This window comes from Pituophis catenifer, unplaced genomic scaffold (assembly GCF_029215685.1).
Source record: "Pituophis catenifer annectens isolate HBS135680 unplaced genomic scaffold, rPitCat1.0.hap2 SCAF_6, whole genome shotgun sequence".
Lineage (NCBI taxonomy): Eukaryota > Metazoa > Chordata > Lepidosauria > Squamata > Colubridae > Pituophis > Pituophis catenifer.
Window position 1 is genome coordinate 20,118,276 of NW_027256886.1, and position 132,056 is coordinate 20,250,331.

The window sequence follows — 132,056 nt, forward strand, 5'->3', positions numbered from 1 at the left end:
CTATAATAGGCAAAGGATCCCAAAGTACATATCACACAGCTGGTGTTTAGCCGCATTTCAAATGTGGAGTCCCATCTCTAGGCGTGAAATACTGTCTTTGCACCATTTCGGTTTGAACAAACATTCCTTTTTCATTGCAGAAGTTGTATCCTAGCACCTATGGCCTGCACCTCTGAGTGATACTGGATAAATTTGTGAAAGCACATTGAGAAAGAACGAAGGCAAATATTAGAAAACATTTCTAGAAAAGAAAATGCTAACTATTAACTGAACAGTCAATTCCTGCTAATCAAGTTAATAAAATATTATAGTTGCAGAATGATTGTAGGGCTTTCCATGTGTACACACCTGAAATTGACAAATCCTCTTCCTTCCAAACTTAAATCTTTATAAAGCACAAAGCCATAGTCTTGTGGAGTTTCCCAATCCTGCTTGTGGCCTCTAATGGCACTGAGCAGAAGGGGGTAAACTCATAACTTGGTGATTCACATGCAGTGTGTTTCTTGCTCACGTGTAAGTGAGAAGTGTACTTTGTTATGGAAAGTTTCTTTCAGTAACTCTCCCATGGTAACGTAGGTCATCTCTTTCCCGGACTAGCAGGAAGATATCCCAGGAGGCTAAAAGCAACTTCTCATATTAAATTATAAAGACACAGGCACAAAAATATATATATATATACACACACATACATACATACATACATACATACATACATACATACATACATATTATATATATATAAACCGAAGTAGCTTCTTGAATGAGAAGTGAAACATTTTCAAGGGGGAAAAAAACCATAAGAAAATACAAAAGTGGAAAAAGCACCTTTGGGACAACCATGACATGGATGATTCAGACTCTCCATAGACATGACTCTTGAATGTAGGAATTTAGGAGCGGAAGTCCAATGCATTTAGAAAATAATGGATTGGGGAAACCTGGTTACTCAGTTTTCTATAGCATAATGTCGTAGTCCTGTAGAATTTCTAATTCCTGCTAACAGTATCTAATAGCATTGAGTAGAAGTCAGTAAACTCACAACATGATGTTCCACATTCAGAGTGTTTCTAGATCACATGTAAGTGTCTACCATCGAATCTAACAGATAGGGTATGCTGCAGATCCCATCAGCCAAAGAGTGTCAGCTGGCAAACTAGAAGACAAGCCTTTTCTGCAGTAGCTCCTGTTTTGTGGAATATCCTTCCCTTGGAACTGAGAATGACCCCAACGCTCTTCACCTTTCATAAAGTTCTAGAAACCTGGTTGAGTTCCAGAGCCTGGGATGCTGAATATGCTAACGGCCCCATTTCCTGGCTTTATTGTTAAACTGGCAAAAAATCTCAGCTGCTGTGTATATTTATTGTGGATGTTTTTATTATTTTAATTGTAGTATATTTTTCTTCAATTCTAAGATGCACAAAGTCACTGTAGAAATTGAATAAATAAATAAATAAAATACAATTGTATTTTGTTATGGAAAGTTCTTTTCACTAATTCTCCCGAGGTAGCTTAGGTCATATCTTTCCTGGATTAGCAAGAAGATATCCCAGGAGGCTAAGAGCAACTTCTCATATTAATTTATAAAGGCACACAAAGGCACACAACATACAGTAAATTTATGCTTATAACCAAATTTTATTTATTTATTTATTTATTTATTTATTTATTTTATTTTATTTTATCATATTTGTATACCGCCCTACTCCCGGAGGACTCAGGGCGGTGAACAGCCAAGATAAAAATACAAAGAACATACAAAAGTTAAAAACTATTAAAAATAGATTAAATAATTTAGGCTCACAAAACAAATGTAAGACATCCAATTTATCTAAAAACATTTAATTTTATATATAATGTTATATATAAACAAAATGCCAGGTTATATTAGATTTTTCCAACCTGCTACCTTCCAACTTGGACTTTAATTCCTGGAAATCTTAGCCAGCATGGCCCTTGGAGGTAGGAATTGAGGAGCTGAAGTCCAACACATTTAGAAAATAATAGATTGGGAAAAACCAGTTACACAGTTAGCTTGACTAAAAAGCTAACAAATGTTCAGGATGTTTAATTGTGGAGGAAATTGTACTCTCATTTTTTAAAAAAAGGTAATTGAAAAATCTTACGCATCTCTTGTATGCTGCAGGACTCATGACTGTTAATAGAAGAAGAAAATCCATTTATACAAGCTAATACATTTGTTAATTAATAGAAACAAGTATTTTCAAATAAAGAGAGCCCTTTTGTCTGCTTCCTCCAAGCTGGTTTGTGGCTATTCATGCTAGAAGCTGATGCTGTATTTCTTCTTCCCTGATGCTACCATTTTGTATTCTTGATTTCTCCAAAGATTTTGGACTACATTTCCAAAATCAATCTTAGTAGACTAATGGAGGCAAATAGCTTCCCACCCATCCTAAGGTAACTTCCTACCCATCCTAAGGTATAACTTCCTACCCATCCTAAAGTATTACAATCCAAGGAAGGCTTTGCCTTCTGATTCTGCTTGCTGTATAAATGAACTGTTTAAATCAGTACTTCAAAATAGTAGTAGGTCACTAGCAGGAAACAACAGTTTGTACCAGGGGTGAAATGCTCCCAGTTCGGACCGGATCGCCCGATCTGGTAGCGATGGCGGCAGGTGGTTCGGAGAACCGGTAGCAAAAATCCCTGCCACCTCCCCATGCCCAGCTGAGCCACAAGATCATCAGAGACTTTTTTTTAACTTTTAAAAGCATTTTTTCTACAACCTCTTCATCCCAAAAAATGCTTTTAAAAGTAAAAAAAAAGCTGATGATTGCGTGCTCAGCTGGGATCGTCAGAGGCTTTTAAAAGCATTTTTTTTCTACAACCTCTTCGGCCGAAGAGGTTGTAGAAAAAATGCTTTTAAAAGTAAAAAAAAAAAAAAAAAAAAGTTGGCCACGCCCACCCTGTTACATTACACCTCAACCCCACCAAGCCACAGCCACAGAACCGGTAGTAACAAATTTTACATTTCACCACCGGTTTGTACCTAACCTGGATTTTCAGCCCTGTGGAAAAAATGGCCAGCACATCTTTTATCTTCATCAAGTGCTATATAAAGACCCTTTCCAAGGAGTGTGTCTACATTGCAGAAATAGATCTGAGCATCTGGGAGCAGCAACTTTGGAGAAGAGCCCATAAGACTGACTCAGGATCTCTCATGGCTGAGCGCCCATCCCAGAATTGTTTTTCAAGACCTGGGGAAAGATGATCTGTTCCAAGCTCTTTAAGGAGGAACTCCATTCAGTATTGTTGGAAGCACAGAATTATAGGAAAAGAATTATAGTTGCTTTGGAGTAAACCTGCATTTGTAATTGCAAAAGCTGGAACAGCATCGATGCTTACTGTAGAAAGAAAAACAGCTAAGTTTAAATGTTGCCTGTAAATAAAGTTAAGCTAAATGAAACTCGGCACATATTTAGCTATTGTAGGGTCATGAAAGACAATGCTTAAACACCTAGGTGTCAGGTTCCAAGTAACATCCTCAATGAAATAAGACTCTGAGGCTTGAGTTTCCTCAAAGTTCCATTTTATTAGAGATGTCATATTGGCATATCTGGGAAAACCCAAATCTGAAAATTTCCAGGTTTTCCCCACCCAAAGAAAAGTTTAAGTCCCTGCCCAACACCCACAAATCCATCACATGATCCAATCAAAGCACCGTCCCAACTGGAGATGCCTTCCAGTTCCAGCCTTCCAGGTGGAGGGCAAGATGTTCTTGACTGTCTGAGAAAGGAATGTTATTATTAATATATATCCCGCTGGCTCCACACAATTCCCCCCTCCTAGTGTCCCACAATAGTAAATGTGGCAGGCCTGAAGATGCAACTAAAAAGACGGCTTTCAGGCCTGACGCTAGGAATGGCCTTCAGGGCTCTCTGTCTTTTGGATGCTGGCATTGTGTTGAGATGAAGTGGAAGAGGCAGGATCTTCTGCCAACTTCAAGTTCCCTGGTAGGTGAACTAAGATCACCTTTTCTCTCCGTTCTACAAACAAGAGTGAGTTAATGAGTGGAGCAGAATCTGTTCTAGAAGGTGTTTTTTTTTCAAAGATTGTTTGGCGTAAACCTTTTGGGATTTATTTTATTTTCCGGTTGTCTTTTCTGTAAAATCACTCAGCAATCAGCTTCAAAACAAGTCTTGGACTCGAAGATATCCCTTAAAGTTACTGTTTCCTTCTCTTCCCGAAAAAGCTTTCAGTACATGATTCTGGTGTTACAATGGAGAGATGATGATTGTAGCAGCATAACCAAGATCTGAATTGTGTCACCCGAACAATAGTGTTCTCGTACAGTTCTTTTTATGGTGGCATGTCAATATAAAATAGCCTTCTCTATCAAGTTCAAGATACAATCAAGCCATTTATTAAATTCAGAGAGTCAAATAGACTGTACTACTGTAGTGATGTAGTTCATGATAAGATGGAGATTTAAAATAAGGGCATTCTTTTCATGCCCATGCTTAAAAGAATAAAAGAGAGTAGCTTATGTTCTTTAAGTCAAAACAGATCCTTGATACATATTGCTAATGGACATGTATCCCAAAGAAAAATCAGTATTTCCCAGGATGGATTTGATTTAAATCAAGTTGATTTAAATCATAATTTAAATCATAATTTTTAAAGAGCAACTGTCATTTTTGTCCCACAGAAGCTCCTCCTCTGGCCTGCTGTTGACTCACCAACAGTCCCAATATTGAAGAATATACAGTGTTATGCTACATAACTAAGCACCATTTTATGCTGAATAAACTAGCTTATTAATGTATCTTAAATAGAAGACTATCTTTAAATAGATTTTTTTACTCCAAAATAAATTTGATAAAAATAAAAAAAATCTGATTTAAATAAAAAAAATCCATTTTAAAAAAAAATTAAAAAATCGTCGATTTTTATCCACCCTGGTATTTTCTCAGAGTTTGGTCCTCTTGGAAGAACACCACTGGGTTTGATGGAGTCTTTAATAGGCACATTTTATTTATATACAGATTGAATAAGGGTCCACAGCTCTATCCTTTCAACAGATTTGGGGAAGTTCAAGAAATTTCTTGCAGAGAATCGAAGTATTTATAGTCCAGATGTTTCTTTTTGTACATGTATCTCATTTGCTTCTTCGCTCACCTCTTGGGCAATGCCATTTGCTGATTGAAAGATTTTATCTCAGAGTTTACCCATTGCCACCTTATTTTAAAGAAATGTTACAAGCCTGAATTAAGAGAGAAATCCCAAGAGGTCATGACCATTTCCAAAATTGCTTACAAAATGATAAACAAATGTTAATTGGAAACTGACTGAGTGAACTGAAATATTGCTTAGACTTGCCGTTGGGGCATTCTCTGTCCCCTATTATGGGTTGTTTGTTTTTTTTATTTTTTTTTATGTTAAGATAAAAGGAAAAAAATGGAATGTCTGGGATATAATGCTGTTCTTTTGGGTCTAATACCAGTTTGACCTGCCTGCTTTTTTCATGGAATAAATGAATACCAATGATATTTAATGCCGTGTATTCTCATATTGGAATGGAGATTGGTTATACTTTGAGATCCCAATTAGGTTTTAGTTTAGAACATGGACTCAAGGCTTGAATTACTTCAGTGGGATAGGGAAAGAGGTACAAAGCACTGCAATCCAGTATCTCTTTTGCAGGCAGATATCAAAGTAAAATTCACTGTACTGAAAGTGTGATTAAATGCTCTTAACCTGACTTTCTACAATCGTTACAAAAACCGTTGCAATCATTGCAACGGTTTTTTGCAAAAACCGTTGCAAAGAAGAACAGTACATAATGCATTTGAAATATCTAAACTTAGTCTTATAAGAACCTCAGGTTTTTTTATTTTTCCTGCTACTTCTCCTTATTCCTCTCCCCTTCCTTGGTTTATTTTTCCAAGAAGCCTATGAGATACATCAAATTCAGGAAGAGTGACTCAACCAAGGTCACCCAGTTGATTTAATGTATTGCTGGGGAATTCAAAGCAAGTCTTTCCTTTCATAATCTAACATGTTAACTGCAGTGGCTGCTACTTATATGTTTGGTGCTCCCAGAAGGATCTTATTGGCATTAAATTTGTATTCCTTTGTTCATTGTTTATGTATGCATTGCCAAAACATATAATTGTGCTAATAATTATAATTTGACATACAGAAAGAGAATTATTGTAATCTGCATCCCCTGATGATGATCAATGTTGTTTTTGCAGATCAGTTTGCATCCAGTTTCTTGAGTTGAGCTACTTACTGATCTGTGAACCATAGGGGAATTGCTTAACATGCCCTTTAGTTGAGATTACAAGTGGCATTTTGATAGCAAGCCTACCAACAGGAAGATACCACAATTTACTTTTTGAAAAATATTTCCTAAGCATAAGTTTCCAAGTTCAATTTGCAGTGCCTCCCATTTAAAGAATCGGGTTGAGGTGACTTAACTAACTCATCTAGTTCTCATCCATACTTTTTAGACTGATGCAAAATGTTCTGGAAACAGAACTTCTTAACTTCTGTTTTGTTCAAATGTCTATGGACATTCTTAATGATCCAGGTCATGGTTATCCAGAAGGTGTGATTTTTTTTTTCAAAGGCAACTGTTCTTTCTTGGTTTTTTTTTCTTTGAAAATATTTTGCATTCATCCAAGAAGCTTCTTCAATTCTGTTTTATTCCTGTCTTCTCTCAGAATGGAAGTGAGGTCTTGGCTTATCATGATTGTGCCAAGGAGAAAAGGAAAGTGTAGAACAGACAAGTATAAGATAAGAGTGAACTTAGTTAATTTAAGCAAGTACGGTACACTTTTCCAGTGCCAAATAGATTATAGTTTAAGGTACTGAACAAATTGATGGCAGTGATTATGCAAGTACTATTAGTAATGTTCAGAGCTTCCAAGAACCAATGAGATCTCAGAAGACTAGAGGAGACCTGCTGTCCATAACTTCAAGAAAAGGAAGGAGGAGGAATTTACAGATCCATCAGCTTGACATCTGTCATCTTGACTAGGCACAGTCCTCAAACAGATTATTAAACAATTAACAGGAGAGACAGGTTTGTCACAAATCAATCATGTCAGATTAACCTTACTAGAATTACTAACTTAATGTCAGAAGAATGCCTTAGACAATGTGTCTCAAAACCTCTGTAAAGCCTTTGACAACTTCTACTTAATAAAATGGTAAATTATGGGCTATACGTAACTACCGTTAAATAGATTCAAAATTGGCTGAAGGACAGGGAACCTAGAGTTCATTAATGATGTCACTTAATCTTTGAAGGAAATATCATGTGGAATGCCACCAGGCTCTGACCTATTGAATAACTCTATACTATTCAATAGTTTTATCAGTTACTTGGATAAGGAAGTTGTGGAGATGCTGATCAAGAATGCAAATGATACAAAACCAAGAGAGAGGTGGCTAATATTTTTAGAGGAGAGAGGGAGGAAGGAAGGGAGAATTTAAAAAGATAAAAACAGCCTTGACTAGTGAGCTGCAATAACTATAGTTGAATATAAAAAGGGAAAAAATGTATAATTTTCAAACTGAGTAGGAAAAGGCACAAATGCTAAATGGGTTGGTAATATAGCATCTGAAAAGGATCTACATGTCCTTGTCGACCAGAGCTAAATCATGAGCCAGCATTTTGATGCAGCTTTTCAGACAGCAAATGCCATCTTGGAGTGCATTAGTACGATAATAGAATTCAAAACAAAGCAAGTAATTGTTACATGATTCTGTGCTTTAGTCAGACACAGAGGTGGGTTTCAGGAGGTTCTGACCAGTTCCGGAGAACCGGTAGTGGAAATTTTGAGTAGTTTGGAGAACAGGTAGTAAAAATGCTGACTGGCCCCATCCCCATCTATTCTCTGCCTCCCAAGTCTCAGTTGATCGGGAGGAAATAGGAATTTTGCAGTAACCTTCCCCTGGATTGGGGAGGGAATGGAGATTTTACAGTATCCTTCCCAACCAAGCCACACCCACCAAGTCATGCCCACCACTGGGCAGACACCTAGTTGAATACTGGCCCCATCATAGTTAAAAAGGGGCTTTGACGCAAGGCCATCTGGATCTCAGAGGGTCGGGTTCCCAATAGATGATTCTGTTTAATCAAAGGAACCCTGCAAGATCAAATTGACCAGGTAGACATTTCGAGAAACAGATGGTCCCTCAGGTAACTGGGCCTTGTAGGTAATGATAAGTACTTTGAAGGGGATGTGGTGGCTCAGTGGCTAAGACACTGAGCCTGTCAATCGAAAGGTCGGCAGTTCAGCTGTTCGAATTCCTAGTGCCGCATAATGGGGTGAGCTCCCGTTACTTGTCCCAGCTTCTGCCCACCTAGCAGTTCAAAAGCACGTAAAAAATGGAAGTAGAAAAATAGGGACCACCTTTGGTGGGAATGTAACAGCATTCTGTGCACCTTTGGCGTTTAGTCATGCCGGCCACATGACCACCGAGACATCTTTGGACAGCACTGGCTCTTCAACTTTGAAACGGAGATGACCACTGTCCCCTAGAGTCAGGAACAACTAGCACATAAGTGTGAGGGGAACTTTTACCTTTAAGTACTTTGAATCACACTTGGAAGCTAACTGGCAAGCAGTGCAGCTCCTGAAGTAGAAGTGTTACACGAGAATACAAAGGCGTCACTACTCATGCCATTTCATTCTGGACCAATTGAAGCTTCTAAGTGGTCTTCAAGGGCAGCCCCATAAAGAGCACTCATATAGAATTATAGTAGGCATCTGAGTAAGCCTAGTCTATCAAAGAGATGGCTTATGGGAGATATTAGTCCTCAAGCATTTGAGAGGTGGTCATATAGAAGAGGGAGTAAATTTATTCTCCAAAGGTTAAAACTACAATGAAATAAGTTCAGACTCAACATTACAAAATACTGGTTTATACAGAGGTGTTAAAACAGACATTGTACAGTTATTTGTCAAAGAAGCTCTGATGATCTCTACTCTGAGTAAGAGATTGAACTAAATGATCTCTAAGAACCCTCCCAATTTTGTGAATTGATTACATAGTAAGTTGATAATAAAGACAGAACGCAACTGCTGCATAGAAAATATTGAATTAGATAAGGTAAACACACTAGAGCAGTGATGGCAAACCTTTTCGGCACCAAGTGCCCAAACCAGGACACATGTGCATGTGTGTGTGCCGGAGCGCCAGAAACACGAAGACCAGCTGGACGGCATGCGCATGCCTGTTTTTTTGGCCGTTTCCAGGACATTTTCAGGCCATTTTTTGAGCCGTTTTCTGTTTGTCTTGAAAAACAGCCTGAAAATGGCCTGAAAAACGGCCTGTTTTTTGGCCTGTTTTCCGGCACTCCGGCGCCCAGAAAGACCAGCTGGCTGGCGTGCTTGAGTGCACCGGAAACCAGAAAAGCAGCTGGCGATGGCATGCGTGCCCATAGAGTGGGCTCTGTGTGCCACCTCTGGCACGTGTGCCATAGGTTCTCCATCACGGCACTAGAGTCTTCTAAATATTTTGGAGATCAATTCCCCTATTCCCAGCCATGGGAAAACCAAGGGAGTATAGAAATTGTAACTGAACACATGTGGACAGCTCCACGCTGTCTGTTCCTGGGCTAAACTATGAATACCCAGAAGCTTGGTATATTCCCAATTCAAGATCTATCCAAGAATATCACTTTGAACAAAATGCAGTTGTTCATGACTGATGTTTCATGATGATATATACCGTGTGTGTGTGTGCACACGCATGCGTGAAAGTGTACAGGTAGTCCTCAATTTATGGTCACAAATGAGCCCAAAATGTAGGTTGCTAAGTGAGAAATGTGTAAAGTGAGTTTTGCCCCATTTTACAACTTTCCTCGCCACATTTATTAAGTGAATCACAGCAGCTCTTAAATTAGTAACACGGTTGTTAAGTGAATCTGATTTCCCCATTAACTTGGCTTGTCAAAAGGTCACAAAAAGAGATCGTTTGACTCCGAGACACTGCAGCTGTCATAAATGTGAGTCAGTTCTCAAGCATCCGAATGTAATTCCTTGTGACTATGGGGATGCTGCAACTGTCATAAGTGTAAATTTTAAATTTTAAAATTTAAATTTTAAATTTTAAAATTTAAAATCCCAATTAAAAACCATTTAGGCCAGCCTACCCTAAATGGTTTTTAATTGGGATTTTAAATTTTATGGATTTGGGGGTTTTAAATTGGGAAGCTAATGATTTAATTCTTTTTTAATTATCTTAACTTTTGTATCTGTATGTTTTTTAATTTTGGCTGTTCACCGCCCTGAGCCTCCCCTGGGAGAAGGGCGGTATACAAATTAAATTAATAATAATAATAAAAAAAGTGTGAAAAATGGTCGTAAGTTGTAACTTTGAACAGTCACTAAATGAACTGTTGTAAGTCGAGGATGGATCGATGACATCAGCAAATATTGCGGGCCCAATTGGCAAAAGAAAGCTCAGGACCTTATAGGTTGGAAACATGTAGAAGAGGCCTTCATCCTGCAGTGGATAAGACAATGGCTAAAATGATGGTTTTATACACACACACACACACACACAGTGTTGTCTTTCCTGCTAATGGAAAGATAACGAGGTAATTAATCATTGTATATCCTGAATGTTTATTTCAGATTTCTTTATCCCCAGTGGCTAGTAACACTTGTAGCAGTTTTAAATATATTGAACCTGGCACACTGGGGCATTTCTATCAACCACTTAGGCAGTCTGTCAAGATGAACTTTTCAGCACGTGGCAGCTCATCTCAAATTGTTGGTTAATGCTTCAAACGGACACTGTCTGTTTCAAAAGGCACCATGGCTTTAATTGCAATATCGGGAATGAAACGTTAGTTTTAAATGCGCCTATCCATAATTTTGGTAACTAACTATCCAAATCAAGTTCCACTTTGCTCTTAAGTATAATTCTTTCTGTAATTTCAGTTCCCTGGTTTTCCTTATATTAGTCTGGTTTGTTTATGTGTGTGTAAGTTGAAGTCTCTGCATGATTTGGGCCTGGTGCTCCCCCTCAGAACCTGGGACATTTGCATAGTATGATCAAAAAAGTCAAGAGGTGGTCGCAATGGTATGGTTTAAGTTCCACGTAGGTTTTTTTTTTTTACATGCAGGTGGTCCTCAATTGAGCCCAAAAGTTTTGTTGCTAAGCAAAGCAGTTGTTCAATCAGTTTTGCCCCATTTTACGACTTTTGTTTCCAGAGTTGTTAAGTGAAGCATTGCAGTTGTGATGTTAAGTGAGCCATGTGGTCATTAAGCAAATTTGGCTTCCCCCATTGATTTTGCTTCTCAGAAGCCAATTGGGAAGGTTACAAAAGTTATACCCCAGGAGAGTGTCGCAGTCATAAATACATGCCAGTTGCCAAGCATCCAAATTTTGATATGAGGCCATGGAGATGCTGCAATGGTCATAAAGTGTGAGAACCAGTCATAAGTCACTTTTTTCAGTGACTTTGGTCACTAAATGAATGCAGTGCCCAGAAAAGTCTGCTTTTGTAGGATGACATTTCAGAATTTGTATTCCTGAAGTTCATTTGACAAGAAACATATGGACTTTGATCTCTGCAGGTGTGTATTGAAAAGGTGCCTTTTCTGAAAATACACATTTGATGCTGCTTACCTCAAACCATGTGATGGTTCTGAGGGTGTACAAAAAGAAGAAAAATACAATGAATGCAAACATAATTAATTTTGTTTAGACATACTGAGGCAATAAAATGACAATCCGAAATCTTCATTACCTGTGGACTCACACTCTGACTTAGGGAAAGAGCCAGGTCTTAACTTCTTTCCTGAAGGCCTATAGCAGAGGTCCCCAACCCCCGGACCATGGACCGGCACTGGCCCGTAGTATGCCAGCAACTGGTCTGTGCCAGCGAGCAAAACCCCAAGCAGCATGTAAAACCATATCCCCTCTGGTCCACAGAATAACCTTTATCCATGGAACCGGCCCCTGGTGCCCAAAAAGTTGGGGGCCACTGGCCTATAGACTTAGGCCCAATGTATGTTGGGTGCTGATCATCCCACCCAAACTGCAGTTAAGAATTCATTGGTTTACTAGTATAGACTACAGTCACTACATTTAAAGAAAAAGCACTGAATAAGAACTGCAGCATTATTAGAAGTTTTTGGATGGCAAGACCAAAAAGTAAGAAAGTACATGACAAAAATCAAGAGCCACTTTGGTGTAGTGGTTCAGGCATCAGGCTAGAAACCAGGAGACTGTGAGATCTAGTCCCACCTTAGGCACAAAGCCAGTCACTTTCTCTGAGCCCTAAGAGGGAGGCAATGGCAAACCACTTCTGATCTTTGCCAAGAAAACCATAAGGACTAGTCAAGACAGAAGCTATAAAAAAAATACAACAATGATGATGAAGGATCAATGTCCTTTCATTTTAATTAAATTTATTCATTGTAGTTTAATTGTTTACTTCACATTCATTTAATAATATCCCCCTTTAACATGTTGAGAAAGAAAAATTGCTGTCAAATTCTGGAGGGACTTAAGGCAGTGATGGTTAACCTTTTCAGAGTGCCGAAACTGGACGCACGCCGGGGCACCAGAACCCGGAAGAGAGCAGCTGGCTGGTGCGCATGCGTGCCGGACCAGCTGTCCAGCATGCATGCTCGCAACGGAAACCTGGAAGAGCAGCTGGCGACACCGCACACACGCACAGAGAGAGCTCTGCATGCCACTTCTGGCACGCGTACCATAGGTTCGCCATTACGGGCTTAAGGGATACACCCAAAGCTTTTAGGGGCTCACAGAGAACCCATGGGGGTTGACTTGTACTCAGATTGTCCATCTGTAACATAAAATTAAATTTAAAAACTGGCTTGTGTAATTACTCAAAATTTCCACACCTTGCTGGGGTTTTTAACCTCTCTGATGCTTATGTGCCATCCAGTCAGTGTCAAGTCTTAGTGATTACCTAGATAAATTTTCTCCAGGATTAACTTTTCTACATCTGATAAGAGTAGATACGAATCCTTTTCGTGTGTCCTAATTATCTCTATACACACGGTTACCCATGGTGACCTGAGAAAAAGTTTTTAGAGAATGAAATCAGTGAAATATCTAGTGGGACACTTAACCAGTAAAAGATTGGTTCAAGTCATATCAATTAAATAAGAGTAGTCTGACCACCGTAAAATGTTGCTTTTCTGGATACTTTAAGGGGTTGTTCCTTAAGACTAATTATCCATAGAAAAGATAACTTAGAAGTAATTTCTCTGCCAGATTGTTAACTTGGAGGTGTTTTGAGTCTGTCAACCAAGGAGAACCAGGAGATGGACCTTTTTTGATGTAGCCCCTGCCATCTAAGAACGTTCTCCTTAGAAATCAGAATGACCTGACCCTGTTGGCCTTTCATAAGACCATGAAACCTTGCTTAGCTGCCTAGACCTAGGGCCCAGGGCTGAAATTCAGCAGATTCTGACAGGTTCTGGAGAACCGGTAGCGGAAATTTTGAGTAGTTTGGAGAACTGGCAAATACCACCTCTGGCTGGCCTCAGAGTAGAATGGGAATGGAGATTTTGCAGTATCCTTCCCCTGGAGTGGGGTGGGAATGGAGATTTTGCAGTATCCTTCCCCTGGAGTGGGGTGGGAATGGAGATTTTGCAGTATCCTTCCCCTGCCACGCCTACCAAGCCACACCACACCACTCCCACCAAGCCACGTCCACAGAACCGGTAGTAAAAAAATTTGAATTCCACCACTGCTAGGGGCCCAAGTATGTTAAGGGCCCCATTTCTTAGCTATGTAACATCCATGGCAATCATCTTGCTTGACCACCATGTACATTTTTTTTAGTGATTTTATAATGTGCACCACCCAGAGTCACTTGTTGAGATAGGTGGCTATGGAAATAAAATAATAGATTGGCACAAAGGAAAGTGAAAATATAACCAAGAATTGAAAAATACTTGAAAACCTCAACTGCATGTCCTCAGCAAAAATAGTGAACATCAGGAATGACAAAGTCCAAGGAAACCGCCAGCCTGGCTAATAAATGATGCTTAGAAAAATAACTGAGGAAAAGCTTTTTTCAGAAGATGGAAGTCTTGTCCAAATGAGGTCACTACCAAAAAAAAAAAAAAAAGACCTTCCAGAAAGGGTTACAGTAAGGGATGCTAAAAAAAACTTTGTTGAAAATATAATCAATAATAATAAAATCCACAATACATTGAATGTAAACGCCTTAGAAATAGGAGGATGGCTAGGGAAGATACTGGATCATTGAATGACAAGATGATTAATGGGAGTACCCTGTGGAAGGTCAGACAATTACAGAAAAGCTGAATGTAATTTTTTTGTGTCTGGGTAGATACCTGTTCCTGAACTGATCCCCCCCCCTCAGAAAATATGTCCCAAGAATAATGTGCTTCGACCAAATAATAATGGCAGAGAGAAGTTTTAGGTCTTAGTGGCAATTTAAGAATGAACTCTTGGCAACTCAAATGTGGATTTGCTTTTAAGGTTCCAGCAAAAATGGGTAACATTGTATGGCATCTGGTATAGCTCATTGAAATATTGCCAGCATAATGCTAGGTTTGCTTGTTTTTTAAAAAAAGTATTGGATAGTTAGGTTTAATTTCTGTCTCAGGTAAATCGATGGAAGGCACAGTGAATGATAAAATCATGAATGTCAATGAAAAATAGGCCTTGATTAAGATTAGAGAAATGCAAAATTAAAGAGAGAGGCTCATTGACTCAAGTGCTAGGCTTTGATCACTTGAAAGAAATACCTCCATCAGCTTTGGGCTCCACCCTAGGAGCCTCATGCCCCAACTTCAACATGAAAGCCATTGGAATAAAGTGCCAAAAACTCTGCTGGTCACACTTGCTTTATTCTATTTTCCCAAACATGGAAGAGAATATATGTTTCTCCAGTGTGTATAGAGTTAGGGAGGGCGTGGCAGGGAACAAATCAGCTGCAAGCAAGTAGCTTGAACAAATGCAAACTTCAGAGCAGTGGAAAAAAATTAACAATTTCAAAGCTCTTTTTCTATTTTTTTTTCCTCCTCTCTTCCAGAGAAGAGCAGTGCATATAAAAGAACAATACTAAAAAAACAAACAAAAAAAAACACCATATAAATACAATTGGCAAAGGATCAATAATTTTAGTATTGGAGTTTAAATGTGCCTTATTTTGGAAGAGACTCAGAAATGTCTCTGAAGAATTCTTATTATCCTGTAGATTTCTTAAGGGTACAAGCTACTAGAGTACACTGCATTTTTAACTCAGTAGAACACAGGAAGTGTCTGTTTTTTCTAGTTTTATGAATGGTGAGGCAAAGTTGTTTATTCATAAATTATAAATGCTTGGTTGTTGATTTCTTCTCTTAATCTATTTTCATGACTAGATGGCCAGTCTTTGGAACATTCTGTTGTCTGCAGTGATCCAGTCCTCTCAACTTGTAAACCAGAGTTCTTTATTTTTATCTTTCCTTTCCTTTTACAGCACAATCCTTTGTATTCCTATCCAAAATCAAGTCATATTAAAGCAGGGTGGATTTGATTTAAATCGAGTTGATTTAAATCACAATTTAAATCATGATTTAAATCACTAGTAAAAAGGCTTGATTTAAATCAACTTGATTTAAATCGTAATTTAAAGAGCAACCTGCCAAAAGGCAAAGTCTAGGATTTGAAATTGGCTACGGGAAATAATTGAAGGGAATTAGATTTATCCCCTGAAATATTTCTTTTGGGAATAATCAGGGATGGGTTTACCAAAGATAAAATCCAACTCATAATTCATATTACAACAGCGGCCAGATTAGTTTATGCGAAATTTTGGAAAGATAAAACCATATCACCAGAGGAAATATTAATAAACAAAATTTTAGAGTGCGCAGAAATGTCAAAATTAACGAATGAGCTAAATAACGATGAGAAATCAAGACACCATATAGTATGGGAAAAGTGGTACGAATGGTTAAACAACAGGATAAAATCATGATTTCAGGATATGTTTATTTCTTGCAATTTAAGTTTGAAGCATTTTCCTTCTTGTCTGTCTGTCTGCCTCCTGTCTGTCTGTCTGTCTGTCTGTCTGTCTGTCTGTCTACCGCTCAGAGAGGGCTGTAAAGTACTGTGAAGAGATATATAGGTATAAGTGCTATTGTTATTGCTACCTACCTACCTACCTACCTACCTAATTTATATTGTTGCCATACATCCAGAAAACTCTGGACAGTGACAGAATATCATTCCATTACAAGTTTTGTAACTATTGTTAATAGCCTTGATAGTTTATAAAGATCGACTTTACATCGCAATATAAAATTGTTAAATTGTAGTCACAAAACATGCATCAGATACTGTTTTTGCTTTGTGTTATAACAGGTTCATTTTTGCTACCAAATAAATTATATTTGGGATGCAAGTGAAATTACCCTGTATGTTTATAAAATAAAAAACCACCTGATAGATTAATAGTCATGGTATATGTATTCTGGAATGAGCTCCCCCCGGAGATACGGAGGATCCCGGATCTGCGCTCCTTCCGCCGTGCTGTGAAGACCTTTTTATTCCATCAAGCGGGCTTGGCCTGATCTCTTCCCTTTTTAAATATGTAAATTTTAATCTGTTTTTAAATTATTGGGGTATTTTAATTTGTCTGGGCCAAAAAGTTTAATTTGATTTTATCGGGTTTTTAAATTTTGTGTATTTATGTATTTTATTGTTGGCTGTTCACCACCCTGAGTCCTTCGGGAGTAGGACGGTATACAAATCAAATAAAAGATAAAGAAAGATAAAAAGATATGCTAAACGTGATATGATACAGCTTAAAAATCAATAGTTTCTCTAAACCTTAAATTAATTATTGTCCTAGAGAAAGAGAATTTGACCTTAAAACTTTTATTTGCAACTTCATTTGTTTTCATCTCTACCATCTCTTCACCTCAAATTAAAGAAGCAAATTGTCTCCTCTTTTCTTCTTTTCTCACAAGGTCCTTCTAGTAATTACACAGACACACTCAGTTTCTGTGAAGAAAAGCAAAATAAGAATCTACCAAAAAAAACAACAAACCTATGCATATTTTTATAGTCCACTTTGTAATATGTAACTAAAGTTTGCATGCTTAATTGTTCATGCAACTGTTTGAATTTTTATAAGGTATGCCGTTGTTATGCCAGTGATGGTGATGCTTATAGAACTGAGGTCCATAGTGAAATTCAATAGATTCAAGAGTGTAATTCTTACCACTATTCTTTCTGGAGTTAAGTACAGGGTCAGCTTGTTAGAATTACAATTAGGGTCTTGACACCTCTCATATATCAAGGTTGCTATGTTATACTTCAAAGAACATAATAGTAGTAGTTTATACTTTGAATGATACTCTTTTCTTCCTTCTTATTATATTTCATCCTTATCACTTGCGAAGTAATTTTCCCTTGCAATAACTTTCTTCATAGATGTGTGCATGCTTAAACAGTCTAATCAACATTCTATTTAAGATTTATGTATCCTTGGGATTCTTTCTTTTTGCTCACCTGAGTGCAAAAGATCAGTGACTCACACTAACCTACTGAGTCTGAAATAAAAGGACTGTTGTGGGATCTCCTCCAATTGTTTGTATTTTTTGGATGAGCTTTTCAATCACAATTTCCATGCTCTGTAGTGTACTTGAATACTATTGGCATGGTAACTGTTTATTGAATAAGAGAATTCCAATTTTGATTCAAATACTCTTTTTATTATTATTATTACTTTAATCAGGTTCATTTTGTTTGTGGTTTTTGTTGTTGATACGGCATTTACATCAAGAAAAATAGTGGGATTCTTGTTAGTGTATAATTAGGATAGAACTGACCTGATCAGATCATCATTGTATTTAATAGCTATGACTCTCTATTGTTTTTCTACAGAGCATAAATACTAATTTTTATGCAGCTTGTTTTGCTGCAAAAGAAATTGACATTTATTTCTTAAGCTTTTTTCCTTCTCTCTGTGACATGCGGTATTTCCATTGAGATGTTAAGTCTCTCAACAAATCTTTAGTGTTCAGTTTTGAGACAGAAAATGTTAAAATTCTTGCTAGCACAAGCCCAAAGATACTAAGCTTGATATTCTTGATGTTCTTCAAGTGGAAAAGACTTTTCAGCTTTTATTTATGAGGAAGCTACTAAACTCAGCTCAATGAATAGAAGAGAAATGACTTTGGATAGTTAGCCCCTTGCTTGTCTTTTAAGAGAAAATAAAAAACAAAAAAATAGCCAATTTTTAAAAAACCCAAGCAGCTTCGGGTTTTTTTTTAATTAAAGGGCAATTTAATACTGCAAATAAATCACATACTTGTTATATATCTTGACCCTATAAAGTCATTTTCATATATCTCATTGTCTCTCTCTCTCCCTCTCCCCCTCCCCCTCTTCCTGTATCTCTCTCTCTCTCTCTCTCTCTCTCTCTCTCTCTCTCTCTCTCTCACACACACACACACACACACACACACACACACACACACACACACACAATCTACGTATCTAATAAAAATAGTTTTGTTTAATTCTTGCTGATAAACTCAGTAGGAAAGCATCTCATTAGAGTTTTTAAGAGCTGATGCATTCTTTCTCTTCACTTATTATTGTTTATTATAACAGAGAACCTTTAACTTGGCTGTGTGGCCTGAAAGAACATCTGCATATATTAACTCAGAATATTCAATCCAAACAAACTTGATTGAAGGACTGCTGTTGACAAGCTTCTTTGGCATTCAAGACTATTAAACAACATTATTATTGTAGTAGGGTTTCTTTTTCCCCCCTACAACAATTGTTGTAAAAATTTCACTTTCTTTAAAAGCCTAACACCCCCCCCCAAATATTACTATAAGAGGAAGGAAGACACACAAGATATATTACTGAATATAGTTTGTTACTACAGTGGTAGTTCAGTAGTCATCATTAATTAGTTCTCAGGAGGGGGGGGTGATGAATCCCAAAAACTATGAGTAGCGAACAAATTTATCCCATAAGGAATAATGCAGTGAGTCACAAGGCAACCAACACCAACAAGTTCTAGTTTGTGCGTTGAGTACCAAACAAACAATGAGTACCAGGACAAAATTTTCACATCAAAATGCATTGCGTACTAAATTCAATGAGATTCAAAGAAGCTGAGTATCAAGGTTACACTGTGCAAAGTGTTGCAGAGTATACATTTTATGCTCAAAACATTCAAAATATTCTTCTGAATGGATTGGTTGCTTCAGTGAAAGAGAGTGCTATTATAGCATCTAAGTAACATGCAAAAATATTGATTGTTATACCCCACCCTCACATCCACGGGGATGTTAATACCATACTCTTCAAGACAATCTTGTTCACAAATGAATACTATGGTATTTTGAATAATATTATATAGAGGTTGCATGAGGAAACATAGAATAAAAATGTTATTACCCTGAATTTTTATCCCAATTTCCTTTAAAGAAGACATGTTCACTTTTATATTAAGAACAGAAGTAAATTGGAAGTAAATTGATGTTATGAAAGTTGATATGCCCAGCATCATTGTCTGTTTCACTATGGGGTGGTATATTATATTTATATTCTAGTCATTCTGATTAGATTTACTTTGTACATACAAATTACTCTGAGCTTATTTTATGCAGATGATTAATCTCTTATATCCTCCAGGATTGCTTTAAACTACATTTCTGAAGTAGAGGATGAACACTGCATGAAGACTTTAAAAAATACAGTAGAAGCAGAAAGATTCCGATAGTGAAAAAATTAATATTCTTCTATAGCTCCAAATGAAAAGGAAGATTTGAATAGTTATACTATATATGTTTCTGGTATAGAAACAAATCCAACCGTGGGGAAGGTTTTTGGGGGTTGGGTTACTTTAAGGATAATAAAGGCGATCGTTTCTCTTGTAGAATGAAATTAGATATTATATATTCACTTTTGTCGTTGTACTTTTATTTCCTGAAATCTCTGTCACCTTAGTGATTTATTAGTCTGTGATTTATGACATATGCCCGGACAGTTTCAACCTAATACAAATTCTTGTAAAAAACACAAGAGCTCGTTTCATGAATATTTGTGTTTTATGCCCACTGTCAATGAGCATAAAAATCATCACTAGATAAATTTGATTTCTTTTTAGCTGCAGAAAATTCTTTTGTCTATTATCTCATCTCTTGGATGACTAAAAAATATGACCTGTATTCCAATATACACTGAAACCTGTAAAAACTTATTAGTGTTTCTCAATCTTTTCTTATTATGTTCGTGCTGTGACATTTTACCCAGCATGTTAACTGTAAAATTAAATGTGACTTTAAAGAACAAGTTTTGAAAGGGAAAAAGATTCTTGAATTCAATTAATTCTGTTGTGCTGATTGGTTCTTGGTTAATAACAATTTATTTCATTTTTTTTTTCATGAGTTTGTTTTGTTTTTGTTTGAGGAAAATAAACTGAGCTTACTGTTGATTTGATACACTGACTTCTAGGTGAGTTGGAATTTCTAGATTAGAAATGTTTTTTAAAAAATCAGATGAAAAGGTTATCAATGCAGATTTGCTTTGTACAAACTATTGCATGTATTAAGCAATTTGCTAGCAATACAAAATTCTTGAGTTAAGCAGATATGAGAGCTAGTAGAGTGTTTAATTACCATATTTAAAAAGTACTGAATTGGTTCTTAGTTTTAAAGCTTAGTATTGCCCATAAACTCTCAAAAAATCAGTTGCCCAGAAAGTTGGGTAAAGCGGTGCTGTAAAGAAATCATTATGCTCTTAGGTGTCTATCATGCCCTAATGGATATCAGACCCACTTCAGAGCTATGGTTTTGCACAGAAAAAAATCACTTGAAAAGTTAATGATGGTTATAGGCATTTTACTCACTAATCCATGAGCTTCAGAATCACTGCAGTTGGGCAGAATGAATTAGTTGTTCTCCAATGGTCAAAGGTCCATGGGCTGGATTAGATGGAGTTTGATTTCTTTTGAAAGCACAGCCGGAGCAAAAGAATTGCTTTGCAAATTCCCCCCCCCCCCCGCCCTAAAAATCATGCAAAGAACATACATAAAAACAAATGCACTTTTAGAACAATCGGGAAACGTGCTGAATTCACATCACATTTCCAGATTGACTTGCCTTCTGACTTTCTCCAGTACAGTTAAGCTAATAGCTAAAACATTTTTGCCAGGGGTGAGTTCTACTTACCTTTACTACTGGTTCGCAACGGGATCACACGTGTGCGATTGCTTCTGCGCATGCGCAGAAGCTTCTGCACATGCGCAAATGGCTGATGGGTGGGGCCTCCTGCCGGTTTTACTACTGATTCTTGCGAACCGGGGGCAACCCACCACTGATTTTTGCCCGTCCTATATATTCCAACAGGATCCTTCCTTGAAATAGCGTGTCTAAGAGACAAGATTTTCTTTTGTAACACCTATTCTGTGGAATTATCTCCCCCATGAGATTTGAGGGGCTCCAGTCTTTGTTGGCGTTCAACCTAGCTGAAGGTTCCTGATGAGGATCTAGCTGTTCCCTCTGGAGTTTTTACACTTTTGCAAATTGGGCAGCAAAATAAATCTAATCAATTAATTAATAGTCTTTTCAACCTAACATCACATTTACAGGCAATATGAATTTGCTGAGCATTATATGCATCCCTTTTTCATTTTGTTGAGCTCTCCCATGGTCAAGCTTCTTATAATCCATCTTCAGATTTGGAACTATGTCTTTGCAGCTTTGCAATTATTTTTCTAAATGGCAACATCACTAACCAGACATCCTGAAATTTTTAATCTAGCCACATTATAAACACTATTAGTTTTATGATTTAAAACTAACATTATTAGTTATATTTTAAAAAATCCTCAGATATCTGTCAGTGTCATCTAAATTGTGAGGCCCATCTGTGTATGTTGTATTTTTGTTGTATTTTCTATCTATGTAATTTTTTGATAAAATCCAAAAGTGGTTTTCTCCCACACAGTATCAATGGAAGTGTTTGCCACTATTGCCAAAGTAATCGTTTGCCTGCAGCATCTTCCTATATATAAATATAGTATTATATTTATTTTGTTGTGTATAGGTAAAGGTAAAGGTAAAGATTCCCCTCGCACATATGTGCCAGTCGTTCCCGACTCTAGGAGGTGGTGCTCATCTCTGTTTCAAAGCCAAAGAGCCAGCGCTGTCCAAAGACGTCTCCGTAATCATGTGGCCAGCATGACTAAATGCCAAAGGCGCATGGAACGCTGTTACCTTCCCACCAAAGGTGGTCCCTATTTTTCTACTTGCATTTTTTACATGCTTTCGAACTGCTAGGTGGACAGTTGTTGTGTATATATAATCATAATTATATTTCTGCTGCCCAATGTAGATGGCTTCTTGCTTTAGCTGGGCAGTTGAGATAGTCTTCCCATCTTGGGTCAGTGTATAGCAATAAAAGCAAATCGATGATTTTTTTTAAAAAAATTAAAAAATGGATTTTTTTGGATTTAAATCGGATTTTTAAATTTTTTATTAAATTTATTTTAATAAATTTAAATTTGGAGAAAAAATCTATCTAAAGATAGTTTTCTATTTAAGATACATTAATAATTTAGTTTATTCAGCATGAAATGGAGTTTAGTTATGTAGCATGAGGCTGTGCATTCTGCAATATTGGAACTGTCGGTGAGTCGCTGCGGGACAGAGATGACAGTTGCTCTTTAAAAATTATGATTTAAATTGAGTTGATTTAAATCAAGCCTTTTTACTAGTGATTTAAATTATGGTTTAAATCGTGATTTAAATTGACTTGATTTAAATCAAATCCACCCTGGTCTGCAGTACTGCATCCTAACCACTGCGTCACCACAGCTCTATAACTATAACTGTTATGTTAGTGCCTCTTGTAGACAGAGAAGTGGAAACCTGAATAGCACTTAACAGAAAATAAACACTGGACTCTCCAAGCTATAGAGAATCTGCTGAAATATATTCTTCCTAGTCCTTTAAGTATTCAGAGATAGGAGCTGAAAACAAAAACAGACTCTTTGGAGCCTCAGCAGTCGAAAGAGAACACAGTGTAATGCTCAAAATGAAATATCTAACTGGTAAATGAATCAACAGATTGAGATTTGTTCTGGTTTTGAACTAGCAATATAAATGGTGACCATATAAACAACTATTTATGGAGTACTTTCTTGCTCCTTCCTTTCCTCTGAGTAAGACTTTTCAATGTGCAGAACTACTCTCCTGGGCAATGAGCAACATAGAAAGCTGGGAGAGTTAGTGTATATATAAATATATATAGGCCTGAGAGAGATAATTCAGCAAATACTTTCTTTGGTAGGCTTCTCTTTGGGATCTGCTGTCTCCCTCAGCCTTCTTCTCCAACACCCACACTTGCTGTTTCTTCAGAGCAGCTTTATGGTTAGCAGGCACTTATAGTCCCACGCTGGTTGTATTCACAGGGAGGCTGGTGTTCCCCCTTCCCCACAACAGTCTTAAGGAAAGGCGGCTTTTGTTCGCTCTACTCTAAATAATGGTCTGTTTTGATTTAGCCTTCATTTGTGTTTCTTACCATTTAAAAAATAGCAATATTTTAAAATGTCCCAGTCATGCTGACAGAATCACTGGAGCAGTACTAATGAATTAACAAGGTATTGTTTTAATTAGAAGACAGAAACAGTACAGTAAATCTGACTCGTCAGGAAAAAAAAAACCTCACCATACTTCATGTTTTGCAGATGCAAAGTCATGGGTTCAACCCAGAGCAATTTTATCACCGCAAAGAAATGGATTTCAAGATGCACAGTTACATTTTAAAATCTTGGAAAAAATACTAAATTAGCTAGTTTTGCTGGGCAATTCCATTAGAAAGCAGTTTCATTTAGTATGCGATTTCTATTTTTTTTTAATTGATTATCTAATGGATGTTTATTCAGGTGGAAGTGATGGTCTGGTATTAAATTCAAGTGTTATGAAAACACTTTTCACTGAAAAAATGAATGGGTAGGGCACTTAAAGTACAGGTAGTCCTTGACTTACAACCACAATTTAGCTCAGCATTTATGTTGCTAAGTGAGATATTTGTTAAGTGAGTTTTGCCCCATTTTGCAACCTTTCCTGCCACAGTTGTTAAGTGAATTATTGCAGTTGTTAAGTTAGTAACACAGTTGTAAGTGAATCGGGCTTCCTCATTGACTTTGCTTGTCAGAAGGTCACAAAAGGGGATCACATGACCTGAGACACTGCAACCGTCATAAATAGGAGTCAGTTGCTAAGCATTTGAATTTTGATTACATGTCTATGGAGAAATTGCAACAGTCATGAGTGTGAAAAATGGTCATAAGTCATTTTTTCAGTGCCGTTGTAACTTTGAATGGACACTAAATGAATTGTTGTAAGTCAAAGATATATTCATAATACATAATATATGTATACCCTGTTTCCCTCAAAATAAGACATTCCCCGATAATAAGCCCTTTTGAGCGCATGGCAATAAGGCCAAGCGCTTATTTCAGGGTTCAAAAAAATATAAGACAGCATCTTATTTTCGGGGAAACACGTTACATTATGTTAACAATTTGATCTTCTTAACAAGATTTAGGTTCTCATTGTAGATAAAATACTCTAAATAATTAGAACTTAACTTTTTTCATAGATTATTTCAGTTGCGAAGCCTGAATTCCATAAACCTAAACGTTCCAAAGTTGTAGCCATCCTGGTTTAGCAACTACGGTACTTAAGACCTAACTAACGAACTTTATATTTTCTTACATAAAACATATGTTTTCTTGTCATCCAGTCCTTGTTTATGAATGCTGTTTCAATCTGATTTAAATTTTTCATAGAAGGAAAATGTTAACTATCTCTGGAAATATTACAAACCATTAAGTTTGTCAGCAGTTGCTTAGTCATGTGTTGTCAATATAGACACAGAAGTTCTGTAATCTCAAAAGGTACTGTGCAATTTGAAAATGTCAGGCTGTGTCAGTTTTAAAAAGAACAAACATAAGAAATCAAAGTGGTATTATCTCATCAGGCTAGGAGCTCATTCAAGGTTTTACTAATGGAGCAGGTTAAAAAAAATAACCTTCCAGTTGTATCTTTGAAGTTCTCTGCAATATGACAGGCATTAAATGCGTATTAATGATTGCTCCCAGAAATAGCTAAAAATTATTGAAGGAAATAAACAAAACAGGATTATTATTGCAATATTTCAGCACTTCTCACAATTTCTAGAAGCTGGTTTTGGTACTGGTATGAAATAAACAGAGCTTTTTTCATATCTGCCAGACAGACAGTGGATAAATAAAATGGTACATAGCATATTGTGTTAAAATTTACAATGGCATCTGAATTAGGAAAAATGGTGGGTGACTTAACTTGTAAAGAATCATGTATGTAGTTCAGAACTTCCGGTGGCTCCGCGGACGTCGAGGACGGTCTCCATTGACCGCCAGCCACCCGATCTGTTTAAAACTGCCCTGACAGCGCTAAACTGCTGTCCGGCGGCGGAGGGGGTGGGTAGCGCCCCCCGAAAGTCCCTGGATTAATCCCAGGGACTCGGAGGGTGAGAGCTCCCCAGTTCAGCCCTCCCATTGCTCCAGATCGCTGGTGCCTCTGCTAGCCAGAGCCAGACATCGCATCCAATTCTGCCGGCAAACAGTGAGTTTCAATGATTTCTAACAAGGCAGACAGAGCGGAAGCAAGAGTGCAAGGTTTTTTAAAAGAAACAGAGCTTAACTCCATGAATACATTGTTGCAAACGGAACTTTCTTGAGCTGGAGGCTGGAGAGGAAGCCTTTGTTAAGGGCGGAAGGGAAAGTGAAAGTTAAAGGGAAACTGCTTGTTAAGAGTCCTCCGCTTGAAGAGAAAATTGCTGGGGACTGAGAACAGACTGGAGAGAGGATTTTTTTATTCTGAAGAGCTCTGAAATAAACATTGTAAGACTGTTTATAAGACTTTGTGGCTGTAAAAGGAAAAACTCATTTTAAAATAAAATGGCTGCTAAACAACTAAAGCCACCAACTTCTAAAGGGGGAAGAGGTTCCCCTGTAGTGACTCAAAAGCAACAACTTCCGGCTGATACACAGTCACAAGACCTTAAAAAATTTATAATGGGTGCCCTGAATAATCAGGCAGAAATGATGAAAGAATTTTCGGAGGAGTTAAAGAAAATTAAAGATGTGGTGGAGGAAAAACATGATGCAATAAGAGATGACATTGTTTTTGCAGTTTCAGGACTGGCTAATCATATGTTAAAGATTGAGGAGAGAATACGGGAAGTTGATGAAGCTAATCTGGAGTTAGCAACTAAATTAGGAGAGGTTATGATACAAACAGAGAAAGCGGATGATGAAATGGTCATGCTACAATACAGATCAATGGAGTTTGCCCTGAGACTGAGAGGTTTGAAAGAAAATAATGGTGAAAATTTAAAGGATATTTGCTCCAATGCTTTAGCAGAGCTGATTTCAGAAAGGCCAGAAGATGTGGCAATTCAAATGGACAAAATCTATAGGGTTAACTCTTGGCTGGCAAAAAACAAAGGCAGCTACCAAGAGATGTGGTGATTTATTTCACAACAAGGAGAATTAGAAATGATATCCTGCAAGCTTCTTACAGAAACAAGATTCAAGTGGATGGACAAGAGCTGGTGGTTTTGAAGGAGCTTCCTCCTAAAATGCTAAGAGACAGAAAGCAGTTTGGTTTTTTTGGTGAATGAATTAAGAAACCAACAGCTCCAGTACAGATGGGATGTCCCATTTGGGATAATAGTGACATACGCTGGGCAAAGATACCGCTTAAACACAGTTGGAAAGGCAAAAGACTTTTACGCCAATGTCTTAAAGGCTGGACGGCCACCCTCACCAGGGGGTGCTAGCAAGCAATTGGAAATGATACAACAAGAGAAAGATGGAGGGCAAGTACAAACCTATGCTCAAGCTTTAGCTGGAGGAGCTAATTTGGAAGAAGACTTATTGCTGAGTGGGGGTCCACCACCAACCCTTGAGCCATCAAAGAAGATAGAGATGTCAAGAGAACAACGATTGACAATAGCCACTTACAAACAGCATCTGGCACAACAGCCTCAAGATTCAACCCAACAAGCCCAAAAAACACAAGCAGTGGGAGGAGCTAGACCGAAGTCCAAAATGGCGGAGGAGGTTCGGTTGATGCTTTCAAAGCTTGAAGGGCCTAGAGATGGCAAATAAATTTTTATCTTGGAATGTCAATGGTTTAAATTCTCCACAAAAAAGAAAGAAAATATTTCACTACTTGAAGCAATTTCAGAATGATGTTATCTGTTTGCAAGAAACGCATATTAAATTTTCAGATCAAAAGTACTTGATAAATTCGAAATTAGGTACACACTTTGTGGCATCAGCACCAGAAAAGAAAAATGGCCTAGTTATATATGTTAAAAGAGGCCTACCGGCCAATTTAATTGAGGCTGACACTCAAGGTAGATATATCGCAATTGAATTAACAACACAGAGTGGGAAGCTGCTTGTAATTGGAATATATGCACCTAACCAACAGCAAGACAATTTTTTTAAATTTTTACATACTAAAATATTACAATGGGATTATAGATCTTTACTTTTAATGGGTGATTGGAATGGGGTAATAAATACCCAGAAAGATAAAAAAAAGTTTATCCAAGATATCCATGCGTGCTAAGCTGCCTAAATCTTTTTTTGATATTTTGGAGGATATGGAGCTAAGAGACATTTGGAGAGAAAGGAACGTATTGGAAAGTGATTTTACTTTTTTTTCAGATAGGCATCAATCTTTTTCCAGGATTGATTTTATATTAACCACGAATGATCTTTTTTCTAGGGTGAAGAAGACGAAGATATGTCCAAGAACTTTAACTGATCATAGCCCAGTCTGGGTGGAATTAGAACAGGAAAGAGGGGAAAGGAGGTCTTGGAGGTTAAATGAGAATTTATTTAGATATGAAGATAACTTGAATGAACTTAAAAAACAAATGAAATAATTTTTTGTTAACAATATGAATAAAAGTACCTCGATGGAAATGGTATGGGATGCAAGTAAGGCATATATGAGGGGAACATTAATTTTTCTGAACAATAAATATAGATTAAAACAACAAAATAGACGGAAAGAGATAGAGGAGGAAATTAAAAAGAAAGAACAATTGCTTATAACCAATCCGGGAGATAAAAAGGCAAAAAATATGATAAACATTTTAAGAGAGCAATTTAATATGTTAATGGCTGGACAAGTAGCAACCAGCATACAATATGCCAGACATAATACATTCTGTAATGCCAATAAACCTGGGAGATGGCTGGCTTACACGATGAGAAAAAAGCAAAAATCACGTACTATAGACAAGATAGAATTTAGAGGTAAGGAGATTTACCAACAGAATTTAATAAAAAGGGCTTTTTTGGATTTCTATACAAAGCTATATGCTAAAGATTCAATTCAAGATGTTGATATTGATAGATACTTAAAGATAGATATTCCCGAACTAACGCTGGAACAGAGAGAAAGATTGAACCAGCCAATAACTTCCGAGGAAATTGTTGGGGTAATTAAACAATTAAAAATAGGTAAGGCTCCGGGAACAGACGGACTAACAGTTGTTTTTTATAAACATTTACAATCTGAAATGCTAGAACCACTTAAAATCTTATTTAATAAAATACAGGTAGGAGGAGGAGTACCACCTTCTTGGAAAACAGCTTTTGTCTCACTAATTCCAAAGGAGGATCAAAACTCCATCAAACCTGAGAATTTTAGGCCAATCTCACTTTTGAATAACGACTATAAGATTTTTGCTAAGATATTAGCTAATAGATTAATGCCAGTTATGCAACAAATAATTCATAATGACCAATCAGGGTTCATAAAAGGGAGACAAATGAAATATAATGTTAGACAAATTTTAAACCTACTGGAATATTTGGAAAAAAATAACCAAGTCCCCACAGTGTTTATATTTTTGGATGCAGAGAAAGCATTTGATCGTTTGAACTGGCAATTTTTGTTTAAAATAATAGAGAAAATGCATTTTGGAGAGTACTTTACACGATCAATTAGAGCGATATACCAGCAGCAAACAGCACAAATAATAGTCAATGGAGGTTTAACAGAGGTTTTTGGAATTGAGAAAGGAACAAGGCAGGGGTGTCCTCTGTCCCCATTGTTGTTTATCCTGACTTTGGAAGTGCTATTGAATAAGATACGTGACTCAGAAAAATTGAAGGGTATTGTAATTAGACATCAAGATTATAGATTAAGAGCATTTGCAGATGACTTGGTTGTTACCTTATCTCTACCTATAGAGTCGGCTCCATATATATTGGATATAATTGATCAATATGGGAAAGTATCAGGATTTAAAGTTAATTCACATAAGACAAAGATGATAACTAAAAATATGTCTGTATTTGAAAGAGATGAACTAGCAAGAATAACAGGGTTTGAAATAACTAAAAAGGTTAAATATCTAGGAGTGTATATAGCAGCTTCAAATACAAAATTATACAAAAATAACTTTGAGGATCTCTGGCAGAAGGTACAGAAGGATATGGAGAATTGGAAAAAATTACAGTTGTCTTTATTGGGAAGAATCGCAGCAATTAAAATGAATGTGTTACCTAGATTTTTATTCTTGTTCCAAATGATACCTGTGCTTAAGAAAGATGAAAATTTGAGAGAATGGCAGAAAGGTGTTAATACTTTTATTTGGGCTGGGAAAAAACCCAGAATAAAGATGAAAATTATACAAGATACACGTGAAAGGGGAGGGGGTCTCAAAATGCCTAATTTAAGATTATATTATGAAGCAGCGGTCTTATCACAAATTAGTGACTGGTTTAACTTAACTGAGGGGAGAATTTTGAATCTGGAAGGTTATGATTTACTATATGGATGGCATGCCTATTTGTTATATGACAAAAAAGTGGATAAAGTATTTAAGGCCCATATACTTAGAAATGCTTTGTTGAGGGTTTGGAAAAAATATCAATATAAGTTAAATTATAAGATACCTGTATGGGCAAATCCTAGACATGCAATAGAAAATATAAGTATAGAACAAAAACAGGAGGTGATTACTTATAAAGAGCTTCTTTATGATGCAACTTATTATCATATATGGTGGACTTGTAAAAAAATCAAAGCATTTTGGATAAAGATTTGGTGGGTGATGCAGAATATTTAAAAAAAAAGATTGAAATTTACTCCGCATTTGTTTTTACTGGGTATAACTACGGACTGTACAGTTGTAGAGACTAAACTGATTTTGAACTTGATAACAGCAGCAAGATTGTTGATAGCACAACATTGGAAGAAGGACTTTTTGCCTACTATTGATGACTGGATATTGAAAGTAACTAATTTAGCTGAAATGGCTAAAATTTCAGCATATTTGAAGGATCACACACAAGAAAGGTATATACAGGACTGGAGAAGATGGATTGATTATATTCAAAATAAGTATCAGACTAAAAAATATCAAATAGCTTATGAATGATTTTTTTAACTGTATAAGCGCTATATAAGTGATATTAGAAGTATTATGTCTAAGAAGTAGGATTTTATCTATCGGGGGTTAAGAATTTTTTTAGGGTGTGTTAGTTTAATGGTTGGTTAAGCAATTTAGTTTATTGTTAAACTAAACTTATTGTTATTTCTACAACAAGGTAGAAATACCTTGTGTTCTGCTCTGGGAAGTCGGGGAGAGGAAGGGGGGGTTGGGTGGGAGGGTTGTGGGAAAACTATTTTTTTTTTCATCAATAAAACTTTTTCAATTAAAAAAAAAAGAATCGTGTGTAGTTCTGTTTCATTCAGTGTTATAGCAGGATCGTGTTAGTCCTTGGAAAATCTGAAGTCATAGAGATTGAAAGGGGTCATTCAGATCAATAATTTCCATTTTATGTTCATTGGAACAATTCAGTTAAACAGCCCCAACAGATGATCAGTTCATTTGTTAGATTCCTCCACACAGAAAGCAGCCGACCTCCTTTTCAATAATTAATTTCGTATTGTTAGGGAGTTTTCTTAATATAAAATGACAAGTACCAAAGTACATCTTATTTTCTGTATTCGACAACACGGAATAACAAATCCTGATCTTCTGTGTATCATCTTTTCAGGTACTATCATATCCTCTCTGAAATATCTTTTCTCAATGTCTTCTTTTTTTCAAAGACAGTGGTACTTTGGTAGTCATTAATTGATTCCAGGAGGTGCAACGAGTAGCAAAAATGACGAGTACCAAACAAATTTTTCCCATAAGGAATAATGTATTAATCACAAGGCAACCAACACCGACAAGTTCTAGCTTGCATTGAGTACCAAACAAACAACGAGTACCTGGACAAAATTTATATGTCTAAATGCATCGTATACCAAATTCGACAAGTTTTCAAAGCAGTCAAGTGGTGAGATACCATTTTATCTAATTTATGCAACAGTTCTTAAGACATTTAGCTTACAGTTCCTCAGCCTTTGAATTTTAACTCACATTAATTTTGTAGAACTGTCCTAATTAGGTATATACATAAATACATGAATACATATTTTGAACTTACATTACAACTTATTCCTAAAAATATGTATAAGATTTCAGCTTTAGCTTGGCAATATTATATGAGCAGAGTTAGGAATAAATCCAATTCAACACAGATTTATTTTTGAGTAAATGATGTAGATTTAATTGATTCCATTGTTTGCACTAACTTTCCTTTCCACTGGAAAAAACAATAGAATGTCAATGCATAGGTATGATTGGGTTTTCATCAGTACCGATGTGGGAAATATTTAACAGAGAAAGCCAACATAGATGATGGAGAAGAAACATGGTTCTTAGAAGTTTGTTGTTGGGTGTTGTTAAATGAGAATTGTAAACATATAAAAAGTCTATTATTTACATTTCAAGAATCAATGGTATTTAGGCGAATTTTGTAAATTAAGTAACTAGAAGTTAAGTAACATGAAGGCTATTGATCCTTTTCAGGGCACTCAGGTATAATTTATTTGAAATGGTCCAGATAATAGAGATAATGGTCTCTATGAGGCCAGATAATCTAGGTCCTTGATGGTGAACCTATGGCACGCGTGCCACAGGTGGTATGCGGAGCCCTCTCTGCTGACACGCAAGCCATTGTCCAGCTCAGCTCCACCACGCATGTGCACATGTCACCCGCTGGCTAGCTGATTTTTGGGTTTCTGGCATGGGGGCATTACGCATGTGCAGGGGGGCATGTGTGCATGAGTGGGGGGTGGGGGGAGCACAGGGGTGGAAGCAGAGCGCCCCCCTGGCCTGTTTTTAGTCTCAGGAGGCTTCAGGGAAGCCTGCCAGGCCAAAACGGGCCAGGGAGGTTGCACACGCATGCACAGGGGAACACGGGGATGTTGCGTGCACATGCATGGGGGGTGGGGGAGCATGGGGGGGTCTCATGCATGCGCAAGGGAGGGGGAATGTGGGGGTGATGCGCACATGCGTGGGGGGCATTGCATTATGGGTGTGGGCAGAGGTGCGCATGACACCCCCCCTGTGCTCCCCTCATTTTTAGCATGCGACAGCAAAAAGGTTAGCCATCACTGAACTAGGTCATCTTTTTCCAGCTTGGTACATTTCTGATGTTTTGAGGCTACTGTTTCCTCAATTCCTGATTTACTTCAGAATTTTAGGAGTTGTAGTCCCAACACATTTGGATGCTTTGAGTTGCACGAGCTGACCTACATATCATTGTATCATTACATCTATTAAAGACAATGCAATGTGCATTATTTCATTAGATTGGGGTCATAAAATCCCCAAAGATTTATTGATCTGGGGTAGTTTTTGAAGTAGTTGTCAGGTATAAGGAAGACATACCTAAATCGTCTATTGAAAAGTAGCACTCTATTCTTTCTCTACTCATTATAGTAATTGGCTCTGCTACCATTTTGAAGGGAACTGGGTTAAGAAAAGGAACTGTAGTTCATTTACACCTGGCTAAGAAAATAGGACAGAAAGAAGATGAAACGGTATATAGATTAAAATAAGGAATAAAAAAATAATAGAATAATACAAGATTCCAAAAAAGCAAGTTAGAAAGTGGGAGAAATGTCAGTCTTATCTGCGCTAGAATAAGGCAAGCTGCAGCAGTTGTGGTATAACATGTTCTCTCTTGCTCTCCCCATATAAATTTCAGTGCAGTATTTTAATTATTTGTTAAGGTTTGTTTGATGGAGATCTTCTCCGTTTATTGTAATTGCAGTTCAGTACCAGAAAAATTCATATGAATAGTTGGATTGATTTTCTGATGAAAAATTCAGATGTTCACTTCAGATACTGGATACACTAAAACAAGCGTATTCAGTCCTGCACATTGTTCTGCTTTAATATTGGCTGCCGGAAAAGAAATAGGAAGGGGAGAGATCTCATTCTTGTATAAGCTCAAATTAAATATTCCTTCCTCTGCTGGATTTGTTTTGGAATTGCAAAAGTAGTAATTACATAAATAAATGAGAAGAAGCAGAAAACTATGAAAAGCTTTGCTTAGATTTTCTTCACAAGCTGTGTCCCACTGATTTGGGGTAAAAGGAATAAAACAAGGGTAGCAGAAATCAGAAACTACGTTTTCTAAAAAGAAAAAAACAAACAAACCCTGAAATGAAGAATGAGTATCAGAGCAGAAACTATAATGATATTTATGCAGAACACACTGAATCTGAAATGTCATTACCCATACAGATTTAATCCACATGTGCACTACTAAAAGGAAATGCCTCTGGGTCTTTGGGGAAATTTGATCGAGACAGAGCACAGTTGTCTGATCTATTTCCCCCGTAGCACTTTGTGGAAGCATTTGTGACAACTACCAGATATTAAGGTGAATGCTATGCTGCTAACCAGCCACACTTATGCTGACTGCTTTGATTACTGAACTGTCATTAATGGTGGGTGCATTCACCTTCAATTTTTCTCCACCTATTTTTAAAAACATCGAGATGGTTTATTTTTAAGTTGAAACTTGAAATTGATAAGGTGATGTGGAGAGAGCTTCTGATGAACTTCTAAAGTAGATATTTTGAGTCCTTTGGTCAGGATGATAGTGGACACATTTAACTTAATCCTCGACAGAATTTCTCTTTCTGGAAAAGCAAAGAGTGCATTTCTTGATGTTGACTTGGTTTCTTGATTTTTTTCTCAAAATGTAAGGCTGAAATGAGTGTCATGAAATAGCTTGTAATATAGACAAATCAAAAGCATATAGTGAATCAAAAGCCTTTATGATACAGCCTATACAATACAACCTTCCTTCCTTCCTCCCTCCCTCCCTCCCTCCCTCCTTCTTCCTTTCACACAGAAAGCAATGGATACATTTAATTAACCATATAATCTCTTTTGCCCTGTAACTATCATATTCAGAATAAACCAGGCCTTAAACTTTAAAATTTCTGAAACAAAAATAAAGCAGCAGTGGCATTTTGTTTGCTAATTGAAAAGTATAACCCAAATTCTTTAATATTTTTTTAATAATTTTTTAAAAAATATAATACACAGCATACTTATTTTGTGGACAGTGTATTGACTGGGTCAAATCTTGTGCTACAATGCTAACAGTAATAATACAAATAAGTGTGTATTATAAGTATGTATCTTGATCTTCCAGCTACAACAGTACCATTCTCTCTCTATAATCCTTTATCATTTTCCCCCCATTAATTCATTTACACATAAATAACATTTCTTTTTGCCATGTATTTGTTATCCTCTACTAAGTTACTAATATTTAATATTTTGAAAAGTACTCATTATTCCACCATAATTTCAATATCCCAAATGTCTAGGACTACTAATAAGGCCAAATATTAACAAAATGTAATCAATCCTGGGAATATATCTCAAAATCCCCACAATTTCTAATCCTTAAAGTTCACAATATACTTTAACACACTATTAATATTAATAATACAATTATATTATCTAAGCCTAAACTTCCACCTAAGCTTATTTTTAATTCTAATAGATTCTATTATCTGTTTCTACAAAAATTGTATTAGAGTAAACTCTTTGGAGGGTAATTATTACAAATGGATAATGGAGACCAGCTCAAACTTAGTGAGAAAAGAGACAACATTCGTAAAATCAAATGTAAATGAAAAAAGAACCTGTCACCAATATGCTTATCTGAAAAATAAGAAAGAGCACAGGGTTGAAAATCAAACAGCAGAGTACTCCTTCAAACAGGTCCCTGCCCCTGCCCAGAACAAATAAAATTCCATCAAATTTAAGAATTATGCTTGACACCCAAATTCTCCACTTTCTGTTTCTTGGAACCATGCTTCTTGTGGATGTAATCTAAATTTGCATTTGCTTGCTTGGCAGCAACATCATGCTGTTGATTCATATTTCAACCAACTACTATTTCAAAATAATATAAGTAAGCATCATACCCCATGCTTTCAATTTGCTTCCTTAAGAAAGAATTTTGCTCTATTTTAGTCTGATTTTAAATTCATTTTTTTATCCTGCCAAGACAGTTTTGAATTTTAGCTATCCCATGTAATTTTGTGCCTTTTGCAAATTTGATAAGCATTCCCTCCAGCTCCTAATCCAGGTCATTAATAAAAATGTTGAAGACATTTTAAAGACTTTGATGTATAATTAAGTTACTTTAGTGTAACAAACCATTCAAAGAGGACTAAATTAACTTTGAGCTAAGTTGACCGAATAAGTAGAATGAAAAATCCTCATTCTATTTTATTCTTCTAAGCAACTTAATTTTTTCTTTTATTTAACTCAATAGGCAACCATGTCTGAAATTCACAAATTTCCATATATTAGGTAATTCCTAATGAGCCTTAATTGCTGTTAGCACCTGCTGTTTGATGAACACCCTTGCAGTTATATACTCTAGTATTAATAAAATACCAGATTATTACAAAACATTTTTGAAAAGGTTACAAAATACAGAAATCCTATTTTAGATTGTGGTTTCTTTTCACTTATGCAGTTCTTCAGTCTCTCCAGTTTTCTGTTTTATGACCTGAACAGAAACTAAAATAAAGATGCCTTTTGTATCTTTACTCAAGGACATCCACAAAAGATACCTCAGGTGTCCAGGAAGAAATGCTCAGCCATTATGAAATTTGTTGTTGTCATGAGACTCCACTAATCACCTTATTGGTTGAAACCCACAATATATATCATTGACCAGTCAGGCATGGTCCAGCCAAATGACCCAGCAAAGCTCTGCAAACTGAGAGAGATAATAACTAGCCTTGCTAATGTATGCCTCAGCATCTGACCATTATGAAGATGGATGTTGCAGTCACCATGTTACTAGATAATAGGCACTAATAGGCCTATCTATTATGAATGTATATAGTCCATTTTGAAGTGCCTTTATTGACAACCATCAAAATATCCTGAGGTATTGAGTTATAAAAAGAAGTGCATCATTAACTTTGTGTGAGTTTATGTAGATATTGATGGGTGTATTTCAGTTAGATTGGTTTGCAAAAAACAACAACAACACCCTTTGGTGCATTGAATGAAATTTAAGCACATGTACTAGGGATTGTATTCATCGCTTGAATAGCAGGATGACTTTACTTTATTCAATGACAGTGGTATTCAGCTATCTTTCAGTTAATTGTAAACTGAACAATGTGGAGCTTGTTTGCATTATTAAGATTAGAACAACAGCTATTGTAATTGTAACAATTCAGCATAATTTTAAAAGCAAATTTTCATTAGGAACTGATTCATTTCAAGGAACACTATATTTCATTACACACTTGGTACTTCCACCTTAGTGCCATTACATTATTAATGTGTGTCTGCAGCGCAAATAGCATCCACTGATATATTCAGCTTTCTCAATGTCTGTGGACTACAAAGCTTTCATTAAAATTATGGAAGCCATATTCCAGTTCAGTTTCTGCCATTTTCATAATTTCTGAGCTGGTATCTGTTAGATAGCATATTTATTCAAATTGTCAGCACTTCAACCTGCATTTACTCTAGTGCTGACATAAGAAGGAGACGACCTCGAAACTTGACACAAATACTTACAAGTTGTACAAACAATTAAGCCAGTGGTGAAATTCAATTTTTTTTTACTACCGGTTCTGTGGACGTGGCTTGGTGGGGGTGGCAGGAGAAGGATACTGCAAAATCCCCATTCCCACCCCACTCCTGGGGGAAGGATATTGCAAAATCTCCATTCCCACCCCACTCCAGGGGAAGGATACTGCAAAATCCCCATTCCCTCCCCTCTCCTGGGGGAAGGATATTTCAAAATCTCCATTCCCACCCCACTCTGGGGCCAGCCAGAGGTAGAATTTGCCAGGTCTCCAACCTACTCAAAATTTCCACTACCGGTTCTTCCAGAACCTGTCAGAACCTGCTGAATTTAATCCCTGAATTAAGGCAACATTGTATATAATGCTGATTTTCTACACTTCTATGTTTCCTTTCTTGTTAGAAAAACATGCTTTCATCCAAACCAGCCAAATAATATAATTTGCTTTTGACTGGACACCAGGATCAATTATAAACTCAAACCTTTCATGAAAATCTTTTAAAAGGTTTGAGACAGGCATGGTTGATTGCTTTTTATATTCTCTTAAATGCTGAAATCTTTTTAAGGCAACATCCTTTCTATTGTAATTTCTTATTCATTCCTTTTTTTAAAAAAAACATACTTTTAAATACAGTTAATAACAGCTATCTTAAACATTTGTTAAAGAGAAAGACACAGAGTAAAATACTTTTAATTTGAAAAAGAAAACTGGCTTAAGTCAAATACATGTTTCTACAAAAATGTAATACAAAATATTTTGGGGCCTAATCGTGTCACTAATTTACATGGACCTTGGCATGCAGCTGTATTTTTCATCTTGCCTTTTGTTAAGTTGTTATTTTAACATTAACTACATCACAAAGGATTAGTATCTTACAGTGCTGCAGTCTTTGATGAAAGATGCCATTGTAGTTCAAAACATGACTCCTTTGTTAGATTGTGTATGCCAAACTTGGTTAATCTTCCTGGAAAAAAAATGTACATAAATATGCACTCTGTGTTCTTACTTTGATGATCTAAACTAGTGGTGAAATCCAATTTTTTTTACTACCGGTTCTGTGGGCATGGCTTGGTGGGCATGGCAAGGGAAGGATACTACAAAATCTCCATTCCCACCCCACTCCAGGGGAAGGATACTGCAAAATCCCCATTCCTAACCCACTCTGGGGCCAGGCAGAGGTGGTATTTGCCAGTTCTCCAAACTGCTCAAAATTTCCGCTACCTTTTCTCCAGAACCTGTCAGAACCTGCTGGATTTCACCCCTGATCTAAACTGTGTTACTAGCGCACATTAAAAAATACACTAGCTAACATTTATAGATCCAATTTTTTGTTTGAATCAACAAGCTCTTAAGAAAGGAATGACAGTATATTTTGAATATACGTATGAAAAGTGTGTCCTGTACTCCTTTTTTTCCCCTTTAATTTGTAGTGCTCTTTTCTTGGAAAAATAATAACCATAAATCCATAAATGGATCCTGTCAAGGAAGATCCGAGCCCTCTTGTACTTAGAGTATTAAGCTAGCTAGAGCATAGTCTGGACCAGATGGCATTTCCCTTCCATTTCATGGACACCAGCTCTCACCGGCCAGCTCATTATTTTGTACAACTGAAGCAGCTGTGGATTACTGTAATTATGGATTTAATATATCCTTGACACTTCAATTTGACTACTAATTCAGAGTTCACATCTCTAAAAAACCCAATTAATTTTCTCATGAGGGTATGATACTTTATTTGAATAAAAACGCTAGGAATGCCATATTTTGGCTGCTATAGAAGTGGTTGTTTTGCAAATAGGTTCGTGTTTAGCATTCAGTTTTATGAAACGTTAAGAAATAATTGTTAGCTGCTGATTCCTGAGCTTGAGCTTTTTAATATGGTGAAGACTGGAAGGGAAGAACCTTGATCAGCAAGTATAATACTAGATAATACCAGACTGCATTTTTGTAGCAAAGCTGGGGCTTAGTTTTCCTCAAATACCATGGTGAAGACCTAGTGTTTTACCTTGGCTGGGGAATCTACTTTGCAGGATTTCCTGCCAAATAGAACATGGAATTCTACTCCTGGCATAATCTGGTGAATTCTACTCCTGGCATAATCTGGTGAATTATATATCTGGGGAAATTTATAGCAGAAAAATGTGTTTATTTAATTTATACGTTACCCATCTTCACTATTGAAACAATTCTGGGCAGCTTATATATGCTTGTGAAAATCCTACTTTATTTCTGCAGAGGTTAAACATTGTATAAAGAAAACTCAAAAATTCTTGATGTATAACAAGACCATTTTTATTATGAGTGCCTTTCCTTAAAAATTATTTTTAAAAAGTAAATGTACTACCTTTCAATACTTTCCCTTGTGAATGTTCCAACAGCTATGCTCTTTTTTTAATATTACAGGGATTAGCATTAAAATTGCCTACTCTTCTGAAGTGAGGAGAAAAAAACTCTGATAATATAACTCCCAATAATAGCATGAAACACAAACCACAGAATAAACATAACTTTAATTAATAAGCAAAATAAAATATAAAATAAACTTTAAAAATAGAAAACAGGACCCACCTAAATTTAAGTTCCACAGAAATTGAAATATAAAATCCTAGATTTTATATTACACCATAGAGTGGTCATTTAAGCATTCCTAAAGAAGATGACAAATTTGTATAAAATGTGCATACATCTTATGCAAATTTAGAAAGCATTTTAGCTAAAATAGATATTTGGCTAGCTACTAACCTCATGGTTTCTTTCTGACCCACTTGGAGTCTCCTTTCCTTTCCCTAAAGTCTCGTTTCTGATTTATCTTTAAGACAAACTTGAAGGTCTTCAAATGGAGAATTTTTTTCAGAGACACATCTTTTATCAGCTTTTCCATTCAAGGACTCTCCACTATGAAATATGACTCATGGCCATCCTATTATCCCAGTTCTTATAAGTGTAGAACACAGTTAATTTTATTTACAAGATTATGAGCACTGAAACCCAACACATTGCAACATGGCAGAAAAATATTAGATTTTACTTTGAATCTTTCCTAATATAGCTAACCTAAAGATCACCTTGCTTTCTACTGTTTGCATTGTCTTTTTACTATAATTGTGAAATTTGACAAAAAAATTAATGTGTCACTGTACTTTTGTTCACTAAAACTGGTTCACTAACATTGATTTGTTACCATACAAAAATTGCTAAATTGCAGCATCTTTCATTATAACCCATGCTGGCTGAGTCTTTTGAACACTGCTTGTTCCTCTCCTCTACAGTATGATGTTGCCAGGCAATTTTTAAGCCACAGGGATGGACTCTTAGCCCTGTTAAGGAAGTTTATCAATTGTTGAGCAAAAATTGCAACCTCTTTCATGCATTTAAAGGGAAACATAATCCACCCCAATAGATATGTGCAACTTATGATTCCCTGACCATGCTGGATTTGACCTAGTTGCTACCAAGGTGGTTATGAAAACTTCTGACTTTAAAAGGCAGCAAAAAGCAATCAGGACTATAAAAGGGGAAAGTGGGTTGCCAAAAATAATTTCAAGTTATGGAGATTGACAGGAAGCAAACAGAGAAGAACATTGTTAGCTTGACAATGAAGTAAACAGAGAAGAACATTGTTAGTTTGACAAGTTTGGAGTAGTTAGAGCCAGTTTGATCTAGTGTTACGGCACTAGGCTAGAAACCAGGTGACTGTGAGTTCCAGTCCCACCTTAGACATGAACTGTTTGACTTTGGGTCAGTTATCCTCTATCAACCCATGACATGAGGCTTGGGTGCCAAACCTCATGTCAACTGACTAGCCAATTGACTGGTTAGTCAGTCAATTCCTGTCATAACCAATGGATCAAGTTGGTCAGAAGTTGATCAGGAAAAAAAAAATATGACCTGGTACTTGTGGGAAAACGCAAGGAGCAGGAGATCCATCTAGTCTAATATTACTTATGACTGGCAGGAAAGTGTGATATTGTCTTTTATTGAGTCAACACATTGATCTTTCCAGCTCAGTATTGTTGACACTGACCTGCAGAGGCTTGCTAGGATTTCAAGAAGAAATTTTTCTAGCTCTTCTTGAAAATGCGTTGCAATAGTCTTGATGGCTATTTGAACAGGGTAATGGTCACAATGAGTAAGAGGTGCAGTGTTACCAAGCTAGATGTATGATTACATCTTTCTGAAATAGATGAAATTGAATGCCAGAAATTGTATTGTAAGGCTCAGGAAAACGGTTAGAACATAAGAAAAACCTGGGTTATTTTTAGCAGTGGGATTAGCAATGTGTGCTATAATTAATTCACTTGGTAGAAGCATGTGTCGCAGGACAAGTTGTTAAACCCAATAACAGTAAATGTCATACATTTTTGAAGCAGAAAAGTCTTCTTTTGAAAGAATGCCCTTCCTCTGTTTAATTAGTTTCTTTAGTTGCATTATATAAAATGGGCTTATCTTACATTAAAGATTTTATGTGAAGCTAAAAAAAGTACAAAGATTTTGGGGCTTTGTAGATCTGTTTATTTCTGGGTGACTTCAGTATGTTTGTGTGATTAAGAACAATGGCCTGTTTACAAGTATGAACTTGAGGTCATGTTTGATTTTTCTTTCATGTATCGCTGCAGGAAACCAGAATGTTTTAGATTGTTTTTTCTCCTCAAAATGATATTTTTAACCTTGCATAGAATATTGCATAGAATATTTTTATAGATGATATTATAAAGGTACTTACTGACTTACTAATTTACTTACTTACTTATTTTCTAATTGGTTGGTACAGGTTTCAGATCCGGTCTACCAATCAAAAAATAAAATAAAATAGATAATAACATGTACATCAGCTGCAGCTGATCCTAAAACAGAATATAAATGGAATAAATAAAATATGCTGTCAGTCTCTATTTCAGGGTTTTTCAGACGGTGTTTTGTAGACTCCTAGAACTTCATGGGAACTTGTTGGGGTTCCATGACGTACTTAAGCCCTTTCACCTCAATTCATGCAATGGAAAGGACGAAGATATTTGTGCAATGACATTGCATAATGCTTTGCCTCTTGATCAGGAGTTCCAGGGTTATTTTTAAACTAACAGATTCTGATCTATTAGAGGTTCTTCTTCGCTTTTATATGTTGTTCTCTAAAGTCAGCTTAGACATATTCAATGGCCAGGCAAAAAAACTGGGACAATGAGATTGCAAACACAAACAAGCTTTCTTCACAAATTTCCTTCCTTCCACTGGCTGGGGAATTCTGAAAGTGGAAGTCCACACATGCTTTAGATATTTAAAAAAGTCTTTTGAAAGATCTCTATGTTCTTACATGAGATTGTCAATCATTTCAAATGTTGATAGAGCATTTGAGTTGGTACCCAGTAGCCAAAAAAATGTGCATGAATAGAATGACTAAGAGGTAGTAGCTTTTCCTTGGTCTCCATATATTGTAAGTGGATGCCTGAAAGCACATTTCTAAATTGACTTTCTTATGTGATTAGAACCTTTTGGTGAAATCCTATATACATGAACTAAACCATCTGTGTATGCATTGATATTTTTAGGATTTTCTGATGCATCAAGTGCCAGCTCTTCTATGTCCCAAAAGTGTTTGTTTCAAGAGGCAACTGGTCTTTCTAGTATTTCTTTGAAGCTTCTCATCCAAGAAGCTTCTTAGTTCTGACTGGTTGGTGGGGAATGGAAGGATTTATACTCCTTGCAGGCAGCTGGACATTTGCATTCTTTTAGCAGATTGTTAAGATCACCTGGAGGTTTATCTGTGTCACCTGAGTGGTGCAAATTGGTGTGGACCTTTTTGGAACTGTTGAAAGGACTGTTTTCTGGATTAGAGATAGATTATAGCAATAGCAATAGCACTTAGACTTATATACTGCTTCATAGTGCTTTACAGCATTCTCTAAGTGGTTTACAGAGTTCAGCATTTTGCCCCCAACAATCTGAGTCCTCATTTTACCGACCTCGGAAGGATGGAAGGCTGAGTCAACCTTGAGCCTTGTGAGATTCGATCTGCCAAACTGCTGGCAGCTGGTGATCAGCAGAAGTAGCCTGCAGTACTGCACTCTAACCACTGCGCCACCGTGGGTCATGATGTCGTATTCCTCCCACTCTGTTGAGAGGGGGCTGTTCAATTTTGACATAGATGGCCTCTCTGGTCCCCTCTTTCAAACCAGTAGTCCTCTCTGTCCAAAATATAAACTTTGTTTTCTTCAAAAGAGTGGCCTGTATCTTTTAAATGCAGATGGACTGCTGAATCTGTTTGTTTTCTTATGTTGTTCCATGTGTTTATTAAAGAGGCCATCTATGTCCTCTTTCACTCTTCAAAGAAAAACCAGAAAGTCCAGTTGCCTCTTGAAAAAAACACTTTTGGGACAACCATGACTTGGATGACTGAGAATCTCCATAACCAGCTCTTCTATGCTAAGTCCTGCATCCAAACATATCCACACACATATGTGTGCACATATACATTACATATGTTAATATTTGAAATCAGGTATTCTCCTTCCCAAAGGATATATTTAGATTTTTCCATAGAATTGTCAGGCTACAGCGTCTCCCAATATCTGCATCCAAGAGTTTCATACAAATTTTGATCACTAATATTCTCCATGTATCCCTTTAATGGTCCTGGATATTTTTCTAGGCTGAGCTTTCCATCTCAGTTTCCCAAGTGTAAATTGAAAATAATCGTGACCAAGAAGATCTTAAAGCACTTTGTATTATTATTTATATTAAAGTTGCTGTTTAAGTCCATATTACCAATGATGAGAAGTCCAAAACAGGTATTAATTACTATGAGCCAAAATGTACCATTTCTACCTTTCTATGTAGAAAATTTATCTATTTCTTCTCCAGCATACTTGACTGCAGCAATGATTCAAAATAATTTTAAAGCTCCTTTAACTTTGATTACAGTATAGGTATTTTTTTGTTAAATAAAAATGTATGATGTGGGAAATAGACTGTAGCTGAAGGACATTTAATTATCTTTCAGGCTGGGGCAATTATCTTGTGCAGCTAGTATGGAATGCTCCTTTGAGGTTTTTATAATAGGTTCATTTGAAATGAATAGAAGGAAACACATAATTTTGTAACCAAAATGTTGTTTTTAACTCCTTTGCGCTGCAAAGAAGCAACTGACACGTTACAGTTGGTTACAAGCATTATGCAAGTTATGTGCCAAGCTTTGGGAATAACATCAGCATCTGCTTATTTCCTCCAAAATGATCCCAAATAATAGCTCAAGATTTCATAGCATGACTGTCTCAGACTTCTGGATCCAGTGGGTGTATTGGGAATTTTGTGGACATGTTCTAGACATTTCCATATGTAGGATTGTTGCATAGAGGTCTTTTTGCAAAATGATTGCCATAGGAGCACTTCCCTATTCACCATGTGGTTGCCACCATGGTTATGTCAATCACAAAAACCTGAAATGGCAATCCTGCTTCGCACTACTCCCACTAGGCTCTTTTGCCACTGTCTATAACCCTCATTTTCCATTGTGTTTTTTTCTGGAGAAACAAAATAATGGATTCTAGCCATCCATCATTTTCATTTTCTAAAGATGTCTATGAGATAAACTTTCGAACATGCAAATTTCTTTTTTTAAAAAAAACTTAATAATAGCTAAGAAGATTAATCTTCCTATGAAAGAATTTTCCTTCTCTGAAACAATGCCACCTGATTGGACCCAGGAGATGTTCCTTTCTGTTGCAGCATCTGGTCTGTTAAACAATCTTCCTTCACCTCCATGCCCCAAACCTGCTAGTCTTTAGAAAGTCATAAATATCTGATTCTTTCCCGCAGTGCTGTGTGATGGATGAGAGGTATCTGCATTGGGACAAGGTATTGTAGTGAGTTGGTAATCACCTAAAAGACTGTAGAAGATTCTCAGCAATCTAGATCGTGGTTGTTCCAAAGGTGCTTTTTCAAGAGACAACTGGACTTCCTTGTTGTTGTTTTTAAGACGTTTCACTTCTTATCCAAGAAGCTTCTTCAGCTCTGACAGGATAGTGGGGAATGGAAGAATTTATATTCCTTACAGAAGCTGGTAATCTGCATCATTTTATTTATTTATTTATTTTTAAATATATATATTTTTTATTTTTTAAGACAGACAAACATTTAATACATCAATCCTCCCTTCCCTGTGACGTCTCGGTGTTATCTTCTAGGCTTCTTTTCCATCTTCCATAAGTTTCTTCTATCTTCATATTCATCCAAACCGTTCTAACAGTTCATTTCTAAATTCAATATTATAATCATCATTTATACATAATTATAGTATCAATCATTTGTATCTCTTTTCCAACCAACTATAAAAATAGTTCCATGTTTTAAAATAATCTGATTCCTCCTTATCTTTAATCATCAAAGTTAATCTATTCATTTCTGCACAGTCTAAAAATTTTTTTATTACTTCTTCTTCCAAAGGTATTTTCTCTAATTTCCAATTTTGAACATACACAATTCTTGCAGCTGTTATTACATGTATAATCAAATATGCATTTTCTTTATTAATTTTTTCTGGAAAGATACCCAGTAGGAACAACTCTGGTTTAAATTCAATACGTTGTTGTATCATTTTTTCCAGCCAAATTTTAATCTTGTACCAATAATTTTTTGCTTCAGGACAAGTCCACCCCATATGGTAATAAGATCCTGGTGTTTCCAGCATTTCCAGCATTTCGCTGATTTATCTTTGAACATTTTTGCTAATTTCTCAGGTGGCATATGCCATCTATAAAACAACTTATATTGATTTTCCTTATATGCTGTGGACATTGTTAATTTATAGTTCCTTTCCCATAGTTGCCATTTTTCAAATTCAATTTAATAACCAAAATTTTTACCCCAGGCTATCATCATTTCAATCTGCATCCTTTTAGAAGATCATTGAAGCACTTGGAGGTTTATCTGTGTCCTCAGGGTCACCTGAGTAATGCTCCTGGTTCCTGTAGTCTGCAATTTTTTTTGTAATCATCTGTTGAAGTTTTGCTTTGATTTAATGAATTGTTAGTGTGTATGTGTGTGCGTGCATGCACACATACATATGTGTTATTGTACGCAACCCTCAGTTGCATTGGTGGAGTTGGGAAGCCATATACTGCAAATCAACTAAGGAAATACATGTTCAATATTTATTCACTCATTTATTTAATTTTCTATAGCTACCCAATCTCAACAAATGACTCTGGACGGCATAATATCACACCAATGGATATTCCTCATATCAAAAGGAAAAAAAGGCTAACGGGCACGTGGGAGGATGTCCCACTGCAACTGCTCATTGGTGCCGATGGGCACTCGTGTTGTTTATCCTCGCAGCAGTGAATTATTACATTCTTGCACATTGTCTAATTATAGACTGTAGACAAAAAGATTGCTGAAACATTTGTATTGTGATGTCTTTCTTTTATTTATATGTGTATTAGACAGGGATTATGCTCTTAAATCTGGGAGTAGGGATAGCTGCTACATTTTATAGCCGATTAACTAAATGGCTATTATTATTATTATTATTTATTGGTTAATCTTTAGTGAGATTCACAGCCTTTGAGGCTGGTTAATAGCTCAGCAGCTCGAGTCCTAACCAAGGACCTAGGAACTGTTAAGGTATCGTCGGAGGATGTAAGCTGTTCCGAGTAAGGTGGTTTTTTGTAGAGTCAAAATGTTCAAGTCCGGCAAATTTAGAATTTCTAAATAGCGGGGTAGCCCTTTGGGTATTGCTCCGAGGGCTCCAATTACCATCGGGACAACACACGATTTCTTTTTCCACAGTCGCTCAACTTCAATTTGTAAGTCCCGGTACTTTGTGATTTTTTCTTGCTGCTTATCTTCAATTCGTGCATCACCAGGTATTGCAATGTCAATGAACCATACTTTTTTCTTTTCAACTATTGTTATGTCAGGTGTGTTGTGGACCAAGTGCCTGTCAGTCTGAATCCTAAAGTCCCACAAGATCTTGAGTTTCTCATTCTCTAAAACTTTCTCAACCTGATGTTCCCAGTGGTTTTTGCTGTACTCAAATCCAAACTTCTGGCACAATTTCCAGTGAATGATTTTAGCAACACGGTCATGGTGTTGTAGGTAGTCAGTTTGTGAAATTTTGCTGCACCCACTGATCAGGTGGTCAACTGTCTCCTCTTTTTCATTGCAGAGGCGGCATTTGCTGTTGGTGGTAACATGTTGAATTTTTGCCTTCATACAGTTTGTGGCTAGGGCTTGTTCTTGAGCTGCCAAAATAAAGCTTTCAGTTTCTTTTTTCAGTACTCCTGATCTTAACCAGTTCCAAGTTAGTTTCTGGTCAGCTTTGCCTTCAATACTTTTCAAGTATTGGCCATGCAGAGCTTTGTGTTATTGTGTTGTTGTTGTTGTTGTTGTTGTTGTTGTTGTTATTATTATTATTTAGACTTCTATACTGCTTCATAGTGCTTTACAGCCCTCTCTAAGTGGTTTACAAAGTTAGCATATAGCTTATTGCCATATTGCATTAGCATTAGCATTAGCATATTGCCCCCAACAATCTGGGTCCTCATTTTACCCACCTCGGAAGGATAGAAGGCTGAGTCAACCTTGAGCCGGTGAGAACTAGCAGTCAGCTGAAGTAGCTGCAGTACTGCACTCTAACCACTGCGCCACCTCAGCTCCATTATAAGAAATGGAATGAGAACCAGATCAAAGGAGGGTGCAGACAGGTCATCCAGAATTGTACAATTAAAGAAAAAGCTCCAAATATATTAAGCTTAGTGAGCGGTGCTAAGAATAGTGAAAACAGCTTCTTAAGTTATGCTTAGGGGAAAAAAACAAACAAGTAGCTCTGTGGAGTTAGCAAAATGTCAGTCTTCAACAAAAATGTATACGTTCCACCATTTCACCAAGAAATTACTCAGAAGAGAGTATCAGAAGTGAAGCCTAAGAATAATAGAAACACATCCAGAGATTCACTTCAGATGAGTATCAGTTTCCACAAGCAGATGAACTGTAACCTAGACCCGTGATGGTGAACCTATGGCACGCGTGCCACAGGTGGCATGTGAAGCCATATCAGTGGGCATGCGAGCTCAGCTCGCCAGCTGATTTAGGCCTTCTGGGCCCACCGGAAGTAGGGAAACAGGCTGTTTCCTGCCTCCGGAGAGCCTGAGGGGTGTGGGGAAGGCCCGTTTTTCACTCTCCCAGGCTCCAGAGCCTTTCTAGGAGCCTGGGAAAGGCGAAAACGGCCTTCCCCACACCCCCGGAGGCCCTCTGGAGGCCGGAAATGGGCCATTTGCTGGAAGTTAGCAAATAGGCCATTTCTAGCTTCCGGGGTGGTGGGGAAGGGCATTTTCACCCTCTCCAGGCTCTTAGAAAGGCTCTGGAGCCTGGAAAGGGTGAAAAACAGGCCTACCGAGCCCACCATGCCATCACGTGCCAAAAGCAGGGGGAGCCCTGCGTGCATGCACAGGAGGCAGGGAGCATAGAATTATGGGTGTGGGCACGTGTGGGCACAACCCACCCCCCCGCGCTCCCCCCACTCTTGGCACGGAATGGCAAAAAGGTTAGCCATTACTGTCCTAGACTATTTAAGGCACCATTCTGACTGATTCTTTATGTATTACCTAGGAGAAATATGAGAGCCCTATTGAGGAACTGAACGGTATGAATGTTGTCCCTATTTTCAAAAATGGAACAAAAGGAAGATTCATACATCATCATTCAATGTATTTCCATACTCGAAATTATTCTAATGCAATCATAGACCTGAATTTCTTTGCGCTTTGAGCAGCGTTGGCAAAACAAAAGTCAGTTTGGATTTTTCAAGAGCTTATCTTCCCACACTAATCTTATCGTCTTCTTTTTTTTAAATTGGGCATTTTTCTTAGTTGATTATAGCAATGCTGTAGAATAATACTTCAGCAATTTTTTTCCCAGACAGAACTTGAGGATTTCTCCAGCTTAATAGTGGACAGTTCATCTTGGTGCTTGAGCCACTGACAACAGGAGACAAACTCACTACTTTGGGGAGTGATTGACCCCAAGAAGTCTTTTTCTGGAGGCCAATCCCAATTGTGCCGTGGCTCACTATTCATTTCAAAAAATAAAGCTCGAGAGATGTTTCCTAGTGGAAGAAAACTGTCCTTTTATGGTTGGGTCAAATATTACAGTTAGATAATTATGTCCAAAATCTGCATCTCAAAAATATCGCATCCTGCACATACCTAGTTCTACAGATGTATGAGTTGGGCGTGAATAATGTCTTCCTACAGGGATGTTAAAATTGTTGTCAGATGAAGCAAAGATTTCTGTCTCAAACCAAAGGTCAGTCTAATCAAGACTTCTTTGCAAATCAGACGGTTCCATGACACTGAGTAAATTTGTTACCTCTTTTAGCCATCTACACTTCTAACTGTTGCCAATCCTTTTACTTGTTACATTTTACAATCTCTGACAATGAAAATGGAGACTTCCTAAGGAGATATGTTTCTTTTGTTAAAATATTTTCCTAGCCAAGTGGAAGATAATAAAAATGTATCTTTTAGAAACTTTTAGAAACTTCCTTTCTTGTATGTTCAGTTTGATGTGTCCTTGCTTTAAAAAAAAAAAAAAAGCAATTAGAATTTCTATGTGTCTATAGGTTTGAATTCATATTTATGTAAAATATCTCATGATGTTCATCTTAGCTATAAAATTCCCAGCCAAGGGTTTATTCTTAATAAATTAACAATAAATTAATAAATTCTTAATAAATCTGGAAAATATCAGATTAGAGAAGACTATCCCCAACAGAATTCAGTTGTGTGTATGCATTTAGTAGCATGATAGTTTCCCATTTAATTGGTGATGAAAAATTAGACCAAACCTAACGTATGGTCTTATTAAATGAGAATATGTAATTTTTTTTAATGGAAAATTAATTCCAGAATGAATATCAAATATTTCTGGAAGAGAAAATTTGCAAAAAAAAAACAAAAAACCAAAAAACAACTCTAGTCAATTTTATTGGATAAATAAATAGTCCCGCCTGGACTACTGCAATGCTCTCTACATGGGGCTCCAACTGGTCCAGAATGCCGCCACGCGGGTGATTATGGGAGCGTCATGGCGCTCCCATGTAACACCTCTCCTGTGTGAGCTGGACTGGCTCCTGGTGGTCCTCAGGGTGCGATTCAAGGTGTTGGTGACCACCTTTAGAGCGCTCCATGGCTTAGGGACGGGATATTTAGGGGACCGTCTCCTGCCACCGAGAGCCTCCCACCGGTCAGTACGCTCCCACAGAGAGGGGCTCCTCCGGTTGCCATCGACCAAACAATGCCGACTGGTGGCCCCCAGGGGGAGAGCTTTCTCTGTGGGAGCACCTGCCCTCTGGAATGAGCTCCCCCCGGAGATACGGATGATTCCGGACTTACGTACTTTCCATCGGGCCCTCAAAACCTTTTTATTTCATCAAGTCAGGCTGGCCTAATCTCTCCAATTGTGTATTTTAATTTGGATTTTTAATGGGAGATTTTAACTGTCGAGCCAAATTGTTTAATTCATTTTAAAATTGTTTTTATATTTTGTATTTGATGTTTTTTACTTCTGGCTGTTCACCGCCCTGAGTCCTTTGGGAGAAGGGCGGTATATAAATTTAAATATTAAATTAAATTAAATTAAATTAAATAAATTAAAGTTTGGAACTATCTTTAAGTTTTAAATTTGTGAACAGGTACCTTAAGAAACTAGATTTTTATGCTAAAAAGATGAACTGAAATTCATTACCACTCTATCTCCTACCCTTTGAATAGGGACACTACAGCTGTTAGTCAATTTATCCCTGCCAAATTAAGTATGCTTGCTCCTATAATTAACACCTTCTAAATTCTGCATTTCCTTTCCCTTGTACCAATTGACGTTTCTTTGTGATAATCATTGAAAGGCAGAGGGAAAGTTTGCATACTATTGGATATACAATTGCCCCCTCCCCAAAGAATTTATAGTTTATCTAAACTATAAGTAGGTAGTTCCAATCAGCGATGCGGTGGTAGAAGTTTTTAAGCCCAGGGTTCTCCATGTGGAGTCCCTTAAGATTTAGGATTGTCTCCTGTTATTTGATGTCTGCATGAAAGCACAAGGAAAGGCCATCTAGAGCAGGGGTATCAAACTCATGGCATGTTCTGACCCAGCCTTAGCAGAAGCAAGAAACAGACTCCTTGTCACGAAAAACCCTCTTTATTTACCTCTTGTGAATAATTGCATTCACTCAAAAGTCCAGGCAATAGTCCCTCAAGGAGTTAACTGCAGTAACAGACCTTATCAGTTCTTTGCCATAATTGCAAGGCTGTGAGCTTCCAGCCGAAAGGCTGCAAATTAAGTTCTGGCAAGCAGTCTTTGTGGATGGAGCACAATGAGCAAAATCTTCAGAAATATGAAGTGGTTGTCTCCTATGACAACCACTCCCCTTTCCTTCTATTTATTCCCCAGCCAGGGAGGGGTCATTCAGCATCCATGTGTGCTTTGCTTCCTGAGTCGACTCCTTGTCTTCTGTTGTTTACCTCTCCTAACTGCTCTGCGCATATGTGCATCTGGAACAGACCCCAGCTGTTCTTCCTCCTCACTCACATCAGACTCCAAAGGCAGCTGCCACTCCGGTGGCTGGGAAATGTCGGACGGCCTTGGCTTTATCTCTGTGTCCGACATAAAGTATCCATCAGAGCCTTCTCCAGACTCCAGAACTGGCCCAACTGAGTCACCATAGGCGAATAGGCGGCAATTTAAATCAAATAAATAAATAAATAAGTTCCTCCCCAACCTCCTCATTGTCTGAGTCTGCCACCAGCTCTGCTGGCAGCTGGTGAGCCACAACACAGCATCACGGTGGCATCACGTGATGTATCAGGACTTTTTTCTCCTTCACTAAACTGGACGTGGGCGTGGCCAGCATGTGGTCACGTTTGACAGCCCTGATCTAGAAGTTTCAAATGAGATGTCATCAATATGCTAGGCCTAACCAGAGCCTCAGTAGAAATCTTGAATTAATGTTTGGAGGCTAGGAAAAAATAAATTTAGATTAAATCCCTATAAGATGGTGTCATTGTTCATCAATGAATATCAATATCAGCCCTGATAGTTATATATTAGATGAGATTTATTCTCAATTATTACCAGTATTTTGTAGCACATTATTTGTGTCTTCTACTGCAATAAAACAATTAACTTGGTAAAAGAGCCAGAGAGATTCTTTAAAAATACATACACAACACCATGGGTGTCTGATAAAATGACAATAATTTAGACCAGAGGAGTTTAAAATATGCTTTGGGTAGAATCCCCAAAGCCTTTTCAAAAAACTTACCAAATTTTAATCTCTAATACAACAGGAGAAATTATTCAATATATGGTATAGTAATCCTATTTAACTATGCATTTAAATTACCAAAAACATTTTGCCTTGCAGCCAAGTCTCTCCACTTCTAAGAATAATTTCGAGTTGAATCTTAATATTTTACTCACTCTAGAGAAACAGTATAAATTATTAGCAAATTCCACTTACAGTAGAAACTCCTAGCCAATGTGATGTGAATGTGAAGCATTCTCCAAGAATTTAAAGCAGGGGTGAAATCCAGCAGGTTCTGACAGGTTCTGGAGAACTGGTAGCGGAAATTTTGAGCAGTTCGGAGAACTGGTAATGGAAATTTTGAGTAGTTTGGAGAACCAGCAAATACCACCTCTGGCTGGCCCCAGAGTGGGGTGGGAATGGAGACTTTGCAATATCCTTCCCCCAGGAGTGGGGTGGGAATGGAGATTTTGCAGTATCCTTCCCCTGCCATGCCCACCAAGCCACACTCACCAAGCCACACCCACAGAACCAGTAGGAAAAAAAATTGGATTTCACCACTGATTTAAAGCCTTGTAGCCCTGGTGCTGGTGATTTCGAGGTGCCAAGAGATAATAAAAGCTATTTCTTAGGAATTAGAAAAAAAATCTGAAATCTTTAGAGAAACCTTGCTTAATTTAGGATATTAGCAAATTCCAGAGAACTCTAAATATTGTGAACTAAGAAATGTATAGAGAATACACTTACAACTTTCCACAGCTCTGCAGCATATAAAGTTGCCTAAATTATAGATTTGCTTCAACCTTTATAGAGTTGCAGACATTGGCTATTGGATCTTTATATAGCTTTCCATTAAATTAACAGATATTCATCAGTATGATGTACTCTGCCAACTTAGAACCATATTTGAGAGGGAATTGGAAACACTTGTTTTTTTATTTTTCATATAAAAGTTGCAATCTGAGTTCCATTAGATTTAGAATCTGATACCTACATTTTACAAATCCCATATTCCCCTTTTTACTAAATATATTTTCAATCGCTTTTAGTTTTATTTGCAACTAACTTTACACGTCTTATCTGAAATTAGTTTATGTGACTTCCTTCCATTACAGTGATCAAATATTAATGTTTAAATACTACTGTTGACTTTTTACCTGTTGCTGCCATGCTGCTATGTTAAAAATGAGTATATATGCTATTTTCTTTCTGTCAATATGTCTTCTTTGGTTTTCATCAAGTTCCCAATGTTTCTCTTTTAAATGTCTCCAGAAAGATACAGATTCCAATTCCAGTTCAAGTGGCAAACATCAGTAATACTCCTTCCTCCTATTTTTCCACCAAAAAAAAAAAAAAAAAAACCCTCGGAGGGGGTTAGGCTGAGGCCTAATACAAACAGTGGCTTCCAGGCCTGACAGGGTGATTGGCCCAAGGTCATCCAATTAACTTTCATGGCTAAGGCAGGACTAGAACTCAGTTTCCTCGTTTCTAGTCTGGTACCTTAACCAGTAGAACCAAATTGATTCTCCTACTAGAAATCATACTAGAAAACTCAACCATGACCAAAGTGACTGAGAGGCTACCATGCTCAGGTCATGGCTTTAATGAACAGGTCAAGGAAATATATGTATGTATGTATGTATGTATGTATGTATGTATGTATGTATGTATGTATCCCTCTTTTTTTCTTCTGTTTTTGCAGAGTTGTTCACAACTATCCATCATTTCCAACAGCAGAAAGAGAAATAAACTCTCTCTTAATACTCTAACCTGATTGAGGAAGATTTGTTTAAACTAGCACAAGTTTGGGTGTTTTGGGTTAAAACTAGCCCTGATTAATTCCACTGTTGACTGGGTTTGGAGAGAATGCTTTCTTTAATACTGTGCCATACTAACATAGTCATAAGCAGTGGTGGATTTCAAAAAAATTTACTACCGGTTCTGTGGGTGTGGCTTGGTGGGTGTGGCATTGCTTGGTGGGTGTAGCTTGGTGGGCATAGCAGGGGAAGGATACTGTAAAATCTCCATTCCCACCGCACTCCGGGGGAAGGATACTGTAAAATCTCCATTCCGTCCCTAATCCCGAGGAAGGTTACTGCAAAATCCCCATTTCCTCCTGATCAGCTGGGACTTGGGAGGCAAAGAATAGATGGGAGTGGAGCCAGTCATAATTTTTACTACCGGTTCTCCAAACTACTCAAAATTTCTGCTACCAGTTCTCCAGAACTGGTCAGAACCTGCTGAAACCCACCTCTGGTCATAAGGTAGTAGTAAGAATATTATTATTACATTAATGCCTTGCTTCAATAAACCTTAATGAAATGCAGTGAACAAAATTTGTGCCAGTGCCTTTTTTCCAGATAGTAGACAGAATCAAGAATATTCAAACCAGTCTAGACATAATTACATTAACAGCGTAAAATGATGCAAATGACATCCTTTTGGTTTGAACAGGCGATGTCTCTCTTTTGATAGATTGAGGTCTTGATGTATCATTGGCACAATGTTTCATCAATCCAGCACAATCTTAGTTCCATTAAGGAATGACTTTTTTCATTGCTTAGATGTTTAAATTTTATAGAGGTTAGAGATCGTTCAGCACTTCTTCCATTGAAGGAACATCTCCTGGGTCCAGACTTTTATATATAATAACATATCATAGTCTTAAGCATTTTGCAAATGTTATTTATTTATTTATTTTTACACACCTTTATTTTAAAAAAAAAAAAAAATTCGGGGTGGTGAACATAACTCTTTGCTCTCTAAGGTCCCTAAATCCCTAAGCACACCCCTCAGAGAAAGTGACTGGCACGAAGTCATCCAGCTGACTTTAATGCCTCAGGTGAGAGGCCTGTAGTACAGTGGACTAAAGCACTGTTATTAACAGATTAACATCTGCTGCTTGCAATTACTGCAAGTTCAAATCTCACCAGGCTCAAGGTTGACTTAGCCTTCCATCCTTTCAAAAGGTAGGTGAAATGAGGACCCAGATTGTGGGGGCAATAAGCTGACTTTGTATAAATATACAAAAGTATGAAGGCTATTGCTTAACGCATTGTAAGCCACCCTGAGTCTCTGGAGAAGGGCGGCATATAAATTAAAAGCAAAAAAAAAAAACCCCAAAACTTATAGACTTCTAATTTCTAGTGTGGTGTCTTAACCACCAGACTAAACTGGCTTTATGCATAACTGTGAATTTTATAGGCCATAGACCACACTTTAGAAGTTACAGACCCAGAAATTATCTTGTGGCTTCCTAGAAGATGTAGGAAATTATCCGGGTTCAGGATTTAGTTCATAACACCTATGGAGAAGACCAGGTTGGTAAAGATTGTTATTACTTACTTACTTATTTGTATCCCACCTTTCTTATTTTTACAAATAACTCAAGGCAGCAAATGCATACAATACTTTTCCCCCTCCTATTTTCTCCACAACTGTGTGACAGTTGTGGTTGTGGTTGTAGATTGGGCTGAGAGAGAGCGAATGACCCAAGGTCATCCAGCTGGCTTTTAATGGCTAAGGCAGAACTTGAACTTACAATCTTCTGCTTTCTAGCCCAGTGCTTTAACCACTAGACCCAACTGGCTCTGTATGTTATAAAACTGTACATATAAAATGAGCTATGTGGTCTATCTTCTTTCTTCCACTGCTGGAAATAAATGACTTTTTAAAAAATCTAGTATTAAATTTTATTGTGCTATGTTGCAGGCTATTGTATTTCTGGAAATAATTTTGTTATGTATAGCCTAGCCTGGCTCTAGACAAATTGAATGCAGTGTTGTGACCCAGGCCCAAGTAGTTAGTATTAAATACAAACAGTTCGAAAACAAACAGACTTTATTAGAACAGCTGAGAATTAACTCATTCTCAGTGTAGTCCAAACTAAATTAAAGCAAATTCTTCAAAACACCATTTCTCAGTTTATCACCGACCTTGGGATAATTAGGCAAACTGCTAAAGGCTTTTTTTGGCAAAAGTTCAGAAGCGGAAGACGCCGACAAGAAATGAATACAGTGAAACAAGAAGCAATTCTCTCAATGTTGTTTTCCGGCAAAGAGGCTAAGAGCCGTTGCTGGTCTTTTAAGCCTTATGGGAGGGACCAGTCATCTCTTGACCCTACTCCTGAGTCGTCCTCTCTGCTTTATCTGCTCCTGCCTTCTGGCAGCTCTTCTCATACGTGCACTAGGAACAGGCTCCTCCTGTTTCTCTGCCTCTCTACTGTCAGCCTCTGGAGGCTCTGAAGTCTGCACATCACTCCCTGATGGCCCTAGCCCCATCTCTGCCTCCGACGCAGAACCCTCATCTGGGCCTTCCCCAGCCTCCAGGACTGGCCCATATTCTTCCTCAGCCTCATCGCTGTCCGACTCCACTGCCACCTTCGCAGGCTGCTGGCGGACCACAAGATGCAGCTTTAGTGATAGCTTGGACTTTCAGTTAGCTTTCGTTGGATTACAAGAGGCAATTTTTTAAATGAGATCTCATATATAACATTTCATGCATTTTGTACATTGAGAAATTAATCTAAATGCTATATTGAATTATTTCTCACTGGCTACCTTCTTAACTGGTCCATTACTTCAGCCAAGAGGTATGGGCAGCAGCATGTATGCCTTAAGTTACAGACTGTCTTACCAAGTAAGTGCTTTAGAACAGGGGTCTTCAACCTTGCCATCTTTAAGACTTGTGGACTTCAACTCCCAGAGTTCCTCAGGCAGCAAAGCTGGTTGAGGAACTCTGGGACTTGAAGTCCACAAGTCTTAAAGTTGCCAAGGTTGGAGACCCCTGCTGTAGAAGATACCAATTCACTACCTTCATCACAAGTAGGCAAGGAACTTACCTGACTTGACCAGGAAACATATGTCCATTTTTCATTCTTCACAACAGATCCAAAAATGTAAAAATTGTTGTAAATGTAAAAATAGAGTAACGTGTCATAAAACAAACTGTGTGGACACGACCTTGTAGATGACCGTCACTATGTCAAGGACCTTGAAGTACTCATATCAAATGATCTAAGTGCCAAAGCCCACTGTAACAACATCACCAAAAAGGCATTAAGAGTTGTAAACCTATTGCATAGCTTCTTCTCCAGTAATATCACACTACTAGCTAGAGCATACAAAACATTTGCTAGACCAATTCTCGAATACAACTCATTTGTCTGGAACCCACACTGCATCTCGGACATTAATACAATTGAATGTGTCACAAGAAGAGTCCTCCACTCCTCTGCTCGCAACAAAGTACCTTATGCCACCAGACTTGAAATTCTGGGCCTAGAAAACTTAGAACTATGTGTCTTCGGTATGACCTAAGTATAGCTCATAAAATTATCTGCTACAATGTCCTACCTGTCAATGACTACTTCAGCTTCAACCACAACGATAAATGAGCACACAATAGATACAGACTTAAAGTGAACCGCTCCAAACATGATTGCAGAAAATATGACTTCAGCAACAGAGTAGTCAATGCCTGGAATACACTACCTGACTCTGGTTTCATCCCCAAACCCCAAAAATGTTAACCTAAGACTGTCTACTGTTGACCTCACCCAATTCCTAAGAGGTTTGTAAGGGGCGTGCATAAGAGCACCAGCTGTCCCTAGTCCTAATGTTTTCTCTACTTGTATCTATTTTATGTATTCAATTCATGCTTATAATTATATAAATTACCTAATACGTTCTTGACAAATAAATAAATATAAATAATACTGTTTCACAGGCCAACAAATTATAATGCAAACTAACTAAACAAATGTCTTCTATTGCTAGGAAGAATATAGCAAAATATGAAGTAATATTTATATTATAATACTAGAATGTATAATAAAAATATATAGTAAAAGTTGCCTTGGACGCCTGCAGTGTTTTATTTCCCTTTCCATCTGCCATAGCAGCATGCCTTCTCACAGAATTTAGACTAATAGCATAAGCAGCACAGTTGTCATGAGCCTGAATACCTCTTCTGGAGTTTTTCTGAAAATTAAACGTTGTCACCCCATGGTCTTGCAAGCTGCAGCACAGCATTGCAAGTATTAGCCCTCAGAACTGGGCTTTTAAAGGTCAGAAAGCAGAGTGATATGACATGCTTAATTAGTTCAAAAACCAGTCAGCATTGCTAAAACACCAGCAGTACATTGAAAATAGTGCAGTTAGATCCTCTTCAGTATTTATCCCATAGAGAGGAAAAGAAACCTTACAGATGTCATTCATTCTGACAACTTTATTTAAGTTCTTCCTAAATGGCATGGTCACCAAGATCAAAGATCTTTTTTTAAATTGGCAGGAGTCCTTTGAGTAGCAGGAGTGATTCGGTGCCGTGGATGTCTCTCAGTTGGCCAATTGTCATAATCAATTGAGAAATGGCAGATTCTGTGTTTCCCTTTCATAAATTTTGTCTTTAAAAGTTTTAAATAATTTGATTCCATAATTGATCAACTGTGTGGAAAAGATACATGACATTATTCCTATTTTTTGTACAGTTTTCCTTTGTGAGATTTGCAAGTCCTTTTTCCCACTGAGGAGATGTAGTTTTGTGAATGCTTTTCTTGGTTGTGGGTGCTTTCAGTTGAAAAGTCTGAGTGAAAATTTTTCTTGTGTCCACCTCTCCTGAAGTACCTTGGCATCTTTTGTGACATTCAAAGAATGTCTTACCTTTCAGAAAGGCCCATATTTTCTGTAGCCCTTTTTTTTTTCCTGAAACTCTTTTGTGTTGATAAAATAGAAAAGTTTCAATGTTGGCAGTTGCTTCAGTATATTTTAGACTTTGTGGAGACCTGATTTCTCAATCTGACAAGTGAAAGAAATCAAGAATAACCTAAAGAAAATGCCTAGAAGTACTTCTAAGATTGGCTGTGATTTTTTTAAAAAAATAGATATATAGGTTGCAGTTTTTAAATTCTTGTATGTCATGTTTGCTGAAATCCTAAAACTACGTCTTATGTATACGTATATACCAGTGGTGGGTTTCAAATTTTTTTACTACCGGTTCTGTGAGTGTGGCTTGGTGGGCATGGCAGGGGAAGGATACTGTAAAATCTCCATTCCCATCCCACTCCAGGGGAAGGATACTATAAAATCTCCATTCCCTCCCCAATCCAAAGGAAGGTTACTGCAAAATCCCCATTTCCTCCCGATCAGTTGGGATTTGGGAGGCAGAAAATAGATGGGGGTGGGCCGGTCAGAATTTTTACTACCGGTTCTCCGAACTACTCAAAATTTCCGCTACCAGTTCTCCAGAACTAGTCAAAACCTGCTGAAACCCACCTCTGGTATATATACGGCCCAAAAGGTAATATGGCACATAAAAGTCAACTTTGGTTTCTTTCTCCCCTCTTTCTCCTCTGTAGTCAGCAGCAGAATATGTGAAGTCCCGCTTACCAGAAGTCCTAAAGCAACACCTTCAGGATTATGAGAAAGATAAGGAGAACAGTGTATTATCCTATCAAACCATCCTGGAGCAACAAATTCTCTCAATTGACCGAGAAATGCTGGAAAAATTGACTGTATCCTATGATGAGGCAGGTATGTTGATTGACAACTTAAGTCTGGCTACAGTTTTGTGGCTCAGTTCCACCTAGCAGGTATTTTTACCTAGGTATTCTTTGAAACCAGCTATTTAATGATGCATCATAACACTCCTTTCTGTATTACTCTCATATAACAGAAGCATTATTACATTAATGTGTCTATATTTTATTTTACTTTGACATTCTCCATGCCAAGCATTGGTTGGTATATTCAACCAAGCAGATAGAATGCTGAACTAAATAGTATACTTCCTTTTTAAAAAGGGTGTTGACTCTTCACATCATTAGCATAATCATTATTTTTTTCCATATTGCAGAAAAATAGCGATTTCAGTAGAAGTCTCCAATCTTTTTTGCTTGTTTCATTTAACCAAATCTCGTTCATTTCCTATAATGTCAATTCCTCCAGTCAACACTGAAAAGGAGATGCTAATTTGGTGCAATATGTGCTGCATATTTAGAATTCACATTATTCTGAAGAGATCTTGCCTTGTTAGTCACCACTATATTCTCTGTGGATGATAGTGAGATTATTTGCCCACTTTAATTTTTGGATTTTTTTAAATTAAAAAAATATTAGAATATTGCATGCCCCAAACTAAAGTACCATCCACAAAATAATATATTTTCCTAGTAATGCCATACTGAAATATTTTGTGCCCCACCCAGAAAAAAAGAGAAGTGTAATGTGAGATGGCAGGTAATATTCTGAGAAGTTTGAGGGGATGGCAGGAAGCAGCCACCTTGTTTCGCTTCTCAATATTTGTCTTTGAGATGATTTTTCACACTATGTGTGACAGACATTTTGTGTGAATATTCATGTTTCAGAATTTCAAATATACTGACATACTTACATGCTCCTCATCCTATTTGTTTCCAGTCCCGAAAAAGAGTACAAATTGTATAGGGAACACAAAGGGGATAAAATAGGAAATCTTGTTTACACATTATTCACATTTCTTTATACCTTTCTAAACTTGCAAACCATCTTTGTTTCTTCCATCTGGGGAACCTGGATTCTCTTCTATATAATCTACGGTATCTTCTATAGAATTCTTTCCATGACAGGAGTTCATTCTGGACATGATGAGGGAGATAAAAATGCTAAGGAAAGGTATACATTCTTATTTTCCCTCTCGTAATTTTTAGTACCACTCAAGTATGCCATGTCTTACAATACCATCCTTGAATCTGAAATTCTTATGTCAGCTCAGTAGTGATACAGGAATTTCTCATTTAACACCGCTAATTGGGACTGGAAACTCCATTGTTAAGTGATACCATTGTAAGATGAAAAACCATGTGACTGTACCACTTAGGAACAGCAGGGCCAATTGCTATCATTAAGTGGGCAACACATAGGTTATTAAGTGAGGGACCTCACGTGACTGTGACTTGCGACTTACTGCCAGCTTTCCATTGACTTTACTTATCAGAAGTTGGAAGTGAAGGTCACAAATGGTGATCACATGACCATGGAATGCCGCCAGAGTCATAAATATTTCGGATTATTTATAGCTACAACTCATTCAGCACCATTGCAACTTCAAATTTTCACTAAAGAAGTGGTCATTCAACTAGGGCCACAGGTTTTTCAAGTTTTGATACAAAAAAACATCTAGGTTATTCTTTTGGATAATAATAAGAAACCTTTTTTAAAAAAAATTGCATGCTATGTGTCTCCCTTTACCTATTCCACTGTTTTGAATGTTGGAATGAAGAAGGAAAATTATAGATTCGTTATATTATAAAGAATGACATTTAAAAATGGGAAGGAATGTTTTTGCCTTCACTCAAAAATGTTTATGCAATAGAAAACTTGTCAAAGATTTTTTTCCACAAAAAGGTAGATTTTAATGCTGAAGTAAAGCAATTAAATATGAGTGAAGACCAACTGTACGATAAACACAAAATATATATTTGTGCTGTATACTTAAAAAACACACCATTAGAACGGTGGGTATATACTTTGAATGGAAGTCCTGTATTTATATCTATAATGAGGCTGAGTGACAGACTTGGCATTCTAATCAAATCTCTTGTTTAGCTTTAATGGTGCTACCTGTTCTGAAGCACGCCTTGATTGCGACTGCTGTGCAAAGAAGTGTGTGTTTTAAAATAATAATGATAATAATAATAATTGCAGCAGATGTTCGTGATTTGAACTCCCCCTATCATTCAGCTTCACGGCAATTCCAAAGGTAACATTTCCTCCTGTCACTATAGATTTCAGTGCTTTATCAACACCCTTCATTTTAATGAGAAGGTCAAACCGGTTTCAGATCTTGCCTGGTTTGTGAATAGATAGACGACTGAGGATGGGCAGGAGATGCCGTTGTTTTAAAATAAAGCAAATTATAGCTCTTTCAGGTGACAGCATAACTCTTTCCATTTGCATCAGCAGGATGGTAAAAGTACATATCTTTTGATGCCTCTGAAATACTTAACATTTATAATCACAAGCAGCTGGAGTTTTATTAAGTCCCAGTCAAAACTCTTGTCTATGAGGGATCTGTTATGCTGTGTAGAGCACCACGTACCTGGCCTGCAATGGTAGCCCACTTCTGATAGCATTGAAGTCTTGCAAACTGGTCCTTTTTTTGCTTCAAAAACTGTAGAAACTTAGTGGTGCAACGTAGTTACCATGAGGATATATGGATCAGAGGTGGGTTTTAGCAAGTTCTGACCAGTTCTGGAGAACCGGTAGTGGAAATTTTGAGTAGTTTGGAGAACCGGTAAATACCATCTCTGACTGGCCCCGCCCCCATCTATTCTCTGCCTCCTGAGTCCCAGCTGATCGGGAGGAAATGGGGATTTTACAGTATCCTTCCCCTGGAGTTGGGTGGGAGTGGAGATTTTACAGTATCCTTCCCCTGCCATGCCCACCAAGCCATGCCCACAGAACCGGTAGTAAAAATATTTGAAACCCACCACTGATATGAATGCAAAATTGCTCTTTGCTCTTGTAGGAAATAGCTATATTTGACCAAAACTCCAAGCTCCAAAATAGTTAGATTTTATTTCAGATGCAGATTTCAGATTTGATTCTCATGTTATAGAACAAAATGACAAGGTTAACATGATTCCCACAGGCCAAGTTTTGTTTTGCCAGAGGAAAGTAGAAAAACAAGGCAATCCGAACTATTTTGCTAGATATTACTTGTTGTGCCATATATATAATCCAACTGGACTGGCACATGAATCTAACAGTGTATGTGGTAGGATAGCCTTTTCTAGTGTCCTTAATGCATCTGACAAATTTAGGAGGCCAAGCAGTGAATGCAATCTTGGCTTTTTATAGAGGGAAATAACTAGGAGCCATTGCTTTTTGTCCAACGCATGTGCTCCCTAAAATAGTTGCTTCACTGTTAAATATTAGAGTAGACTACCCTGAGAGAGTTTCTAATCTAGGTTTTTTTTAGATTGTGTTCTATGGAATCGTAGAATTGTGGAAGAAATTGGTGGTGTTCCATGAGAAATTGTGAAATGTTCCTTTCCTTTTTGTTCTCCCCAACTTGGTTGCATTTGGGTACAATTTTCCCCAACAAACCCGAACTTCCTCTGCTTTGCTCTCTGAACTTTTTGGGTAAGTGTTGTAGAAGTCAATAGGATTAGACAACTTACTCAGAGTGGCACCTTAGTCTTCTAGTTTTCGCATAATGGCGTCATTTCACACATTGTGTAAAGTTCATACTTTAATAAGGACCAAACCAGGGGTGAAATCCAGCAGGTTCTAACAGGTTCTGGAGAACCGGTAATTTTGAGTAGTTTGGAGAACCGGCAAATACCACCTCTGGCTGGCCTCAGAGTAGGGTGGGAATGGAGATTTTGCAATATCCTTCCCCTGCCATGCCCACCAAGCAATGCCCACAAAACGGATAGGGAAAAACTTTGAATTTCACCCCTGAACTAAACCATAGATTACATTTTAATCACAAGTTGCCTTTAAATACCCTGTTCCCCCCAAATAAGACATCCCTTGATAATAAGCCCAATTGGGCTTTTGAGCGCATGGCAATAAGGCCAAGCGCTTATTTCAGGGTTCAAAAAAATATAAGACAGGGTCTTATTTTCGGGGAAACATGGTCCCAATTATAATTGCAACTACCAGCATCAGTGGTGGGTTGCCCCTGGTTCGTACCGGTTCTATAGAACCGGTAGTAAAACCAGCAGGAGGCTCCGCCCACTGACCCTGACGTCATGAAAATGCTTTGCGCATGCACAGAAGAATGTGTGCACGCATGAGCGAAGCGAGCACATGCGCACGGGCCCATTGCGAACTGGTAGTAAAGATAAGTAGAACCCACCCCTGACCAGCATGTATTATAAAGTAAAGTATTTTGGAACTAAAGGGATTTCCTGATCTGATATGGCATGTGAATCTGCTGTTCATAGAGAAACAAATCTGAGTTCCCACCACAAGGTTCTTCAAAGTGTGTCTTTCTGTCACGGGGTCCACCACAGCCTCTTTGAGTTCAAGGAGTTGGCTCGCTGTCTCAGGCCCCACATCTCCACATGTGCCAGAAATCACCTAGGTCCTTAGAATCAATCATTGACTGAAAATTATTTCATTGAAATGTGAATGTGATAATACAAATGGTAACAATAAAGTTCAAAAAATGACAATAATAAAGAGATCTTAAGAACCGTGCTACCTTTTTCAGTATGTCCTGACTTTTAAGACTTCACATTCATTTGCTGTTTTCTCCATTGCATGTCCTTGCTCTGCTTTTTGACTGAAAAGAGAAAGTTACACAACCAAATATTAACCTAGCTTTCACAGTCAGAAAACTCTTATGTTTATTTTGCCAAGCTGTTTCCGCTAAGCCACTTAAGAATCTGCTCACCTACTAGTGTCCTTTTTCCTTGGTTGAATAAGAACACAGAGTAGGAACTTCATTCTGTACAGTTTTACTAAATACATGATTTTAAAAGGACAAGATTACTTGAGCGGAATTAATTGATTTTGAAAGGTGTGTGTGTGTGTGTAAGAGAGAAAGAAAGATATTAGTTTTGGTTTTATGATCACTTACTTTTGGAAATACAGAACCAGCATTCAAAAACTATATGCAGTTCAAGTCCATAAGAAAAATATGCATCAATTATAGAAGATTATTGTAATAATACCCATTGTTGTATTACAAATAATCTAAAGCATAAGGGTTTTTTTTGAAGGAAATGCCAATAGAGTTGAATTTCAGATATTTTGATCACCTTTGTGGACAACAGTGCGGCTATATCATATAATATAAATAATATAGATTAGTCCTAACTCATTAAAATTTCAAGCTCATGATAGAATAACTTCAAACAACCTTACTGAATCAAATATAATTTCGGTTAGATTTCTCTTCTATCATTTATATCTAGCATTTTATGCAATGCATTTATATTTATTAATTTGGCTGTACAGACATACCATATAAAGATTAATATAAATACCGTCCACATTCTTGATAATTCTCCTTGAAAATCTTTTCCATTAATAAAAAAAAATACATCAAAGCTATCCAGCAAAATGAGCTCCACTAAAAATAGGCATGTGTGTTGACAAGATTTATAAGTAAGTAAGCTTTCCAGGCCAAGAATAACAGATGGATTCAAATCATCACATAATGCTTAAATCCTGTCATTTTGCAAGTGGCATTCTCAAGATAATTTGACCTAGGAGGGAAGAACAGCAATCAAGTGAAGCAATCAAAGTCAAGTATCCATGGATTCATGCATAAACAGTAAAATAGAGTTCATCCTCAGGATACTATTATTGTATGTGAATGAATCTTTTGTTCACTCCATTCCTACTTTAAAAAAATGGAAATGGATGTTTTCTTTCACTTTGCGGTTGCCCTGGAAGGTTCATGAGTGGACACAACTTGTGTGCATAATACTAAACTATAATTTACAGTCACATATGAAAGAAAAGAGGCTTACAACTTTTGGATGCTGCTCAAGATTGAATCAATGACTGCATTAGGGAACTTTGTCTCATTGGTATTTTCAAGATTCGAGATATGTTCACAGAGCCAAAAGGAGATACGCATGAACAAATTTAGAGGTAGAGGTAATGAGGCAGCTGCACATGGAATATTTTCTTTCATGAATTCAACAGGGGTTTTGCTCATCTCTAATAGAAGTTCTATAGGATCTGCTGAGTTCTTCCTTCTTTCCATCCGTCCATCTGTCCGTCCTGTTTCTTAACTCTTAACAGGCATACCACAATTAGCCATGCAGAAACATATTTTTTAGAGTATGGAACTACACGAAAAATGTGTACACAGAATTGTTCTTTTGCATTTTGGAACAAAATCCATCTAACAAGAATATTAATGCCTATCTTGCCTTCCTTAATGCTCTTCTATAAAACACCATTCCTGCATCTTCTGCTGCTCTGAAGAAGTGCAGTTCGGCAAGAATTGGAATCTTTCAATCAATTGGAGGCATATTTTGCAAAACTCATGATGGAAGATTCAGTCTAATCTATGTAGGAATGGGCAAGGATGCCTCTTGTAACACAGGATCTGCCAGTTAACAGTTTCTGTAAATAGAAAAGGAACTTTTTAAAAAGTGTTGCCCAATTTAGTCAGTCCTTTTTATTGTATTTAAATATGTTCAAATTGTGTTTCTTTATTTATGAGTCTGAAATAACATGCATGCATCGAATCTGTCATTAATAGAGCTGCTAGTTTAGATTTGTCAGTATTTACTTAAAGTAATTACCAGTTTTAGGAATAAATATGCTAGGCAGATGCTGAGCTAATGCTAATTCTTCATCTGGATTGTTGCTTAGCATCTGCCTTCTGTAAACAAATTTACTATAGAGTTACCGTATTTTTCGGAGTATAAGACGCACCGGAGTATAAGACTCAGCTTAGTTTTTGGGGAGGAAAATAGGGGGAAATAGCCAGACGAATACCAGTATTCATCTGGCTAGCGTCCTTAGTCTGGTCAGCTTCAGCACATTAGTTTGCTGGTTTTTTATCTCCTGCTTGGGGATAAAAAAAACAGCTTCTAAGGCACAGCTGAGAGGAAGCAGCAATGAGAAAAGCAGGCAAAGCACAGGGAAATCGCTTCATTCGGCTAGCGCCTAGTTAAAGCTGAAAAAAAGCTTCTAAAGAACAGCTTAGAGTCAGAGCAAAGCATGGAGATCCCTTCACTCACTAGCACCTTGTTAAAGCACAGCGGAGAGTTGAGAGAGCAGGCAAAGCTGGGAAGATTGCTTCACTCGCTAGCTCCTCGTTAGCGACTCGTTAGGGCTGAAAAAAAGCTTCGAAAATTTGGAGTATAAGACACACCCAAATTTTCAGCCTCTTTTAGAGGGGGAAAAAGGTGCGTCTTATACTCCGAAAAATATGGTAATTCATTTTGGATGCACATTCAACAATGCTGCTCTAGAATATCAGTAATTTACCTAAAATCTGTATTCCAAAAGATTCATTCTGCCTTTCCTCTTTATCTCCAGCCCTTGAAAGATTCAAATCCAGATTTAGAATGATTGCATTTTATGCATTTTTGACTGACGCAAAGATTATGTTGGCCATAAACCCCTTACAGTGGCTTTATAAATACACAAAGGAGATCAATTTCTTTCAGTATTTATGAAGCACTGTAACGTTTCTGTTGAAATAATGAGAGTGGAAAACACGTTAAGTTCAGATGTCATCCTCGCAGATCAGCAATTCATCTCCCAATTCCCACCACCTCAGTGGATATTAGCAAAAGCGTTTCAGCAAAAATAAGCTCCAAACTTAAAAATGGAGAGGAAAATGAATCAGAAAACATGGGAGCTAGTACATCTGGCTTTTTTTTTTTTGCACATAGTTTGTTCAGGCTAGCTTAGTGAGACATCACTTCAAAAATAAATAACCCCAAATGGAAGAATTCTAAAATAAGAACAAGACTACTCTCCTCAAGCAGATTAAAGATGCTACCTCTGGTGATGGACTATTATAGAGAGCCAACTCTGCCATTTCCCAAATACAGCCCTGCTAATCTGCTGCTCATAACATCTGTTTTATTATGCCTAAAATACCTGACTGTCCAGAGTGCTAACTATACCAGCAGGCACAGTGGTGAAATCCAATTTTTTTTTACTACGGTTCTGTGGGCGTGGCTTGGTGAACGTGGCAGGGGAAGGATATTGCAAAATCTCCATTCCCACCCTAATCCAGGGGAATGATACTGCAAAATCTCCATTCCCACCCCACTCTGAGGCTATCACTCTGAGGTGATATTTGCCATTCTCCGAACTACTCATAATTTCCGCTACTGGTTCTCCGAACTACTCAAAATTTCCACTACCGGTTCTCCAGAACCTATCAGAACCTGCTGGATTTCACCCCTGACCAGCACCTATAGGCACTGGAATACTGGGTACTGGCACTGGGTACTCAGATTGGCAAACAGATTTCATAACCAACTCCAGCTACTGGAGCTACACATAGAGAAAGATTTATAGGGGGAAATGATGATATCTAATTGGTAGCTAATAGTGGTGATTCTACCACAACACTGGATAAAGTCGTTGCAGATGAATATGCATGATGAGTGACAGCACCAAAGAAAGCTGTAGTTCTTCCTTTTAGAGAAGGAAGCTTACGTGTGAAGTTCTCATCAACTTCTGGTAGGTGGGATCTACTACTTCAGAATTTATAAAAAGCTTTGTTTAAAATCTATATATTTGGAACATACAAGCTTGGGAAAGGTTTTTATTTAGCTGTTCCTTCAGACTCCTTTAGACTCTGGTCCAAAAGCACTTAGGTGGGCTTTATTTAGACCTTGCAAACTGTTTGTAAGACAGCATGTACGCCCACACCTGTAAAATAACCTTTGGGAGGGTCAATTTTATGTCAGCCTGGACATGGATGTCTTCTGGTTTGTTTGTACAGCACTAAACAATGATGCTTTCATTCCTACTATAATTAAATGTGTATTTATTTCTGCAGCATTCAGTGATTCTTTAATCCGTGCACTTGAAATTAATTTATGTGGTTTATAAATCTGTTGGGTGTTTGTAACTTTCACATAAATCATATTCACATGAACCATTAGTTAATAACTCCACTGAATACTATGTGTGTGATTTGGGAGTTGAATCCTGACCATCTATTCGAAATACTTCTCCTTTTTTCTGGACTAGATCAATTCTCAGACATTGCCCTTCTAATATTCATTATCTCTTCCGATTTCATTTTTCTCTCATAATATTTTGCCAAGATTATTTATGTATCTGGCTACCAGTGCTGTTTGCTCACTAAGAACTCTAAGAGTAGAAAAATGTGGGTGGCCAAAGATTATATTTAGAATTAGGAGCTAAGTAAGAGCCACCATGGGAAGGGCTGTATTGTACAGTAGAGAGATCACATTATGCACATTTCTCTCTTTTTTTTCAAGAGGGAGATATGTTCTTAGAGTATATTGCAAGATAGTTTATGTATGTTCCCTATTTGTAGAATAAAAATGCCTACCAATTTATTACCAGAAGCACCTCCAGAAACCATGATAAAAATGTCTTAGTAGCTACATGTAACCCTATAGCTGCAAATTATAAACTATCAAGTGTACTTTTGTAAAGTATACACAAATAATTGCATCATGCTAACCTTTCAGCCTTATCTGGTTTTGCATGCAATTTAAATTTAAGATCTTCCTAGAATATCATGAAAATCACTGATAGAAGAGTTTTTAGATATGTCTAGTACAAGGGTCGGCAACCTTAAAAACTCAAAGGTCCTAACTGGAAGCCCCCAATTCAATTCTGGAGCTGACTGGAAGTCTGGTTCCCCCATCATAGAGTCTTCTCCTAGCACGGCGTCCTTTTTCCTCTGCCTGTCCTAACCGAAAGCCCTATCAGACCAGCAACAGGGAGCCGCAGCAGAGGGATGAAAGAGCCACATGCAGCTCCAGAGCCGTGGGTTGCTGACCCCTAATCTAGTAGAAGGTGTTTTTTTCCACTTATGACTTCTCAAACAACCTTACTGAATCAAATATATACTTTTGTATTAATGCTAGAATTAAAAATGAGAAATAGTTTAGATGTATTTTTATGATCTCAAAAATGATGTTGAATAAATAATTGCAGGTAAGATTGCAAAGGAGAGGTTTTCACGCAGAGCAAAATTAAAAAGGACGTTTTTATTGAGTATGACAGTTTTGATCAAGCAGTAAATAACGAGATCTTCAATTTGTACTTTGGTGGCTAATAAATAAACAATCTAGCCATCTTCCACATTATAAAATTCTGCTTCCTTGTTCAAGATTAAAGCAGCTGCAAGAAAAACAGCTGATGGCATTACACTTCTTTTTTTCCAGGAAAGTTCGTTTTTATGTCCAAAATATGGTATTATAGATTGTGACTAGGGGTGAAATCCAATTTTTTTCCCTACCGGTTCTGTGGGTGTAGCTTGGTGGGCATGGCAGGGGAAGGATATTGCAAAATTTCTATTCCCTTCCCTCCTGGGGGAAGGATATTGCAAAATCTCCATTCCCACCCCACTCTGGGGTCAGCCAGAGGTGGTATTTGCCGGTTCTCTGAACTACTCAAAATTTCTGCTACCAGTTCTCCAGAACCTGTTAGAACCTGCTGGATTTCACCCCTAATTGTGAACCAATCTAGAGAAATTCTGCTTTGGCAAAGGAATATTATTAACTACAATGTAATGACCTATGGAATTTTGTTGTGTTATGAATTGACCCAGGTTGGCATTTAGTAAAGCTTGGTAATGACTCAAGGGAGGATATGAATCACCTACATGATATTTTGTTTGCCAGAGCATCAGCTATGTCAGCACAACTTGACATATCTAATATTAGATAGTGATGTTCTATAATGGGACTCCAACAGACAGTGAGCATTGGACATTCGTGAAGCTCTATCAAACACAAGATGTCACTGGATCTTTGAGAAAATTAGTATTTATCCTAGTCAGAAAAAATAGAAGGAAAAGATTCGGCTATCTTGTCTGAGGGAGGGGCGAGGAAATCAGATATTTTCTCCTATTTAATCTTCTGTCAATAGTCGTTGTGTTGGTTAGAGGTAGAATATATTAATATCCTGGGTATTATCTGTTTTGGATCAGGTAGGAAATTGTGAAACATAAGCACAAATAGTTTGCATGAGACAGTTTTTCTCTCTTCCTGTTATAAAAGTATATTTTTTCAGTAAAACAAGGGAATTGTTAACTTTATTATTAATGTAATATTTATGTTTATTATTTGATTCACACACAAATTCAAAGAAACATTTTTTTTAATTTTCCTGAGTCTTGTCCTAGAAAATAGTTATTAATATCATTTCCCTTAAGATATAAAACATTGAACTATATAACATTCTAGCTTGTTTGTTGAAAAGGTGAGGGTCAAATTGGATGAAGAAGATAAATTAAAATAATAAAATATTGATTACCATCTCCATCCCTGTAAAGCTAAGCAAAATCTCCCTCACAAAAATTCTGTTTTGCTGTGAAACGGTGCGTCACAATTGTCTTCATACAATGATCCTAATACAATATATCATTACATTTCCTTTGCAAATGGACTGGGCAAATGGACAGAACAGATAAGAAATCCCTAGACAAATTTACAAGCAATATTCTTTCAGTCCCGTTTTGACAAAAGTTCCCATGATACAAGTACAACGTAGAGGCAGTATTGAAACAGTGACCAGGATTGCTAGGGCATTGTGGGAGAAAAGCAGGCAGAGCTGAGGTGGCAGAGTTAAATATGTCATAATCTTAGATTCCTTACATTGCTGCAAACAAGCCAAGTCCAATCTGTCTTGAATTCCATTGATCCTTCACAAGGGTGGGTTTCAAAAATTTTAGCAAGGGGTTCTCTGGCATGGCCATGGTGGGCATGGCCTAGTCAGCCTCCTGCACCATGGCAGGGGGGCTTTTTGCCCTCCCCGGGCTCCGGAGGCTTTCCTCAAGCCTCCAGGAGGGCAAAAACAGCCTCCCCAGGCTCCAAAGGCCCTCGTTTCTGGTCTTCTCGAACTTCCAGTAGGCCCATTTTTCACCCTCCCTGAGCCTCCACACACGCCATGCACTTACTTGCATCCAAAACAGGCCACGTGGGGACTCCTGGGAGGGGTGGGCGGAGCCAGCCAGGAGTGAGATTTGGAGGTTTTCCGAACTGCACAGAATCTTAGCTAGGGGTTTTCCTGAACCCACAGCAGCCCATCCCTGATCCTTCTCTGGCACCAATTTAATACTGAACTTTAGTTGACTAGATTCTGGTTTATAGACGTGATTAAATCTTCTGTACCACAATTCTTTTGCCTGACAGATATGCCTAATTGTCTCCTTTACACCAAATGTCCCCTTGTCCTTGGATTGGTGAACAACAACCACTGTGTCCCCATTCAGCATTTAATCCACTCTTTGTGGTACCACACTCTCATTTAAGCTGTACCAGATGTTATTCCAAATTTGACAACAGCATGACATAAAGTCAGATATTGGATAATTTAAGATGGCAGTGAATGGCATGAAAATAAAGGATTGACTCCTTCAAAAACCTCTTTTCAGGCAGATTTCACTCTGCAGCATCAGAGCAAATGGGCCCTTTTGATACGGACACCCTTGGGCAGCTCCTTAGTTACCCCAAACCCAGATGCCAATTATGGCAATAACGTTGCTTTTATTGTGACTTTGACTCACTCGGTCACATTTCTGAATTAGATTACACAGTCCAAATTGTTTTCTGCTGCTTTTCAAAGAGCTCTGGTTTAGAAACTTCTATAACAATTTCACACGCTAATAGGCGGCTTTTCTCCAGTTGTTAAGGACTTAATGTAAGCAGCCTTTGTATTGAAATGCCCTGAAGCCAGTAGGAGAATGGACAGTTATTTATGACTCCCCTGATGAAATTAGTTGCTTATCTGATAGGTGGCTTTGTTGCTTGATGTCTCCTAGTCCTTCATAAAGCCTGATTGCCAGAGCCCAGGGGTAGCATGTCTGTAGCTGAAACAATTTGTCAGATGTGATATCCCAAACGGAAGGGGATTTTTCCAGCAGATGGGTGCTGCTCACCCTGTAGCTGACTGAATAATCAAGAGATGTCTGCAAGGACTACAAACGAGGCTTTATTTATACTGTTTGACATGAAACTGCTAATTAAATCCCTTGAGTTGACTCAAGAACTTACCAGCTGAGACCATGCTTGAGATGCTTATTGAAAGCCTGGAGAGCAAATGTGTCAGCACCACAAGAATCCTCTTGACTACTTTAATATTTATCTTTCTCTTCAAACACTGCGATCATTGTTAGTCTTCAGTTTTACAACTTCTGTAACCCTAAATGTTCTGATAAAAATATCAATTTATTTGGAGCAGGATCAAAGCCTCGGCCGTCCAAGCTTTTTCCCAGCTCCGTTTCAGATGCTACTGATATTTAGTGATAGCAATAGCAATAGCACTTAGACTTATATACCGCTTCACAGTGCTTTACAGTCCTCTGTAAGCGATTTACAGAGACAGCATATTGCCCCCAACAATTTCAGAAGGATGGAAGGCTGAGTGAACCTTGAGCCTGGTGATATTTGAACTGCCAAATTGCAGGCAGCCAGCAATCAGCAGAAGTAGCCTGCAGTACTGCACTTGTAACCACTGTGCCACAGTGGCTCAGGTGATATTTAGTGATATGGGTAAAATTAAATGTCTGGTTCTACAAATTGGATAAAGATTGAGAGGGTGATTTTTTTTTTTTAAAAAAAAGGGGTCTTCTAAAAATGTAGCGATATTTTTTCTTCATACATACATTTACACAAATGCACACACACATACACACACCATACGCACTCATACGCTACAAATATATTCTACTTTCATCTCACCCTTTTTTCTTTGCCTTTTTATTCATTCCATAGAATTTCACCAAAATGCTCTTTTAGTCAAGCTTTACCAGAAGTAGTAGGAAAGAATTCTACCCTGTTCCAACTATCTTAAGAAGATAAGAAAGAAGGGAAGATTTGTTGGCTGCCTATGAGGCAGAAATAGGACTAAGGGAATTCTATTAGATCAATTTTGGTTCTCATAGCAAACATTTAGAGGCCCCGGTCACTGTTCTACCAACTGCTCCTCACCCTGTGTTTCAAGACAGTTTCAAACTGAGTCATCTTTTTCAGGACTAATACAGTTTAGGAAGAACAAAGTATGTAAAAGAGGGGTAGCTCATTTTTATTTTAAGACTTATTGTATAATGGCACGATGTCTCAGGCGCAAGGACTCAGGAGCACTCACTGAGTTCAAAGCACTGTTGAGCTTATTGCTACCTATATACAAGAATCTGGCCAACTGACAATCAAAGCCAAATTGGCACTAGATAAGGGTCAACAGAATTCATGGAGGGCCGGAGTTCAAAGATTCTAAACTGATGACACTTTTAACCCTACGTTCCAGCTAAGCCTGCTCATCTCCTACATCATGTAGCTTCTTGTATACATTAACATATTATTTTTCCAGAAATTAATACGCAAGGTCCAGCTGTGTTTGTGTATTTTTTCTGTGCCCTTCTTTCTATATACATAGGGAATAAGTCAAGTTTTCAGTGAGGCAAATACTTGTGGACTTGTGCCCACTGAAAAATCTTAACTGATATAACTGTATATAAACTTATTTGCCTGTGTATTTTAAAATCACATCAGAATTAGAATTGTAAGTACCATATTTTTCAAAGTATAAGACACACCTTTTCCCCCAAAAAAGAGGGTGAAAATCTGGGTACGTCTTATACTCTGAATATAGCCCTGCCCAACCTCTGAAATGGAGGTTTCAGATGCTGAAAAAAGCCTCTGAAACGGAGCTTCAGAAAAAAAGCCTCTGTAATGAAGCTTCAGAAAAAAAGCCTCTGAAACTGAGGTTTCAGAAGCTGAAAAAAAAGCAAGGCACAGAGCTCACAACCAATGAACCTGTTGCTAAAATTCACCTTTGATTGGAGGTATTCCGGGAGGCCAATCCACCCACCAATCAGCTTTTTTCTTATTTTCCTCCCCAAAGACTAAGGTGTGTCTTATACTCCGGTACGTCTTATAGTCTGAAAAATATGGTAATATCCAGGAAAATAGATGTCCAAAACATTATTACTACTGTTATGGGGAGCACCACAAGCTTTTAAAAAGCCTTTCTCTTTGGTCCTTAAAATACAGGTAGTCCTTGACTTACAACAGTTCATTTAGTGACCGTTCAAAGTTACAACAGCACTGAAAAAAGTGACTTATTACCATTTTTCACAGTTACAACTTTTGCAGCATCATGCAGCATGGTCATGTGATCAAAATTCAGATACTTGGCAACTGGTTCATATTTATGACGATTGCTGTGTCCAGGAGTCCAGTGATCATATTTTACTATTTTCTGACAAGTAAAGTCAATGGGGAAGCCAGATTCACTTAACAACCGGGTTATTAATTTAACAGCTGCAGTGATTCACTTAACAACTATGGCAAGAAAGGTCGTAAAATGGGGAAAACTCACTTAACAAATGTCTCATTTAACAACAGAAACTTTGGGCTCAATTGTGGTTGAAAGTTGAGTAATAACTTCTTTCTGTAGATTTATATTTAAATAAAATTACTATGTGATTATTGATAGGGCTTTCATGACTTAAGATTTGGATGGGAGAGGGTGAAAAGGAGGTAACGGGGGAAGAGAAATAACGGGGATGAGAACTACCACTACCTCCCCCCCCCAAAAAAAACCCCATAACCCTGTTGTCAGCGTTCCTGACACCTGTTTCATGTCCTTGGTGTTTTCATCTGTTTTATGTGGATAGAAAACATTCAGCCGTCCACTCCCGATGGCTACTGTTTTTTAAAATCCAATTGTTACTGGGAGCTGCAATCTCGTAGTTGCTCCACTGCATTAAATATGTTCAGAAATTAAACTAAATCATAAGCCAAGGTTTGCAATCATCAACCATCCACAGGGGCTTGATTTGAACAAACCAAACTTATTATGGTACCATTTTCTATTGCCCTGAATCTAGGATTCCATACTTTAAAAAAAAATTAAATTGGCCCTTGAATGGTTAACAAGAGGGGTGCAGCTGTTGTCTGGAAAGTGGGTGAGGCAAAAAAGAAGGTAATAGGGCAAAAAAATGTTTTATGACTCGTTACATTTCATTAAAATTAAATTAATTAAATGCATTTCATATTAATTTGTGTGTGTGTATGTGTGTAATAGTTGGCCAGTTCTAACATTACGCACATTGTAATTCAATAATGAACAAGGAATTTGGGGGCAAACATCAAAAAAAAACTTTGGATAGGACGCATTTTACCTGAAATTATGGAAGAGATGCAATTTCAATTTATTGAAATTGTTGAGAATGTATCTTCAAGTGTCAAGTCCACCCTTCAGCAAAAAATAAAATGCAGAATACAGTTGTTTTAAGTTGTAAGAGTTTCACAGTTTGTATTTCTCTTTTCATTCTTTTATTTGTGGTTCTATGCATTTTATATTACAAAATGAATCTGTAATTTGTTTGTTAAACTGCCTAGATGACAGATTTTTAGACAGTAGGAAAATACTTATGACTGCAGATTGTGCCATATGCTGTTGGTTATGCATTCTATAATTCTCAGAATTAATAGGAAGGGTGGCAGAAATGAAGTTGAAATAAACCATGTCAAGGAGGCATTAATTTCACTGTGATTGTTTCATAACACATTGTTGCACTCTATCTATATTCTATAACAAACTTGAGAATGGAGAGGGTAAAACTCATTCTTTGGAATAATGTTTTCTTGTATGTTGGGTTGTTTGAGTTTTCCTTTTCTGTATAACTGATGTTAACATTCTTTGAGTGTGTAGGAACCTCCTATTATTAAAAGGTAAAGGTTCCCCTCGCACATATATGCTAGTAGTTCCCAACTCTAGGGGGCGGTGCTCATGTCTGTTTTAAAGCCGAAGAGCCAGCACTGTCCAAAGACGTCTCCATGGTCATGTGGCCGGCATGACTAAATGCCAAAGGTGTACAGAATGCTGTTACCTTCCCACCAAAGATGGTCCCTATTTTTCTACTTGCATTTTTTACATGCTTTCAAACTGCTAGGTTGGCAGAAGCTAGGACAAGTAAAGGAGCTCATCCCATTACATAGCACTAGAGATTCTAACCGCTGAACTGCCGACCTTTCGATCGACAAGCTCAGCATCTTAGCCACTGAGCCACCGCGTCCCACTTTTGGCAAATCCTTTGGGATTTTTGAATTTTGAATTCTAAGGCTCAGGTTTTTTTTACATCATAGACTGATTGAGATCAACTATTCATGAAAAAGATCTTTTGAAGGCATTGTTTAAGTAGGTCCCAGCATCATTCTTATTTTTTAAAAGAAAAAGGATCAGGCTACATGTTACGCAGAAAGATCATTATGGAACATTGATTCCTTTTCAGTATGGGAAATTGCTATTCCAATTAAAAATTAGGGGAAAGTGATGGTTAATTCATTTATTGCTTGTAAATATGGTGCTCTAAATTCTTCCTCATGGAGGGATTTCCAATGTGTGAATGTTTGGAACTCTATACAGAGAATAATAATTTGTGATGGTCATATAAAAGAGGGAATATATTAATTGAGAAAGGGTATGTGATTTCTTAACCTGGATTGCTTCCTTCCCCATGTCTCAACACTAAGTCACCTTCTATCAAGAAAATACAACAGATGGCAACCTACAGTTATTTATATTTCTTTGTAATAAGATTTTTATGTCTATTTTCTAAAAATAAAAATAGTGTTTCCTCTAGAAATTGAAAAGTGGAGAACAATTTATTTTTTTAATAAAATAATTTGGAAGCAACTCTATAAAATCTGTAAAGAAAGAACATTTCTTTCATAAATAAGTCTATATGACTAAGCATATTATAGATACATATTTCTCACCCAATATGGACTTTATGATTTAGCAGTATTGGTTACAGATTTCTAATTTTACTGCCAGGCATGATATATAGATACACACACACAACACACTATCATACACTAAAGTGTCCCAGTGTAGGATCTAAAGCCTTAATATTTTCTGCCGTGGAATTTATAGCCTTCTATACCCATGCTCTAAATAACTAATATAATCCTATATTTTATTATGTGTTACCAATCCTTCCAAGATCTTGGACATCATTTTGATGCAACTGATGCAAAAGCTAAAGGCATAGACAAAAAAAATTAAATATGTTTGCAATTGTGGTTAAAGTCCTGCTATTTGTGTGCAAACATTAGGATAAAAGAATCCCAAGTAGTAACAATAATGTTTGCAATGTTCCCTTTGAAGTTTGGAAGAGCCCCATAATAGGCTGCCACTTGATTTTTTGGGGGGTGGGGGCTTACAGACTCCCAAGTCTTTTTTGAGAAGGACCCAAATCCAGAGCTATTCTGTTAAAAATTTTATTACAGTGATGTTGACTGTATGCTACTATTTATTTGCTACTATTTATTTAACAAATCTTTAGACTTTGTCCTATGACCTTTAAATGCTCTAAAAAGGGCAAACAGAATTCCTCATTTTTCTTCAGAAACAAGTAGTAGCAATCACTTCCTAAACAGTACTGAAATTTTGCAGCAACACGTATATTACTTATTTGTTTACTTATCCATTACATTTATATCCTAACCCAACCCCAAAGGACTCTTGACAACTCATGATAAAATATGCAATTACAGTTAAAACATCCACAATCACAATAAAATTAAAACATAAAATAATACAAATAAACAACCCAATCTCCCACAAGAGGAGCTGTATAAGAACATTGTTCATAATATGATGCAGGATCCAATCTGGGTTGGTCACCGGGACCAGAGGTTTAGTCTTTCGAGCTCTCGGACTCATGCTGGAGCCCATCTTTAGAGAACTTCTCTCTAGGAAAGTGTGTGCTTTGGGCTACTCTACGTGTGGTATTTATATGGTGCCTTTTGTGTGGGAGTCTTTAGTAGTTGATTGGCTATTGATTATTCAAAAGCACTGCAACAATCCAGAATACCAGAAAATGAAACAGACTGCCTATACAACATATTCCAATAAAATGGATACCCATACAACTTTATCAAAAAGTGCCTGACCGCTCAACTCACTATATCACAACTAACACTGTGAGAGGGATCTTGGAGTCTTGGTGGACAATCAGCTAAATATGAGCCAGCAGTGTGCAGCAGCAGCTTAAAAAGCCAATGCAATCCTAAATTGCATTAACAGAGGGATACAATCAAGATCAAGGGAGGTACTAATACCACTCTATAAAGTCCTAGTAAGACCACACCTAGAGTACTGAATCCAGTTTTGGTCACCATACCATAAAAAAGATGTGGAAACTCTAGAAAAAGTGCAGAGGAGGGGAACCAGAATGATTAGGGGACTGGAGGCTAAAACATATGAAGAACGGTTGCAGGAACTGGGCATGGCTAGTCTAGTGAAGAGAAGGGCCAGGGGAGACATGATAGCAATGTTCCAATATTTCAGGGGTTGCCACAGAGAGGAGGGGGTCAAGCTGTTTTCCAAAGCACCTGAAGGACAGACACGGAATAATGGATGGAAACTGACCAAGGAGAGATTCAACCTAGAAATGAGGAGGAACTTTCTGACAGTGAGAACAATCAACCAATGGAACAGCTTGCCTTTTGAAGTTGTGGGAGCTTCATCACTTAAGACTTTCAAGAAAAGATTGGACTGCCATTTGTCAGAAATGGTATAGGGTCTCCTGCTTGAGCGGAGGGTTGGACTAGATGACTTATAAGGTCTCTTCCAACTCTGTTAATCTGTTAAACACAAGTTATGAAAAGGATAATAAGAGCCATGGCGATGCAGTGGTTAGAAGTAGCAGCACTGCAGGCTATTTCTGCTGATCATCAGCTGCCAGCACTTTGGCAGATTGAATCTCACCAGGCTCAAGGTTGACTCAGCCTTCCATCCTTCCTAGTTCGGTAAAATGAGGACTCAGATTGTTGGGGGCAATATGCTGACCCTGTAAACCACTTAGAGAGAGCTGGAAAGCACTGTGAAGTATATAAGTCTAAGTGTTATTGCTATAACACAACTATAAGTCAAAAACATATTGGAAACAGCCAATCAATTATTACAATACATGGCATTACCGCAGCACACAAATCAACTAAAGTCTCCAAAACAAGTACAGGTAGTTCTTGACCTGAATTTTTCATTGTCCCTAGATGACATTAAATTATATGTTTTAGAACATATAAGATTTTGCATGGTCCAGAAGGTATTCTAAGTATATCTTTCTAAAAGCCCCAGATCTTGTAGAAAAGCTGCTGTCCCAAATACAATTGCCCAACAGTTTTCTGATAGGACTTTTCATATGTCATATAATATACTTAGAAGTAACATCCATTGAATTTGGTGGATATTATATCCTGATAATTTAAATTTATAGAATTTAATCTTAGCCACTATGTAATGTCATCTAGAAATTGTGCTAATACAGCCAGTTTTTCCTAAGATAGCATTACACTGATTTCTTTTCGTACAACTTGGAACATCTTCTAATAAGATGGCTGCGCAAGGTAATTTACAGGAGATATAGCTAGTCTTTTTTTGCTTAGTAATCATTTCAAAAAGATTAAAATCCATTGACTTCAACTCCACAAATAATCTCTTACTGAGGTGTCATAAGAAATCTGGTAATGTGAGCCTAATTAAGTAATCTTCATGAATGCAGAATTCATAAGGATGTTTGTTTATATTGATACAAATTAATTTGATTATTCTTTCCCAAAACATAGTTAGCCACTAATTTCCATGTTTTCCATCTGTTTCAACAGAGCTGTCGGGTTCCTGCTCAAAAAAAAGTTTAAATTAATATTAATATTAATATTTTGAGAGAAAACATATTTACAAATGTATGTTCCAGCGTAATTTTGTATATAATTTAAAATACTATAATGTGGCAAAGCAAAGATTGATGGATAACCATTTACAAAATTTGTAAAGCTGAGAAATGTTAAAGTCATATAGAGCTCACATGCTGGCAAACATTCTTTCAGTGGAAGGGATTGCATGTAAAACAAATGTTTGGATAGAAGTGTTCCTTCCATTGAATGAACAGGACTCCAAATTTGGCAGGAGCCCTGTGTGCTTAGCTACAACTATATAGCTTCAGCTGTTATCTTAGGAATACAGGCAGTGTTTTAATAATTTCAAATCCTGTTCACAAAAGAACTTTTCAGAGAAATATTGGTGTATGTATATGGCCATTCCTTTTTATGGCCCTATAGTCCCTATTCTGGTTAGAGTGTGTAACAAAATACAGTGGTACCTTAGTACTTAACTGTTTTGAGACTCATCGAATTTGGTACTTGACGCATTTTGACCCAAAAATTTTGTTTGTTTGGTACTCAATGCACAAGCATTGTTGACATCGGCTGTCTTAAGACTCATTACATTATTCTTTATGGGAAAAATGTGCTTGGTGCTCATCGTTTTTGGTACTCAACATGCCTCCAGAACCAATTAACAATGAGTACCGAGGTACCACTGTATCTGTGATGGATAATGGTGATGGATAATATGTTCTATCACACTGCTGTTAACTTCTTTACAATCACATAAATTGATTTTTTCCCATAATGATTTGTTCCTAACCTTGTCTTTTCGGTTTTCCAAGGGTGCACTCATAGCCCCTGAAAATGCATCTGCCTTACTGATGGTCATCATCTTGTCTTTTCTTCCACCTTCCCTTAACTACAGTATATCTTAACACATCTAGAAAATCTGCTGTTCGTAAGAGATTAGATTGCTTTAGTGTTCAGTAAATTGTATATGCAGGTTGAATGCATATATATCCACACATGAATTGTGAATTCCTAGGTACGTTAAAAGTATAATTCATAGGCAGAAGACAATTTTGAATTATAATCAGTGGAAGTCAGACAAGAGCAACCTCTCTTGAACAGAAAGATATTATCATTTTAATTCTGTATCTGGTTTGGCAGACTAGAAATATAGCACCAAGCCATTTCGTTTAAGATTGGCAAATAACTAAAAAGGAGGATATATACTGTATGTCAGGATGAAAGATAAAAATCACTGTCGTTTTCACTGACACAATGCAGTATAGATCAAAACAAAAAGCCCGTGATCTGATTCCTTTTAATAAAATGTTTTAGTTGGAAAAGGTGGTACCAGATTCCTGATTTTTTACTTCTATCAAGAGAAATACTTGGGACTTTAATCTGCCAAGCAATAGTGCAAAAGTATGGGAAGATAAAAAGGATCAGGTGCTTGGAGATAACCAGGAGCATAACTTGGGTAGCTGTACCTATGGGACCCTTGGTGCAGGGGTGGTATTCGCTTACGTTTGCTACCAGTTTGCAAATGGGACCTTCTGCGCATGCGGAAAGTGTCAAAAAGGGAACGTGATGACATCCAGGCGATGGGCAGAGCCTCACGCAACCGCCACTACCAGTTCACCCTAACCAAATAGAACCGACTGAATAGCACCACTACCTTGATGCTCTCTGAACATGGTGGTTTTCTTGCAGACATTTCATTACCGAACTAGGTAACAACATCATCTAGCTAGCACTGATGATGTAACCTACAAGAGTAGGTTACATCATCATCAAAAGAGCCGAGGTGGCGCAGTGGTTAGAGTGCTGTACTGCAGCTACTTCAGCTGACTGCTAGTTCAGCAGATCAGCAGATCAAATCTCACCGGCTCAAGGTTGACTCAGCCTTCCATCCTTCCGAGGTGGGTAAAATGAGGACCCAGATTGTTGGGGGCAATATGCTATTTAGTATACTGTCTTTGGTGTAAGCCGCCCCGAGTCCTCGGAGAGTGGGTGGCATAGAAATATGATTAATAATAATAATAATAATAACAACAACAACAACAACAACAACAACCTAGTTTGGTAATGAAATGTCTGCGAGAAAACCATCAAGCTCAGAGAGTACGAAGGACCCTACAAGTCAACGCTGAGCAGAAAATATTCTCTTCTATCGTTCTAGCTGTACCTGATGATCAATTATATCAAACGTTTGCTGTCAGATTAAAAAGAATCAGTATCGGTGTAATGGTATCATACTGACATAATTGGGGGTGTGGGGGGAGTTTACAAAATAGAAAATGCTAATACAAAAATTACTCCCATGGAATCTCATAAAACCTATCCCCCATAGGAATTAAATAGGAACACCTGCCTACTAAAACTTTGTAGAGGTTTTTTTTTCCTCTGCTTGTCTAATAGGCTTAGCATAAAGACAAAGACATAATAATGAATCATGTTCCATAACCAGATGGAGGTGCTGACATGAAACAGGGAAATAGGTATGTCAGGAAGCTGTATCCCAGGAAGATCTTAATCTCCATTTTCTGGTTTGGATGATGATGTCTTTGTCAGAAAGTGAATGCAATAATTCATACATGCTTTTTTAAAATAAAACTATGAATTTATAGTTTGCTTTATTAAAAGAAAGGTTTTATCAACTTGTTGCAGCGTGTGATTATAGCTGAGAGAGAAAAAAGGTTTTAGAAGCCTCTCTCCTCGTCCTCTCCCTGCAAAAAAAGCCCCCCAAACTCTATTTTCCCACCCACCCCCAACCCTTGTGCAATCTATTTTCAGTATCCTCACTTTGCTACTCAGCTGTTATTAGAAAAGCTTTATTGCTACTTTTCATGGTATTTTTACCTTGTGTTTCTGTTGTTTCTTTCAGCTGGAATTTCTTTTACATTCTTGTTCCAATCTGTCCCAACAGCTGTAGAAAGCCAAATTGGTAGGAAGGAAATAAAAAAATAATAATAAACTGCAATAGCACAGAGGTGTTGAATTGTTCTCTAGTCAACTAAATTAATTTATGTTAAGAAATGTGCCCTCCGGAGAGAATTTTCCTTGCTCACCCATTGCTGGAAAGTCTGCTAGGGCACATCATTTATAGAGTATTATTTTGGTTTGTGTTTGTTTTTTAACTGGAAGGATTTTTCCAGGCTTACGTTTCTGCAAAATTTTATTGTGTGCCTTTCCTTAATACTTTTGTGGCAATCAGCATATTTGTAATTATTCAAATTGTCAGATGCGCTGGTAGTACTGCAGATCATTACATAGGGGAATGGCCGGCACATGAGGCCTTCTTAACCTCGTCTTTTTGCTTGCAGCCATTCTTCTAACCCACACATCTGATAATTCGAATAATTACAAACAACATGCTGATTGCCACAGAAGTATTAAGGGAAAGGAAAATAACATTTTATGGAACCGTAAGGAACTTTATAAAAAAATCCCACACCAATTAACTAAGCAAATGTTTCCCTTTGGAGCATTTTAGGAGGACTTTGGGAAACAGGGGTATTAACACAATATTCTCCTTTATCCCTCTATTTTTTTTCTCTGTTAGTTTTCCTCAGCCTGCCAGATTTCAAAGGTTTGAAGTTCCAGTTTCCAGAATTCTCAACAAATACATATCACATTGACTGTACGTTCTAGGAATTACAATCCCAATATATATAAGAAAATACATAAACTCATATAGAATTTAAGCAGATCCGGGCTAGTAGAAAAACTGCAAAAAGGAATATCATTGTACTTAAGTTCCTCCATCTTGAATTATATTTATTAAAAAGAAATTAAAGTATAATTAATTATCCTCCTTTTGACTTCTCCTTTGATACTGTACAATGGTCTTTTTTTATACATTTGGCATTCTACCAGAAGGCAGTATGCTGAACAATACAGGAGATGAAAGCATTGGTAAAAAATTAATGATTAATTTTCCCTGCTTTAATACTTAATGTCATCCAAAAAAAGTTGCTAATTGCAGCTAATTTTTTTTTGTACCTTTAATGGTAAAACACAATTCATATTACCTTTCATAGAGGTAATGTTAAGTTTAGTTCCTAGTTACTATATGGAAACAACTGTGAATTTTTTTTAAACAATAGGATGTAAACATTTTGCCAATGCCATTTCTGGGAATGTTTTCGGCATTTAATTTAGTTTCCATGAAAGTCTGCTATCTTGATAAGAATAAGACTGAATCAGCTTTCAAGCCCAGGCTAGATCAGTCACATGCTCTTATCTACTGAGATATGAAGCACTTTGGTGCCCTTATCGATACTGTAATTTCTGTGCATTCCTAGAATTATTATTACAAAGATTAAAAAAGGGAGAAAAAGAATTTTGCATAAAGATAAAAAATGTAACATGGAATAATAGGTATGAAGATTTTTCCATTAAAACTGTAATATAAATGGCTAATATTCTAAGCCAGGGGTCTCAACCTTGATTTCATTGAGGGCCACATCAGGGTTGTGTTTGACCTCAATGGGCCGGGGTGGGCGAGGCCAGGGTGGGTGTGGCCAGTTTGACATCATTTGTGTTGGGGGCGCCTGTGGTGGTCCGAGCACTCTGCCAGTGAAAACAGAGTTTGGGAGGCTGCGACGACCTCCTGCAACCCTCTGCCAGTGAAAACGGCGCTCCGGAGGGCCGCCTACAGCTCTTGTGAGGTCCATTTTCGGCTGCAATGGCCTCCTGCAACCCTCTGCCAGTGAAAACGGAGCTTGGGAGTGCCACCCGCGGCCCTCACAAGCTCTGTTTTTGCTGGCAGAGGCACTGCGGGCCAGTCCTTCCCTGTTTCCAGAGTGGCCCCATGGGCCAAAGATCTAAGCACCCCACGGGCCAACTCCAGCCTTGAGTTTGACACCCCTGTTCTAAGCATTGGATAACTATTTCATAATAACTGTTTGGTTTTTCAAGAGCAATTTGTTAATTTAATGACTTGTCTTAGAATTTCCAACACTCCAATGGGTGATTGTCAAGATCCTAGCAGTAAAACCCAAATAGTCCTTCAAACCCGCCCCAAGCACTGGTCTAGAGTTAATCCCTCCCTCCTTTCTTTCCTCAGCATCCCTGATGCATTTCTTACTTTTAGAACCAGAGAAAAAGCTTCATATTGCATCCAGTTTTGGTCATCACACTATAAAAAAAGACGTAGAGACTCTACAAAGAGCGCAGAGAAGAGCAACAAAGATGATTAGGGGACTGGAGGCTAAAACATATGAAGAACGGTTACAGGAACTGGGCATGGCTAGTCTAGTGAAGAGAAGGACCAGGGGAGGCATGATAGCAGTGTTCCAATATTTGAGGGGCAGCCACAGAGAGGAGGGTGTCAACCTGTTTTCCAAAGCACCTGAAGGCCAGACAAGGAATAATGGATGGAAACTGATCAAGGAGAGATTCAACCTAGAAATGGAGAGGAACTTTCTGACAGTGAGAACAATCAACCAATGGAACAGTTTGCCTTCAGAAGTTGTGGGAGCTTCATCACTGGGGGCTTTCAAGAACAGACTGGAGTGCCATCTGTCAGAAATGGTGTGGGGTCTCCTGCTTGGGCGGGAGGGGGGTTGGACTAGATGACCTACAAAGTCCCTTCCAACTCTAGTGATCTGTTAAACCTAAGTGAGATAGGGGTGTTTGTATGTATAAAAGCAATTCAAATATATTTGAGCTATACATTTTCATTTAGCTTGAATGAATTCAAGTTAGATATTATACTGGAGTCCTTAGTGCTCTTGATCTCATTTGTTTGCTTGCAGTTATTTCATTACTTAACTAGATAACATCATCAGTGCTTCTTGTTGTTATCTACTTACTTGGGTATTAAAATGTCTGGAACCAAGGCGTCCACAGTTTAACCCTAAGCTACGTAATATTCTGTTCTATTAGTTATATTTTACATACTAATGAAATATGTATTTAGTAATACTATTGACATTCTTAACTTGGTCTCTGTTAATTGGCTATCTCATATCCTGTTCTTATTTCATGCAACGTATAGATTCTATGTATCCTTCCCTCAACCAAACCTATGAAATGGATTTGACTAACCACTTGCCCTCATTGAGGTTCACAGCAGATATCTGGATTTCGACTCTGTGGTCTAACTTTAGTTCTCTTAGCTAAGAGCTTTTGTTCCGTTCGAGTGTTTTCTTAAACACAGGAGGACTCAGAATTCAATAGGAAATGGCCCTTCACATGTTGATCTTTTATTGTATTTCTTACGTTTCATTCATCCTCCACCTTTCTCTTCCTGAACTTCTTTAATTTTGTTGGAAGACCTGAATGGGCACTGTAGTTATATTTGCTTAAATCCAAATATAGCTCTTTGCTCAATGGAAGGCAGTCTCCAGATAATAAGGGAAGTAGTAGTGAAGTGCAAGTGAACACAAGTAAAACACTGTTTTACTTCAGAATCTTGCTCATTGTCAAAGGCAGCAGTTGTGATAAGCAGGTACAAGGACATAACCATCATTTATAGTTCAGTACTCTACTCAAGTTCAAACTCTCATATATTGATGCTAATGCCTAAATATAGTTCAGATGAATCATTTGTATGATTTTATGTATCTCCTTTGTCCCAAGCAGCTAACAAAAATCTCTTAAAAGTCACTATTGACATTAATTGATGGAAGAGCTTGACTTCTTTTCTAAAAATGGAAAGAGAAAGTACTTTCCCTTGCTTAGGTTTAACAAGAGAAGTCCTCCCATGTGCCCTGCAAGTAGATTTTGAGAAATAATGACTTATTTCAAGGGTGGGACAGCTCTCAGTGTCCACAAAAATTCATATTGAAATAGGTGGTCCCTCAGATAATGAGGCCCTAAGTTCAGGAATCGGGACCTGTTTACATGTTCCTTTTTGCCTTTTCATAATGTCCTGGAGTTCAGACAAACTATAGTTTGCCAACATGGAGAAACCTGTATCTTTCTCAAACCGTCGATAAAGATCTACATCTAAAGCTAAAAACTCATTTCTAACAGCATTTCATATTTGCAGATGAAGCTGTTTTTCTCTTGTAGCTTCAGAATGGTACCAATAATTGAAATTTCTGTAAGAGGTACCGGCCTTTTCCAGAAAGGGAGTATTTTAATCTGTAAGAGGGAAAGACACATGTGAGAGAAATGGAATGGAGTATCTTCATGGAGGGTATGACTAACTGGTTGGAATAGAGTTTCCTGTATTGTATACTCTATTCCAACCAGCTAGTCATGCCCTCCATGAAGATACTCCATTCCATTTCTCACATGCCTTTTTCCCTCTGTCCCAAATTACATATATCTACAGTCCAGTCAAATGTACATCTGTTGTTTAATCAATCCTTCATTATTTTTTGAGGAGATATGGTCAATAGTTTGAAGGGGGATATTTTTGCACTTCTGCTACTTAGCAGCTATGTAATAATCAGGAAACAATCATGAGATGTGCGTATATTTAGTTTCTGGAAATATGTATATGTTTTATTTTCTTCCCTTCTTTCAAAACCAGATGGCCAGTCAACTTCCTATGAAAGCAAACTGCATTCTCTCCAGAGTTATGAATTGCTTGAGCCAGTACTAATTTCCTTTTCGTAATATCAGTTTATAAGCTAATGTGCTAACTTAGGTTATTAGATTGTGTAATTGTGAAATAATAGGCGGTGAACAAACAAATTTCCTATTATGCCCACCAGCATAACTCTGTGGCAAGCTGATCTCTAATAATTTGTGTCTTGAGAAGATGTTGTGTTTCTTGTAATAATCTATTTCAGCTTGTACTGGCTCTTCAACTAGTTTCTACATATTGTTTAGTCTAATAATATACCATTTCCTTTGAAGCCATTCCTGACTGAAACCTTTGGCCACGTTTTGACTAACTTGACTTGATTAACTTTACACTCATGCTTTCTTGTTCACCACACAGAGTTTTAAACCAATTGGGGTGGCCAACAAATATTGTAAATAAATAAATATCTGGCCACAGTTTGATTCATCATAGTTTTGTGTTTAAAATACAGCTGGATTAATTTTTCATAGTAAAATGTAAAACAAAATGAACAATGTGAGGTCCCAAGGTAATGTGTAGTCTCCAAATCTTCTTTTTACAGTTCCTGGACTCTTTCCAACCTAGTTGCTAAAAATATAAAGACTATTTCTCCACAAGAATCATAAGAAAAAGCTTGTTTGAGTCCTAAAATGAATTTAAGATGAGTTTTAAAAATAGGACCTGAATCTCCAGACCTGGAGAACAAAAAAAAATGGCATCAGACCATTGCAAACTTCCTAAAAGCGCTAGTGTGAATCTGGCTATCAAAAGATAGCCCACTCCAGTATCTTAATTCACACAATAGGCTAAGCTAAGAACAGAGAACTACATTATGACTTATTGTGTTATATGAATTCAAGCACCATTTTAAGTACATAATACACAAGATCTCTGGCTTAATCCATAGATATCATCAACCCATATAATGTAGAAGAAGCACAGTATCAGAGAAGCATCAGCATCTGCTCCAAGCCACCTTTCATGCATCAGTGTATACTCTTGAAATAAGAGTGTGCAGGTGAGAATAGGTTGGTACACTGAGAAAGGTGCACAAATAACTGGCATATTTTCTCCTCCTAAATAGTTCATTTGCCTTCTTCTAGTTCACTTATTGTTATGCTGGATGCTGGAAGGATGAGAAGGCTTATGGTCCATGATAATTTTGTTTCTTCTCCCATAAAAATATCTTATCAGGATTTATTTATTTTTTTATGTGTATGCACTTGGGGTGGGTGGGTGGGTGTTTTAAAACCAAAAAACAATTTCACAGATTTAGACAACTGCAGCATATTAATGCAGAGACTACATATTAACTCACTTTGCGTCCAAATGAACTCAGGCCTCCCTCATAAATAAGCCTGTCACTGGCATCTGGCACTGATTTCTAGATAAAACATTCAAATCCAGATGTATTATTCTTCTAAGTACCAGAAATGGAGAAAGGAAGAATTACTGTTTTTATGCTCAGTTAGTTTTTCAAAGCTGTCACTGCTGGCTTGGAAAACTCTTGTCTGTTGCTGAAATACCTTTGTGTTTTTCTTATTGCCCTAAGATAGACATTTCTTCCCAATCTCCTCAGAATGTGTCTTTGACCATAAATTAGTACCCCTTCCCATTAGGGGTACTTCCCATTAGTACCCCTTCCCATTAGGGGTACTTCCCATTAGTACCCCTTTGCTTTTCATTCTAGACTGGCAACTATAAGTCCACATGTATCCACATTCCTTCCTTATCCTTTTGATATTTCATGGGATTTTTTATTCATTTGTTCAACATGCAAGCTGACCTCTTGACTTCCCTTTCATTTTAATGGACTTTGACTCCCACTTTCTTGTCTGGAAGGGGAGGAATTTATTGGGAGATACAACAGATCCAAAGCAATAGGTCCAACATCCTTTCTCGGCACGTCCAGCCTGTCCCTTTTGATCATCAGTGAGCTAAGAATGCAGGCATGATTAAACTTCTTGCACGATTTCCATTGCAAATATTCAGTGTCCATGATACTATCTTCAAAGAAGCAGAATTAAAAAGTCAAGCAGTTCTTCCTCTTGTAGCACTGTACAGATTAACTCTCATTTTTTATTAGCTTCTCATTTGCAGTGCTCAGAAATCAGACCAGAAGCGGGAAATGAATTATGCAGAATCACCACAGGCGTTTTGAAACACTGTAATGATAGCAAAAGACGGCAATGTAGCTGGAAGTATTGCTTACACAGTTAGCAATGGTAATTAATATTCAGCTTTTGCCAACCAGGGGAAGAAAAATCATTATCATGGTATCTTTCCCAGTCTGAAGGCATTTGAAGAGTGAAAGAAGCAATAAAAGGCAGGTAGGCAGAAAACAAATGTATGTTTTTGTTTTATGTGGATCTCAGAATGGATGGTTTCAGATTTTTTTATTTCCAAAGGAGGATTACCGTTTTCTTCCTTTAAACACAGATGTCAGGGTCAGTGGGTGGAGCCTCCCACCGGTTTTACTACCAGTTCTATAGAACCGGTGCGAACCGGGAGCAACCCACCACTGGCCATCTCGCTGTGGCCATCTCACTGTGGCCAACTCACCATGGCCATCTTGCCACGGCCAACCTACCACGACCAACTGACTGCAGGCCAACTGACTGCAGGACAATTTCATGTGGGATAATTAAATAAGAACTGTTCCTTCGACATTATTTCCATTGAAGAAACAGTGGCGGATAACATTGAGTTATCCCATGTTCTTGCTTCTTCTTCCTTTTGCTCTTTCTCACTTCCCAGCTTTCATAGTTATGCTGTCACTGAAATAAAATAAAATGTTCCAGACTTTAGGTTGCATTGTCTTCTTTCCATTTGTCCATGTGAAACTGTTAGCATTTTAACAGCCTCTGCTCTTTTACCTTTAAATAAGGCACTTCATTTGCATCTAATATTTTTCTTTTTGACAGCTGTCCTATTGCCTGTCATATTACACTTTCTAATGGAGTCAGTTCTTTAATATAGTCTCTATCCACAAATGCAATTCCATTTGTAAAGGGTTTCAGTATAGTGTTTCCATTTACTGTACTTATAAGAAAACTATTCCATTAATAGTCCTAGTCCTAGTTTATCTATAACAAGGGGTGCTTAGATCTGGCTCGCAGGGCCACCCTTGAAATAGCAAAGGACCGGCCCGTGGTGCCTCTGCCAGCAAAAACGGAGCTCTGGAGGGGCTGGCAGAGGGTTGCAGGAGGTCATCACAGCTGCAAACAGCTCGGGAGCCCGTTTTTTCCGGAAAAGTGTTCAGGCCACCACAAGGACTCATAACACGAGTGACATCAAGCTGGCCATGCCTACCTCAGCTCCCCAAGGTTAAAAACAACCCTGATGGGGCCCTCAATGAAATCGAGTTTGATACCCCTGATCTATTCTCTGGTTTTTCTGATTTTCCTTTTCTTTTCCTTGCTATATTTATTCACTTGTTGTTTTTCTTGATGGTTATATATATTGTTTTGTCCTTTCTTGTCTGATGTTGAAAATCTCTGTTGACTCATGTATTCTTCTTGGTACTTATGCTTCTTTGGCTATCACATTGGCTTATTCTGAAAGCCTTTTGATCTTTTCCTCTTTGAAATTTTTGGATACTTTCAGGTTGATGTTTCTTATTTCTTTCTACTTTTGCCTAAGTTAATTGTACTATAAACCTGTTCCATAAATTGGCCTTATATTCTGATTACGTGTTTTCCAGGATATATCTTGCTGGCACACTTATTCTTTAATTTTCTAAATTTAACCTGTGTATTTTTTGTTAGTAACTCACCTTCTGTTCCATAATCACTGCAGATGTCCTGTCTGACAAGATAGCACTTCTCTGTTTTGTGTTTCCTATTATGTAGTCTTATGTCGTTCAGATATTGTCCTTCACATGGTATCCAGGTGCAGAGTTTCCATTTACATTACTTGAAACAGTTTGATGCAATAAATAATGCTTTTTGCAAAACTTCCATTCCTGCACTATTGCATTTTATCTAGTCCAATTGCAGGTTCTCCAAATCCTCCGATTCTTGCATTCTGTTTTGGCATTCTGTCACATTTGCAGTCCACTAAACAAGTAAACAGGAGAATAAACAGAAATTTGACAACAGGGTTCATTCAATTGAAGAGGAGGAGGAGGAAAAAACAGAGTAAAAGTGGCAAGAAGGTGAAAACTGCCAACTCTGTTATTGTGTTGGATATTTCTCTATTGCAGCTGATTACCTGATTACCTATTGTATTGCTGATTACTGCCGATTCCCCATTGTGTATGTTTGGAATTCTGCCTGCTACTGACCTTGTTGAGCCAGTTTCAGGAGGCATATTTTCTGGAGAATTAAGTGAATTAACAGGGAAAGCAAACATGAGAAGAGTTTCTTCTTTTCATCAGAGGAACATGGAGACAGAAGACACTCCTGTCACTCTTCACTGAAGACAACAAGAACTATATGCATTAAAAGTAAAAGCCAGTTGCCTGCCTACCAGGGGTGAAATCCAGCAGGTTCTAGAGAACCGATAGCAGAAATTTCGAGCAGTTTGGAGAACCAACAATGGAAATTTTGAGTAGTTCGGAGAACTGGCAAATATCACCTCTGGCTGGCCCCAGAGTGGGGTGGGAATGGAGATTTTGCAATATCCTTCCCCCTGGAATGGGGTGGGAATGGAGATTTTGCAATATCCTTCCCCGGCTACGCCTACCAAGCCACACCATGCCCATCAAGCCACGTTCACAGAACCGGTAGTAAAAAAATTCGGATTTCACCACTGCTCCCTACAACACAAGGTAAGGAGACTAGAGACTATAATCTCCACTCCCCAGGTTACTCTTGAATGAGAAATAGGAGGAGCTTCTGGAAAGATAATAGCTCAAGAAGCCATCTTAGAAAAGAGAAAAAAGATGTGTGTATGTGCTGTGTGTGTGTGTGTGTGTGTGTGTGTGTGTGTGTGTGTGTGTGTAGAAATAGAAACACATGCTACAGATATAAAGAAGAACTTTTATTCCCTTGAATTTCAAAAAGAGATTCCACAGCCTCGCTGCATGTGGAGTTCTAAATGAAAAGCAGCTGCCACAAGCTGCTAGGACTGAGGAAGAGGACGATAGAGCAGGGGCCTCCAACCTTGGCAACTTTAAGACTTGTGGACTTCAACTCCCCAGAGCTTTGCTGGCTGAGGAATTCTGGGAGTTGAAGTCCACAAGCCTTAAAGTTGCCAAAGTTGGAGAGCCCTGCTATAGAGGTTCTGCAAAATGAAGAACCCTTTTCTTCCTTTCCCTGTTTTTCCTTTGTCCTGAAGAAGAAGAAGTAATGAATGATGGTGATCAGAGCCTCCCTGCTGAACCAGCAGTCGGTCAGTCAGACCAGCCTATTAGGAGAGATGGAGTATTGTCTTCTTAGGTACAAGTTGATTGGTAGTTTAAAAGATAACTTCAAAGATTCCAACCCAAGATGAAGAACCAATGTCCTGTGCCTGTGTTGCTGAACTACCGTGTTTCCCCGAAAATAAGACCCTGTCTTATATTTTTTTGAACCCCTTGGCCTTATTTTCAGGGAGGTCTTATTATTTTGGGGCGTGTGGAGCAAGACTTGCCATCTTACCTGATTTCCAGCTCTGCGCCCTAACCCTAACCAGAGGACATGGCAGTGACTGGCTGCACATGTGGTTAAATATTTTTGGGAGGGCTTATTTTCAGGGGGCTTATTTTAGCACATCCGCTCAAAAACTCAATTGCACTTATTTTAGGGGAAACAGGGTATTTTTGTCCTAGCTTGTATCACTAAGAGTGGGAATTGATCAGGGTTGTACTAAATTTTTTTACTACCTGTTCTGTGGGCGTGGCTTATTTTGTGGGTGTGGCTTGGAGGTCATGTGACTAGGTGGGCATGGCTAGCTGGTCAGAGTCATTTCTGGAAGGTCCTCGCACTTACGACCAGTCCTCGCACTTACGACCCAACTCATTTGTTTGCTTTTAACACTGATCAGCTGTAGGACGGCCCTTTGAAGCCCCGCGGCAAGAGTTTAAACAGTTTTTTTCCCTCTAGTCATCAGCTGGGACTCAGGAGGCAGCAATAGATTGGGGGTGGGACCAAATAAAAGGTAAGAATAACGTGGGGGGGTGGGGGGTGGGAGGGTGGGGGGGAGAACCGGTTCGGCGACGTCATATCGTCACCGCTACCAGCTCGGCCGGACCGAACCGGGAGGAACCCATCACTGGTTGTACTTCCACAAGAAATAAGTAACTTGTAAGACCACACTTACAAGTTCTCCACACTTAGCTTAACTTCATCAGTGTTCCTCAGATTCTGATGTAACAAGGAACTGTAGGTACTAGTGGAAAAATAAAGACCCATTCTCCTTCATTTAGACGGGGAAAAAATTAATGTGATATTCATGGCTTAGTTTGAATTTCAAGTTGGAATTTACCAGTTCAAAAGCTCAACTAATTAAGCTCCTTTTGACTCTGTATAGACTGTGGAGACTAACAAAATCAGGACCAAGTCCCATTATATTTATAAGACCTGACTGCACTAAGATGCTGAATTTAAATTGAAAAGAGAATACCTTAATTTGGTAGCAGCTGACTTCACTCTTTAGATGGCACAACTCTTAGCTTAGTTTCCCCCCCCCCCGCCCCCCACTTCCAGGGCCTGAGTAATACATTTTCCTTCCCCCTCTCTTCCTCCTCATTGTACATTCTTGCTAATTAAAAAGACAATTTCTGAACAACAGCACAAAAAAGAAAGACTTAAACTGGAAAAGCCCTCTTTGTAATTTCAGGCAGTTGGCATTCAATTGATCATAGTAATTTATGGAGTCTTTGTTGCCATAACAACAAAAACATCCAGCTTTTAGAAAGTCAGTACAATATTTTTTCTTTACCAGGTGAATTTAGAATTTGGGCAGAGCGGGATATAGATCCACATACAGGAATGTAATCACTGGAAATGCATATTTTAAATAATTAATAATAATATACCAATTTGGTGATGTTGTAAGGGCACCAGGTTCAAAAGCAAGAAATTGGGAGTTCTAGTCCCACCTGAAGGCTGGCTGGGTGACTAGGCCAGTCCCTCTCTCTTGCCTCAACCCACCCCACAAGGTTGTTCTTCGGAAAATAGGAGAAGAGAGAAGTATTATGCATGCTCGCCATCTTATTTCTAAAAGTAATAAAGGTGTGATTAAAAAAAACCTTAAATAACCAAAAAAATAAATATAATACAATTGATTGATTGATAATTAAATTAATAAAATTGGAGGCGTCTGGTCCCAGGTATTAGATGCTGCCATTCAGCTTTATTATCTTTACCTTGCTGTTTATAACTTCATTCTATGTAAGAGGCTGTACTTCCTAATTCTGAAGCCTACTATAATTGTAATTTCATGTAACTGTAGTCCATTTACAACCGTTATAAATGTAAGTATAGAACTGTATAGATATACACATTAACTAAAAAGTTGAATTTTTATATGCTATAAAATAAAAAACTTTTTATAAAAAAAAGATATACACATTTTTTACATTCACATATATTCATACACAATTACACATATACAGTGTGTATGGAAAAAAGTGCATTCTAAACCCATGTAAGTTCACAAGGCATTTTCTTGATCTAGAGCAGTGTTTCTCAACCTTGGCAACTTTAAGAGGTGTAGACTTCAATTCCCAGAATTCCCCAGCCATCTTGCCTGGCTGGGAAATTCTGGGAGTTGAAGTCCACACTTAAAGTTATTAAGGTTGAGTAACACTCTAATCTAGGGTGTTGTTCTTTTAATGTTCCTTTCCTTAGCTAGCTAGCTAGCCTATGATTTGATTGAAATTTCGAATGGCTTCTTTTCCATAACTTTCTACAGCCATTTGCTATGCACTTATTTGGGGTTGTATTCTCAATTTCAGCACGTTTTATCTTTGGAATTATCTATTGGACACTTACATCAAATGTGGAGACAACTGAGAAGAGTAACCTTTTTTCCCCCTATACAAGGTTAAGTGGATTAAATCACAGTAGACAGCAGTGAAGACAAAGCAAAATAGGTTTGCTTCCTCACAGGTTGGCAGGCTGCCAGATGCAGTCAGTGGCTTCACTATGTTCATAAATCAAACTGGATATTGTTATCCCAGTGTTGTATTCTTTTTTCCCGTTTGTACATAGGAGCAAGAAATAAAAATAAACTTAATCTTACATTAAAAACTAAAGAGCTTTATACATAAATAGGTCAGCTATGTAAAAATGATATATTGTGTGTTCAGTTAAGTGTTCATTTTAGTTGGTCAGGTTTTGTGCCTTAGCAAGTTCAGAAGGTATCTGTATCTTATGAAGTAGTGCACAGGTAGTCCTTGACTTATGACCACAGTTGAGCCCAACTGTTGTTAAGTGAGACATTTGTTAAATGAGTTTTGCCCATTTTACAATCTTTCTTGTCACAGTTGTTAAGTGAATCACTGCAGTTGATAAGTTAGTAACTCGGTTGTTAAGTGAATCTGGTTTCCCCATTTATTTTGCTTATCAGAAGGTCTCAAAAGGTGATCACATGGTCTTGGGACACAGTAACGGTCATAACTATGAACCATTTGCCAAGCATCTGAATTTTTATGACATGATCATTCATGAGGAGGCTGTAAAGGTCATAACTGTGAAAAATGGTCGTAAGTCATGAACTGCTCCAATTGAGGACTACCTGTATTGTACAAATGCAAAAATAAATAAATAAATGGGTTCAGTATTAAAATTAAATATTTTTGGGAAGGCAGTTGAGTTAAATAGAAAAAAAGCTTCCATAAACACCAGTTTTAATTAGCCTACATATTTTTCTGGAATATCATCTGAGATGGTATTTCTCTATATTTTGGCATGCTTTTTCTGGAAACTTAAAAAAAACCTGAAAGTAAAGAGAGAATGCAGATTAAGAAGACATTAATAGTGTAAGAGTATTAGGCTTCAAAACTCTATACACTGATATAAAATCTTAACTCAAGCTTGATTCCTAGATATATCTGTATAGTTTTCTTGGCAATAATATTTGTCATTATTGCCTTTTTTGAGTACTCTCTCCACCCATTCATCCTTCTTTTTCATAATCATATTGTTTTATTTTCGTTGTGTTCTTTTTCATTATTTTATTATTTTAATATCTTACCTCTCTTCTGTTTACATTCTTTTCATTTCTTCTTTTTTATTGTTGTAAGCCATCTAAAGTAGCCCCATGGTGAGATAGGTAGCAAATAAATTTAACAATTTTTTTTTTCAGTATCTCATCAAACTTACAATCTTGAGAATCCCTGGTAGTCCATTGTCCAGGTGCCAATAAGTTTGACACTCCTCAGTTTTCCAAATAAAGACTAGGGTTTTTAGGTCTTGGATGCAAAATTCCAGATAACTGATAGATGGTAGCAAAGATATCAGAAAACAACAATATTTAGTAGTCATGCAGATTTTTGAAGTCTTGATCTCATAGCCCTAATAGAGACTGAAATATGAAAAAGTGCAGTCATACACTTGGTATCAGCTAAACTAATATCTATGGCCTAGCTATTGTGATATATGACGTTTAAGGTCAAATTTCCTATTGCAATTGAACAATCTAGAAACAAAGGGAAGTGGCAAAATTATAGTCGTGGAGCAAGGGATGTATAAACTTTTCCTTTGCTGTTAGGCTAATTGAAATCTTCCATCTCCAGGGCAATATGTAATAATAAAGTAGCGTAATACAGCTGCCAGCCCTCAAATGACTTGTGATCGGGAGCAAAATTTCAAATTTGTTAAATTTTAAAAATGTTACTATGGTCTATGTCAACATTTGCCAGTATGCCACCTTCTTGCTGGGCAGGAATTCTGAAAACTGCAATTGCAACAGATTCAGATAATGTTGACAGATACATAAATATTTAGATGTAGCTAGAAGGACCTAACTTTGTCAAGATTTTCTGCCTAGGAAAATAGATGTAAACCAAACATCTTGAACTATAACTGTTTAGCTGGGCAGTGTTGGCTTCAGGATTTAGTGGCCCATTATCAATAGATTACCTGATGTTTTGCCAGCAACTATGGAGACCACAATCAATTTAGCAGAGATTGACTGGGCTCCTGTCTTTACAATCAGGTGTGCTGACTTCTGATTGGTCTTTAGCCTAGATGATTTCTAAATATTGCAGATTTATAAGGAGTGGTCTGTTCACTCCTATGTTTAAATACATTTGATTGAATCATGGGCTTACTCAAACAGCTGTTCTCTTTCTGTGATTAAAAAGTGGGCATCAAAACTGTTCCATTAAATCAGGAGTCTCCAAACTTGGCAACTTTAAGACTTGTGGACTTCAACTCCCAGAAATCCTTGCTGGCTGAGGAATTCTGGGAGTTGAAGTCCACAAGTCTTAAAGTTGCCAAGTTTGGAGACCCCTGCATTAAATGCATATAATAAATATGTGACTTGAGAGAATTTGACCCCTTGCTTTTCCAACCCCAAAGCGAGAGATGCACAGATATCACACTAAAAGGTTGACTCAGCCTTCCATCCTTTCGAGGTAGGTAAAATGAGGACCCGGATTGTGGGGGCAATAAGCTGACTTTGTATAAAAAAGAACACCACTTGGGGGGGAGGGGCAAAAGCCCTACTAAGCAGGTATATACAAAAGTATGAAGGCTATTGCTTAACGCATTGTAAGCTGCCCTAGTCTCCGGAGAAGGGCAGCATATAAATCGAACCAATAAATAAATATTTTTTTTAAAAAAGTATATTGTGGTAGAGAAACAGAGGCTGAATAAACCTATGAAGATGATGTTCTGTATATTGTACAATATATAAGTAAACGCATAGCAAAAACAAGTGGGAAGGAAGTAAGTCCATATGGCTGTTTTGTACTCCACTATCCCATATTTTCTTGTTGTTTCTGTAGCTCTTTTCATATTAGGTGGAAGATTTGAATGAAAGGCCAGCATAAGTGGGCACCTTTGTGTTATCATAAAGGTAGTCTCAATTAATGACCACAGTTGGGACCAAAGCCTCTGTTGCTAAGCAATATGGGCATTAAGTGATTTTACAACCTTTTTGCCACAGTTGTTAAGCAAATCTAGCTTCCTCATTGACTTCCCTGGGAAGGTTCCAGATGGTGAACACGTGACCTCAGGATGCTGCAGTAATTTGTAAGTGTGAGGACCGGTCATAAGCACTTTCTTCTGTGAACTGTTACAACTTCAAATGGTCATTGAATGAATGGTCGTAAGTCAAGAACTACCTGTAAGGATGTGATTGTTCAGGAGCATCCATAGCGATGTAGCCACAACACAAACGTTTTCCCTCAAGACCTTCTGATTAACATGCCTGTAGATGAGGTAAACTAAAGCCATCCTACTTTTTTTTTTTTTATTTGTAGATGACAATTTCTGCATTGAAGCTGGTTGTTGAAAGTGTATCTGAGTTTTGGCGATATTAAGTTCTGTTGCAGTTTACATAGTGTGTAACCAGGGGCGGGCTGCCAGGGGTTCGCAGGGGTTCGGAAGAACCTCTAGCTAAGATTCTGCAGTTCAGAGAACCCCCAAATCCCACTCCTGGCTGGCCCTACCTACCCTGCCCCTACCATGACTCCTCATGCGGCCTGTTTTGGATGCAGGTAAGTGCAGGGCACGCGTGGAGGCTCGGGAAGGGCGAAAAACAGGCCTACCGGAATTTTGGGATGTTCTGGGCCTGTTTCCAGCCTCCAGAAGGCCTCCAGAGCCTAGGGAGGCTGTTTTCGTCTTCCTGGAGGCTCGAAGAAAGCCTCCAGAGCCCGGGGAAAGCAAAAACGCCCCCCCCCGCCATGGTGCAGGAGGCTGATTAGGCCACACCCACCATGGCTACGCCTACCAGCAACCGGGCAGAGAACCCCTTGCTAAAATTTTTGAAGCCCACCCCTGTGTGTAACTTGTAATGGCATCCCTTTCACGTTACAACCTGGAACGGCATTAGAATTTTAGGACCAGCTCTTCCACTATGATTCTCTCATTTTATTAGTATATATTAATAAAGACCTTAACACCCTTTAATTTAACTTATAACCCACCCACCCCCGAACTCCATTATATGCAAAGGCAGATGTCTCAACCTTATGAATAATCAGATGTAAATTAACTAACTGAGGTGAAAATTTACCTTGCACTCCTCTGGTTCACTTAAAAGGAAAAGAATGCAAGCATGAAATTAATTTTATTTACCTTTAAACGATAAACTGGAACATGAATTCCAGTGATGTAAAAATAAATTAATTTTAGTAGTTCTCATATAGGAGAAGTTAAATGTCAGATCTGTTCCTTAGAAATACTTAACCACTTTTTAAAACATTGTGTTGCTACTTTATGAAAGAAACCCTTAAACAATTTGAAGAAGAAAAAAAGACTTCAGGATTTCTATCAGTATAGCTTTCTGCTGATAGAAGTAAAGGTCTTTGGTTTTGTACAACTGAGTCCATTGCTATACTTCGTGCTTGAATATGTTTGCATTTGCAGTAATAGTAGGCTGGATGAGACTCAGAGACCCATTAATTGTTTTTAGTTCCTACAAAGGCCAGCCAGGAGCCCTCAAATGCAAGACATAAGCCTGTGAAATTCATTAGCCCAAGGCATAGTGATGATCACTAATTAGGATGGACTTAAATTGGATCAGATAAATTCATACCTCAGGTTGGGGGTTAGTTAGCCTGTCTTCAAATATTAGCTGCAGGGAAACAATGGTGACAAAAAGCTATGTCTCCCTATCCTACTTGTGAACAGCCCAAAGACATCTGGATGGCCTCTGAGAGGAACAAAATGCCAGACTCAGCTAAGCATTGGCAAGACAAGTTTTTTACCAGAATAGAGTCCACATAATCATATTGTCAGGGTTCTGACCAATGCCCTAATTAAATCATGAGTCTCGAATCTTCAAAAGAAATCCAGTTATTTATTGGGAGATTCATGTTGGCCCATTCCAAGTGAAGCCAACTCTGACCCAACATAATTTACGTTCCAGCTGTGACCTGTTTCCCTCCCTCCCCCCCAAGGTGTGTCATCAGTCACATTCTCCAATGAAGCAATTTCACGGGTTATAGAGATCACTCTCCTCCAGCCACTGTGGGTAACCGCGGAGACGGCTTTGACAGAGATATGGCTGGAATGTGCTTTGGTTTTGACTGATGTGCTGCCTCGCCGCAGCTGCAGAGTTTATTTTCCCATCCCCCTTGCCTATGGCAACTCGAGAGCAGGTCAGGGATGCTTTGCGAGTTGTCATATCCATATTGAAAAACAAATTTTCTCTGATCCTGAAGATATCATTGTTTTTCAGTTGCTAGGTTATGTCCGACCCTTCGCAACCCACGGACCATAGCACACCAGCTCCCCCACCATCTTCCACTGTCTCTGGGAGTATGCCCAAACTCATGTCCTCTGCGTAGATGACACTATACAACCATCTCAAGGATCTGCTTGTTTTCAGCACACCATGCATAATTTCATACTCTTAATATATTCACCTTATTTCTAAGAATGTGAAATATTTGCTTAGAGAAAAGCCTGTTTAATGTTTTCTTTGGTCTGTCACGCCTGTTAACAGTTCCCCTGACACACACACACTCTTTCTCTCTCTCTCTCTCTTTCTCTCTCTCTCTCTCCCTCCCTCTCTCTCGCTCTCTCTCTCCCTCCCTCCCTCCATCCCTCCCTCCCTCTCTCTCTCTCTGTGTGCATGCATGTATGTATGTATGTATGTATGTATGTATGTATGTACGTATCTTGACCAAATGTCAAAACTCCACCAATCTTTATTCATGTTCAATAAAGATTGTAATAAATCATATGTGACAACTGCTCATAAAAGGAAGTTTTCATGACAGGGTGTAATACATACAAAGAAATTATCAGTGAAAATTTAACCACAAATAATAATGATAGAAAACTTTCATCTGAATTTTAAAAACTGGATTTGCGGTCTGCTTCATAACAAATGATTAAATAATTTAAATAAAGAAACAATAGTACAGTATGGAATGGAAACCAATAGAAGTATGACATGGTCACTGAAAGACGGTGACTAGGCAGATAGATGGGGGGAGGGGCTTGTTTAGTTAAGACCCATAGCCAGAAGTTTCCTTTTGGATCCTTTTATTAGGCAACATCAGTTTTTTGATGTCATTCCTTTCGATAGGGATGAAGAGGATTACACTTATCCCAGATAAACAATATTTCTACACCTGGTAAAGCCGAAGCTGTTGTGAATCATGTACAGCTACAAGCAAATGGATATGTCAACAGGAGATTTTTCTCTTATTATCCTTGCCCAGTGGGAGAAGACAGACATCTGTTTATTACTGGGAATATAGTCCTCTTGTGGTTTGTAATGTAGAATCTGCTTTTCAGTGACATTTACTGTGCATGATAAGACTTCCCCTTTGTATGTTTTACCAAGTGTTTTTACACTTGTCATGTAGTTTGTATTGGGAAGAAAACAAATGGAATAAGGATGAATATATATATACCATTGGGGCACGGGGCTATATTTTTTTTCTTGTAGGTTTCCTGAATGACAAACTAGGTGAGAACGTTCCTGAAATGCCAACCAAATATCAGATACAGAAAAAAATATTGTGGAAAAAAGAACTTGACTGTCAGATTTGATCAGTGCCATGAAACAATCTGTCATCCTAGCACTAGATGTTTTGTGCAGATACAAATGCAGCTGCCATTCCTGACAGCTCCCGAATGCAAATAAGGTGGATCAGGAAAAGAATATGAAGGGAGTGGTACTGTCAGTTGTCTTAATGGTCTTCCTCTTTGCCTTTTCAGGAACAACATGTTTGATTGCTTTACTGTCCGATAAAGAGCTCACAGTGGCCAACGTTGGAGATTCAAGGGGGGTCTTGTGCGATAAGGATGGAAATGCTATTCCTTTGTCTCATGATCACAAGCCCTATCAGCTGAAAGAAAGAAAGAGGATTAAAAGAGCTGGTAAGTTTCTAAATCAGGTGGTCGGTTTGTTTCTTTTTTTTACATCATGGCAGAAATTATATTTCTTTATTATCCTTTCATCGTTTTATTTATTGCGATATGATGGTAGTGAATTTTCTGGAGAATTGTGCAAAATAAAGGATGAACCAGGGGTGAAATCTACTTACTTTCCCTACCAGTTCGGAAGTGCGCACGCACGTGTCACATGTGATTTTGGACCCTCTGCGCAAAACAGGTTACTTCCTGGTGTAAAACCAGGAAGTAACAACATCCAGGTGGGTGAGCGGAGCCTCGCGCTGCCGCCGCTACCGGTTCTCCGAACTACCAGCCGCCACCACTACCAGTTCACCCGAACCATTGCAAACCGGTAGCATTTCACCCCTGGGATGAACAATGTAGAAGAGGAGAAATAGAAGTATTAGACAAATTGTTGTGAGCAAAGGTGGAAATAATGTCTACCCTTGTCTTTCCATGTCCCAAAGTCAAGCTGATGGGTTTCCTTTAGTTGTAACTGTAAGGAAACAGAACAGAGCCACTGTATGTCATTCCTGTTGTCTTTATTATTTCCAGCTTCTGACAGCAGCTTCACTCTCATGGTAGCCCAAGTTCATTACATGTTGTAGGATGAACAGCCTAACTGGAAACAAGTTCATTGAATGATCCCCATTTATAGTATTGAGTGATAGGAGGGAAATACTTATTATTCTAAAATCATGTCTATTTTAATGTGCTATCAGTTTAACAGTTTTTTAAAAAATGTATATTTCCTATTAGGCAAGTTGTTCTGAGCAAGTTTTTGGTTATGTTTGCAAAATCCATCCATCCTTTGGTGGAAGCTACCCAAAATGGCACAAATGCAGGGGTGAAATCCAGCAGGTTCTGACAGGTTCTGGAGAACCGGTAGTGGAAATTTTGAGCAGTTCAGAGAACCGGTAGCGGAAATTTTGAGTAGTTCAGAGAACTGTCAAATATCACTTCTGGCTGGCCCCAAGGTTGGGTGGGAATGGAGATTTTGCAATATCCTTTCCCCAGGAGTGGGGTGGAAATGCAGATTTTGCAGTATCCTTCCTCTGCCATGCTCACCAAACCACAGCCACCAAGCCACACCATACCCATCAAGCCACATCCACAGAACTCGCAGTAAAAAAAAATTGGATTTCACCACTGCACAAATATAAAAGTTTTTGAATTCTCCATAACTCTTCATCGGGGCAAAATGTTACAAAAATGAGATGTGAATAAAGCAGGAAAATCCAGAACTGTTCTACTTGTTCAGCCAGAAAATCAATCACAAGATGGAAATGCTTGATTGAATATATTAGCCAGAAGGAAATATTGCCAATATTAAGTTATACTGGACATTGAAGGACATGTTATTTTTGGTTTTCTCCAAAGAGAAAATTACAATATTCTAGTGATACTTTTTTAGACATGCAATCAGGACGGGGAGATTTCTATTCAGTTCTGAGTGTATATTGCGGCCATGTGAAAATTTCACTGAGAGCTTACTAGTGCTTATATAAATTGAGTTTACTCAGGGAGAACTTTCAGTTACTTTTAGCTTGAGCTCTTTTATAATATGCAGCTGTGCCTAAATCAGAAATTATTCCTTCTTCAACAGCATCTTGACATACACAATATTTGGGTTTATAATGAGAATTTTTAAGAATACTTGAGATGTGTAGAGTGTTTTCTAAAACTGGTTGGTGAGGGTTTATTTTAATCTTGGAAAATTATTCTTATCCAATGTTAGGCAACACTAAATTTTCTAGGTCAGTGATTCTCAACCCTCTTTAAATACCTTTTGTGGCCATGAACCATGGCCATGGACCACCAAGACTTAACTCAAGATTTAAATCATAACTTTTCTTCGAATCTTCGTGGACACCCTGTAATAGCATTGTAACCTCCCAGGGGTCTGCAGATCACAGGGTGAGAACCACTGTTCTAACGTATATGATTTCAGAAAAACACCTTCATAGGAATATCTGTTGGCCTCAAAGATTAGGATACTAGAGATGATTCCATTAGCCATGTCTTTTACATAAAAATGAGTCAAGGAGAGAAAAGGGAATATAAAAATTATACTTTGGAGCTTGAAAATGTATTCAAATATATTTTTTGCAAACTGCAAAATCTGAACAAGAAAAGATATGCCATTCCTCTTATACTTGTCTGTATTTTTATGATCATTATTGAGAATAAATCATCCAGTGATCATCCATTGTTCTTTACTCTGTGGCTTTAGGCATTGTGACATTTTACTAATGTAAAACAGCATAAACTAAGCTCAATAAAATATATATTTTATGTGGGTTTGGAAAGTAGTTGAGAGCATAGGGGTAATGAGAGCCTCTAAAAATAGATTATACTCAGTTTATTTTTATTTGTATTTATCCTTGGTTTTGTCCTTTTCCACTTCTATAAACATTCAAGGTAGCTTTCAACAGTTTTAGAATACAAAATAAAAAACACAATAAAATCAGTGCAATTAAAATCAAAAGTAAAAAAGTAAAGTCAGTTACCTTAAAGCAATTATCAGTTAAAATGGTTTAATTGTAAATTGCTATGAGAATTCTATTAATGGCAAGCAATGCAGACATGTTTAAAATGAGTAAATAATAAATAAAAGTTGGGCAAAAGAAACAACCTTGTTCCAACTTCCTAATTTGTTTTTGCTTCAGTTTCCGAGTTTGTTGGGTGGTGTTGCTGCGAAGTTCTGGGAGAAACTGTCGAGCACAATTCTGAGAAGTTATAATTGGAGAAGACTAATTTGCACTTTACAAATGAACATTAGTTCCTTTCTGTTGCCATGCAGTAAAGGAGGTGAAATTTTCTTTTTACTCAGAGACAATAAATCCTTCCACTTAAAAAAAAAAAAAGTGCATTTTAATCTGTAGCAAAAGGGGAAAGGGGAAAAAAAATTGACTGTAGTAATAAAAGATGATACTAAAAAAACCAGAAAATAAGCAACATGTGAGGGAGGCAGGATTGTAGGGGAGAAAGAGAGAAATAAAGGAATGAAAGGTTTTGTTTTTTTAAGAATAACAATAAAGCCTTTTCTCACTATAGAACAACAGAGATTCTATCTCTGTTAAGGATTTTCCCCTTCACTTATTTTCTCTCCCAATGAAGGCAGTAGGCATGTGGAAATGGCCAGCTGAGCTAGAAGTAAAAACTCTGCCAAAATATCTTTATTTTCACATACTGGGCCAAGAAGGGTGATATTTTTTTTTCCTTTCTTTTTTTTTCTTCCTCTGGTTTCTCTTCAGATCGTATAAATCTTTCACCTTTCTTCCTTATATTACATTATTTTAGGTAATATAAATCAGCAAACAGGACCAAAGTACAGGTAGTATCTGTTACATGTATAATGGTTGCTTAGTGAGCAAAGATACGACCTACCTGAAAAGGGGGACTCATGACCCAGATGGGAAGTGCTGATAGTCAGCCTCCCCCTGTGGTCACATGATGCACGTTGGGCAGTTGACAACATATGACTGCATTTTATGACGGTTTTGTTGAAAGCCAACACCTACTTCCGATTATTGTGTCAACATAACTGTGAAAGGTCATTGGATGAGGCAGTTGCTAAAATGAGGATTACCTGTATGAGCATTAGTAGACAATCTCAGAGGCTCCAGTTGAGCTCCCAGGGCCCAATTCAAAACTTCCTTGAGTAACTGATGATCAGAATGTCCCAAAGGTGCTTTTTCAAGAGGCAACTGGACTTTCTTGTTTTTCTTTGCAGATGTTTCGCTTCTCATCCAAAAAGCTTCTTCAGCTTCTTTTCTAAGAGCTGAAGAAGCTTCTTGGATGAAAAGCAAAACGTCTGCAAAGAAAAAGAAGAAAATCCATTTGCCTCTTGAAAAAGCACCTTTGGGACAACCATGACCTGGATGACTGAGAATCTCCATAGACATGATGATGAGAATATTATTGATGACTGTATTGCTAATAATCCTCCCATCCCAGGTACTGTTCTTACAATATTTCAGTTATACCTAGCCCAAATACTGTGTCCTGTTGCTTTGAAATGTCTTCCTTGCCTGTTTCTTCTATTTTCTCCTATGAACCCAAAAGTGAAGGATGATTATTTTCACAAGAACTTTTTTTTCTCGATCATTACTGCTTCTGTTCAACCAGAATTTCTTGATGAGAAAGACAAGCTTTTGCTTGTATGTGCTTTTCTTTTTTTGTGTGTGTATGTGCCCTGGAGTGAGATTTTGACTTTTATAAGACTGGTCTGATATCCCAGTACCGTTATAAATCTTTGCAAATGAGTATGTACCTCTTTTTGAATTATCCCAGAGGGATATACAGGACATGATTAAAATGAGGGGGAGATTGCCTGAGCACAGGCAAGAAAATGTCCTTTATGTTGCAGACAACAGAGATGAAGGTTGAATTTTCTTCCTGTTCAGCAGTTTGTCATATATATGGATGAACTTGCCTACGGAAACCCATGTGTTTCAATAGCAACAGCATTTCAATAGCAACAGCAAGGATATTGATTTAATCTTAAATCCTCGTGGCAACGTTTGGATATTTCCTGTATTTTCTGCATCAGATATAAGATGCATAACATAAAATGTATCATGATAGAAAGGGATATGCTCACAGTCTGGCCTCATTAATCTCAGATGTTACTGAATAGGCTTCTGTTTTTCCTAATGGTGCCATTTACTTTTTACTCTGTATGCATGTAAAACCCAGAGACAAAATTAGTATAGGAAGGAACACCTGCACCAGGGATTGTGAGCCAAATATAATTCAAAGGCCAGAGTGTCCTCCAAACATCCTGAAAACAGATCAGTCAGGATCCAGAACTATGGAAAGTGGAAATCCCACTACAGAGTCCCATCTTTTCAGCCAAATACTTGAGCGCTTGAGGATTTTTAAGCTGGGTCACATAAGCACAAGTGAGTCCAATAGCATCTGTCCAGCTTTTTGTGCTACCTCATTTATTGTGTCCCATTTGTTAAAATTTAAAATTGCGAAATGTATGAGTTGTAAGAGTTTTTCAGAAGTGAGATCCTAAGCCTCTGCCCAGTGCACAAATCCATTAAACCATCCCAACTTAGTTTTAGTTTTGAGACTAACCCCCTTTTGAAAATCACCTGTGAGAAAGAGTTTAACTTTAGAAGGACGGTTCCTTTGCAAAGAAGTTCTTAATGTGGAAAAATTCCTCATAATATTCACTTTTATATTCTCCTTTAATTTCAACCCTTGGTCCTTCTTCTTCCTTTACTTTAAGCAGAAAACAAGTTCCTCTCCCTGTTTTTCTTTTTTTTTTTTTTACATATATTTATAGGGACCAGCCTTGGGTAATGATGTTGGGCCAGTCATTAAACTTTTAGCTCTGCCAAAACAATAATGGCAATCCATTTATCAAAACGTTGCCTAGATAATAGCAGAGACTTATCCATGTAGTTACCAAGAGTCAAAGTTGACTGAATGGAATACTTACCTACACGCTCTCTCATACACACACAGTTTTCATCTCTCAGTCTTCTGTTTTGTAACCTAAACCTGGTCAGTTCCTTTAACCATTCCTCATAGGGTAGGTCTCCAGACTCTTTAAAATCCTAGCAGTTTTGACATGCAGACAGCACAGGTTTCAAAACCCATTGTTACTGGTTTGTTCGTGGGTGCGCTTGTGCACAACGCTTCTGTGCATGCGCAGAAGTGTCTGGGCGGGTGGGTAGCCACCACTACTGGTTCACTCGATCCGGGGCAAACCGGTAGCAACCCATCACTGACTGTATTGTATGGTACAAAATGGTATGCTCTCAAAATTTTAGATGTGCCTGTTGCTTCAAAATACTGGGTGATTTTAAGATAGGCAGGGGACATATAGTTATGGCTCTCTGGTTATGTTTTCCTTAAATAGTGGGATCTTTTCCTTGTGTTGAAAAAGACAAAGATCAATTGATGAGCAAGGTTTCCTTCTTATGTCTTGGCAACAGATATACAGATACATAGTAAGAAAGGATTTACTTAAGAAAAAAAAATTGTGAAGTTACTCAGTTTTTCTAAGTGATTTAATAACTTAGTGCCGTGGAAGTGTCTGAGAACAATTTCCCATAAACACTATTTAATCATTTTTTTCCCTCTCTTTCTCTCTTCCAGGTGGCTTCATCAGTTTCAATGGTTCCTGGCGTGTTCAGGGGATCCTGGCCATGTCTCGTTCTCTTGGGGATTACCCGTTGAAGAATCTGAATGTTGTCATCCCTGATCCAGATATCTTGACCTTTGACCTGGACAAACTCCAGCCAGAGTTCATGATCTTAGCTTCTGATGGGCTCTGGGATGCGTTCAGTAATGAGGAAGCGGTGCGATTCATCAAAGAACGATTAGATGAGCCACATTTTGGAGCCAAGAGCATAGTGCTCCAATCTTTTTATAGGGGATGCCCTGACAACATTACAGTCATGGTGGTTAAGTTCAAAAACAGTAACAGAGCGGAAGACCAGTAAAAAAGAGAAAGAATAAGGGGGGGGGGGAGAAAGAGAAATAAAAGTAAGACCAAGCTCTGCCTCTCACTTGGTGAACTTCTTCATTTAACCTTTACACTTCAACACAGTAGACAGTGGTAGCAAGTATATTAGTATTAAAATTGTACATCCAAAAACGAGAGTAGAAAAACCACCCTTTTTGGTAAACACAGCAAACAAAATCGACAATTCAATTTGTTTTGTTTTGTTTTTAAATGAAAAGGACCTCGTACCTTTTACTCTCTAGATCTCTGATGGTCTCAGCTTAGAAAATCCTTCAATTATAAAGGCCTATGACTCCTGCTTCAGGGATTCCAATCGACTGCAATTCCCTTAGTCTTCACATAACAGCTTAGAGTTGCATTTGGACTTGGAACAGCTGAGGCATAATAGGAACAGCTGATTGCTTGGAAGCAGTTGATAAAACTGACATGGGATTGTCACCAGTGTGACAATCCATTCTAGCGTCCTCTCCTTCATAGTGCTACATCTGCTTAGTTAAACTGCAGAAACAACAAAAGTGGGTCTAGATAACAGTTTCATAACAAGGAGGTATCAATGGGTCCATGACAGATAACTACTGTCCTTTTCCATTGGTATACTTCCTGCTAGATCGTTAGCATTAAACAATTGAGCTTTTCCATTGCTGTGTTTATAAGGTTTGTGTGCATGCCTCAGAATGAACTTTGTTTCTTTTTTTAAAAAAACTAGCCAGCAGATAGATTTTAAGATCCATGCTCACTTAAAAATGTCCCCTTTATTAATTCTTGTTTCTGGATGAGCTGAATTAATTTCTGTTTCTAGTTTCGGGCCATAATTCTGTGTAGTTCAGACATCAAAAACTGTTGTTAAGACCATGGTATAAAATGTGTCTTTAGCTTAGAAGATTCTGATTTAAGACTTTAGCATTTCTAAACTTGTATTTAGGGGATAAGGCTAGCATATTAATGAAGCAAGAAAACTGAAATAGGAACTTAGTGCCAAACTCATGGAAAATAACAGGTAAAGCATTTTTTTTTCATTAGCAATGAAGCTTTGTTCCAAAGCAGAAGAATTTGCAAGCAGGTTTTACAATTTAAATATTTAATGATGTCAATCTTCAAAAGCCAGCCCTAATAGTAAATGTTGTCTGCATATTGCTGCAGTTTGAAATTTATGGCGTTTGGTATGAACTGACTGCTTAATTTCAGTGTGCCTATCACCTGCGTGTCTCATGACCAACTTTCTGCAGATTGATAGCTCCAGATGTATTGGGCTGCAGTTCCCATAATTCCAACATCTGGCAAGTGAAATGTTGGGAAAGCTTTGGGTAACAGGATAGACCTAGTTGTAATCAGTGGTGGTATCTGACCTTGAGCTATTTGCTGCATCATTCTAATTGTAACCTCTTTCTATCATGCAAATTAGGGGGGGAAGATCAGACATTCTGATTTACAATGGATCCAGTAGAATTTTTCTGCAAGCAGAATAGGGATTAATGGATGCTATCATTGAGGAACACAAATAGCGTTATTTCCAAAAGAAAACAAAATTAGACCTGTTAATGTGTGGAATATTACTCATGTCTACAGGCTGTAATTTAGAATCAAAACTATAGAAACGCGAGTCAAAATGCCCCATTAGATTGCTGCAAAGATGTTGGAGTATAGCTTCTCTGTTCTAATTAAGGTGCTCTAATTAATTGGACATTGCCAGGATTAATAATTCGTGAAGTGCTATTTAATCATCTTATTTCATTCTCCGTTGGTATATAGAGGTTCTCCTGAACAATTAACTCAAGAGGCAACAGGGAAGGTGCCTTAGTCCATCCCTGAAGTAGTTGGGTAACTTGAAATTCATACAATGGATTAAGACAGGGTTGGGCAACTATGGCTCTTTTACACCTTGTAAAGCATGGTGCCTCAAGAATTTGGAGAGTTGAAATCCACAGGTCATAATGGGGCCATAATTGTCCACCCTTGGATTAAGATATACCAAGCGTGCATTAGTTACTTCCGATGTCTTTATTTCTTGCCTTTGTTGTGTCTTCTTAGAGATATTACTTAGATTCTCAAAATATTATTAGTTTTGCTAGTTTTGATTGAATGATTACATGCCATCAAGTTGATATTGACTCTTGCAGACTACATAGATTTCTTCCATGATATCTGTCCTTCAGCTCTTCAATGCACTCATTGCTAGTTACTGTTTATCCTCTTCTTCTTTTTCCTTTCCCCCTTTTGAGCATTAAAACCTTTTCAGAGAGCTAGGTCTTTGTATAATGTCTAAAACAGGGTGGTTTTAGTTTCAGCTTATTTGGGTGATTAAAGAAAAATAAAAAGATGCTTCCCCAATCTTTATTTTGTTACATTTCTGTACAAAAATGAAGAGGCATCTTTAATTCAAAGACCTGTTTAAAAAAATCAAAAACACAACTATAAACTAATGCACCAGAGTCATTAAATATGGTTATACTGCAAAATTGAAATACTAAATCAAAATAGTTCCATTTTCATTTTTCACCTTTCTAAAGCTCTATATATGGTAGTACTTAAATTTTGAGGTATGTAGAATAAGAATTACAAATAAAAAAATAATCTTTTTTAACCTGGTTAGTAGGAGATGCTTGTCCAACTCTTATGTGGCTGTTATCTGGAACAGTTATTTAGGCACAGTATTAGCTGCAGCTCTTTTAAGGGCCTTAACTCAGGGGTGGGTTCTACTTACCTTTACTACTGGTTTGCATTGTGCCCGTGTGCGTACTCTTCTGTGCATGGACAGAAGCTTCTGCGCATGCGCAGATCACTTCTGATGACATCCGGGTCAGTGGGCGGAGCCTCCTGCCGGTTTTACTACTGGTTCTTGCGAACCGGTCCGAACCAGGGGCAACCTACCACTGACTTAACTAAATAGTTTCTCCCACCTCTTTGTCATTATAACTGAGCCCTAAAGCCCTAAATTAAATCATTGAAAACCTATTGTATTTTTTCACTCCCTTTGTCGATTAAGTCCTGATTTTTTAGAGTAACAAAACAATCTTTCTGTCACAGCTGCAATATTTTTAAACTATTAGCGATAGCATCTTTTTGTGATTTATTTTTAATTTCTTGAAGGTATATCAATGTCAGCCACCCTGAAGTTTCTGTTGTATATGCCAGGGCTAGAACAAATACCACATGAAGGAATTTTGCACTAGAGGCAACTTCCAAAATAAAACCAGAGCTCTTCTGAATCATTAAAATGTAAAAATCAATTAGTTTGAACCGTTTGGAAAGTTCTTGCTGATGCATTTGTGCATACAAGTTGTCATTATTTATTAGCTGATTTGGAAATGAGATTAACCCAACCAAAACCAAAAGTCTTTTAGAAATGAATAAGCCTATTCCCAATACCTATTTATATTCTTTATCTGCACACACCCCTCCATCACTATTGAAAACTATCAAACAATGTTGACTCTTCATAAGATCCATCACTTTTTATATGTGTTAAATTGAAGTAGGACTAGAAGGATTGGGGGACGTTGCCCATAACTAGACATCTCGGAAATATGTTAGACCTGTTAATATGTGGAATATTGGTCATGTCTACAGGCTGTAATTGAGAATCAAAACTATAGAAATGTGAGTCAAAATGAGCAGTGTCAAGCAGCAGTTAATGGAGTGATGCCACTCGTCTGTGAAACCTACTTACTTGAGAATAAACCCCAATGAATTCAGTAGACCTAACCTTTAGGATATATGCCTAGAATTGCACTGCTAGCATATTATTATCAGTATACTTCCAGCGCACTAATATCAGTATTAGAAAGAGGAATGACTGAAACCTATTTCCTATTCTAGTGTTGTTTCTTGTTCAGAACACTGAAGCTTATGAGAAGCTTTCCAATTTTTTTACAGACTGGAATAAATAGTTTAATTGTGTTATGGCGATACAGCATTGCTGTGAAAAATAATCATGGTAAAAACACATGTAAATGGAACCGGCAAATGTATTCATTTGCAGTCTGTTGAAAGCTGTTTTTAATGTCTGAGGAAGAGAAAATTCATTGTTAACAGGAAAATAGCTGTAAACAATTACAGAGTACAAATTATATTCAGTCAAGTGTTTAAAAAGGCCAAAATTGGCTAGTCACCTACTCAATGAAGGGCAAAAATATGTATGCTGCGCAAAAGGCTACTCAGAATTAGTGGCATCATTCAAATATTTACAGTATAAACATTTATAATCTTTCCCCTTGGAGAATAAGCTCCTGCTTAACAAGAAAACAGGCTGAGATAATAGAAGAGCTTGACCTGAGATGTAGTATCTCTGTTGAAACAAAATAATCATACCCATATCATATATAGACAATATTTCAAAACTCCGCTTGTTTACAAACTCAGAATACTAAATCAGGCATCGTAAAAACAAGAACTATGTTTAATGCTATTGGTTTGGATTCAGAGATACTTTGCACAAATGAAAAAAGTTCATCAGCAAATTCTTTGAATTTCCCTTTGGTGTCATGGCATAATGCCAACCTGTAGGAATGTTTTTGTAGAAAGAGAAGATACAGAGGATTGTAGAAGGAGAAGGAACCAAGAAGCTTCCATTGCCTAATACTGCAGAATCTTCACTGAATTTGACTTGCTGAGTACCATTAAATGATTATTAAACATTTTAATAACATTATAATGTATAAACAATATACCGTATTTTTCGGAGTATAAAATGCACCTTAGTTTTTGGGGAGGAAAATAAGAAAAAAACTGATTGGTGGGTGGATTGGCCTCCTGGAATACCCCCAATCAGCTGTTTCCAGAGGTGAATTTTAGCAACAGGTTTCGTTGGTTGTGAGCTCTGTGCCTTGCTTTTTTTTTTCTGCCTCTGAAACTTCTGAAACTCCGTTGCAGGGGGAAAAAAAATCTGTCTCTGAAAGCCTCTGAAACAGAGCTTCAGAAAAAAAAGGCTTTTTTTCTGAAGCTTCTTTCAGAGGCTTTTATTCTGAAGGACTATCTGTACTCTGTTCAATCTCCTTTCTTTGGTATTGGTATGTAGATTAACCTCTTCCCGATCTGTTGGTTATTGTGTCATTCTCCAGATTTGTTAACATAGTTTGGTTAGAACCTTTACTGATTTTCTTTTGTTGCTTGTCATATTATTTTAGATGAAAGCCTTTGAGAGGCTTTTTTTTTCTGAAGCTTCATTTGTGAGGCTTTTTTTCTGAGGCTTCTTTCAGCCTCTGAAATCTCCGTTTGCAAGGTTGGGCGGGGCTACATTCGGAGTATAAGACACACCCAGATTTTCACTCTCATTTTGGGGGGGAAAGGTGCGTCTTATACTCCGAAAAATACAGAATATCATTAAACAATTAAATGATTATTTAGTCCAAACATGGGTGCCCCGCAATCCAAAGGGTGGGAACTTGTGACTCTTAGTGTAACTCCCAGAATCTTTGATCAGTGGCCAAATGGGTTGGTGGAGCTGAGATTTGTACCTCAGCAATATCCAAAGAGTTACATCAGGGCTGTCAAACTCCCGACCCGCAGGCCGGATGCATCACGTGCTGGCCACACCCACGCCCAGTTTAACAAAAGGGGGGAAAAGTCCCAATACATCACATGACGTCACCGTGACAACGTGAGTTTGACACCCCTGAATTACATGTTCCTCTTCTTTGAAGGAGGCTATACCGCAAATTTTGGTTATCTAGTGTCTTTCCACTCTTAAGTTTTGGATTCCAACTCTCATTATGGCCTACAGCAAGGAATCATAGGAATTACAATCCAGAACAGCTAGTGTGTACTATGTTGCTTATCCCTAAAATAACATACAGGCAATCAGTATTATAATTTATTGAAATTTATCTTAGTTCTACATTTATTTTAAGCAGTGCATACTAAATTATTTCTACCCTAATTTATGACCGGTTCTTAATTAGGAGGAAAAAAACCCTCTTGCTTTAGATTTATAGGTGCATAGAGTCTAATAAAGTGCAATAGTCACAGGGGTTTTTACTAACATGTAAAAATTTACATCTTACAAAATGTAAGAGCGCCTGTGTGAAAATTAATAGAAAGACTATTACATTGCTGATATACTTTAACTTTGCTTTTATTTTGTACTAAGACAGTGGGAAATGTCAATTTGCAGTTGATGGGAAGGAAAAAGGGAAACTTTTACTTGTGAAAGTGGTAAATTAAAACAATAGATTTGTGCAGTATTTTTGAATATCATACAGGAAATATATTATTTTGATAATTTGTCATTTAGGGAAAAGTTTGCCATAGTTCGATGTTTTAGTCCGTGCTAACAAAGATGCCTATTTTTGTAGAGAATGTGATACAGAATATGTATACTATTCTCTGAACAAAAGCTTTTCTACATTGTAGAAATGAACTTTCAATATTTAGTGGGAATTCAAAAGCTTCTAAGCCAGTCAGGTTAGGAACAGCAACACTGCAAGCAGAGCAGACAAACCAATTATAGATTTATGGCACAACTATATTTTCAGTTTAATTGATCTCCAAAGGCACAATCCAGTCTGTCACAAGAGCTTCGGGTCCATGGGAAATGATTCAGCACAGGGCACACAAAACTTCCTTGTGATTTCTTACCTTCATTTCCAGGCACATAAAGCTATTTACACAGAATCCAATTAAGACAGTTAAACAAGCATGAATTCTTCTCCCTCACACCTTCCTCCTTTCTCTGCTTCAGCTAATAAAGGAATGGGAATGTGGTGGTGATTTATTACTGCTTGTGCTCGTATATCTCGGTTAACTGGTTTTTCTAAGAGTAATGGTAGTTGGCTTAATCTTGAGGCTGTTCAGATGTACAGCAATCTCCTTCCCAGTTAGGAATAAGAGAGTGTTCATTCCATCGGCTGGCCTGGTCTCTCAAACTGGCAGGACTTATTCTTCTTGTTGTTCTTCATCCCTAAATGAAGCCATCTTCCTTGAGAAGATACATCTCTTGCTGGCTGCCTCTCTTCTTCAGTGGTCTTCCCTGGACTCCACCCGGGGACACTTCAGAAGCCTTGCCCCAAACTCTTCTGGAACTAGCATTCCTTTAGCAATTGAAACTGCCTAAAATCCATTTTGGTTTCCAATCATCTTTTTTTTTTTTTAAAGGGGACGCGGCTAAGACGCTGAGCTTGCTGATTGAAAGGTCGGCAGTTTAGCGGTTTGAATCCCTAGTGCCGTGTTAACGGGGTGAGCTCCTGTTACTTGTCCCAGCTTCTGCCAACCTAGCAGTTCGAAAGCACGTAAAAAATGCAAGTAGAAAAATAGGGACCATCTTTGGTGGGAAGGTAACAAACAGCATTCCGTGCGCCTTTGGCATTTAGTCATGCCAGCCACATGACTACCGAGACGTCTTTGGACAGCGCTGGCTCCCTAGAGTCAGGAACGACTAGCACATATGTGCGAGGGGAACCTTTACCTTTACCATAATTTTTTCTTCTTCCCCCCAAACTCTCCTCATCTTTCACTATCTTACTTTTTTTTTCCCCACATCAACCCAGCCTAAGAAAGTTTTGCCTGTAAGAAAAGTTTATTTTCCTTTTTTCTCCCAAACTGCATTATTAGATGAATAGCTTCCTTGTCTTCAAGCGCAGGTGACAGAGTAGTGGATAGTATTTCATTGCTGTATGTTGTCACTCAGTCATGAAGTAAAATGAAGTACTTGTAGATCACTCTGCTAGACACATATTCCTAAAGTTCAGATCTCTGGGGTTTACACCTAAGTAAGGAATATAGGATTGCAGTAAGTGAGTCATGCATAATGTTAATCTATCCTATTAAAGGCAATGGGGTGAAAATTAATTGAACATTAAAGTATTCAGGTGTATATTCATTTATAAGTGTAGAATAGAAATGTTCATACTGGTTGAAGAACTATTCTACTGTAGGTCTCATGCCAAGCTAGATCATACAGAAAGTGCATACTTAAGATGAATATACAGTAATGGATATGACTGTCTTTATTTATTTGTCTTCCTTGACGATGGTACATGGATGCACATACCAACGTATCTACCATATACTTTCTGCTTTGCTACATGTTATCGTAATAGAATCTAAGACAAAAATACATGGTTCTGCAGTTACCTCTGTGAAGCAGCTTATCTAGATTGCAATTCTGAAAAGAAAGCTTAGTTTTGTATCTTAGTTTTGCTCTGGCAAAAGCTAGCAAAGAACTCGTGATCTTGCAGCATTTTTGTGAACCTCAATCTTGACGTCGTTGATACTTGCAATTTATGTCAGATTCCCAGGGGTCAGAAGTTCAGTTCAGCTCTGAAGAGGACTGAATAGGATGTTCCCCAGGTCACCTCAGTTCAGAGGAAGCCATCCCACTCTTGTGCGGTCTTGGCTTGAGTTGAAAGTACATTAAAAGTTGGCTCGGCTTTAGAAGATAATACTCCCATGACCTCTGCAGTTTCCCAGTCATGCTGGAGGCTAAGGAGTCAAAAAAGGTTACAGGCTATTGAAGTTTAGAGAGAACAGGAAGCAAGGATGGAATGGGTTAGAAACTACCTCTTAACTTGGTAAACTTGTTTTTAAACTGACAGAAAGATGCTGGGATCACAGTTCTTCTAGGGAAAGAGTTAGGGTTAGCCCAACATTTCATTAAAAAGTGTCCAGTTTAAGAAGAGATTAATTTCTCAGATCCGTTTTTTGCATCCTTGTGACCATTTAATTTTCCCAGCTACCCATAAATCTGTCTGCAGTAACTTTTTAGGAAAGCTATTGACCATAATTGTTTGAAAGCAACTTTAGCTCATGCCAGATTTCCCAGTAGCACTGGTATTCCATATTATCCAGTTGTTTTCATAGGAATAACTTAAATTTTAAATACAATGTGAAAGTTATTTCCAAGGGGAATTCTGGCTTTTCTCCACAATCAGAACAATTAATAGTTCAGGCCCAAACAAAACATTTTGCTCTGCCATTTTTTTAAAAAACTCCAATGCTGTTAATCATTTTAATTGTTGCTTCTGGGATTATAGCCACCGTCCCAATTCATATGCCTCTTTCTCTCAGAAAAGTAAAAAGTAAATTGAAGTAGTAAACACCACCCTACAGATGTGTAGCAGGAGAAAGTGTACCAGTGTTTGTGATTGCCTAGATCTATTTCAGTACTCATTTCTGAATACATAGCACTTTCCATTTAAAGTCATGTACCATGACATGTTTTCAGAATTGCAGTGTGTCTGTTTGCTCAGAACAGTTGTTTTCTTCCAATAAAGTGGTCTTTATTGGAAGACATTTTTTGGTCCATTTGTGAACTGTGTGAAAGACAGCAAGGCTATTGAACTCAAGGTGAAATTTAAGACACTTTTGGCCTTTTAATCATGGAGGTGAGTGTCAGTTTTGGAAGACAATTCCAAAACTTTGTGAAAACTTCAAGATGCTTTCTGTTTAGATCACTTTCAAGGATCCACTTTTTAAAATGTGTGTACACAGTTGAGTTGCAGAGGGTATGCAATGCATAGAAAGGTTAATCCACCATCAGTGTTCCATACAAGACATCACCTATGAAGCCAATACTTGGTGCACGTATGCTGTATTATGTTACATTTGCACCAGCATTAATATATGAACATATATGCTAGGAATTCAGAATTTTATTTTAAAGTTTAGTGAGAATCTCCAAGTGTTCACTAAAACCCTAATTTGAAATAATGATTTCAACCTACCCAAAATCCAATGTTTTGGTCATAATGAAGAACAAAAGGAGGGGCTTGTGAAACCTCAAAAATTCTTGATATTTGTAGAAGGTTTCTTTTATACGTATTCTACATCTGTCTCTAAGAGACAATTTGAAACACAGTCAAATGAAATGTAAATACGTTAACATTCGCCGTTAGTGTAACCTAAAGTGACCATACACAGTCACTTCTAGATGTAGGCAGTTATGGTATCTTTGGTGTGTGCATTAGACAATATAGATTTTCCTTTTTTAGATGTGTGAAGAATATATGTTTCATGCAATTGAGATTCTGTCTTAATGTCTATAGGAAGTGTAAACTACTGAGAAAAAAGGAAAAAATAAATAAAAGCCTTGGCTGTATGGTTAAAATAAAAAATAAACGCTTCAAAAGAAGCATATTTAAATAAACAAGTCTTAATTTTTATTTTGTGTGTTAGATTCATTTTAAACCAGCCTAATAGCTGACTTTCCAAAATAAAAAAAAAACATGTTTTGTCTTGCATATATCAAAAATTTACTTCTTTTTTGTATTCTGTGTTTAGCTGAAGACAGGATGAAAAAGAGCCATTTCCTCCTTGTGCTGGCAAAATTTGATTATTCTGTCGATTTGGGATGTAAAATGGAACATAGAAAGCCTGCTTAATTAGGGTTGATATCCCATCAACCTATCTGCGTTTTAATAAAAATTGCAGGCAGACTTTGAGCAACTGCCATTTTAGGGTACACAAAGCCAAACTTTATAATGAAGTTTAAAAGGTCTGGTTTGTTCAGCTCCCAAATCGTTAGGCCAGGATGACATAGTCCAAGTCAGATTTCAGGATGACATTGCAAACCTTGGTTAAACCGCAGCAATAAAGGGAAGTATAAGACGGCTCAGTGCTTGTTTTCGTTAATTAAGCTTTTTGTATTAGTGTATTATGTGAACACAGCTTTACAGAATGCTAAAGTATATCATTTCTAACAATAACCACCTGGAGGGAGATAAGGAAGAATTTGGTGAGAGCAAATTATGTATTTCTTTGAAGCTTCTAAGAGCTGTGAGTCTGCTAGGACAAATAAAAGGAAGAAATGTATTTTTAAATCTCCTCTTCCTCCATCATATCATCATCATCGTTACATACATTTATATCACCATTCACATTTATCTTCCACATGTATATTCAAGCATTCAAACCAAAGCACAAACTATAAACCACAATGCAATCAAAACATCTGAAATCAGTGTAATTAAAAGCTTGATGAAGTTAAATGTAAAAGGATCTAAACTGGAGTAAATGAATGCAGAGTGTTGAGAACGCACATTTTTCCTCTTATTTTAAGCCTAGGTTTATTTCCTCGGATGTCTTCATGCAAAGGTCCCATTTTATATTCCATATTCAAATAGATACTAGAGTCCCACTTTTCCATTTTGGTAAAATCAGAAGTAAGCTGATAAATCACACGTAACTACAGTAGCTTTCGAGTAAAAGTATTATTTACTACATTACAATACCAATGGTTGATGTGAGAGTCAGTTTAGTACTGTAGTTAGGGCACCAAGCTAGAACCCAGAAGACCATGGGTTCTAATCCCACTTTAGGTAGAAAGTCACCTGGGTGGCTTTAGGCCACTCACTCATTCTCAGCCCTAGAAAGAAAGCAATGGCAAGCCACTTTGGAAATCCTGTCAAAAAACTGGAAGGGCTTGTCTAGACAGTCTCCGGGAGTCCACACTGACCTGAAAGTCCAAAACAAATAATGATATTAAATAACATAGCAAGTTGACTTCAAAGACGTAATAAGCTTAGAATAGTTTCCCTCAAGATGCAGAAACATTGATTTAAATATTAGTAAAGCGGTTTTGATTCATTTTTCCCACCTTCAGGACCATGATGTATATTTAAATCTCTCCCTGAATGATGCTTGTTGATTTCTACATATAGGAAAAGGAACTTTCAACAAACACCATTCCGGTGATAATGGTTTCCAATTCTATTTCCTACTTATACTTAAATATACTATGTTTTGCATCAAATGTCACAATATCATAGAGCTTAAACATACAAATTTTGTCACATATACATGGCCACCCTTATCACACGAAGTTGCATTAATAGAAAAGTAGAAATAGCAGAATAAGCAGATTTCCGATTGCTCATTATATATAACATTAAGATCCATGAAACCTACATTTACTGGCTGTAGGTTCTGGAAATTGGGAAACAGTTCAAATTCCCATGCATCTGGGGACAATATTCCTTTGTACGGTAGTATAGAAAGTTAAAATAAACCATGAATAAAAGAAGTGATAGAACGATTCCTTACACCAAGAAAAGGTAGTATGTAAATGGAACAGTCTCTATGAACTCCCTGGGTTTGGCTGCTTTGGTGGTTTTCTTGCAGCCATTTCATCTTCAGCACGAAGACTTTATCTAGTTAGGTAACAAAATATCTACAAGAAAACATCAAAATTCAGAGCAATGGTGAAATCCAAATTTTTTTTACTACCGATTCTGTGAGTGTGGCTTGATGGGCATGGTGTGGCTTAATGGGCGTGGTTTGGTGGCATGACAGGAGAAGGATACTACAAAATCTCCATTCCCACCCCACTCCAGGGGAAGGATACTGCAATATCCCTCCCACTCCTGGGGGGGAGGGATATTGCAAAATCTCATTCCCACACCACTCTTGGGCTAGCCAGAGGTGGCATTTGCCAGTTTTCCAAACTACTCAAAATTTCCGCTACCGATTCTCCAGAACCTGCTGGAGTTCACCCCTGGTTCAGAGAGCATAATTCAACTTTAAGCTACAAATATTCTCCTCTTTTGGAATAGTCTCCAGTTACCATCAGTCAATGGGTAGAAACCTAAGAATTCTTGTTACAACTTATGTAACAAAACAAATCATGTACAATTTCTTTTATGGGAATAATATTGATTTTAGCAGGCCACTTACATGCACTACTTTCTAGAAAAAATGTCATTTTCCTTTAGATATTGATTCAAAGCAAAAAAGAAACCCAACAACTTACAGTAAATCAATAAAATTCATATTCCATATTCTACTTTATTCTACAAATGTTTAAGAAAATGTTGTACTGTATTAAATCTGACAAGGATTTTCACTGCTTCTTTTTTCCTTCTTTTAAAAGTGTACGTTTCCTTTTAAAAAATAACTTCTAAATTATATTAAATTATTTTTTCCAATTTTCTAGAAATCCGATGTTCAAAGACTCTACCCACTAATCTTCTTCTAGCTTTTTTCCTCAGAAAACTATGTTCCAATTATTTAATAAGTCATATGTCACTTATATTCAGCACTTTCAAAGGAGATCAGGAATCATTTCAAAAGTAAACTGAACAATTTTGGGAGGGACCAAGGTAGGCAAATTAAAAAATCTGGCAATACTATTTTTATTATAAAGTTATAATGACAGAATTTTGCAAGTCTGAATGCACTTTCCCATTCCTCATTTCTTTATCTTCATGAGAACCAGGGAAGGTCACACATGAAATGCTTTTTCAAATTACATTTCAAGTCCAGACTAAGATTTCTTTTATCTGGCTGTTGTGCCTTGGTTGCAATTCTTCCTCGTGTTCCTAGTTGGCTCAGAAATTCTGGGAGGTGAAGTCCACAGGTCTTGAAGTTGTCATAGTTGTCCACCCCTGCTCAAGATTACAATATTTTTTTTTTGTCAGTTACAATATTTCCTATCCAGGTGCTAATCAGCTTGAACTTTTCAAGAGCAGCCAGAGTCGACTAAGTTCCAGCACTGCAGTGACAATTTTACAGGGACAAAAAGTCCCCAATAAACTCATTTTATTCAGTACGATTTGGGGATTGACTTTGTACTCTATGCAATCTGAAAAACAAAATGAAATCATTCAAAATACATTTATTTATTTGAAAGTTATTATAAACATAAATCAGTCCCAAGAAGATTTTGTCATTAATGTCACTGAAATTTAAAAGTAGTTTTGACTAGGGAGAATTTTTTTCGGAGATGTGAAATAGGAGGAAGGTTTTATGGCCACTAGAGGACACTCCAGGCCAATAAAACGCTAGTTTTATTTTAAAGAGAAAGCAGCAATACAGTAATAAACACTGTTAAATTCACGGCAGTTTTTATTTCAGATTGTTGCAAATTATTGAAATAGTAATGTTTATTTATGATTCCCTCAGAAGCAAATGGCCAAAGTTTTTTTTTTTATCCTGATCTTCTCTGGATCCTATTTTACTGCTTCTTAATGACCCAGTCTCAGCTAGAAAGAGGGTTGAAGTGATGGTTGGCTTCCAGCTCCTTCACATCTGTCCCAGATGTGTTGGCACTACAAGAACAAGAATCCCTGGTAGAAAAAGTGCTTTGAGGCATTGGGGAAGGGTCATTGTCAGATGATTCTCTTTTCTGTCAACACACACACACACACACACACACACACACACACACACACACACACAGAGGCAATGCAGTTTGCTGTTCTATTTACTCAAGCAATCCCACAGCCTTTGCCTCTGTCTCTTTAAGAACGAATAGTTGATTGCATCCCACTTTTTTCCCTTCTAAATTCAAGACTAGGGCTACACCACTGGTGAAATCCTCCCCGGTTTGCCACCAGTTCACTGCCCGCACATGCACGGTGCAGCCAAGCGCACACTGCGCTCACACATGTGCAATGTGTGCCAAATGCACGCTGTGTGTGTGCGCATGCACAGTGAACATCAAACGCATGCTGTACGCACATGCACAGTGCAGACTGCACGCTATGCACATGTGCATGTGCACTATGCACCAAACACACACTGCTCGCGGAAAAAAGAGGCTTGGGAAGATAACTGGGACAGCAAGGTGGGCAAACAGCTGTGCTGCGTGATTTAGATTTCACCAGAAAGCAGGATTTCCTGCTTTCTAGCGATTTTAAATCACGCAGCATAGCTGATCGTCGGAAATACCGGTTCAGACCAACCAGTAGCTTTTTTTTACTACCGGTTTGCCCGAACCGGTGCGAACCGGTAGGATTTCACCACTGAGTACACCACATCCTTGCTCTGCAAGAATATGTTTTCAATCTGGAAGAGACTATTTAGGGACTGCAGCAAAGAAGGAATAACTATTATCTCTGCAAGTAGAGTTGTAATGATAATGTTAGCTAGCCACCTTATCTATGCATCTGTAGTTCCATCAGTCAGTAATTCTTCAATGAGCTTCTCCAAACAGGATGCACTGGATTGCAAATTCCAATAGCTACTGATATGGGAATGTTCAACGAATACTCCTGAATAACAATGTAGAGCAACTAGAAAAGCTTTCTTAGCAGAGTGAGAAGCCACCACCACCCCTCCTACTGTAGAAGAATGAAATATTTTGAAGAATATTAAAAAAGGGAGGATAAAATATTTCCCCTAAAAGAGAAATTAAAAAATATTAAGGGAGACAGAAACTCAGAGCTCCGGCTCCATGTCCTCAAGCAGATACTGGGATAGGCCAGCTTTCAGAAATGCAGATTTGGTAATCCATTCAAGACAGGATATTTTGAACAAAGGCAGAATTAGGTAGAATGGTAGGACTAGCCCTCACTCAAGATCCAAACCAAGACAAAGCCATTAAGCCAAGGGTGTCAAACTTGATTTCATTGAGGGCGACATTAGGGTTGTGTTTGACCTTGGGGGGGGGGTCAGGATGGGGGGGCGTGGTCCTCTACCAGTGAAAATAGAGCTCAGGGGACCATGTGTAGCCCCTGGGTCCCATTTTCAGCCAGGACAGCTTCCTGCAGCCCTTTGCCAGTGAAAATGAGATAAAAAGAATCTGTTTTCACTGGCAGAGGGCTGCAGGAGACTGTCCTGGTTGAAAATGGAGCCTGGGTGGGCCATGCACAGCCCTCCCAAGCTCAGTTTTCACTGACAGACGCACCGCGGGCCAGTCCTTCACTGTTTCCAGGGCAGTCCCATGGGCCATATCTAAGCACCCCATGGGCTGGATCCGGTCCCCGGGCCTTGAGTTTGACAGCCCTGCATTAAGCCATAATAGGAATTGCCCAACACCCTTTCAGAACACAAGCTCCTTCACTGCATCATCTCAGTTGCACCACCCCCAGCAAACCTCAACCAAATTTAGCTCAGACAAACATGATCCCTACATGGCCCCATGGAAGTCTGACAACAGCCAATTGAATACATGTTCTTGCACAGGAACAGGAAGCTCAAGTTCAAAGCCCAAGGGAAATTATAAAAAACCCTCACTCTCAACTCCATGTTGTCATCTGCCCAGAATCACACGTGCTTGGTGGTTCTGTCCATCATTAAGCCATCTTTCCAATCAGCCTCCATCCTCCATTTTGTCTCCAGTGCCTTTCTCCCAGCTTAGAACAGATGGGTGTTTCTTCCAACAGCAGGTAGACCAAAGCATATTAATGTTGGTGATGATGTGACTTCAAATGCGTTGTGTCTCAGCACTGCACAATTTACCAGGGCAGCAGGATGCAGTCAGAGAGTGTTCTTGTTACAATTACCTTTTCCCAGAGCTACAGTCTCATTGCTAGTCTGCTGCTGAAGACAAACTGAAATTGGTTGAAGGTGTTCCACTTGAAAAGCAAGGCTTTCTTTAAGAAAATGGAAGTAAATCCCCCTTACAAGCCATTCTAAGAAGACATATGGAAGAGGAACAATCTTCAGAGGTCAGTCACCTGGCTCTGTAATTTCATGGTCATTTGTCTTTTGGCTTCCAGCATCAGAACTTTACCAAGTAATATTTTTTGTGTAACCTTCTATAGATCAGCCTCATGAAAGACAAAATGTGAGTCTTCCATGAGGTGAACATTTCCTTTGATGAATGACTTGGTTTCATTCAAGCTCTTCCATGTGTGAGAAGAAGCTGTTGTATATTGCCAGGTCAATCTCACCCTCACCCTCACCCTCCTATTAGAAAGCAAGGCATAGCACAACAGGATAAGACAAAATTGACATGTGTTTATGTTTGTATACAGACAGGCAGGCAGGCAGGCAGGCAGTATGAAGAGAGGGGTGGAGGGAGGGAGGGAGGGAGGGGAGAGAATGAAAAGAAATCTAATAAACAGTGGTGAAATCCAAATTTTTTTACTACCGGTTCTGTGGGCGTGGCTTGGTGGGCATGGTGTGATGTAGCTTGGTGGGCATGGCAGGGGAAGGATACTGCAAAATCCCCATTCCTTCCCCACTCCTGGGGAAAGGATATTGTAAAATCTCCATTCCCACCCCATTCTGGAGCTAGCCAGAGGTGGTAGTTGCCGGTTCTCTGAACTACTCAAAATTTCCCCTACCGGTTCTCCAGAACCTGTCAGAACCTGCTGGATTTCACCCCTGCTAATATGTCCCCTCAAGGCATGCACACATATTTACACACACATTTTACCATCCAGCTAACTCTTTTATTTTAATATTTCTTCAATTAGATTTTTTTTTTATAATCGAATGCAATTATCAGCAGGTATTCAGAAATGGAAATCAGTCAAAATTTATATTAGCTCTTTCAGAGCTGAAACGTATTTAAATTCTTCAGGAAGATCCAACAGTTGTATTGATGCCAAGAACATTCAGCTACAGCAAGATTTCTGTGTTAAACATGGAGCTGAAATGTGATTAACTAATGAGCAAAATCTATGAACAACAATGGTATGGGTGTAATGGAACGCCTCCGATTAACAGCGAATTGCGAATCAAATATACATTTATTTGGGACTGCACTGGAACTTGGTTTCTAGTTGTAACATGCGGGCATCGAGCGGATCAGTGGCAGAAGGACATGCAGTTCCCACCTGAATTGATGGAAGCAAACTGACCAGCTGGGCTGAAAAGAAGTGCCAATTGCTTAAATAAATGCTCGCTTCTGTGGCTTTAATAGCACTTTGATCTACAGAAATCATGGGATGCAGTTTTGCTTTGTACAGTCAGAAGCAGTAAAGCTCTATTTAATATCTCTGACAATTCCGTGAAAAGCAATTGAGAGAACTAAATCCACAGTGAGCTTCCACCTTTCTTTTTCTCTACTACAGAAAGTATGAAATATTCCTGCCAAAAGGGTGAACTGCCCATGTGGGCAGCCTTTGAAAAAGCTGCCCCAAAGCTGAAAATTGTACACACAGTCATACAACTGTAGAGATCAACTTGACTAAGAACAGAACTAAGACTAAGGAACAAAATGCAGGGTTTGATTAAGCCAGAAGGTGATGTTTAAAAATGGAATGGAAAATTCCCTGGATGAAGGGGATGGCATCTGTCTCTTTCAGAAGAGAAATCAAAGTAGAATTTTAAATGGATTTTGTTAAAAAATCTATAGAAATAAATGATTAAAATTTCATTTAATTGGATTTTGTTTATTTTATACTACATTTCTTTGATCAGATTGACATTGCTACAGCTAAATGTCATCACGATAATCCTCAGCCTATACCTGAGCATTTAATTGTCACATAAAATTGAGTTAATGTGATTTGTCATATTCATACACATTGGCTGAATTCATATAACACAATAGGTGTCAAGCACAAACAAGAGGCCCATCCATAAAGGGTTCGGTTTACTGTTTTATTGCTGAAGACTATATAGATAGATAGATAGATAGATAGATAGATAGATAGATAGATAGATAGATAGATATATGAATCTTCTCAGACTGACAGTTTGCATCTACAGTCCTTTCGGAGTGGGAGGCATAGAAATTCGATAAATTAAATTAAATTAAATTAATTAAATCTATGTAAAACTAGATAAGGTTCAGCAACATTCAGTGGGGGGGGGCTGAATTTTGCCATCTTGTGACTACATAGAGACTCTAAACTAATTCCCCGCTTAACTCCTCCTTCCTAATTCTGACAGTCTCTCTCCAATAATACATTAAGTTTAGATTGAGGGTTTGGTGCAGTGGTGAAATCCAATTTTTTTTACTACCAGTTCTGTGGGAGTGGCTTGGTGGGCGTGGTGTGGCTTGGTGGGCGTGGCAGGGGAAGGATATTGCAAAATCTCCATTCCCACCCCACTCTGGGGCCAGCCAGAGTGGGGTTGGAATGGTTCTCAAAGCTACTCAAAATTTCCGCTACTGGTTCTCCAGAACCTGTCAGAACCTGCTGGATTTCACCCCTGGTTTGGTGTATTATAAGAACCTAGCTATTGCCTTAGCATTCTAAGTGTATCAAGCAAAACCATCAATCTATTATAATATTGCATCTAGTTCTGGTCATCACAATACAAAAAAGATCTTGAAATGCTAGAAAGAGTGCAGAGAAGAGCAGCAAAGATGATATGATGTCTGAAGGCTAAACTCTATGATGAATGGTTAAGGAACAAGGTCAAATTGGGTTGCAAACAGAGGTGGGTTTCAGCAGGTTCTGACCAGTTCTGGAGAACCGGTAGCGGAAATTTTGTGTAGTTCGGAGAACCGGTAGTAAAAATTCTGACTGGCCCTGCCCCCGTCTATTCTCTGCCTCCCAAGTCCCAGCTGATTGGGAGGAAATGGGGATTTTGCAGTAACCTTCCCCTGGACTGGGGAGGGAATGGAGAGTTTGTAGTATCCTTCCCCCGGAGTGGGATGGGAATGGAGATTTTACAGTATTCTTCCCCTGCCACGCCCACCAAGCCATGCCATGCCCACCAAGCCACACCCACAGAACTGGTAGTAAAAAATTTTGAAACACACCACTGGTTGCAAATAGAAGGTGACAATGATCCCAGTTAAAAATCCAAGATGATTTTAAACAATCTATAGTCTAAAGGTTTAAAAGCTGCATTTTTAGGATTTGGCTTTGGGCACCATCACTTTCTTTTATTAAGGCTGCATCTATTACATATACAGAGCCCCATCATACTTAGTTAGTTTGAAAGTTGGTAATCCAAGCCATCTGGAGTTCATCAACTATGGGAAAAGCACTAACCATAAAAAACTCTGGCAATCAGTTTTATAGACCTGAATGAAACTTCATTTTAAATTGGATTATTTGTGTGTATATACACTTATATATAGACATAGACACACATACATGTTAAATGTATTGTATATACAATATATTTAACTTAATTACTAGATTTGTACAATGCCGTGCAGAATCATGGATCAGCCAAACAGGGTGAAACCATTTTGTGGCCAAAATATAGTGTCCAGAGATGGGTGTTTTTTTGATAAACTAAACCACAAAAATCTAATCAGACTTAACATAAACCAGGTTTAGAGTATAATTCCAATTTAGTTAAATTAAAAGAAAAGTCAAAGGGTTACATCCATGCATAGCTCTTGACTTGTTATTAGAATTGACTGGTAACTATTTGCCTGGATGAGGTCACCTCCACAGATTCTCGTCCCACCATCAAAGCATCCTCAGTGGAGGGTGATGTCATCCATTTCTGTCTTCCAGAAATGGTTGCCAGCTAATAGTTGGGTAAGAAATACAAATGCAGCCTCAGTCACTGGCGAACAAATTTAACACAGAATTAGGCAATATTTTGTGTGCTGTTGCAACAACTTTATTCTAAAAACACTTGTGTTGTTACTGTATACATAGCTTATTCTTTGTGGTGTCACATTACCCACGTTAAAAGGAAAATAGAATAAAAGGGAAGCTGGCAATATAAACATTACATAAAACTGCCAAGTCTGCGTAACCATCAAGGAAAAGTAGCATAAAGCTAATTCCATTGAGGATTACAATTAATTGAAATATCTGGGAATATAAAAAGAAGTGTGCGTGATACCAAAGAAAGACTGTGCCAGAATATAAATAAGATGTGCCCAAGACATTTTGCTGCCTGAGGCAGAGATCCAATCACCGAAACTAAAACTTGGCCAAGTTATTTTGGCATTGTCTTAGCAATAAAAATAGAATAATTATTAAACATGCACACAGTTCCTTAACCATTCATTGTTGCTTTAATATTCAAACCCTGCAGCTTAAGGCAACTACCTGGGTATAATATATGACTCATATGCCCTTAAATAACTATTAAATTGTTCTTTGGAAAGCAAATATGATCCATGTAACAAATCTCAACCTGCAGGCAGTCAAATGCCCCAATTTCAATTCACTGAACTTTTAAATATCTGCTGGAGATCTAAAAGAGATGCCAAAAAAAATCAGTCATAATGATCAAGGAAGAAAAACAACCCAGAGCAATGTGTCCACTAGAAAAAGGGAGTAAGAGACTATTTGTATAAGACTATTGATAAAGAAAGAGACAGCAGGTTGTTTATTATTATTATTATTATTATTATTATTATTATTATTATTATTATTATTATTATTATTATTATTATTATTCACAGGAATAGGTAGATCCTGCCTTTGGGGACACTGGAACCCAAATTTTTCTTTTGGTGTTTGCCAAGCTCCACTGTGTATATAGGTGCAGAGGACTACAAGAACTGGGCTACAAAAATATAGAGTACACTAAAAAAAGGTAAAGGTTTCCCCTGTCCAATTTTGTCTGACCCTAGGGATGATGCTCATCTCCATTTCCTAGCTGAAGGAGCCAGCATTGTCTGAAGACGTTTCCGTGGTCATGTGGCCAACATGACTATACAAAGAAGGTGCACAGTGTTGCAATATTTTCAGGATCAGACTCAATAAAGATAATAGAAGTTAGAGATTTAAATATATTTCTCTTTAATCATAATAGGCATTCTATATTCGCTGAATATTCAAGATAGAAGCAAGGAAAATGGGGAGGATGGCTCCTTATATATACAAGGGGTGGAGCCAGGAATGGGAGTGGTAAATTATGAATACATTAAAGTCCAAAGAATAAGTTAACCCCTGATGTTCCATATATACATTATTTACACATTAGAGAATAAGGCATTTACATCTGACAAATCCCCCTCTAAATGCCGGTTCGTTATACAACACCAGTTACATTCAGATTCAGGACAATATAATACATATAATTTAGAGGTTAAATATTTGTGTTGTTTAGAAGGTAAGGGTTTTGTTAATATATCAGCTAATTGTTCAGAAGTATCACAATGTATTGCTTTGATGAATCCGTCTTGAGATAGTTGTCTCACGTGCTTAAATTTTATATCAATATGTCTGGACCTTTGTCCAATTGCATCGGATCTAGATATTTCAATGGCCGCTTTATTGTCTTCATGCATAATAAATGGTAAAGTAGGTTTCTTCCAAACATCTGTGATCAAATCATTGAACCATACAAGGTTATTTGCAGCTTTAGACAAGCAAACATATTCCGCTTCTGTGGTAGAAGTGGCTACCAGTTCTTGTTTACCAGTATACCAGTAAACTGGACAATCGTTCAATAGAAAAACATAACCAGAGGTACTCTTTCTGCATGATGTATCACCAGCCCAATCTGCATCAGCATAACAAGTAATTTTTGGTTCTTTGTCATTATTTGGTTCCAATATTAAACAAAAATCTAATGTACTTTTCAGATATCTTAAAATTCTTTTGACAGCTTCCCAATGATACAAGGTTGGTTTGCTAACATATCTTGACAATAAATTGAGAGGTAATGCAATATCTGGCCTAGTCCAATTAGATATATAAAGGAGTGAACCTATAACTGATCTGTAAAATGTGTTGTCTTTAAACTCAGGGGAAGATTCATCAGTGTTTCTAAGAAAATCGGTTTGCATAGGTGTGTCACATGTTTTGGCATTATTTAAGTTACATTTGTTTAGGAGTTCAATGATTTTATCTTTCTGAGTAAGTTTGAATCCCCTTTTAGTTTTGTTAATTTGTACACCAAGGTATTTATTCACTCTACCTAGTGATTTCAATGAGAAATGTTCGTTTAACTTATTTACAAAGATTTCCCTGCTCTCTTTATGCTTTCCAATATATAAAA

General features: G+C 37.8%; 1 protein-coding gene across 1 annotated transcript; it reads left to right on the forward strand.

The window, feature by feature from the left end:
* The first annotated feature begins 59,715 nt into the window (after positions 1-59,715).
* On the forward strand, positions 59,716-109,743 carry PPM1L (protein phosphatase, Mg2+/Mn2+ dependent 1L). The gene is made up of 3 exons (XM_070946001.1): positions 59,716-59,846; positions 102,920-103,081; positions 109,214-109,743. Exons 1-3 carry the CDS (start codon positions 59,810-59,812, stop codon positions 109,558-109,560), a joined length of 546 nt encoding a protein of 181 aa, XP_070802102.1. The 5' UTR covers positions 59,716-59,809; the 3' UTR covers positions 109,561-109,743.
* Positions 109,744-132,056: the final 22,313 nt, after the last annotated feature.

Bases quoted from the DNA above. Each gene is read 5' to 3' on its own strand.
- PPM1L (XM_070946001.1), top strand. From the start codon at position 59,810: ATGCTGGAAAAATTGACTGTATCCTATGATGAGGCAG. The intron at 59,847-102,919 runs GTATGTTGATTG...TTGCCTTTTCAG, and splicing joins TGTATCCTATGATGAGGCAG to GAACAACATGTTTGATTGCT. The intron at 103,082-109,213 runs GTAAGTTTCTAA...TCTCTCTTCCAG, and splicing joins AAAGAGGATTAAAAGAGCTG to GTGGCTTCATCAGTTTCAAT.